Source organism: Lingula anatina, chromosome 2 (assembly GCF_051362555.1).
Source record: "Lingula anatina isolate TDL-2025a chromosome 2, LinAna3.0, whole genome shotgun sequence".
Lineage (NCBI taxonomy): Eukaryota > Metazoa > Brachiopoda > Lingulata > Lingulida > Lingulidae > Lingula > Lingula anatina.
The window spans coordinates 44,526,177-44,667,343 of record NC_141768.1 but is presented as its reverse complement, the minus strand read 5'-3'; the positions used below and the strand labels follow the sequence as shown (position 1 = coordinate 44,667,343).

General features: G+C 35.8%; 15 protein-coding genes across 23 annotated transcripts in view; 6 read left to right on the top strand and 9 right to left on the bottom strand.

The window, feature by feature from the left end:
- The window catches only part of LOC106170864 (BMP-binding endothelial regulator protein), a 17,789-nt gene extending 4,340 nt beyond the window's left edge, over positions 1 to 13,449 (bottom strand). The window contains exons 1-10 of the mRNA XM_013550858.2: positions 13,103 to 13,449; positions 11,448 to 11,533; positions 7,051 to 7,153; positions 4,710 to 4,792; positions 4,333 to 4,423; positions 2,317 to 2,399; positions 1,410 to 1,509; positions 1,078 to 1,187; positions 698 to 835; positions 287 to 443 (exon numbers count right to left, since the gene is read on the bottom strand). Coding sequence (XP_013406312.2) covers positions 287 to 443; positions 698 to 835; positions 1,078 to 1,187; positions 1,410 to 1,509; positions 2,317 to 2,399; positions 4,333 to 4,423; positions 4,710 to 4,792; positions 7,051 to 7,153; positions 11,448 to 11,533; positions 13,103 to 13,319 — 1,168 coding nt within the window. The 5' untranslated portion in view covers positions 13,320 to 13,449. The remainder of the gene's footprint in view (positions 1 to 286; positions 444 to 697; positions 836 to 1,077; positions 1,188 to 1,409; positions 1,510 to 2,316; positions 2,400 to 4,332; positions 4,424 to 4,709; positions 4,793 to 7,050; positions 7,154 to 11,447; positions 11,534 to 13,102) is intronic.
- A 10,470-nt stretch (positions 13,450 to 23,919) lies between these two features.
- LOC106170867 (von Willebrand factor A domain-containing protein 2) lies at positions 23,920 to 27,875 on the top strand. The gene is made up of 7 exons (XM_013550862.3): positions 23,920 to 24,096; positions 24,380 to 24,580; positions 25,257 to 25,533; positions 25,797 to 25,912; positions 26,129 to 26,248; positions 26,522 to 26,713; positions 27,227 to 27,875. The coding sequence occupies exons 1-7, from the start codon at positions 23,979 to 23,981 to the stop codon at positions 27,427 to 27,429; spliced, it is 1,227 nt and encodes a 408-aa protein (XP_013406316.2). The 5' UTR covers positions 23,920 to 23,978; the 3' UTR covers positions 27,430 to 27,875.
- Positions 27,876 to 31,970: 4,095 nt separating this feature from the next.
- On the top strand, positions 31,971 to 36,228 carry LOC106170879 (matrilin-1-like). The gene is made up of 7 exons (XM_013550872.2): positions 31,971 to 32,113; positions 32,551 to 32,751; positions 32,927 to 33,203; positions 33,467 to 33,582; positions 33,815 to 33,934; positions 35,131 to 35,322; positions 35,555 to 36,228. Exons 1-7 carry the CDS (start codon positions 31,996 to 31,998, stop codon positions 35,755 to 35,757), a joined length of 1,227 nt encoding a protein of 408 aa, XP_013406326.2. The 5' UTR covers positions 31,971 to 31,995; the 3' UTR covers positions 35,758 to 36,228.
- Positions 36,229 to 37,147: 919 nt separating this feature from the next.
- Positions 37,148 to 55,027, top strand: LOC106170888 (tRNA 2'-phosphotransferase 1). Of its 5 annotated transcripts, none has more exons than XM_087005211.1 (8): positions 37,149 to 37,350; positions 37,740 to 37,830; positions 38,407 to 38,576; positions 38,856 to 38,954; positions 39,878 to 39,950; positions 40,511 to 40,567; positions 40,884 to 40,991; positions 53,580 to 55,027. In XM_087005211.1, the coding sequence occupies exons 1-8, from the start codon at positions 37,312 to 37,314 to the stop codon at positions 53,606 to 53,608; spliced, it is 666 nt and encodes a 221-aa protein (XP_086861337.1). In that variant the 5' UTR covers positions 37,149 to 37,311; the 3' UTR covers positions 53,609 to 55,027. The 5 variants fall into 5 exon arrangements, with proteins under 5 accessions (XP_086861339.1, XP_086861337.1, XP_086861340.1 ...); XM_087005210.1 differs by lacking the exon at positions 53,580 to 55,027 and adding an exon at positions 41,400 to 42,191 and having other exon boundaries at positions 37,150 to 37,350; XM_087005212.1 differs by lacking the exon at positions 53,580 to 55,027 and adding an exon at positions 41,400 to 42,191 and having other exon boundaries at positions 37,152 to 37,350; positions 37,749 to 37,830.
- LOC106170886 (collagen alpha-1(XII) chain) lies at positions 41,535 to 46,705 on the bottom strand. The gene is made up of 7 exons (XM_087005209.1): positions 46,547 to 46,705; positions 45,656 to 45,856; positions 44,565 to 44,841; positions 44,190 to 44,305; positions 43,836 to 43,955; positions 43,358 to 43,549; positions 41,535 to 42,865 (listed from the first exon to the last, which is right to left on the bottom strand). The coding sequence occupies exons 1-7, from the start codon at positions 46,662 to 46,664 to the stop codon at positions 42,663 to 42,665; spliced, it is 1,227 nt and encodes a 408-aa protein (XP_086861335.1). The 5' UTR covers positions 46,665 to 46,705; the 3' UTR covers positions 41,535 to 42,662.
- On the bottom strand, positions 54,742 to 59,214 carry LOC106170887 (collagen alpha-1(XII) chain-like). The gene is made up of 7 exons (XM_087005208.1): positions 59,056 to 59,214; positions 58,187 to 58,387; positions 57,037 to 57,313; positions 56,659 to 56,774; positions 56,324 to 56,443; positions 55,847 to 56,038; positions 54,742 to 55,329 (listed from the first exon to the last, which is right to left on the bottom strand). The coding sequence occupies exons 1-7, from the start codon at positions 59,171 to 59,173 to the stop codon at positions 55,127 to 55,129; spliced, it is 1,227 nt and encodes a 408-aa protein (XP_086861334.1). The 5' UTR covers positions 59,174 to 59,214; the 3' UTR covers positions 54,742 to 55,126.
- Positions 59,215 to 64,028: 4,814 nt separating this feature from the next.
- On the bottom strand, positions 64,029 to 66,055 carry LOC106170876 (uncharacterized). The gene is made up of 4 exons (XM_013550871.3): positions 65,839 to 66,055; positions 65,458 to 65,632; positions 64,767 to 64,899; positions 64,029 to 64,316 (listed from the first exon to the last, which is right to left on the bottom strand). The coding sequence occupies exons 1-4, from the start codon at positions 65,839 to 65,841 to the stop codon at positions 64,148 to 64,150; spliced, it is 480 nt and encodes a 159-aa protein (XP_013406325.2). The 5' UTR covers positions 65,842 to 66,055; the 3' UTR covers positions 64,029 to 64,147.
- A 1,336-nt stretch (positions 66,056 to 67,391) lies between these two features.
- Positions 67,392 to 78,691, bottom strand: LOC106170866 (endothelin-converting enzyme 1). The gene is made up of 19 exons (XM_013550861.2): positions 77,139 to 78,691; positions 76,412 to 76,620; positions 75,946 to 76,076; positions 75,353 to 75,535; positions 74,828 to 74,920; positions 74,087 to 74,208; positions 73,508 to 73,611; positions 73,085 to 73,200; positions 72,525 to 72,623; positions 71,978 to 72,058; positions 71,696 to 71,802; positions 71,416 to 71,474; positions 70,839 to 70,890; positions 70,504 to 70,571; positions 70,105 to 70,229; positions 69,842 to 69,907; positions 69,551 to 69,646; positions 68,888 to 68,964; positions 67,392 to 68,499 (listed from the first exon to the last, which is right to left on the bottom strand). Exons 1-19 carry the CDS (start codon positions 77,549 to 77,551, stop codon positions 68,400 to 68,402), a joined length of 2,301 nt encoding a protein of 766 aa, XP_013406315.2. The 5' UTR covers positions 77,552 to 78,691; the 3' UTR covers positions 67,392 to 68,399.
- Positions 78,692 to 79,838: 1,147 nt separating this feature from the next.
- On the top strand, positions 79,839 to 83,162 carry LOC106170875 (uncharacterized). Of its 2 annotated transcripts, none has more exons than XM_013550869.3 (4): positions 79,839 to 80,234; positions 80,893 to 81,067; positions 81,615 to 81,747; positions 82,417 to 83,162. In XM_013550869.3, the coding sequence occupies exons 2-4, from the start codon at positions 80,947 to 80,949 to the stop codon at positions 82,583 to 82,585; spliced, it is 423 nt and encodes a 140-aa protein (XP_013406323.1). In that variant the 5' UTR covers positions 79,839 to 80,234; positions 80,893 to 80,946; the 3' UTR covers positions 82,586 to 83,162. The 2 variants fall into 2 exon arrangements, with proteins under 2 accessions (XP_013406323.1, XP_013406322.1); XM_013550868.3 differs by having other exon boundaries at positions 79,839 to 80,605; positions 82,417 to 83,160.
- Positions 83,163 to 83,578: 416 nt separating this feature from the next.
- LOC106170871 (protein yippee-like 5) lies at positions 83,579 to 86,140 on the bottom strand. Of its 2 annotated transcripts, none has more exons than XM_087003665.1 (2): positions 85,967 to 86,140; positions 83,579 to 85,337 (listed from the first exon to the last, which is right to left on the bottom strand). In XM_087003665.1, the coding sequence occupies exon 2, from the start codon at positions 85,327 to 85,329 to the stop codon at positions 84,958 to 84,960; it is 372 nt and encodes a 123-aa protein (XP_086859791.1). In that variant the 5' UTR covers positions 85,330 to 85,337; positions 85,967 to 86,140; the 3' UTR covers positions 83,579 to 84,957. The 2 variants fall into 2 exon arrangements, with proteins under 2 accessions (XP_086859791.1, XP_086859792.1); XM_087003666.1 differs by having other exon boundaries at positions 85,825 to 86,122.
- A 141-nt stretch (positions 86,141 to 86,281) lies between these two features.
- LOC106170884 (EH domain-containing protein 3) lies at positions 86,282 to 93,797 on the top strand. The gene is made up of 2 exons (XM_013550914.2): positions 86,282 to 87,346; positions 90,728 to 93,797. The coding sequence occupies exons 1-2, from the start codon at positions 86,432 to 86,434 to the stop codon at positions 91,409 to 91,411; spliced, it is 1,599 nt and encodes a 532-aa protein (XP_013406368.1). The 5' UTR covers positions 86,282 to 86,431; the 3' UTR covers positions 91,412 to 93,797.
- Positions 93,798 to 93,895: 98 nt separating this feature from the next.
- On the bottom strand, positions 93,896 to 105,020 carry LOC106170883 (putative tubulin polyglutamylase ttll-15). Of its 2 annotated transcripts, none has more exons than XM_087003664.1 (16): positions 104,884 to 105,020; positions 104,252 to 104,296; positions 102,791 to 102,991; positions 101,378 to 101,533; positions 100,940 to 101,059; positions 100,126 to 100,201; positions 99,565 to 99,634; positions 99,029 to 99,112; positions 98,635 to 98,719; positions 98,187 to 98,265; positions 97,744 to 97,852; positions 97,548 to 97,614; positions 96,939 to 97,066; positions 96,599 to 96,698; positions 95,906 to 96,019; positions 93,896 to 95,598 (listed from the first exon to the last, which is right to left on the bottom strand). In XM_087003664.1, exons 2-16 carry the CDS (start codon positions 104,279 to 104,281, stop codon positions 95,467 to 95,469), a joined length of 1,551 nt encoding a protein of 516 aa, XP_086859790.1. In that variant the 5' UTR covers positions 104,282 to 104,296; positions 104,884 to 105,020; the 3' UTR covers positions 93,896 to 95,466. The 2 variants fall into 2 exon arrangements, with proteins under 2 accessions (XP_086859790.1, XP_013406367.2); XM_013550913.2 differs by lacking the exon at positions 104,884 to 105,020 and adding an exon at positions 104,577 to 104,814.
- Positions 105,021 to 105,214: 194 nt separating this feature from the next.
- On the top strand, positions 105,215 to 122,989 carry LOC106162028 (annexin A6-like). Its single transcript, XM_013539127.2, has 26 exons — positions 105,215 to 105,356; positions 107,496 to 107,646; positions 109,961 to 110,041; positions 110,359 to 110,477; positions 111,520 to 111,628; positions 111,891 to 111,995; positions 112,178 to 112,216; positions 112,568 to 112,663; positions 112,973 to 113,030; positions 113,298 to 113,392; positions 113,677 to 113,790; positions 113,956 to 114,040; positions 114,329 to 114,408; positions 114,649 to 114,717; positions 115,519 to 115,581; positions 116,214 to 116,315; positions 116,480 to 116,561; positions 116,838 to 116,941; positions 117,429 to 117,566; positions 117,878 to 118,291; positions 118,571 to 118,775; positions 119,095 to 119,243; positions 119,628 to 119,805; positions 120,035 to 120,150; positions 120,505 to 120,626; positions 121,215 to 122,989. Coding segments are annotated over exons 2-26 (2,838 nt in total). The 5' UTR covers positions 105,215 to 105,356; positions 107,496 to 107,532; the 3' UTR covers positions 121,216 to 122,989.
- Positions 122,990 to 128,865: 5,876 nt separating this feature from the next.
- LOC106162026 (iodotyrosine deiodinase) lies at positions 128,866 to 131,607 on the bottom strand. Its single transcript, XM_087006726.1, has 3 exons — positions 131,194 to 131,607; positions 129,414 to 129,730; positions 128,866 to 129,266 (listed from the first exon to the last, which is right to left on the bottom strand). The coding sequence occupies exons 1-3, from the start codon at positions 131,585 to 131,587 to the stop codon at positions 129,081 to 129,083; spliced, it is 897 nt and encodes a 298-aa protein (XP_086862852.1). The 5' UTR covers positions 131,588 to 131,607; the 3' UTR covers positions 128,866 to 129,080.
- A 1,237-nt stretch (positions 131,608 to 132,844) lies between these two features.
- On the bottom strand, positions 132,845 to 140,926 carry LOC106162027 (iodotyrosine deiodinase-like). Of its 2 annotated transcripts, none has more exons than XM_013539126.2 (3): positions 140,376 to 140,926; positions 133,847 to 134,163; positions 132,845 to 133,699 (listed from the first exon to the last, which is right to left on the bottom strand). In XM_013539126.2, the coding sequence occupies exons 1-3, from the start codon at positions 140,767 to 140,769 to the stop codon at positions 133,514 to 133,516; spliced, it is 897 nt and encodes a 298-aa protein (XP_013394580.2). In that variant the 5' UTR covers positions 140,770 to 140,926; the 3' UTR covers positions 132,845 to 133,513. The 2 variants fall into 2 exon arrangements, with proteins under 2 accessions (XP_013394580.2, XP_086862853.1); XM_087006727.1 differs by lacking the exon at positions 140,376 to 140,926 and adding an exon at positions 136,318 to 136,739 and having other exon boundaries at positions 132,848 to 133,699.
- Positions 140,927 to 141,167: the final 241 nt, after the last annotated feature.

The window sequence follows — 141,167 nt, the reverse complement described above, 5'->3', positions numbered from 1 at the left end:
ACGCGAAACGAAATGACAAAAGACACACACACACACACACACACACGCAGTATGACAAAGAGACGAACGATCGAGCCCGAGTAATATATTTCCGTGCCCTGGTCCTGTCAACAACAGAAACCCATAACTTTTCCCACTTCAGATCATTTGGGTCACGATACCAACACCCCGGGTTTCATCTTCGCTATCTGCCTCTTTTCGCTGTATCTACTGCCTTTAAGTGCACGGTCCATCCAATAGAACGAACTCTGGTGACGACATTTTAAATAATAAATCTGAAACTCACCTTCTACACATTTTGGGCAGCACTGTCCATACACCATCTGGAGGCGGTGGTTGGGGGGACACTCCAGTCGGTTGCTGCACTGTTCTAGCTCGCACTTGCTGGAACCATTGTCACAGGTGCAGGTGGTGCAGAGATCTGGCTTCCATGTTGCTCGATGCTGTAATAGTTAACATGTCGTGATTGATCAAATATAATTCAGAGGATGAGGATAGCTTAGAAGAACGTAGAAAGAACAAATAAACTTCTATAACGTTAGTCTTACCTGACTGAATGTTATATTATTTCTTTTTTTATTGATTTCAGATTTTTAATTTTTTTTTCGATAACGATGTCTTTATCATTTTTAATAATCAACTTGAATAATCAAATCTCAAATCTCAATCTGCCCAAGGTTTGATTTTATTTTCGTACCTCGTGAAGAACACCATTGTATTCGCACTTTTTCTTGGGTTTACACCTTGCACAGCAGGATCCCTCATCTCGTATAATCTCGTCCTCAGCGCACGTGAGTGGTGGACAAGTCTCGCTCTCACACACCATAGTTCCAGTCTGGAGACAATAAAATACCGATTATTCCAAAGCATTTGATGATCGCGTCATTCGTGAAAATTGTTCGTTTGAATTTGAATTTTCTTATAATTCAAACATCTTTTACCATTAACATTTTCAGTTGCAAAGACAAAAAAAACTTGGTGAGAGTTTCCTTAATTTAATTTCTGCAAATTATTAAATCTACATGTAGAATAACATTAGTTCATTCTGAATGCTAAAATGTATATCCTATCAATTACCTTGCAAGTACAACCCGTGCACTTATCCAGCGGCATGTACTGGCCCTCCTTGTACACCTTGTATCTGAATAAACAGCGCGTCTTCCCCAAGTCGAAAAACGTCCTTGAACCTGCAGAGAATCAGTCACAATTTCGATATAATTATATTTTTGTGGTCAAGTAAACAATTTCATCAAAAATATAAGTACTTTTTTATTGCAGACAATTGGCTCAGTAAAGCGCAAAGGATGCTACTAAACTAAAAATTTGGTTCTCACGGAATACAAAAATAGAAACATTAAAAAGAAATCAAATAAGAAAGAAACCAGATATATAGCGAAATATATTCTTACCATTACAGCGTGGGCAGCATGTTCCTTTTGGTGTGTAAATGACCTCAGGTGGACAGTTTAAAACTGGACATGCACGTTTACTGCATTGAACATTTCCTTTCTAAAAAACACAAAATTAAATACGTGTTGAAAATAATAAAAATAAATCAAACAAGATCGGCATGCTTGCCGTCGTGTCGGGTTTACAAATAGAAATTAACTTTTGATAACAAACACGACTTCCACTTTAGATGGCTTTTCACACACAACTGTTGGGTGAATATGTCGCCTTTTTTATTGTTTGACAGACTTTCAGCTGGCGCAGTGCAGCGAGGGAAGACGGCTGACCCGCGTGAAAAGAGACCTTAGTATCTGAAAATTGCGCTTTTATCTCGACTAATACCTCGCCCAACGCACCTTTTCATTCCCTGTTGGAATTTCGGTAATAAATTACCGTGGCATTGATTAAACTCTGCCTAAAGCTAGGTAGCCCGAATGCTTAGCCATGTTTGGAAAAGATAAACTAAGTGTGTTTTAAACCTCTGCGACTGAAGTGTCAGCTTAGTGCTGCAAGGACCTCGTGTTTACCGACATGGCTTACCTACCAGCGCATTGGCAACAGGGTGAGAATCGATTTCTGATAAGAATGTCAATAATAATCAAACTGAGTTTATATTCTTACACAAATCCGTGGGCAAACAAGGTGAAATATGCGCTCATTTTCTCAAGCACTACCACATACGTAGTTAATTTATGCATAGTTTGGAAATATTTTCAACGGACTTGGTTGGTGGAGTTTGGGATAAAACATATGTTGGACCCTCGGTGTTGTGGTTGAGGGGAGATCGGAGTTCATCTGTTCGGTTCCAAGCTAACAGAATACTATTACTCGGTTTACTTTCTTGATTAAAACATTTTGACGACCTACCTTGCAGGTACATTGTGTACATGGGTCGGATTTCAGAGAAAAACTCTGCCCATTTCTATACATCTTCCCTTCCACGCTGCATCCTGAAAGAGAATACATTTGATTTGTGAATTAAGTTACGCAAGTTAAAAAGAGATTTAAAAATTGCGGATGCAAATCAATGTGCTTTATTTGGCTTTTTCTTTTCTTCTTTTTTTGGCTTTCTTGAAATGCTATAACAAATGATTTAATAGAGACGATATAACATTCTTAAACTTATTAGTTGCAGATAATCTCCTTTCTCTTCACTCTTAAAGATTGAGACGGCAAGGGGGCGGGGATAAACTTTTTCTCGTCGTCTCCCGATAAACTATGACCTACAAGATGAACCAAGGTCTCTGCTTTTTGAACGCAATGACAGGGGTTAAACATAAAATCGTCCCGTGTTTCTCGCTAGAGATCGCCCGCAGTGATATCATTCTGTATATTCTGTATATGTTTTGATCCTTCCTTTTGTCGAAGTATTTCGTTCAGCGGGCAGAGAAAAAAGATTCCGTGCCGTTGATGAGCAAGTGGCTCCCGGCTGCCGAACAGGATCAAACAAACCTGATCCCGCTCTCTTGTCTCTTTTCCCTAAACATTAGGTTCCAAGTTTAACCAACTGGAAACTTAACTACGGCTTCAAGTCGTCTCCTTAAGACGATATGGCAGTAAAGTCCTCCTTATCGGCATCTTCATTTATTTCTTTTTGAAAAGAAGACTAATTTGCTAAAATAGCACCCCCGAGTTTCAGAGCCTACTTGAAACCATCCTCAATTTTCAGAATGCCTATTGCCACTTCCGATAAATGCAACTAGAGGTTAACTCTGTGATTCAGGGCGTAAAATGGGAACGATATCGAGATGACATTCTGAACGGAAGTTTAAGATTACCCTAAACATGAACCCTCAGTAAAGTTCTGACCTTTTTGTTATCTGTCCATGGGCCATCTAATTGTAATTTCATTCACTTTATCGTTTCCGCAAATGGTTACACATTTATTTGACAGACTGGTCCTGTCTAAAAATGCTAGCTATAGGTCTGGAAAAGGGGAATATCTCTGATTTTAGTTTGATATCGCTAAATTGGCGACTTGTAATGGCGATCTTTCTTCGTTCGAAAGTTTGCTTGAACTTGAGAATTAGTTTTACTGAAAAAAGATTCAAATTGTTGAAAAAATTTTCATCTCCATTTAATTGTTCCAAAACCATACAAGTGTGACATTTTCAGTTGACCTTGGGACGCCGGGGGACAAATATTTGTATTGGATGTTCCTCGGTTTGATACTGTATGTAACAACATCTATATCCACTTCAGTTTCCGCATTTACCGCAGATGAATGGATAAACTAATATTTACCAGTCTGTTACTGGTATGCTTAATCGACCTAGTACACACGGGAGAAACGAACCTCGTTGAATTTGGCAGACAATAAATATAAGGAAAGAAACGTTCTCCAGTTTAAGGTAAATTGACCCGGGGCCAACCTGAGGGAAATGTTCATATGTGTTACAGTCATTTAACACGACTTTTAATTTTCTTCTTGTTGAATCTGACAACAGAATAGTTTCACAACAATTTGGGCATGTTTTTGTATGCACCCCTCACAATGTTAGCAGACGACGACCAAATTAGTGACCCTAATGAAATCCCAAAAATCCCGCCTCGGGTCCCGCAGAAACTAACTCCTCAATTTCTAATTGGGTACCAAATATTATATCACGGCTCCAGGGGAAATGTCTTTATCATTGTGGGGCATGTTTTGTAAACTGAAAAAGATACTTTCAGATGAAAAATCAAAACACAGAACAAGAGACCTACACCCAATATTTCGAAGTCGTCTATTTCTAATAGGGCACCAAATATTGGGAGGCGCCTTTCATAATACCCACATGCTTCAGGGGGGTTCCTTATCAAAGTAGGGTCATATTTTGTTAACTGAAAAATGTTATACTATTGAACAAGATAAGAAATCAAAACATTGAATCAAGTCCTTACCGTTGCACTGGGGACAACATTTCCCTGGCACTGGGACTGGGTTTGAACACGGCGCATAACACTGTCTTCTTGTGGCTGTCACTACTCCCGCCTTCATTAATAGATTTAAGACTTCATTTAGACAAAACTGATAGAAAATTTGGTGACAATAAACTAAAGATAATAATGATAATGAAGATAAAGTCCACCAAGTAATTTAGTGTTCATATATTTAGGGATGGTTAAAAACAATATTCAATTCTGTATATTTCTATCCTATTTTATGTAAATTTAACAAATAAATATTTCCACACACATACACACACTGCACGTGCATATACAAAAACATATCAATGTTTTCAAATTTATCGATCCTCTTTGGAATATTTCATACGTACAGAACAGTGGTATACTTGGCACGGATCTGCCGGATCCTTCCATTCCTTGCCACTCCGGTACTCTTTTCCTTTGTACGTGCATCCTGTGAAAGCAAAATTTAAAATGTAATAACAGGAAAAATTAATTTCACATTGTCTTCAGAACTAAGTCATATTGTGCATTGCTTTAAAGATGCAGTCAATTTTTGATACCATTACACTTCGTTCGGAAAATTTCACCATTTTCTTTTACCATAACCCGAATATGAAAATTCAGCAAAATATTTTTATTTATTTTCCAAGTGAGAAAGTTCTTCATTTCTATTATAACGCAACAGCATATCAATACTGTAAATTATGACTCGCCGGGGTCTTATGTGAAACACCTATACTAAACGGATTATGGAATTGAAAAAGTTGGTCGAGTTAATTATGGGTGGTACCGCCATCTAAAACCTTTATTCATCCAAAACTGTTTCTTAAACCATGGTATTTTTGCTTTAAAAAATACAAAAGATGCAATTGAAATGCTTGTTCAATTTGCAGCTTTTTTTCTTTTTTTTTTAGAAGAAAGGAGCACCTTATCTATGGCCGTCAGTGACTGTCTACCTGGTGTAATTCCAACCTAGTCTTAAAAGTCGCAACGCGTTTAGACAGTGCGTCCAACTTCTGTTGAAGAAAAACGATATATATTTCACTGTAATTTTGAATGGTAACTTTTAAGAGGCGCTGCGGTGGTTCCACGCAGAAGATGGCTGTATTTAGTCCCTTTAGAAAGACAAGAATGGAGAAATGCAATACAATGACAAGAATTACGCTATTTTTTGTGTGTGTGAGAACGGAGTATTTGGTTTCAGGCATTTCTATCTTAAAACGTTTTGCCTTCCGTATCTCAGGTCCGTATGTTTTATGTCATTTCTTTGTACTTAACGACTATCTTGTCGCTTGTGGTTCTCAAGTCACATCAGGTCACTCTCTTTTTTGACAGGTGGACAATATCCAAAATAACCATCATCCCAACTGTCCTTCACTTATTATCAAAATGAATAGAGATCTGTTGGTTGGACAATTAACATGACGACGTGAGATTACGGCGACATTAGCACTCAATTTAAGCGTTTGGCGTTGGGTGGCCGTGTACCTTGCTGACCAATTAGTCGCCTCACGTAAGTGACCAAGCTAAGCCATTAAATGTTCCGAGACAGATGCCCAGACACTCATTACATTAACGAGTCTGTGTTGATAGACGGTTAAAATACAATTTCAAGAAGTATACTATTTTCTTAGGATAAATTTTGGTGAAATGTGTTGTTCTTAGGTGGCGCTGCGGTAGTGTGAACTGCAAAAAGTCGTAAAAATTCTTCAAGTAGACTCACTTATCCCTAAAACCCAGGACCCCTTGAGAGTTAAGTGGGACCTATATTAAAGTTAAGTCTTTCCATTTGCACGCACACCCAGTTTCACCATCAATCTTCATCACCTTAAGGTGTCTTTATGGCTGATTTGAGAAAAAAAAAACCTACCACTGATAATATTTTACTTACAAGATACAAGTAATAGTGCTGCTGCTGTAACCGCTAAAATTCACTTTAACACATGTTCTCCATTATCATCATTCCCAAAAAACCTATCATTATTCAACTTGGACACATTTGCGGATAAGAGGACAAAAAATTTTCATGAGACCGAGTAGCGTAATAGAGCAGAGCACGCACGCCGCACCTGTCGCTATCTTCCAGTGTATCTAACAGTGAGTGTCGTAAACCGAGACAGCGGGATCGCTCTGCACGGGGAATCAAACTAAGCAAGATTTGGGACAACTTTTCCATCATCATCTTCTTCGGAATGTGTCCTCTGGGTCTTTATGGAAATTCGCACGTCATTTTGAACTAAATCTGTACCATTTTTCTGTCGTTGTGTTGGCACACCGTTCAGTTCAGACACGAAGAGGGAATAACCAGTTTTGTGTACGGAAAGGTATTCTACGAAACTGCAACGCTGATATTTTTAATCTATTATATTTTTCTTGAGGTGATGTTCATGCCAGTGGTAGCATGCTGATATATCATGTGGGCGTGAGCACATAACAAGACCAATCATGTCATTTCTTCAAGCGACAAACCATCAAATGAGGCCAAGAGCCATCGCGTTCTAAAATCAACTTGATAAACAGAGCAAAGTAGTCTTGCGAGGAAGACGTAAGCAACCTTCGCCTCATAGCCTGAGCCGGTGAATTTTCACCTCAGGTGCAAAAGGTGTTTTCGACCTTGTTCAAGCGCCTTTCTTATCCTAAGCTGAAAAACTGTCCCTGTTAGTTCCTATTACCTGTTGGACGGCACAGGAGGGTCATTTCGGTTCTTACCTTTGCAAAGATTACAGCACTGGTCCTTGGGCTTGTCGAACAGAACCATGTAGCAGCCCGTGTTAGTGGGACATCTCTCTCTGTCGCATTCCACTTTACCACCCTAAAATAATATACAATTAATTGACATAAATAAAATACCACTATTGCCATAACTTGGTAAATGAAAAAAAAAAAAAAAAAAAACTCGTCGATGACGATGCTTTTAAAAGCTTCTTAATAATACGGTCTACTAATTTAGTAATTACAGAATTAGATTCTGTTTTGCTGAGCCAAAATTGTTCCTCTGCTCATCTTTGGGTATTTCTTTTTTTTTTTTCGACTTTTAATTCTATTTGATATCAGGCGTGGTTTTATTGATAACACCTGGATAAATATTGAATGTGGACGTTTTTATTTTATTTATTTTTTGTGTCATCCTTACGAGATGGAGGGGGTTAGAGAAGGACTTTTTTTAGAAGTCAAGCTTTATCACCCAATCTTTGTCTCATGCAGCTAAATTTTGGAAATGAGGACTGTCTATTACCGGCTGTTTTGGTCTGCAAATAACTTTGTTGTCCAATTAATCTGTGGCGCCTGCGAATTATGGCAATGCAAGAGGAAATAGGGGCCGTGAAAGAAGGACAAATACACCAATTTCTCTCTAAATAAAGTCGCCATTTGTTACATAGTCCTAAGATTATGTTATGCAGTGAGAAATTATTATCCCCCTGTTATTACCATCACAAATCTAAACTAATCTCCGTGACCGAGTTTGGCTACATGGGTAAAAGTCAAGAAAATCACTATGTGTAATGATACAAAAAGCGGGCAAAGATCAAATAAATACTGTTGCTTTTTCGCGTAACGAGATTGTGAGTGAAAACAAATTTTGTGCAATCGTAAAGAAAACAAGGCCTTTTGTTGACGGGAAGTTTAGGTGGCCGAGTGGACGCAGGGCATCGCCGGCCGGCCTGTAGTCAACTCACTGTTACCCAATTTACTGCAATGAGAAATCGACTCGCTTTTGTGGCGTGTTTGGATTTTCGCTGCGTTGAAGATTAGGTAAAAACCAAACTTTCAGGCAGGTAGAATGGTGACTCCAGGGGAAGCCAAATTGCTAGTGTCAGACAAAGAATCTCCCACGATGTCCCAGTTTCCCCCTCCGGCTACAGACCGGCTTCATTTTATTGCAATTATGGTGCCGTACGATTTTATTAATTTTATATTACATTAATAAATAACTCGTTAAGTAGCAGCACGTTGTTTGCGGTGGGAGAATAATGACAGGAACAATGCACTCACTGTCAAGGAGCTTGTCCCTGTCTTTCCACATTACTATGTTTTTAGAGGCATCAACCGCGCTATGACAGCCGCCTTTCACTCGACCGGGCAAGAAAACTCGGGGAGTAATTTCCCGATAATTGCACCGCTCATAATCAATTCTTTGACCATAATGAAAGGTTATTATGAAGATGAAAGAAACAAGGTAGTGGTCTTTCTCTCCACTGCATCAGTCCTCGTGCATTATGTCACCCGAGCCATACGATCGCGACTTATTTCCATAGGTTGTGCCAACACGTAGCTGTCGCCGGCGCATGGTCAAGTCGCCCGGAAAATCCTATTGCCCTCTACTATAGAGGCGAATTCGGAGCTCAGAGGAAAAATCGAGCAAATTTTGCCTGCTGTTAAACTTGATGACCACTGTCCGGTGATGCTACTGTGTAATAAAAGAAACTGTGCTCGGTGCACCGATACGGCCTGTAGCGTACATAGAACAAAATTTAGTGAGATGTGTGAGGAAGCACTCTGCTCACGCTCCTGTACTGTCCAGACAGCTAGTTTTCTGTCTTTTTTATTCATCTAGACTGCTATAAATTCCTGAAGTACAACCTTGTGTGTCTGGAGTCCTTATGCGCACCGTAAAACATCCCCGTGCCTTACAATTTTCTCAACCACTTCGGTTTTCAAAGGTTGAAAAGGAAGCGCTCCATCAAAAAAATGGCCATTACGCGTGATAAGAGACGAGAAGAATTTTTATCCGAATCCATGCTGATTTGGGAAAAGTTACTGCTGTTACACCGCTTAGCTGCAACATCTGTTCCGTTTTGTGTTTGACAGACTTGTTTGAAAATTCGACTTGAAGCGGTTCACAGTTACAACATCCTTACCGACTGGATATGTAAGAATTTAAAAAAACCCGATGAATTTTTGTGTAATTCTATTAGAGGGTTTATGAATGCTTTCTGTCAACTCCAATAAGAATTATTCCTACTAAGAGTAAAAAAAATTAAGGACTTGAGCAAGAAGTCACAAAACTATCCGGTTTATTGAGTACGTTTTCTGATATTGCTTCCTTTCTTAATTATTCATTCAAATTATTTATTTTCGTAAAACACTTTGAACAAAGTCAGAAGTGCTACTCCCGACCGCTTTGGCGGGGCCTCTTTTGTTCATATATACTCTCTGGATTGGGAAGAAAATGAAAGGCGTCTGAACCACTAGTTTACATAAATATTTTCTAAATAACCAATGTGCATGCTGTGGGCAATTTCTGTCGGAGGAGTATTGTCTTTAAGAACTGCCTATTTCATTTTAATTGAGATTAAATTGGCAACATAAATAATCTACCTGCTTCCGACCTCTACGGGACAAAAAATAATACACCTATTTCAGACATGCGATTAATAATTTTGATTATAAATTAGATTCCGGCAAGATGTTTTCTTTACCTTCGTAAAGTAATTACTTGGGCCTAATAAAGGCCATAAAATTGACTACATCTTCTCTAAATCTCATAAGTTAACATACACACGGTAAATTCAGTTCAGGAATTAGTATCGCTTAGTCAAACAAATGCGGAGATGGAAAGTGTCCCAGTGTTCGCAATACAATGACCACATTCCCACCTCGGCTGACCACTCAATAAACGGTCAACACTTCTCTGGACATTATCAACAAAGCAAAAAATACAACATTACGACCCGTCGGCTGACTGCTACCCAGGGAATTGTGCCTCGGCCTTTCAGGGGTATTTATAATCGCTAGCGGCAAGGATTTCCCCGTGTTTGATTAAAAGAAGTTACAAGTGTGCTTCATTCTACAAACACGATGTGCTGACAAAGCTACGCGTATGTTCTCAGCGATTGTATTCGATTGTTAGATCAGCGAAATACACGGGCCCGAGAGGCCTTGTAAATTGGGAAAATTGATCGCCTGTATAGAAATCGCCTTTGGAAATTTAAATAAAGAAAACATTTAGCACGTGTTTTACATCATAAGCTTTATGTATGTCTGTCTATGTATCTCCCTACACATATATCAAACACAATACGTGTGCCAATTTCCAGACTTAAAACTGTGAATCGGCAGTTTATATTGTCGACCATTACCACACCTTACTAGACTTTCCCCATTATCTTAGCCCAGGCATGATCGCATTTATCATGAACTGATATCTGTCCCGTTGTAGACAGTCCGTCTAGGTTGTTAACTTGCCCCCCTATGCGACACTGGGAGCCAAACAAGGGACATTATCCAAGGGCCCCGAAACTCCCGCGGGTCGCCAGTGATAAGCGAACGGGAGAAACAATACTGTCACACACATAGTGCTCGACGCAACGGTCTGTGTCTACGCTACAGACAGAAGTTATACCTAGAAAGCATAACAACCAAAAGGCGAGAGCACAAATTAGACGCAATAAGAGATGCGCTAATAACCTCTTGCCTCCTCCTGCGCCAAGTAACCCGTGAAGTCACCCCCACCCCCTATTTCTTATCCTTAACAAGCTCTCTCTTCACCTGAACATTCAATTAACGGTGTAAAGATAGTGCGCGGCTCTTCACCACTAGGCGTGAATTACTGGCACGCGACGATCTAATCCCTTGGGGCTCACAATAGATTCCGAACACTTGAGATTTGCTGTGATACAACGCCGTGGCTGAGATATGGGGTGAAAAACTGTGTGTTCTTTTCACTAAACCCGACCATTAAAGCACAATGGGCAAAACAAATTACAAGGTGGTGGAAAATGGACGTAAATTGCCAGTTAAAACGAGGAATAAAATATGTGCAGATGATACGTATTAAATGAGGACAATTTCACGCATTTAACACCGGCCCCCGAAAGGTTAGAGATTGTTTCATTATATATTTCCCCGCGCGGGAAAAGCAAGAGATGTCATGCAATGCTAAAATGGGGGCAAGTGAAGGCCAGAGAAGACTAAATGTGTAATTTGCGTGTGATAGTTTAAACCTTCACTTGTTTTCCACAACTGTTCTTTTTTCTTTCATCCTACTAAAAGGTATAGCAAACAACCATTGAATAAAAAATGAGTAATTTCACTTGAAAAGAACTGCCCACTTTTTTTCTCCGATTTTAAAGTTTCTTTATTAAAAATGACACTTGTCGACTTACCTTACACACGCATTTGATGCACGGGTCCGTAGAAATTCCTTTTACTATGACTTCTTCTCCTTCATTCTCGCACGCTAAACTGGAGCCTGATATAAACAAATAGCTTTGAGGAATGATATTGCAACATACATGCAGTTTACTCAAAATAGGCATAAACATTGACGATGTAATGCACTCTAAATATTTGACCAAGCCGCTGGGGCCGTCATAAAAGGAACGGGATATTTAGCTTCTCGTGGTTTAGTCTTTGACCTTTGCCACATTCAAAGTGGCAATTTGTAGGGTACTTGCTGGTATATCAAGAGCGTGGTGGACCAATCAGTCCATTAAGTAAATCATCAAGTGCAACCGGGGGGAAGATCGAGCATGGCGGCTAGAAGGCCTAAATGTTATCAGGCTCGATGCTTCTGTGATTTATATGGTAGACCGCGTGAGTTAGGGGCTGATGAGACCGTCTGATATTATCGTTCTGATGTTGTTACGCTGGAATTTACCTTAGTATCTCTGCCAGCACACATATATGTATATATATAAAGTGCGTGGTATGCATTGTATACGCCTGGTCTGATTGTGACTAACTGGAAGGGGGGGGAGACGAAGGGACAGCACGCTTCGGTATTCTTAATACTCTGATTGAATACGACCGGGCCCGCTCTCTTGATCTACCTGCACCCCAATGGTAACCAGACCCCTTACTTTTTTATTCAAAAATATTTTACCTCTGGTTTAGTGGGTAACTTAATAGCACCCCGGGCGTAATTACGGACAAAGATGATAATAAATAACCGGGTAAACGACAGTTTGTGAATTTTACTTTATGGCTGCCTTGTCACGGAAAGAAATGGTAAAACGTTGAAGGTGACAGGGGCAGTGAAATAGATCCTCCACATAGAATAGGGGCCCATTAATTCGCTCATTGGCGATCATTGCAACTTCCCCATGTAGCAATTGGACGTTGTGTCATTCTGTGCTCGGTTTGTGTAACGCAAGCACGTCTGAATCGTGTTCTTATGTCTACCACATGTTCATCCCCCATACATGATAGTTAAGCGATCTCTCTTTACCGTACAGGTGCAACTGACGACTCGGGACAAAGCTCGCTGCGCGCCAACAATATTTTTTCTATTTTACCTATCTTCCCTCGGTTGGATTCTTTTCAGGTATTTTTACCAGCTGGAGGTGACAGTCCAGTTTGCTGTCTCTTTAAAAGTCGCTAAGTAGCTGAAGGCAAACGATATTTCTCCATTAAAGGGGTCGCTTTTAAGGCTTGAAGGCAAGACTAATGCACTGTCGAGATGGGCAAAACTGCACATGTCAAATATTACAGCATCAAGGTGACGCGTCCATGGCCCCCCGTAGTACAGACGCTGTCGACCGAGATGGGACTCTCTCTCTCGGGGAACATCTATCACCCATCCTCGCCAGCCAAGTGGCCGTCACGGAGAAAGAGAGTTAAATATATACACAATCCATTGAATTGTGCCTCGAGTTTTCAAGTTTTTTTCCACCTCAAAATAATAGACGCGTGCCACTCTTTTGACAGCCTAAAAAGTTAGGTCGTGTTTTCTTTGGCAAAGGGGAACAAAAACATCCCCACACGTGCACCAATTTTAAACGCTACACAAAAATACTAATCCGTAGCCGAGTTTACTCACCTGCGATCATTTGCGTCGTGGTAGTCCGGATCAGAAAAATACTGGTGACAAAAATACACAGCTGAACTGCTATGTGATCCAGGTATGCCATTACAGTTTGTCCGCCTGGGTCACTGGTTAATAAGTGAATTATTCCCAATAAATAAAATAAATAAGTAATGGTCGGAGCACTGTGACCGTATCTGGACTCCAACTTTGTCGTCGTAAAATAACTCATTGAGAAGCTATGCGGTGGCTTTATAAGTCCTCAAATGAATCCCTTCGAAAAGTCCATTTTGTCCCCCAGTCCCTATCGTTCTTAATCTGGTTAACTGACTGCACTAGCTCGCCCGACAGACTGCCTGCGCCAAATAACCGGATGGTGTTTTAAACCTGTGAGGGGGGAAAGGCACCTATGGCTGCACGAGGTGACGCTTGGTCGACCACCATTTAATCATCCTACTAGATAAACATTACAAGGGTGCATCAGATAATATTGTGTGGGCATTGCTTTACTTCCATGTCATCCTTGTATTTACTTGGGAATATTCTGTTACCAAAATACGCGTGGTATTTTTCTGGTGTCGCGCGTCGAGGACCCCTCGCGAGCCCCATAGCGCTGCTTGTAAATGGGACAATTCGGTTTAACTTTAAAGAAATGGCTTCTTTTCTTTCCTATTCAAAACTTTGAGTAAAAATGCCCAAGAGGAAGAAGCAAGGTGTAGTTCGACCCTCTTTTATTAACTTAATTCGATTGGAAACTCTTCGTGTTTGCCTAAGAATTAACAGTTGTACCTAACTTGTCATATTTATGTAGACGCGGTTTTTAATCTCATTTAAGAAGACAACATCGGTGTTAGGAAACTTTTGTGCCATCACGCATCTAAAGGCGACTAAACCACTTGAAAAAGACTTGTCTGTTCAAGCAATCAAAACCCGTGTATTGAAGTTTCAACGGAAGATAAAAACAAACACTTAGGCCTAGAGTGGGGCGCCGGAGAGCGCGGACGAGAGAATAATAGATGTATCGAAACAACGCAGTCTTACAGCCTACCTAAACAAGGTGGACTGACGACAGAAAACAGGGCCACCCCACAGGCTGGACAATGGGGAAGCACAATTTGGAAATTACTTTTTGTCGCTTCTGCTGAAATTAGACGAAATATTTTATCGCAAATTGAAAAACCAATTATGTCAGTTTCTTAACATGGCTGAGCGTTGTACAATGACAGAACAAGGCATAGTTTTCATCTTGTATGTCCCTTTTTAACAAACGTTAGCGTTGTCTTGATTCAATATTCTCATGAATAGAGCAGACGATATGCAAATATTACAAAGAAAACTGGATACTGTAAAGTAACAATATTTATTCTATCTTTAACTATTTACGGTTGTCACTTCACGTTTCCCGTGTACATTTCAGCGATGAGGAAGATAAAGTGCGATTAGGATTCACGGTATTTTTGTCCCTTACAAATGGTTTCTTCCTTTTGATGTAAAAGAGGAAAACTATAGAAATATTCTTCGGATCACCTGAGTGCGTATTTCCTTTCACTAAAATGAAACAATACTGTCGATAACAGTCGTGCATTGTATCTTACCTGTTAACGGGCTTCAGCGCGCTAACCAAGTTTAAACACAGAAGTCAGTGGGAGAGCTAGGCTACATGCATTTATTCCATGATACACTCCGTCCTTTACTATGGCATGTGTACATTTTACTTTTTCTTTCGGCGTGAACATATATTTCTACGATTTCATTAGTTGGTGATCACAACTGAATAGAAGTCCAGCCTAAACCTAGCAAACACTGGTATACTGCACTGTATTTTCCTATTGTTTATGTATGTATATATGTATGGATACATATGGTCTCCGGCAACCTGATATTGTTTCTATCATAAATGTACATTTATATAGTACACTAATATTCATTGTAAAAAAATACCAATACCGAAATAAATAAATAAATAAATAAATAACGCAAACGTCTTTAACAGTGAGTCGCTACTCGTAGAATGACCTCAGCACGCAGTACGTTGGCCTTGCCATGTTAAAACAAGATTAAAGGTATGTCTTTCAGTTGTGCCGCCTAAAGTGAACAGTGAGCCAGGCATACATGGGCCGGGCTCAGGGAGGGTGATGAGTCAGATCGTCATGGTGTCACGTTGTCGGCATATCAAAGGCTCTCCTGTGATGCCACGTATCGTCACCCGGGCAGATGATCATTCACATGACGACAGAACTTTGACAGAACAGCCAGAAAATAGACAAAGTCCACATGCAGTGTTTAACTCGGCTGCATGGATTCCCACTTCTTATCAACGAAAATGTTCGGGTGACAATTTTTAATTGGTCATGACTGGGTAACTGCTGTATTGTCATAGTCACAGGAGTTAGTAGGGTGGGTTAAGTTTGCCTACTGCACGCACAATGTCACGGCGCGTGCACCCCCCTCCCTAGAACTACCAGCACTATTACACGTTTAAGGTACAGAAAAAAACACTATCAGCAATTGCAAGATGATTAACGTCCATGTGATTGCTGGAAATATGATATTTGATCAATGTGTGTTCACAGATCAATTACTCAAATATCGATAAAGCGATAGATAAATTCCACAGCCAGATTTAAAAGGGTAATTTCCTTTGAGAGGAAGGGAGGGTATTTTTTTAAACAAAATACAACGCGGGGGCCGATGCCTACACGAATGCTTGGACGTAAATTGGATGCTTCTTTAGAATATATATATATATATATATATATATATATATATATTTTTTTTTTTTTTTTTTTTTTTTTTTTTTGGAATTGAGAAAATTGTTGAAAATATTTCTAGCTGGAGGTCACACTTCTTTCACCCACCTCTCATTACTGCATCCACCAGGTGCGATAACAAGGGGCAATTCAATCAAATTGAGCTTTTTACATAGGCTGCCGAAGGCCCTATCTTTTTTCAAAGTAAAATGTTCTATATGCACCGAGGTTGACAAAAAGATGAAGTCACATGGTCTCTCTATAGATATTATGGAATGTGGCGTGGGATATAAATACATGATGTACATATATATGAATGTATATATAAATGTATATATAAATCACTGATAAACGAAGGATGATAGCCGTAAATATGACACATCTGTCAGAACTATATAGAGAGAGGGGACGGGAGCGATGGGTACGAGTTAGAGGTGTCACAGAACGGAGCACCATCAGGCTCTCGCCGGGGGCGATAGTTTGCGTCGCGTTCCACCCCCGAATATCCCGAGGCCTGGTGCACCTGTCTTTAGAGATAACCTTCTCACTATAGACCGGGGCCAGGTTCACAACACAGCTTTTAACTGATTGGTGGTCTTAATGTCAAGACCAAAATTCTAGTCTAGTTTGGCCCATGAAAAATATGCAGTAGTAAATAAAACGTAATAGTGGGTTTGCTTTATGAAAAAATGGGTGAATCCTCTGACAGTAACTTAATGCTTAATGTTAATGGATTACTGCGGATTTATCTTTCTTTAAATTAGACAGAATGTTCGGATTCACAGTTAAGACCAACGTTAGGCTTTAAGTTCGTTTTTAAAAACCGTACCCAGTGCAACGTACCGTCTTTCGCCATGGCAGTCCGTTATCGCTTTCGTTACGCGTAAACTGGGAGGTGTGTGTGTGTGTGTGTGTGTGGAAGGGGGGGGGGGTAGCGGAGGCACTGCGTTTCAGACTTTCATACTGAAAACGACATGGGCATACTAATAATACACAGAAGTTCCCAAGGATCTGTGAAACGCAGGGTACAAGCATCAAAATATTTGTGAGAAGTGATGCCGCCGAGTCTATTTGTGTGTGGTTTTTGTGCCATCTTTATTGTTTTTTACTTCAATTTTTGCTGTTTTTTCGATGAGTTTTTGTCGTTAAACGATGTGTTCTTGCTCTTAAGTAGTTAGCAGATTTGGTCTGGCTTGTCAAGCCGATAACTGGTTTGTTTCTGGTTAAAAACGTTCGAGTGTGTTTCTTCTTAAGTGCACGTGCTAGCGCTCGAACACATTTATTGTGACAATTTAAACGTCTTAAATTTGTTTCAGCATATTTCAGTTGCATTGGATCCTTTAATCACCGAAGTAAACACAAAGGAGATATCAGTCTATTAACTTGGATAAATTGCAAAAAGTGTTAAAGTTAAGATTAAGTAACCTGCTTTAATGGATTTACAGAAAGGGATTCATTGACTTGCAAGACGCATCAATATATGTAAAACAAAGGGCGAACGTTGCAATCTAGGTCCTATGAAGCCATCCACTAAATGATCCCACGTTTAAGATGTAAACTATTTAAAATTTAAGAAAGTGATTAAAAAAGACTGTTTGTGAAAACAAATCTCGTTACTACAGGTAATTGTGTTTACAGAAAGAGTTTCACGATAAGACAGAAATTGTTCAGATGTAATAATCTTAGCAAATGTAATATAATTAAATGGTAGGAGAATGAACTACGAAGTTCAAGCTCATAATCCTCTTGATCGGACATCCATGGAAATATTTTATCATTTAATCTCAAGTCAAGTTAGAACTAATAAAAAGAGATAATCCTAGAGTCCAATATCTGGTGAGAGAGGGATGGCGTGGAAGGAACGGTGCACAGGTAAGGTGGATAGATAATTGAAATAGGATCTCAGGGTCTTTTTTATTATGAAAAAGATCTAAATGGCTGCCTTTTACAGGTTTCAGATTCATAGCTTTTATGGGGTAGGAAGTGAGCGTGATATAACACAGATCAAGCTCTGTTTATGTAGCAATAGTTTTGGAGGCGTGTTCTAGCGAGAATGGTGTCTGCCGGCTAAAACAAAAAATACGTCAATGTCAAATTTGCTTGTTACTACAACTGCAAATTTACTTTTCTTACTTATATTTATATTAAAAAGTTACACACACACACGCACGCACACACACACACACACACACACACACACACACACACACACAGAGAGAGAGAGAGAGAGAAAGAGGGGGGGCGAGAGAGAGAGACTAAATGTGGACAGGGACGTGGAAATAATTTTATCATCAATATGTTAATAAAGGAATCTCAGATATAACTAAAAGTTCCATTCAGAAAAAAAAAAAAAAAAAAAAAACAGTTGGGAAAAATCCATGGAGGTTTTGAGATATAAGTGCAAACCATTGACAACACTGATGCTATCAAGATGAAAGTATTTTATCCACATTCTTCTCTAAGTGACGTCTTCACTTACTAAGCAATGAAACGCTATCTCTTCCTTGTACTGCCTCGAATCTCAATCATCGAAACCCCCTCTGTTCCGTGTTGGTCATAGCGTCGCATTGTGAAGCCACGTCATACACAGTCATCGTGAAGATAAACGGTTGTGATAAGTGGAGATTACAACCCGGTGCTTGCCCCCGAAATCAATTTAGGTTCTGACAGTTGACAGGGCGTTTGACGACAGCCTCGGTGAGCGCAGATGGCGTGGCCTTTGTTTAAAAGATGGTCTGAATTGGGGAATTAACATCATGTTCCACGATAAAGAGGCCTTTCTTTGTTTTGCAAACGCTCAATTTTAGAAAAGCTCAATAGTTGCAGAAAAGACTTACATGCCGTCAAATAAGCGAAAGTGAGACCCAAAAGACGCGTTTCTTCCCTCTGTGCGTTCTGCCATTCTGTTCTTTTCAATCTTTGTTGTTTTGTATATAAGGTATATCAATATTTTTATTTCCATTTATTGTCACCTCAAATCTTATCATTAAAGCGGACATGTATAATTTTGCGGTTTAGAAAATACCACACACGGTATTTCAACACAAGTTTTTACTGTCTTTATATTTTTTTAGGGAAATTTCTCATTTTTTGCTTGCCAACCATACCTGACAAAAGTAAATAACATTTTCCTAATAGCTTTTACTTGTTTTGTATTGTACAGTAGAATAAATAGTAAAAAGAGCCCAGACGAGTGGTCACTTTCAATAAGGAAAAAAGAGCGACTAGGCGTGTGAAATCGAAAAAAAAAAGACAGTAAAAAGTAAAATGTCCTTGTCTCTTTTGCAGTTCGCGTCCAGTAGACTGTAAACGATATACACGCTTTTATACACTGTTTATTCAGTTTTGTTCATCTACGTATTATTCTGATATTTTTAAATTATAATTTAAAAATTAGAAATCATTTATATAAACTTTGTAGCATTCGGTGATAAAATTCACAAAACGAAATTGGAATGTTATCTCTATTATTTCAGATGAGAATGCACCTCAAGACTAAATATTACATTTTCAAATTAAAAAGTCTGGTGAATTAGTATTAATAAATGTACATCGTTTGTGAAGAAAACATCGTCAGTATAATTTGCTCAGATATTTTGAATTTTATTCCATAAACAACTTTCATCGGAATCCCCTGCGATCTTAAGTGCACTGCACATTTTATTAATCTCATTCTAAAGGGCAAACAGAATGTAAAAATGAGGGATCTACAATCACGACAAAACTTCTGTCCTTCCGGTGGCTGGTGAATGATGAACTTATTAAGCGAAACTACTTATTTGCATATCGAGTTTGTTTTTAATATTTCAAATTTGCATGCATAATGATTTTTCTCTATAATCATGAGTCGAGATAGTTGGTTTAAATGCTACAAAAACCATTCCGTACAGTAAATCTGGCACAAAAAATTCAACCGATTTGTATTTCTTGACTGCATTTTCATTTCGTTTATCCACAAATATAATTTTTTAGCACGTAAAGCAATTTCAGTAATTTTGAAGACAATTAGATTAAATTAAGCCGATTGCAGCTACTTTGAAAAGCAACAAATTAACAGCAACCGAGTCTTTTTAGAGGTAAAATTTCGTCCCAAGAAGGTTCCAGACTCTTAAGTTCTGCACTTAAGGAGAAAGAGAAACGGTATATCTTTGTTTTCCTTTAAGTGTTACTTATTTCATTCTTGTAGAAAGCATGGCTATGCTTGATACTGTGAAGTATTTCTTCCCATAGCTGAAAAGCAGAGAAGGGCCAATTGTGCTGCGATGTCTCAACTACAGCAATCAGCAAACTGTTGTTGAGCATTAAAGCCGTTGCCAAGTTTGCAACACAGACTTAAGATAAAGATCTATTTATAGATCTTTTAAAGATAAATATTTATGTTTATGTAAAATATACAATATCGGGAATAAATTGCACTGTAAAATCGTCGTTGTGTTAACTTTAAAAGTAGTAAGAAGAAAATAAGTTCATGACTTCGTATGAACTTTGACATAAAAATTATGTCCAAGGTATGAAAAAGGGATACAGCTGAAATTTCAAAGCTACATAAAAATTGACCACTACCCCCAAAAAATAAAAGCCTACATTTGCTTGGGAAAAAATTAAAAAGTTTGTGAGTAGGATGGAAACTGCCCCTAATGACAGACATTTAAAAACTGCAAAGACAACAAGGGAATTAATACCGAACGCAGAAGGAAGACCATTAGTGATTTTTTATAAAGGCTCTGAACCAATTAGGATATTTTCTTTTCTTTTCTTTTTTTAATTTTCAAAATAAGGGTTAATTTTGCAATTATTATTTCTGTAGATTAAGGTATATATGTTCCAAGCCAGATTGGAATCCAGGCAGATTTTAAGCCACTTAGTCACATACAATTATAAATTATGAATAGATATACAATCTATGGATACGAATCTATGGATCTCTTGTATCTTGTATATGGAGGACTGCAAAACATATGTTATCTTATTAATACATAAGATCACACCCATTTTCCTAAACTGTTGTACTTGAGTCATCAGATAAGAAGCATATGTTTCTCAACTCTTTGGCGATGGCATGATGAAAATGAGCTAAAACTCTTATCATAGCTAAAATGACTTTATTAGGAATGTGATGAAAATATCTATAATTTATAACTCCTAGTATATTTTTGTAAATTGTAATTATCCTACAATTTTGCATTATTTATGCTAACGACAAACCTGTAAACGCGCCCGGAAACTGTGTTTCACCGTTAAGTTAGAATATTTTAGTAGTGACTTAAATTGCACATCTGTCCATATTATGAAGAGATCTGTGTTACTTCACATACTGATAATGCAAACATCAATTTCAGAATGGTAATGCACCAATTGTATAATTATAATTATATTATATTATATTGTGTAAGTTGATGATTACCAATGTACCAGCGAAGAAATGAATTGAAATGGAATGAATATAATTTAAATTGTCTGAGGCATGGATTTCAGTATGGCCTATGCTGATTTTAATTTAAATACGCCTGACCTGCTACAGATCAATAAACAAAAGATTAAAAAATTGAAGAAAAAGAAAGCAATATTCATCAAAAAGAAACAAAAACACGTTTTTTAATGAAAAAAGTTAATTGTTAACATGATCTGAATGATCATGGTAAGCTCAAATGAGACAAATGGAAAAATCCATCAAAAGTCCGATAATTCGCCCCACCCCGCCCCACCGATACCTGCATGGTCCAGGAGAGCTACATTTACTTACAAGTGATAAAAAAGTGTGACGAGATTTACTTTAATCAACAAAGTTTTTAAAAATATCAGAAATCAGATGGCATATCTATGCTATTAGATTTTTTTATTGGATTTTTAGATATGTAACTATCAAACAGATGTGAAATGTACCGTATTTTACGACAATGGGTTGCGTGCGAGTCAAACATAGGGTCTTGTATGTTTTGTCTATGTCCTACGCAATTAACACTTTCTAATGGTGCATAAATAATAAGTTTGAAAGGCGTTCGTCACAACATTCATTAAGGAGAACATGTATGGCTTAATGAATGCTGGTGCTCAGTTTGTCTCTGGGAAATTAGAATTATGAAATGTTAATCGTGATTGAATTTTGGGACACTTTGTTTATAGCCCGTTTGCATCTTGATTACAAGTGCCTGCCCTTGTCGCCGTCGTCGCCGTTGCGTCGCAGTTGTCGACCGATGCAATAATCTTTTTCACCTGCCGGAGCGTATTTTTGTTTAAGTCTTAAAATACATTCATGTTATGTTTGAATACTTATCACGTTCAAATCGACATAAATAAACAACATAAATCAATTCAACGCTGACATTAACACTTCGGTTATGATATATTTTAAAGTATCCCTCACGTAAAATGTATATTATTTCATTACAAATGTCCATTTTGAAGAAAAAGGTGTACACGAAGGTTTTCTCTAATATCATGTAAAGGAGAGGCGTATTGTTTTAATGCATGTATATTTGGTTGAATTAAGACTGTGACATTTGGCTGTTGACGCAGTTCTTAACAGAGTCCTTGCCTGTTCTGTGCACCGTGTCCGAGCAAGCGTATCAATAAAACAAACGGTCACAAAATATGCAAGCCATGGTCTAATCATGTAATTTCTATGTGTGTACTTTTGATTTTCCAACCGCTCAGGAGCAATATATATATTTTTTATTTTACAAGAGTCTGCGCCAAGAATAAGAATTATTCAAGCTCTGGTTCTCAGCTTGGCAAAGTTCCGTATAGTTCTATAAGACTGTTGTGATCTAGTGAGAAGTGTGTAACATAACCTATATATGAATTATCGACATTGTAAATGAACTACTGGTATGGGCTCTCTAAAAAAAAAAAAAAAAAAGAATTATTCCGAATATCTTGTGGCTTTCTGACCGACAATATTGTATAATTTCAAGATAACTTCTGTAATTGTCTGGCGAGAAGGGTGCACGCTGCTTATTAGAGACACTAATATTTAAAAAAGTCACGTACTTATAAGGGTAGAATTACTGCATACTTTAGAGATGTTTACCGTTTAAACAAGCTGTTTCTAATTTGAAGATTAAATATTTATAGCGGCATAATTTGGTAGCCTATGAGTGTATTCATTAAATTGAAGAAACAATTAATTGTGCGTTGGAGTGTTTGGTAAATTATACAACTGAACATCCGAGGATACTAAACATGTTGTCACAGCGAAAACCACTTCTTATAATATTCAGTTCGAGTTGATCTGATTCAAAGAACTTCAACGGTTCCGGTATTACGATTTTACATGTAGAACGTTTTCGCTCTAAGGCCGTCATATTTATGGCTTATTTTAATGTCAATCTTATAATTAGTAATATATTATAGCAAAAAAAAAAAAAAAAGATTGGAATAACAATTATAGAAGACTTTATAGGCAAGACAGTTCCTATACAATTCACTTTGTTTCATTAAAAGCCGTTCCTTTAGTATGTCTATATCTTCTTTGAACCAAGATTAATCTGCATTAGTTTACATATGTGAAGATATTAAGCTTGTTTTTTTTAAGTAAATATCTAGACTGATAATACCGTACTTGAGGGGACCACTACAAGTTTAGCCTGGATTGAGGCAGTAAAAACTTATTTAAATCTTTAAGACAGTATTTTAAAATGTTTTTCGTTTTAGAAGGGTCGCCAGTTGCCCGTTGCTCTTTTTGGGTTTTATTATTATTATCATATCTCTTGATAGAACGGCGACAATACAAGGAATTAAGGGGTGGAAAAACGCATAACAAATTTTTATGCTTCCAGTCCATATCGAATTTTAAATTAAAAAAAATTTGATATAAATTACAACTCCTTGTTTTGACGATGTACCTAGTGAAAAGGAAATTCACACACAATGTATGTTCATTTAACTCATTCTATCTTCTTTAAAAATGTCTATGGGATGAGTATATCAAGTTTGTGCATTAATCTGGGCTAGCCTTCTTTTAAATTTTGAATTAACTACTGTATATCCTAATGTGATCATACCACAGCGTGCTATCTGAATGGGCGTTTGTCATTCTCTTCCATAAATGTTATTGGTTATTATGTCATTACCTATTCAACTGAAGTGAAAGAAACAGTATAAATGGGGAGAACGCGCAGTAGATAGCACACATCAGAACGATGAAGATCCACTGCCTTGTTTCATACGTGTTGGTTTGTGGCGTCGTTTCGCTTTCTCTCGGAGCATCATTGTTCGAGGGGGAATTACAGCAGTTGACCAGAAGACAGGAATCCTTCGGTTAGTTTTTTTCTCATTTTCTAGTGGTAATATTCTTTATCGTACACACACACACACACACACACACACACAGAGAGAGAGAGAGAGAGAGAGAGTTTTAATCTCGAGACACTTTGATTCGTTATTGGTTATTATGATTCGTACTACACCAATCATCAGTTCAAAGATACATATATAATTGTTTTGTTGTCTGTCTAATCCCTTATTTTTAATCAAAGCCGCACTACGAATTATTCATACGAAACCATGCAGCATCCCAACGCATTTCTCTTTCTTATTTCAGATTGCATACCACCCCCGAGGGTCGAAATCGCATTCTGTTTAGACGCCTCAAAGAGCATCAAAGTTCGAGAATTTAAGGATATACTTGTTTTTATCAAGGAATTCATCACAGCATACCAAATAGGACCAGACTCGGCACAGGTTGCGCTGGCAACATTTAGCGTCAAAACAACAACCATTTTTGATCTAAATGATAACTCCGGTGAGTATTTTGACAATGCTATTACGGTAGATATGAAATTGAAAAAATTGACCACAGTACTTTCAAAATTTATTGTGCATTTACATGGACACAAATTTGTTTAAATATGAGTACATAAATGCTGCTGATGTTAAAAGGGTTATAAGCTATTTGTCAGGACTGGATACTTCTTTAGAATTTTTCAAATGTTTAATCTTCTCACACACGCAGACACACACGCATACACATACACACAAACCTGTTCGGCTATTTATTAGGGCATTATTTGGTAGGTTTCTTTCTCTGAAAAAATACCGTATATCATACTTGCATTAAATGCACAAGGGCCTGTATATTACCGCCCCTTATTTTATATTTTCAAATATGTCTTAAAAGACCCCTCATGAGTCCGAGTTTATACCAAATATTTAGCAAGTACGAATGTTTTTTATCTCCTGGGAAAAAGAAAGTTCCAGCACGAAAAAGGTTTAAATAATTCTAATGATCTCAAAATGTTTAAAAGAAAATATGATATTAGGGCCTACTAAAAATGTATTGAAAACATCACTCTGCTTATTTAACTTGGAAGTGGCTGGATTATGTCATGGATCCCGAAAAGGGCGTCATAGAATTTCATACATCAATGTCATTATCGAAAATTAGATGTTTTCTTTTTTCTTTTCCCATTCTTCCGCAGACTTGGATGGAATTATTGGTGATATCGATATATTGAGCTCGGAGAGGATCAAGGAAGTTCGAGGAGATAGAACGAACACGTCCGGGTGTTTGTACAGGTTGAAAGACGAGATATTTACGGAACAGAATGGAATGCGCGCTGGTGTGCACAAGATCGCAATCGTTGTTACTGACGGACGGCCAAACTCGGACAAAGAGTTCACAATACCGTATGCCAACGACATTAAAAATGGTGGTACCATGATCTTCGCCATAGGAATTGGACAAAAACTGAGACCGTAGGTTATTTTGTCAAATTTTGATAAATTTGAATGAGGGAGATGGTTATTTCGTTTATGATTTTCATGTCCAAAATAACGTACTTTAGGTTTAATCCTATAGGCGCATTGAACTAAAATAATATTTAACATCTCTTTCTCTCTCTCTCGTGTGCGTGTGTGTGTGTGTGTGTGTGTGTGTTCACACGCACATGTATGAAAGGAGGTAGCATTATACACATTAACTAATAATCTTCTTCAATCATTTTCACAACGCACTCCAGGGATTTCTTATATCAAATAGCGTCTGAGCCTACAGACGATCACGTCATCTTGGTAAAAAGTGCAGAACACTTGATGAGCTTAAAAACAGCCATTGCCAGGAAAATATGCAGACACGGTATGTGTAGATGTATTTTCACTAACTGCATATCCATTATATTTATTTGTTATATTTCATCGATCAAGCAATTAATTATTTTTAATTGATATGATTTTGATACACCGTTTTACAAGTGTAAAAGGTGCGATTCAGGCAATAGAAGTTGGTGGCGAGCAATAGGATTCGTACAAATCTGTGGGTACTGAAATTTATTTTTGTGTGTTTGTTTACCAGTTGAAGTCCACTGTGAGCAAGACCCGCAGGCTGTAGATCATCACCAAAAACTGGACGAGGCCGACGCCAGCCTGGCTTTGATCAGAACGCTTCTTAGCGATCTACGGGACAGCTGCGTGGGTGGGTAACAAACAGTGCGTCGTTTTAAGCGTATGAATATTTAGTAACGTATTTGACTTTCTCCAAACACAAAACTACCTCCAGGTTTGAGATGGAATTCAATAAGAGCTGTTGTCTTCTTTCACTTACTTATTTCAATTTCTCCCAAAACAATAGGGGTGAGGTAAAGTGAGTATATACATAGATATGAAAAAAAAAGACATTAAAATTTTTTTTTAACCAGCTCCATCCCATTCTATAATTTTTCCTTACTCAACTTTTGGTGTCTCCCAGAAAACAGATGTCCTGACTGTTTCACGATGAACGAAACACTTGGCACTTGCTATCGATTCGGCCATGAATTCGACAAGATGTCTTGGGCGGATGCTGACTTATTCTGCGCAGAAAACTTCGGAGCACGCTCGGCGTCCGTCACGTCTCCAGAGGAACGGGAGTTCATTCGGGCACAAACCGGAGATGATAAGAGTAAGAGATGAATTGTGTCTTTAAGAATTAAGTAGAAATTTTAAATAAAAAAAAGAAAATATGATAAGACAAACAATGTAATGTCTTAAATTTGAAAGAGAATTCGGGAACATCTAAATTATACATGTAAGAACTTCGAATTTTCTCGAACTTTATTCTTTATCCTTTATATTTATCATTTTATCTTATTTTATTTGTTGTGGACATTATCATTTTAATAATTACAAATGCACCTTTTAAACATACTTTCCTCCAAACAACAACATCAAACAAGCGCAGCACTTACATAACGTGTAAATGTTTGAAAGGGTTTCCATGAATTCCTGAAGATTATAAGCCAGTAAAAGAATACAATGTAAAATGATCTCAACTGTATGTAAATGACATTAATGCCTCGGTATATAACTATTCAGTTTCTTACATGCCAATACTATAATTTCCTTCTTAACTTTACATTAAAAGTATGTTTGTGATATATTAATATAACAAATTATATATTACTATTGAGTTTAGGTTGGTGGACAAGTGGCAACGATTTGGGAACAGCGGACAAGTTTACCTGGGCGGACAGCGGTAAACTGATGACCGAAGATGCCTCTAGCTTGGGCAAGAACGCCCCGAACCAGCGTTGCGTTAAGCTCCGGGAGAACACGCTGGAACCAGAAGCGGCACCTTGTGACGAGTTGCACCATGTCATATGTAAGACGTTGATATAACTGGAACTGGACCTTCCTTAACGCCGGATGAGACAATGACCAATGAGATATATATATTCAAACAATTATAATCAGAAGGTCTATTTGATATTGTTGGGGGTTTCATCGAAAATGAAATATGACATAGATAAAAGTATAAAGCATTGATCACAGTGACTTTTCGCAACGGAATATATATATTATTAAAACGGTAGCTAGCTTTACTTTGCGGGACAATTCATCACAGGTTTCAGTACATCTTTCTTTTGCATACCCTTGCTTATATCTTAAATACATGTTTAACATTTTGCCTTTTACAGTTTTTTATTTACGAAATTGGAAATTAAAAAGAGGGGGAATCAACACATTGCTGTTTTTGTTTACTATTTTTAAAAGTGCTTTAAGATCTTAAAGAAAAAAAAGGCAATTTTTCTCTTTTTCCTCAAGTCATATAACACAATACTACATGTACAATAAAAATACTAATTCCTCTGAGGTAGTATACACAAAGGGGTAACTTTTTCTTTCGACATCTCACCCCAAATTAGATTTTGAAAAATCTCTTGTGCACCTAATTATAATTGTTAATAATGAATAGAAATAAAAGAATCTGCAAGATAGTCTAATTTGGAAAATGAATGACAAAAGGCATTTGAAAAGAATATATCTTTTTGAAAAGCGTTATGAAATATAAATCAAATAATTATGCTTTAGATTCCAGATTTATCGTCCACATATGAATTGCTGCAAGAATTAAATAGCGAGTATTTTATACTCTGACTACAGCACTCTTTACTATCAAACAAGTTGAAATCAGACTCATACAAAACAGATGATTAATCAAATTTAATATACTGGCTACGGAGGTGAAAATAGTATTCAAAAAATGAAATTTGCAAATGAAGCAGACTAAATACACAGTATAATGTCTTAAATGACTCAATTATTTCTGTTTTTGTAAAGCGGTAAATGGAGGTGGATCTTACAGAGTATTTTAAAGGGTATCTTAAACTGCCCACCCACATTTCAAGGAACTTAAGTCTTTACAAAAACTTTATGGACTTTTGAATGGGATAATCAATACTGATGCATGTTTATTGGGGAGACCCGGACTAGTTGGACCCGTATTCAATTTATGGAAAAGTCACCTTAAGGAAAAGTCACTTTTCGCGTTCTACACGCCTCCAAATTGTGGTAGATGTGCTTCACATCTACTCTACGCATCCAGATAAAATAATGCCTTGTATCCTCCAAACATAAAAATCTTAAAACCTCTAGGGGGCATTGCAACTCCATGTGTTGATTAAAAAATGATAAAGGCGTATTTGTCAGAGGCAGATCCAGAGATTTCTGACAGTCTTCCAAATTATATTTGTTGATCCATCCTTCATTTTTGACCGTCTTTTCACAGAAAAAAATTAGATACCGTCATTGTTAAATTGAAAATGTAACCGTCTTCCGGAAGACCCAGCAGACGGCCTCAATTCGCCCCTGTTTGTGATGAATGGCTTCAATCAACAGTCAACATTTTGTGACTTATCCAACAATGACGTCTAGAGGAGCTAGGAAAGGAAGAAACCACCAGGTGAACAAAAAGGGTGTAAGCTATCGTTAACAAGTGCTGGTATGGGCTATGGAAAATAATAATAATAATAAAAATAAATAAATTAATCAATAGGGTATTCCCAATCTCTTGTGGGTTTTTTGTCCGACAATTGATTAAGCATGACATGCAGTATACAGTGTACATGTAGGGCCTACATATAATGCCAAGATTGCTTCTGTAATTATCTTGCGAGAAGGATGCCCGATGTTTATTAGAGACACTAATATTTTAAAAAGTTACGTGTTGATAAGGGTATAATTACTGCATACTTTACACGCTGTTTCTAATTTCAAGTTAAATATCTAATCGCAACAGAATTTGTATAATGCCAATATTACTTCAGTAATTATCTGGTGAGAAGGATGCTCGCTGCTTATTAGAGACACTAATATTTTAAAAAGTTACATGTTGATAAGGGTAGAATTACTGCATATTTTAAAGTTTTTTCGTTAAAACAAGCTGTCGCTATACACTGTTTCTAATTTGAAGATGAAATATTTAATCCCAACAGAATTAGGTAGCTTGGGATTGTATTCAATAAATTGAAGGAGCAATTAATTTTGTGTTGAATTGTTTGGTAAATTATACTACTTGATATCCCAGGGTGCTTAACATGTTTTCACAGTGAAAGCCACTTCTTATAAAATTCAATTCGAGTTTATCTGATTTAAAGAACTTGAACTGTTCCGGGGTCACGGCCTCAAAACGTTGTCACTCTAATAGTCCACTAAACGAATGACTTTGGTTGGAATAAATGTTAACAAAGAATCAGGTCGAGTTATGGTCCAGTACAACCCAGATAAAATCCAACCTTAATCCACCCATGGTAAAATGTCAAAAATCCAAAATGACCGCCAATGTATAGGGGGTATTTAGGTGGGCATATCATGAAAACTGAGTAACTTACAAACTTGTGAGAGGTATCATTTTCAATATTAAAGGGATAGAGATTCATTTTTTAAAAAGTTTGGAAGTCATCAGAGGTCAAAGTCAATCTCGAAAAAGGACCAAAATAGCTTAAAATACAACATCTACTTTCTTTATTCTTTCAAAAATGATTTTTTTTACGATTTTCTAGCTCATATACACGTGACAAGAGTTTTTAAAGTTTTAAAAAACGTATACAGGTGTGAGACAATCTATACATTCACGCATACAAAAATGTGCCTGCGACTCGAAACACACGCACTCCGACTTACAAAAGCACATTTGAAACTAAGGGTGTGGATGTGGCGTTATGGACACAAATGGAAGGACACCTTAAAATGGCTCGCGCTGTCAGTTTATTATTCCAGTGCCAATTACAAGGCAACGTGCGGGGCCATGCAGTCATCTACACTGGTTGTCCCGTTAAGGTAACAGCGCTATGGAGGATCGTATACTCCACCAGATAAATTGTTAGGACAAAGCATTGCCAGCAACTTCTGTTATTAAGTGGCAACAACCTGTCAAAATCTGGTTATCCAGGGGAAGAGTTAACGGCACACTCCTTAATGGTGGCCTAGGGTATGCAAAAGAAATTACTTTTGATCCAACAAAGAATGAAATGCGCATAGAATGGGTCCATCAACTTTATTACAGTCAATTGCTTCTTTGGTGGCATGTCAGATTTTCGGATAGGTTGAGCTTCCTTCTTGAAACTCCTTGTTTTGATGGCTTACTCCGTGTTCAATGTAATGTTTGATTGCGACTTTTTCTGGAGACTAAGGCGAAAACAATTGCTCAATGCGGGGGCTCAGCCCATTTGTGAACTGCCTTTTACCATTGGGTCAAACTAACACACGAAGGAAATTATGAGGACACAGATGGTCCCTTGTGCTACAGCTCATAATGACTTTAATAATACATTTTCAACATGGCAATGACCAACCTTACCGTTCCAGGCCAACAACTTTATTGAGAAAATGTTGAGCAAATAGACTGCCTGGCCTGTTTTATCTCTTGCTTTGTATCCCATAAAGCAATGTTTGGATACTCTAAATTGGGCTGTATGAAAGAGAGAGGCCCAGAAAACTATTGTACAAACAGTTTAAGTCAGTGCTTCAAGAACACGGACAGGGCTTTCCTGACATCTGTTGAAAGGGTTAAGTTTCAACCAGTTAATCAGTTGAAATCTACCATGGCAAACAGTTTAATTAAAACTATAAAATTCCAACCGGTTTAAAACAGTTAGTTTCTCTGGTTAAATTCAACCAATTTATTTGGTAACTTTTATACAGTTAGTAAAACATGCGATGGCTTTACACAGATGAAAGATGAGCTACATGACACATTGGCTTTGCTATTAATATTGATACCTGAATTATCACACATTTGTCTCATTTAGAAGGTAATTATATGATTATTATTTGATCACCTGTTACATGTTCTATTGCATCATTGTGTCCTACTGTGTTAATTTGTTTGGCCTTGAAGGCTAATGTCCCCAGACGGGGTCGACCCCATGTTCTCCAGCTGAGGGTAGGCGGACGCTCTAACCATAGGCCCTCCGAAACAGGTGGATGCTGATGATCAAACCTTCAAGAATGAATGAGGAAATAATTTCTTTCACAAATCCGTCCACCCTGAAGCATGTGACAAGCAATGGCGACTTGAAATCCCCACTTTAGGCATTGTTGACCAATCACGTGCTGCGCGACTGGCTTGGGCAGTCCTGCGAGCGCAGAAATCTTTGTCAAAGATTCGCGCTCAACGGCAACCGAGAATAACCGATCCACACGGTTACTATGTTGACCAATCGACTGGCTGATTAATAACCAAATTAACCGTTGTTTGTAACTGATTTCAAGTCAACCGATTTTATCGGTAGGGTCAATAACCGATTTATTTTTAAAGTGTACCAGTGCGTGTTAACCGAATGGCCTTCGTTATTCTCTTCCATAAATGGTATTGGCTATTACATCATTAGTTATTCAACAGATGCAAAAAAAAAAAAATGTATAAATGCAGAGAACGCGCGGTGAATAGCGCACATCAGAACGATGAAGATCCACTGTCTTGTTTCATACGTGTTGGTTTGTGGCGTCATTTCGGTGGCTCTCGCAGCATCATCGTTCAGGGGGCAATTAAAGCAGTTGACAAGACGACAGGAATCCTTCGGTTAGTTTTTTCTCATTTTCAAGTGGTAGTATCTTTTATTTTTCACACAAACACACACGCACACACGCACGCACGCACACACACACACACAGAGAGAGAGAGAGAGAGAGAGAGAGAGAGTTAGTTGTAACCTCGAGAATGATAGGATAGGATAATAAAAGCGGCCTCGTTTGGCCAAATCTCGAACAACCAATGTTCTTCGTTGTCTTCTTTCTTGTTGTAAATGGGACGATGAAAGATTGTGGTGCGCTGGGATGGAGGAGACATATATACACATATCTGTTTTGTTGTTTATCTCATCCCTTATATTTAAGCTGTATTTTCTCATCTAAGCCGCATAACGTATTATTCATACCTAAGATCTAATATCCGTTTATTAGATCTTAGTTCATACCAAAGCGTGCAGCAACCCAACGCATTTTTCTTTCTTATTTCAGAATGCATACCACCCCCGCGGGTAGAAATCGCATTCTGTTTGGATGCCTCAAAGAGCATCAAAGTTCAAGAATTCAAGGATATACTTGTTTTTCTCAAAGAATTCATCACATCATACCAAATAGGACCAGACGCGGCACAGGTTGCGCTGGCAACATTTAGTGTCAAAACAAAAATCATTTTTGATCTAAATGATAACCCCGGTGAGTATTTTGATAATGCTGTTGAGGCAGAAATGATATTTAAAAAAGCTTGATCACAATATTTTCAATATTTATTGTGCATTTAAAGGGATCTAACTTGTTTAAAATGTGAGAATATAAATGTTGCTTAGAAAGCATATGTCACAAAGCTTTTTCTTTTGCCATTCTTCCTTAGACTTGGATGGTATTATTGGTGATATCGACATATTGAGCTCGAAAAGGATAAAAGAAGTTAGAGGAGGTAGAACTAACACTTCCGGCTGTTTGTACATGTTGAAAGACGAAATATTTAAGGAAAAGAACGGATTGCGCGCTGGCGTGGAGAAGATTGCAGTTGTTGTTACTGACGGGCGACCAAACGTGGCCAAAAAGCTTACAATACCGTTTGCTAATGACATTAAAAATAATGGTATCAGAATTTTTGCCATCGGAATTGGACAAAAACTGATACCGTAGGTTATTTTGTCAATTTTAAATGAATTTTTATTAAAGAACTTGCTATTTCGTTTATGATTTCTATGTCCAAAATGACAGTACTCTTGGTTTTATCCTATATACGTGCAGTGATCTAAAAAATATATATATATTAAGCATCTCTCTCTCTCTCTCTCTCTCTCTCTTTTTTTACTCTGTTCACACGCACACGTATGAAAGGAGGTAGCAATGTACACATTAACTAATAATTTTCTTCAATCATTTTCACAACGCACTCCAGGGATTTCTTATATCAAATAGCGTCTGAGCCGGTAAATGACTATGTCATCTTGGTAAAAGACCCAACCCACTTGCTAAGCTTGAAAAGCGCCATTGCCAGGAAGATATGCAGAGACGGTATGTGTATAAAACGTTAATTCCTTCAACGTCACTGCATTTCCATTAATTGGAATTATTTTATTTCATTAATCAATCCATAAATTATCTTTTAATTGATTTGATTTTGATATATACAGTTTTACAAGTGTAAAATGTGCGATTCAGGCAAAAGCAATCGAAGGCGAGCAATACGATTCGTACAAATCCGTGGGTATCGAAGTTAATTTAATTTTGTTTGTTTGTTTACCAGTTGAAGTCCAGTGTGGGCAAGACCCGCTGGCAGTAGAGCAGAACCAAAGAATGGACGAGGCCGACGCTAGCCTGGATGCCATCAAAACACTTATTAGCGATCTACGGGACAGCTGCGTGGGTAAGTTCGTCGTTATAACCGTATATATTTAGTAACGTGTTTGACTTTCGTTAAATGCAAACCTTTAAGCATAAAATACAGAAAACTCTCGCGATGGAATTCAATTAGAGTTGATGCCTTCTTTTATTTATTAATTACATTTTCCGAAAAACAATCGGGTTGAGGTAAAGTGTATATATGCATGTCCATGATACTGGGTAAAAACAATGGGTTATCATTTTTGATAGTCTGTCAAAATAAACCTGTGTAGGATAACATTGGGGGTGCTTTCGTGTGAAGGGGATGGGTTTGTCTTATTATATTAAACAACTAATTTTGTGTTTCCAAACATTGCCGTGCGTTTAAAACGTTTTAATTCTCAGCCGAATTTTTTTGGTCATCTCAGGGATCATTTACGGCACACATACTAGAGAAAAACAAAAATTGTTCATCGTTGCAAATTTTGATGGGGGATGAATACGGGTTGTTGTGCATTACCAACATTTCCGATTTCAACTTCAGTGCAAAGTATTACGTGTATCTCCCATACACGTGAACTATACAAATCGTTCGGTTTCGGGATTTAAATACCTGACATACAGTCTGCTTTTCATAAAACAACTGTCATCTGAGCGTGTGATCACAGATTTTATGACCCAATCCTGTTTCGTTTCCTTCAGACACTCACGGCAGCGAAACCATTGCTAGCGTGAAGTTTCGTTTCCCCATTCGGATTCGGCTCAGGGACCTAGCATAAAGAGTGGAAATTTCCATTGATGACGTAAATATTGAATAAGCGCACTGTAATTAAATTAGCTAAATCCGCGGTTCCCACTTTTTGGCGTGTTACTCACGAAAAACGATTTCATGGCATCGCTGTTTAACCGCCGATTCAGAATCGCGGAGTGCTTTTCTAACTCTGTGAAGTTAAGTGTACTCTAACCTGATAATATTTGTAAGTGTTTTAATGTTACATTTTCCCCAAATTTATGAAAATAAAGCAAAATACGATACATAGGCCCTATTCTAAGCGGAAAGCGTGCTCACAAGATCGGCGTCATATTGATGCCCATGTCCCATTGTTGTTACCCAGTGTCGTGGACGTGCAGATAAATATGTAAAATAAAACGTTGAATTTTTTTTACAAGTTCGTTGCACATAAACCAGGCCCATCCCATCCTATAACACATTCCTTAATCAATTTTTACATCACCTAGGGAACAGATGCCCTGACTGTTTCACGATGAACGAAACACTTGGCGCTTGCTATAAACTCGATCCTGATATCGACAAGATGACTTGGGCGGAAGCCGACTTGTTCTGTGCAAAAAACTTTGGGGCACGCTCGGCGTCTGTCACATCTCCAGAGGAACGAGAATTCATTCGGACACTAACCGGAAATGATAAGAGTAAGATATAAAATGTGTTCTTTAGAATAAAGTAGAATTTTTTTTAAATGACAAACAACGTGATGTCTTTTTATTGAGAGAGAAATCGGAAACGTCCAAATTATACATGTATAATCTTGAATTTTCTCTAACTTTATTCTTTATTTTTATATTTATTATCTTATTTTTATTGACTTAATACACATATCCATTAACTTTAATATTACAAATTACATATTACTATCGCATTTAGGTTGGTGGACAAGTGGCAACGATCTGGGAACAGTTAACAAGTTTACCTGGGCGGACAGCGGTAAATTGATGACCGAAGGTGCCTCTAGCCTGGGCAAGAACGCCCCGAACCAACGTTGCGTGAAGCTCCGGGAGGCCACGCTGAAACCAGAAGCGACACCTTGTAACGAGATGCACAATGTCATTTGCAAGACTTTGATATAACTGGAATCGGACCATTCTTAACGCCGGATGAGAGAGATAATGTCCAATGAGATAAATATTTAAACTTATTATAATCAGAGGGTATATTTGATATTGTTGTGGGTTTCAGCTTAGATGGAATATGTATAAAAATTGATGAGACTGAATTTCTACAGCGAAATGACACACACGCACACACAACACACACACATCAATTATTAATACGGAAGCTTTACTTTGCGGGACAGTGCATTACAGTTTTCAGTAGATCTTTTTCCCCTTCGTATATTCTTACTTATATATCAAATGCATGTTTAACGTTATTATTATTATTATTATTATCTTCTTTGCTTTTTGCGGGTTTATTTAATTAAGAAATTGCAAATAAAAAGACGGGGAATGAATTAAGTCGTCCTTACTATTTTGTTTACTATTTAAATGCCGTAAATCCTGTAGAGAAAAAAGCAATATTTCTCTTTTTTCCCCAACTCATAACACGATACTACAATAATCATACTAATTTCTTCGTGGTAGGCCTACTATAATAGAAGGAGTAACTTTTTATTTCGACATCTCACCCCAAATGAGATTGAAAAAAACCCTTGCGCATCTATTCCTTAATGTGAATAATCTATAAAATAAAAATAAAAAAAAATATGCAAGATACTTTGGAAAAGAAATAACAAGAGGCATTTGAAAAGAATATGTATTTGAAACCCGTTATGAAATGTAAATCAAATTATTTTGATTTAGATTTCAGATTTATCGTGCACATATGTATTGCCGCAAGAACAAAATAGCGAGGATCTTCTACTCCGACCACTGCACTCGTTACCACCAAACTTGTTGAAATCATTTTTATTCATTTTTTTTTAATTTTGGCAATGCTACATGTAGGCTTAGTACCTGGTATATGCGAAAAACAATATCTGTGACACAACAAGCAGTAATGTTTCAGTCCATATATTCATGTATAAGAAGAATAGTAGGCCTAAATGTAAACAAGATAATACTTATAAATGAGTTAGGGTGAGGAGCTGGACTTGATAGTATATATACCCCTAAGGACCAGTTACACTAAACACGCGATATGATATCTAAACTGACTTAATTATTTCTGTTTTGTAAAGGAGGACAATCTGGACTGGGATTATCCAGACTACCAGTGTTTTAAAGTCTGTAATTAAAGTGTTTCTTAAACTGCCCACCAACATTTCAAGGAACTCAAATCTGTAGAAGCCACATTAACTTTTGAATGGAACCTTCTTGGGGGGGAGACAAGGGCTAGTAGAACCCTTGTCAATTTATGAAAAGGTCTTGAAAAGTAGTTAGCACTTTTCGCCTTTTGCACGCCTCCAAATTGTGGTAGATGTGCTTCACATCTACTCTCCGCATCCAGACCAAATATCACTTTCTAACCTCCAAACATAAAAAACTGAAATCTTTCTTGGGGGTTGTGCAACAATTTCGTATATAAAGCATAATTTCACTCCGTGAGTTGAGTAAAAATGATAAAAGCGTATTTGTGATGAATGGCTTCAATTAACAGTCAACATTCTGTGACTTATTCCCACAATGGCGTCTAGAGGAGCTAGAAAAAGAAGTAACCAGCAGGTAAACAATAAGACCGTAAGCAGCGTGACCGTAAGCTAACGTTAGCAAACAACTAGTGCCTTAACATTCGGATTTAAATTCTTGCTTGTACAACTGCATATTTCATACTTACATCAGATGGTACATTAAGGATGATCTCTTTCCTCACCTGCCTCCGTTTTTAGTTCTTAAAAAGAGGTCAGATTTAAAGAGAGAGAGAGCATACATGTAGCACTTGACACGAAATCTATATCAGACTTAATTGTCTGCTATGGAGTAGACATCTGTAGGAGAATGTTTTGTTCATGCGGTATGTGCATTCCATCTTTTTATCTCTGACTCTAGTCTTATAAGTTTATACCTACATGTATATACCCAGATTATTGATATACAGATCTACCTCTTATGAGTACTTTCAGGGTAATGACGTGAGACTGTCAAAAACATTGTCATATCTCCTCCGACATGGTGCTGAAAAGGAAGGTTTTACCTTCACAGAAGGTAACTAATATATATATATATATATATATAATTGGAATCCTACTTTTAGGGTGCATTTTCAATGCATTTTCAATGAAACTGTCATTCTATGTAGATCACACAGCTTATGGAAGCTTTTAAACTTTGTTTTGAATGTGATGCAATGCACACAAAAGTTAATCAGTCCCTAGCTGCTCAAGGAGACATGTTATTCAGTTAATATGATTGCATCTAGTGATAGTACTTGCGGAGTTGGATTTCTCTGCTTAAAAAAGTTGTGTTTTTGGAAATGCACTCCTAGAAAAAATAGCAAGAAAACACAGCAAAATGGGTTCAAATTAGCAAGTGTGACATCTGTACATGTACCAGTATGTATTTGTAGTAGTGTTGGTAGTAGTTTGTTATCTGGTATGGTGTTACAGCATAAACATATATAGTACACAATGCACATTAAAAAGTACAAAAGCATACACAGAGTTTATAACAAAGTAATGAAGATAACTATAATATTGTACATGTACATACTGTGAATACATTTTATGCACAAATTCTATAACCATGCATCCATAACAACAGGGACATGTGAATCTGTTCCAGGTGGATTCCTTTACGTGGATGATGTGTTAAAGTGGTCTTCTTTAAAAACATACACACAGGAAGATATACTGCGAGTTGTTGAAAATAATGACAAGAAAAGATTCGCTGTTGAGCAGGATGAAGACACAGGGAGAGTCAAGATACGAGCAAACCAGGGGCATAGTGTTCAGGTGAGGAAAATCAAAAAGAAAGGCAGACATTTAATAGGTTGATGAATAAAGAAATAGTTTAACTGATTAATTGTTTTATAATTTCATTTTTTTTTCAACTTCACACCTTTCTTTTATCTTTTCTTCCTCTCTTTTTTGCAATATATGTAAATATATTGCAAAAAAGGAGAGAAAGAAAAAAATACATATATAAATATATTGCAAAAGCCTTGAAGAGATGTGAAGTTAAAAATTAAATAAAATAATAAAGCTATAAAGAACCTTTATATACATTTTCAGGTGGAAAATCTTCAGCTGTCCCCCCTCATAGAAGCCTCCCAGTACCCTGTTGTGATACATGGTACATATAGAAAAGCTTGGGAATCCATCAGATCTCAGGTTAGTCATCCACCCCAGTTGAAGAGAACTTTCTTCAACTCTAGTGATTTCAGTGGTTTTGGTTGACAATTTGAACTTGTAGGAGGTATTTTTAGTAATTTTTTTTACATATTTACCTTTACTTTTATTTAGGTGCAGGTGCCCATGGTTTAAAGACAACCAACATGCATGAGACCTTCATGTGGCAAAAAAAAAAAAAAAAAAAAAATTAAGAAACTTCACTGATTTCCCTAAAATCACCAAGGCATACCCTATCCAAAACCATTGAGAAAATAAAGACTATAATGCCATTTTGAGCTCTATACTTAGATCTTGGATGACCTGTTCCATAATTGCCAGCTGCTATCTCCAGTATGGCTTCAGTGGAGCATTGAGTTATACATATAGTTCCATGCGTGGAGAGGGTCTTGGAATTTACTCATTTGTTTTCAAAGTTTTTAATTTTGCAGTTTTGACAGCCCAACTTGAATGGAGTTTAGTGTAAATAACGTAAAGCAATCCCTGCAACATAAACATTGTCAAAATGTTGTATAAAACCTATACCTATCCAATAGTCCAAAACATGTTGTCTGTCTTAAACAAGTTTTAGATCAATTTTGGACCCCAAGTTTTGCCAAGGTTAAATGATGGGAAATAATGTTCCCAAGTGTCAATTTTGACATTTGCACATAAAAACCTTTCCTCCCCCATCCTTCCATGCCATGTTGTATCATCTGTTAATAAGATTTTTTGTCCATCTTAATAAAATTGGCAGAGCCTTGCCCTGCCTCATGAAAAAGCCTACAATTCCAAATTCAGAATATTGAACAGATTCATAAAGATGGATTTCAAATTGTAAATTGTCTGATTTTGTTTACTGAGGATATAGAGGCTTAAAACCCAAACTTCGTAGTTATCCTTTACCTTTGTTCTTTTTTTTTCAGGGACTTAGTAAGATGAATAGAAACCATATTCATTTTGCACCAGGTGAACCAGGAGACTCAGGGGTCATCAGTGGCAAGTGCTATTTGTAATTCACTTGTTCAAGTTTGATAATTTGCAAATCATTTATCCATTTCATTGCTTATACTGGGCACCTAGAATTTTTTCATTACAAGTGTTATGTGTTTCCCTTATAAATGAAAACATTAGAAAATACATTGAAGCACATGTTAACAATATGTCACGTCAGTTCAGATTAAATACAGTTTTGCTGGCCATTTTAAACTTTTGAACATTAGTGATCTCCAAACTCATGGGAGACAAAAAATATTGTAATACATAAGTGTTCTGCACCAAATTTGGCCATGGAAACTAAGTTTGTATTAATTTTTCCCAAAAAGGAATGTATTTTTCCCACCTGAACGCTATATAATTAATTTTTCTTTTGTGAAGTTACTAGTAACCATCAGTTTCAGACAACATTTACTGGGAACAGTAAAGGTCTGCTGATTGAAGAGATTATTTTCCAGTAATTTCTGAAATTCTGTGTTAAAGTCACAGACATTGCCAAAATTCTCTTGGCAGGAGTTTAATTTATATTCTTAATCTCTGTCATAAACTTTTCATTTCTTTAGGAATGCGAAAAAGTTGTCAAGTTCTCATCTACTTGAATTTACAAAAGGCATTAGAAGGTACGTTAGGCTCATTCATCTTCATCATCATAATGATTATAAAAAGCTGATTAAGTGATAAGTTTAATCATAACTTGTCACACATGTACATAGATTTCATAACCATATGTTGTATTATAAATGTACTCATATTTTATTTAATAACTTAAAAATAATTTTTGTGAGATTTTTTCGTACCACCAACCACTTCATCTGTTTAGTGTTTTTTCAAATGAAGAACCTGTCGAAGATTGGATCTGAGACTAAAGGCAGTAATTCATTGTCAATTGGCCATAAAGCAGGTCTGCTACTGTAGTGAAATTTGTTTAATTTTCAGATGGTCTGCAGTTCTTTTTATCAGACAATAATGTCATCCTTAGTCCTGGCAACTGTGATGGAATTATTTCACCAAAATATTTCTCCAAAGTTATGAATCGGGAGACTGGTACGTGTTTGTCTTTATCTTGAAACAGAGTTTATAATTTAATAGAATGATCTTGTAAAGATAAATTTCTTTTCAATAGACTTGTGAAGATTCTTTTGTCTATAGATACTTATATTTGTCTGATCTTACCATCCAATATTTCATCTGCTTGCATTCAGACTTCATCAGGGAATGAGGTTGTGACAGGTGTGACAACCTGTCACCCCCTCTGGTGTGCTATTTGGTCAGGCCCCCCCTTGCCTGCCCCTCCCTTAGGAGTGGTAGGTAGAGGTTGGGTAGCTTAGTCCCAGCATTTCTTTTCCTCTTAACATTGGTGTACATTTGCCCTATAAAGTACATATACTAGCAAGTCTTTGTAGGTGAATGTCAGGACAGTGTAAGTTTTTTCTTTCTTAAATTATTTTTCAGGGCAATCACTAGATTTGCATACTAACAGTTGACAAATGAAATTGTGTAAGACTGTTGACCAGATTGTCAGCTGATTTGGTTACTGCTTCAGGGGTTTTAAAAAGAACTGTGATACAACCAATGCAAAGGCAAAAGGCCTGTTGGAATGACAATTTATTTGTAGTTTTTTCTTCTTTAGGAACTTTTTGTCATAAAATTAACATCAGAACTGACTTTAAATAAGGCCAGTGATGATGACATTAATAATGTTAATGGGTTTCCAAAAGGTTCTGTGCTAATATAGGATTACTGATATGCATTCATTGGTACCAATGATAGAAGAAACCTGCTTAAAGTGTTTCTTTTAAGTATTCTTGTATTAAAACCCAAGAGCCCCCAGTGAAGAATATGAACATGTATTTTAAGCATCCTCTTATTGCACAACATGTGAAAGTAAACTTAATATGTTTTGTTAATCTGTTGATTACAGATATGCATGTGTTTATTGATATGCATTTATTATAAAGTCATCTTTTAGTGGAGGAAGACCGACTTACGTGATAAGTTTACTTGTTACAAATTTATCTTGTATTCATATACTATTCTTCTTATGCATAAATACGAGCCAGAAGTGGATTAAAACTGATTTCAACATGTTTGCTAGTAAGGAGTGCAGTGGTCAGAGTACCGGTAGATCCTCGCTATTTTGATTTTGGGGCTATTGATACATGTATGTGCACGATAAATCTGGATTCTGAATCATAATTATTTGATTTGTATTTAATAATGGTTTTGATAAAGAGATTTTTTCAACTGTCTCTTGTTATTTATTTTCCAAAGTCTCTTGTATACCTTTTTGTTTCTATAGATTATTGAAATTTAGATGCATTCGGGAAGTTATATCTCACTTGGAATGAGATGTGTCAAAATTAAACTCCGTATTTGTATGCTACTGCAGAGGAAATAGAAATATTTATCAGTGTTACCTGTTACATGACTTGAGGCAAAAGAGAAAAATGAAATTTTCTAGGACCTTTCATCACCTAAACAGTAAACAAAACACTTATGAAGACAAAGAGCATTCCCTCTCTTTTCACTTTTAATTTCGTTACTTAAAACAAAAACAAAATTACACATGCATTTCAGAGAAAAGGTGTTAAGATAACTGTAATAATTTGTCCCATAAAGTAAACTTCCGTCTTGATAATTGAAATCCACATATATGTTCGCTGAAACCTCCAACAATGCCGGATATCCATATCATTGGACAAGATCCGGTTCCAGTTAAATCAGCGTCTTGCAAATGACATAGTGCAACTCGTCACAGGGTGCCGCTTCTGGTTCCAGCGTGTTCTCCCGGAGCTTCACGCAACGCTGGTTCGGGGCGTTCTTGCCCAGGTTAGAGGCATCTTCGGTCATCAGTTTACCGCTGTCCGCCCAGGTAAACTTGTCGACTGTTCCCAGATCGTTGCCACTACTCCACCAACCTAAATTCATTAATAATATGAAAAAAATATTTTGTAATGTTATGTTAATTTATATATACCATGCCATATCCTGTAAAATTATATACCAAGCTGATAATCACATTTAGATCCAGTTGAGATACGATGTGTTTTATTCTTTTACTGTTTTATTATCTTCAGGAACTAAATATGAAAACCCCCTTAAAATTTTACACGTTATAACGCGAAGAGTACATTCTTAAAAGGGTGAAATGATAATTATTATCATGATAATGTGGACAGTTAGCAGCCTGTGGTATTGAGCAGGACGTCAACTTTGAGAAAAAACAAATAAACAAACAAACAAAAAATAATGAAGAATAGAGATTGAGAAAATTCTAAGATCTTATTTGGATAATGTGGATGATATTGATGTCCTTTTCAATAAAAGGCATTTCATTGCTTGTCATATTTTCTTTTTTTATGCCTTTCTTGTTTTTTATTTTATTCCTAAGGACGCATTTCGTTTCTTACTCTTATCATCTCCGGTTTGTGCCCGGATAAATTCCCGTTCCTCTGGAGACGTGACAGACACCGAGCGTGCTCCGAAGTTTTCTGCACAAAACAAGTCAGCTTCCGCCCAAGTCATCTTGTCGAATTCAGAGCCGAATCGATAGCAAGCGCCAAGTGTTTCGTTCATCTTGAAACAGTTAGGACATCTGTTTTCTGGAGATATCAAAAGTTGATTAAGGAAAATATATAATATGGAATGGGGCTTGTTTGTAGGCAACGAACTCGTAAAAAATGTACTAATGTAATATATATATATTGATATAAAAATTGATATTTATTATTGCCGGAAGACACTACGAGTGAGCTCAGTATTTTAAGCCTACATATTGTTTTGAGTTTGGAGAAAGTCAAACAGGTTACCAAATGTTTATACGGTTATAACGACCAGAGAATTATATCGGATATAATTCCATGTAACGACGAACTGTTTCCTACTTACCGACGCAGCTATCCCGTAGATCGCTAAGAAGTGTTCTGATCGCATCCAGGCTGGCGTCAGCGTCGTCCATTCTCTGATGCTGCTGTACTGCCAGCGGGTCTGGCTCACACTCGACTTCAACTGATATGTAAACAAATAAAAATAATAAAATAAATTTCGATAGGCACGGATTTGTACGAATTACGCTTCCAATTTTTTTTCTGAATCGCATCTTTTTCACTTCTAAATCTGTACATCAAAATCAAATCAATTAAAAATATCAATCTATTGATGAATGCAATAAAATGGCAATGCAGTGAGGTTGTAAGAATTATTGTTTTACGTTCCAATTGGTTAAGATACATGTACACATACCTTCTCTGCATATTTTCCTGGCAATGGCAGTTTTTAAGTTCATCAAGTGGCCTGCATTGTTCACCATGATGACGTGGTCTTCTATAGGCTCAGACACTATTAGATCCAAGAAGTCCCTGGAACGCGTGAAAATGATTGAAGAAAATAATAAGTTAAAGTGTATAATGCTCACACTTAATATTCTTGAAACACACACACACACACACACACACACACAAAACAGAGAGAGAGAGAGAGAGAGAGACGTAAAATCTTTTTTCTTTTTTGTTCAGTGCGCAAGAGGATAAAACTTGCAGTTCATTTTGGAAATGGAAATCATAAACGAAATAACCAGCTCCCTCATTAAATTCATCAAAATATGACAAAATAACCTACGGTTTCAGTCTTTTTCCAACCCCAATGGCGAAAATTATGGTACCATCGTTTTTAATGTCGTTGGCATACGGTACTGTCAACTCTTTGTCTTCGTTTGGCCGCCCGTCAGTAACAACGATTGCTATCTTCTCCACACCAACGCGCATTCCGTTCTCTTCCTTAAATACCTCGTCTTTCAACTTGTACAAACACCCGGACGTGTTAGTTCTACCTCCTTGAACTTCCTTTGCCTTTTTTGAGGCCAACTCGTCGATATCACCAATAATACCATCCACGTCTACGGAAGAATGGCAAAAAATAAAACGTTTAATTTTCGGTAATTATATTGATGAGTGAATTCCTAAGAGGTCCTTTTCAGGATCCATTTTGTAATCCATGACGCTTCCCCGTTAAATTAGTAGAATGATGTTTTCAATACATTTCATTTGGTATAATATTTTTTTTAAACATTTTGAAATCATTAGGATTATTTAAACCCTTTTCGTGCTGATTACTTAAATTTCCCTAGAAATCTGTAATTGCTAAATATTTGGTACAGTGTATAACTCATACGCAGGATGTAATGGGTCTTAGATATAAAACTCCGAGCTTTTATCTACAGGCCCCTGTGTAATTAATGCATGTATGACATGCAGTATTTTTCCACAGAAAGAAACCTACCTATTAATGCGCTAATAAATAGCAGAACCGATTGTGTGTATGTGTGTCTGTCTCTCTCTCTCTCTCTCTCTGTGTGTGTGTGTGTGTGTGTGTGTGTGTACGTGTGTGTGAATGTTAAATATATGAAGCATAGTAAAGATGCATCAAGTTCTTGGTAATATTTTATTCCTAGCAAAAACAGAGCGTTATTATAACGTTACCATAACGTTTTTTGGTTATGCTAACGTTATGGTAACGTTATAATAACGCTGTTTGCTAGGTTACCCTATCAATATAAGAAGCTTTGTGATATATGCCATCCAAGCAATGTTTAAATTCTCACATTTTAAACAAAGTTGTGCTCTTTTAAGTGCACAATTTAAATTTTGAAAATATTGTAGTCAAGCTTTTTTATGTCATTTCTACCGCAAAAGCATTATGAAAATACTCACCGGAGTGATCATTTAGATCAAAAATGATTCTTGTTTTGACACTAAATGTTGCCAACGCAACCTGTGTCGCGTCTGGTCCTATATTATATGCTGTGATGAATTCCTTGAGAAAACCAAGTATGGCCTTGAATTCACCAAAATTGATGCTCTTGGAGGCGTCTAAACAGAAAGCGATTTCTACCCGCGGGGGTGGTATGCATTCTGAAATAAGAAAGTTAAATGCGTTGGGTTGCTGCGTGGTTCCGTATGAATAATTCGTAGTGCGACTTTGATTAAAAATGTGGGGGAATTAAGGCAAAAATACATAGATTAGATAAACAACAAAACAGTTATACACTTGACCAAAAAAGTTAGGAAGCATCGTTATTTTGAATAATTATAAAATAACCATATGAGCTAAGGTAAATATTTAAACCAAATATTAACGGATAATGCACCCACCATTCGTTTCTTATTAACATTTTTACAGAGAAAAAATTCTATGGGAGTTACGGCGACATTTAAGAATGTGGATCGAATCTCATATTCATAAATTATGCAAGTGGAGTGACAAAGTTTGAGCAAGTCTTGACAACAAAAAGTGAAGGCTTCATATGACACTGACGCTGAGCAACTTATGACTTTATTATAACTGTGACTTACATACTCTATGCCTAACATAAAGATATTAACTGGATGGTTATTTTATAATTATTCAAAATAACGTTTCCGAACTATTTTGGTAAGTATATTGTTGTCTCGGGGTTATAACTCACTCACTCACTCACTCTCTCTCTCTCTCTCTCTCTCTCTCTCTCTCTCTCTCTCTCTGTGTGTGTGGGTGTAAAACAAGAGCGTTTAAAAAGAAAATTGTAGTGGATACTGCCACTAGAAAAATGAGAAAAAACTTACCGAAGGATTCCTGTCGTCTGGCCAAATGCCTTAATTCCCCCGCGAACGATGATGCTCCGAGAGCCACCGAAATGACGCCACAAACCAACGCGTATGAAACAAGATAGTGGATCTTCATCGTTCTGATGTGTGGTATTCATCCCGCGTTCTCTCCATTTATACAGTTTCTCTCCCCTCAGTTGATGAGGTAAAGCCATAATAACCAATAGCATTTATGGAAGAGAATGACAAACGCCCATTCAGAGAGCACGCTGTGGTATAATCACACTAGGTATATAGTTAATTCAAAATTAAAAGAGAGCTCAGATTATGAAACAAATTTGCCATGCTAAGTAGCTGATTCCGTCGACATTTTAATGAATGTAGAATGAGTCAAATGTACATACTTTATTCATGAAGTTCTCTTTTACACTGTCAAAGCTACGTGTTGTATGCGAATTTCTCTTACAAGTCAGAGCAGCAAGAGGGGACCAGGCACCCTATTGGCCGTTGTTGTACCCAGACACTAATATAAGTACCTTTTTTTTGGGGGGGGGGGTGTAACTCTTTAACAGCTGAAAATACGGAAAATCAAATATCGCTGTTAATGGTTGTTTTATGACTTAGAATACACCATGTATATTTGGTTATTCATTGATGTCTTTAATTGTAGAACCAATACTTCAATGACACTGATGAGGTTAGTAAAAGTTATTAAAGCATGAAAAACCTTTGTTTCCATTTATCAGTTAGAAAAATGGGGAAAAAGCGAAATGAAATTATATGAAAAAAACTTCCATAGTAAGTGTTAAGTCTGTGTATTAAGCCGAAACGAAATTCCCAAAGTAATCTCTCCGCCCAAAATGCCTAAATTGGTTTGAGAATATACACAATTTCTACCCAATTCTCACTGCATACTAGTTGTAGTTCTGAGGACCATGTTTTTTATCTTCCACTAAAAGGTATGTCGTGATTAGAACGCTACTTGGATGTTTTTACAGTCTACGTTATAATTGTGTACCTGTGTTTTGTACCAAAAATAAAAACATTTCAGGTCATTTTAATGTCTTTTCATGCAAGAATGTTGTCTAACAACTGGGGTTGATACAATGTTGTTATCTGACGATGAGTCAACATTCAAATCCAATGTTTATCCAACTTATTATCAACGTTATGGTTCAACGTTGTTTCAACGTTAAAACAACATAATTTGCGCGCTGGGAGGTTGTATGTAGCTGGTAATTATAATGAGGTATGCAAGTTAGCTGTCAGTGTTTCTGTAAGGGAGGATGCTTTATTTAGTTCAAATCACGAAGAAGGGGACAGTTTAGTCTGGCTTCACAGTCTGAATAGTTCAGAAAATAATATGATAATCGTATCACCAGATACTGATGTACTAGAAATAGGGCTTGGTTTGTATGATAGCAGAGAGTACCTAGGTAAAAACATCTTGATAAAATAAAGTTGTAAATTGTATGAGGAAATTTATGTTAATGTTAATGGGTTGCATGGTTACATATTTAATGATCCCGACTTGAGTAGGTTAGATAGGTCAAAGGTGGGTAAAATTATATTGTTTGTATGTTCTGGGTATGATTATGTTTCATTTTTAGGTGATTTGGTAAAAAGAAACAATCTACTCTGTATTTTATAGGTATGCTGACTTTATATCTGGAAAAATTGCTGCAGGAACTCTTGATGAAGTAGGTGCAGGGACTATTAGCTTTTTACTGTCTGTTAGGTTGTCTTTATTTTAGGAAATGCTGCAATGCTTTTTTTTTTGTCAGTAAATCCAGACAGTAGCCCCATTAGTTATTTCAGAAGTTTGTATAATAAGGACCTCAGTTATTCAGAAAATGTTTCTATTTGGTTAGGTACAGGGTAATATAAGGTCGGCTTTGTTAGATGTAGAATCCTTGGAGCATGTATCGCCACTTGAAGATAGCTTAGAGGTACACTGGTTAAGGACTTGTTATATAGCACAGATGTGGGGACAAGCAGGCCAGAATAGGATAGATTATTTAGATGTCTTAGAACAGGCTTTATTTCCAAGAAATAATAAGGAAACTGTTTACATAACTGCTGTATTTGGATTTTCATTTCAAAATTTAATTATCTGAACGTTAATAATAAATTATACAATCAGATGGTGCTACCACAGACTTCTTACATAACTGCTATATTTGGATTTTCATTTCAAAATTTAATTAACTGAACGGTAATAATAAATGATACAATCAGATGGTGCTACCACAGACTTTTTTCAGGCTACAGAATTTGAATGCTTTGGGTTGCACACTTTTAGATTGATATGTCAATAATAAATGACCCAATCTTGATGTCAAAGCTGATTTCCTTAAAATTTCAGTGGATGTGTCTACATAATTATTTTGGGTTAGAGAATATGAATCTTTTGGGTTGCACACTTTTAGATTGAAATATCAATAATAAATGATTCAATCTAGATGACAATCTTTGATCATAGGCTTTGATTTGATTTTATTATTTTCGTATTTCATAAGGTGTTTCTACAGAATTATTTTGGGTTTGAAAATTTGTCCCAAGCATAAAACACTGAATATAACAGAGTTTCTCTGCTGGTTAGACGGGCATTTGTCAAAAGTTTTGACATATCATTACACACATTTTCTATTGTGTTTGCATCCGGAATCTGGGCAGGCCACATCACCCTGCGAATGTCCTGTTGGTCAAACCAATCATCAACTGCTCAGGGCCTGTGACAAGGAGCATTGTCATCCTGGTGAACAAATGGATAATTCCTGTCACCAAACATGTAAGTAATAGATGGTAGCAAGCCTGACTCCAAAACATCGATATATTTCTAGTGATTCATGTTTCCATCAACCACTATCAATTCGCCCACGCCATGGATGGTGATGCAGCCCGACACCATGATGAATATGCTGCTCCGGGTTCGAAAATTCAGTGCATGTGGTTCAAATGCTTTACCAGCAGTTCGCCAGCATCATACCCGTCTGTCATCAGAGGTCAGACCAAAGCGACACTCATCAGAAAAAATATATATAGGACCAATTGTCATGGACTGTCCAGTTCCAGATCCTGTTGACCCTAGTTCACTCTACGTTGCTTGTTTTGTAACAATATAAGAGGTTTCAGTATTGCTACCTTGCTGTACACTCTCTGAGCATGTAACCGACGCCTAGCAATTTTCACAGACACATTCTTATGTGAGAAATTGTTCCACTGCGTTGTCAACTGACAAGCAGTGTCGAACTTTGACAACTTGGACATCAAAATCAGTCGTCGGTCTTAACGGCCAGTAGTTTTTCTTGGACGACCCATCAGAGGCAATTTGTCTCTTGATCCAGTGTTTCTATACCGAGACCAGACCCTCTGCACGGTTCTGACTGAACAATACAATTGTATCGATATTCTGACATTGCTTATATTCCGCCTCTTTAGGTTAATAACTTGACACCTATAACAGTTAGATAATTGCCTGTATCTTGTCAGGAGGAAGACAGGAATAACATTCGTTGTACATGTACAAGACCAACAATACAATTCCATGGTATAGCGGTTTTATACTCATTAGTCGCATTATAAGTAGACCAGGCATTATAACTACCCAAGATCTGCCTACTTTTATTACTCTGAGTTAGGGGGTGACACTTCTTTTGTCCAGTGTGTGTATGTCTTCAACAACAAAATTGTATGTTCTCAATGGGGCAAGTCGAAATTTCTTTACAAAATAAACGACATTTTATCAAAATCAAATGGACAAGGTACTTGGTTTTTTCAATGAAAAATCACAGACAATTGTGAATTTTACACATACTGTATGTTTTAATTCATATTTTTTTAATTGTAATTTCTCATTGAGTGGTACAACAAAACTAAGAGTGCTTAACAGTTTTATTCTTTATAATAAAGACACAAATCCTACATGGAAATATATTTTTGAACTGAACTTTGGAAATTTTCTATCCCTTATATCTCGAAAACTGGCAGAGATACGCCCATAGATACTATTGAACTTGTATAGGAGGTCATATTCTGGCAATCTAACTGAGACCTTGAAGTTGACCTTTGACCTACTTTTCACCATGATCTGAACTTCTCAATTCTTCAACGAATGTTATGATTTGTCAAGGGTAGAGTTACATGTACACACTATCCATAGAACCTTCTTAATTGTCGGAGTAAAACGAACATTTTATTATTACAGGTATTTAAAGCAATAATAACTCTTCCTTTGAGATTCAAAATTCCGCAAGAAATACATTGTAAACAACGTATGGAAATATATTCTATTGTATTTTACCACTAAAACGGTCGTTATTGTAGTAAAACTAAAACCTGTGCTTGTCAATAGGGCTTTCGATGCCTTTCTTCCCGGTCGTTAAGGCATCCGTTACCAATGACGTTTTGGTGTCACGCGGATTCTCGCGTTCATTCGATACCAAAATAATTTGCGACTTCTGGCAACAGGTGGTGAAGAATGGTGTTTGATCCATGTAGGCCACCTCCAATTTATAGATGTTTTCCAAGCATTTGGCTACCATTTGCGCTTCTGTCGAATTTGGTCAACTTTTGCGTTAAAACCTACATGAGTAAATATTTTAGAAATTTTATAATAATTGTATTTAATGGCAATAAAATTTATTTTTAAAAAATCACGCATTGTATTATTTTGTATTATTAGTAGTATTACTTTCACCCTTCTTCAAAATACATAAATGAATAAAATTAAAAGGAATGATAAAAATCTTTTACTTAATTTTTTATCTATTTTTTATTTTTATTTATTTATTTATTATTTCATTTTATTTATTTATTTATTTATTTATTTATTTATTATTTTATTTTATTTTTTAATTTATTTTTTTTATTTTTATTTTTATTTATTTATTTTTTTTTGGCAACCACAAGAGAAATGCAGGAAGAGGTTAAGGTGTACGGTGACCTTGAAGTTTTTTCTGTGATGCAAAGATGTTCTCAGAGTGAATGACGATGTTTTGTTCTGCGGTTCTTTTTTTCATTTCCAAAATAAATAAATAATAAATATTAACTTATTAAATAAAATAATAAATAAATAAAAAAATTAATAAAAATAGATAAAAAATTTAACATATTTTATTAAATAAATTGATGTTATCACAATATTTCCATTCAATTTCATTTTGATTAATTTGGAATTTCAGATTGTTAATTTTATTGTTAATTCAATTTTATTTTAATTTGGAATTTCATTGTTATACAATCTGTTTTAAAGACTTTTTGTCCATCTTAATGAAATTTGCAGACCCTTGCCCTGCCTCATGAAAGTGCCTACAATTCTTAATTATAATTCAGAATATTGAACAGATCCAGATCCAAAGATTTTAAATTGTAAAATGTCTAATTTTGTTTAGGGAGGATATAAGGCTTTTAAAAAAACTCAAACTTCGTAGTTATCCTTAACCTTTGTTTTTCTCTTTTTTTTTCAGGGACTTCCCGCACGAAAATGCAGTAGTATCGAAGTAGCAAAGAAGCATTAACGCAGTAGTGGTGTGGGGCATATTTGCAGTAGAAATGCAGTATACCCTACTGCAATTCTACTTCAAAAGTTACATAAGGTTGTACAGAGGAGGAGCATTAATGCAGTAGATTAGCAGCATGATAGAAGCATGTTTCAAATATGCTAATTAGCTCCCAATGCGAAGCAGATTTGAGGCATATTTGCAGTATGATTGCAGTAGTCTACTGCGCTGGAGCATCTACTGCGTTTTCGTGTGGGTTAGTACGATGAATAGGAACCATGTTCAATTTGCACCAGGTGAACCTGGAGGCTCAGGGGTCATTAGTGGCAAGTTGCTATTTGAAATTCACTTGTACAAGTTTGATAGTTTGAAAACCATTTATCCATTTCATTGCTTATACTGGGCACCTAGAATTTTTTCATTACAAGTGTTATGTGTTTCCCTTTACAATGAAAACCTTAGAAAATACATTGAAGCCCATGTTAACAATATGTCACGTCAGTTCAGATTAAATTCAGTTTTGCTAGCCATTTTAAACTTTTGAACATTAATGATCTCCAAACTCATTGGAGGTAAAAAAATATAGTAATACGTAGGTGTTTTGCACCAAATTTGGCCATGGAAACTAAGTTTGTTTCAATTTTCCCAAAAAAGGAATGTATTTTTTCCACCTGAACACTATATAATTCATTTTTCTTTTGTGAAGTTACTAGTAACCATCAGTTTCAGACATAACATTTACTGGAAACAGTAAAGGTCTGCTGATAGAAGAGATTATTTTCCAATAATTTCCGAAATTCTGTGTTAAAGTCACAGACATTGTCGAAATTCTCTTGGCAGAAGTTTACTTTACATTCTTAATCTCTGTCATTAACTTTTCATTTCATTCGGTATGCGAAAAAGGCATTAGAAGGTAAGTTAGCCTCATTCACTTCTTCATCATAATGATTGATAAAAAGCTGATTAAGTGATAAGTTTAATCATAACTTATGTTTATATTTGTCACACATGTACATAGATATCATAACCATATGTTGTATTATAAATGTACTCATATTTTATTTAATAACTTAAAAATAATTTTGTGAGTTATTTTCATACCACCAACCTCTTAGTTTAGTGTACCCTGAGCTTCAGATCAGATGTGTGTCATTTATCTTCAGATCTTTTTTTTTTTTTTCAAATGAAGGAGCTGTCACAGATTGGATCTGAGACTAAAGGCTGTAATTCATTGTCAATGGGCCATAAAGCAAGTATGCTACTGCAGTGAAATATGCTTAATTTTCAGATGGTCTGCAGTTCTTTTTATCAGACAATAATGTTATCCTTAGCCCTGGTAACTATGATGGAATTATCTCCCCAAAATATTTCTCCAAATTTATGGATCGGGAGACTGGTACGCGTTTGACTTAATTTTGAAACATAGTTAATAGTTTAACAGAATGATCTTGTAAAGATAAATTTCTTTTCAATAGACTTGTGAAGATTCTTTTGTCTATAGCTACTTATATTTGTCTGATCTTACCATCCAATATTTCATCTGCTTGCAGTCAGACTTCATCAGGGAATGAGGTTGTGACAGGTATGACAACCTGTCACCCCCTCTGGTGTGCTATTTGGTCAGGTCCCCCCCCCCCCTTGCCTGCCCCTCCCTTAGGAGTTGGGTAGCTTAGTCCCATCATTTCTTTTCCTCTTAACATTTGTGTGCATTTGCCCTATAAAGTACATATACTAGCAAGTCTATGTAGGTGAATGTCAGGACATTGTAAGTTTTTTCTTTCTTAAATTATTTTTCAGGGCAGTCACTAGGTTTGCATACTAACTGTTGACAAATGAAATTGTGGAAGACTGTTGACCAGTTTGTCAGCTGTTGGTTACTGCTTCAGGGGTTTTGAACAGAACTGTGATACAACCAATGCAAAGGCAAAAGGCCTGTTGGAATGACAATTTATTTGTAGTTTTTTCTTCTTTAGAAACTTTTTGTCATAAAATTAACATCAGAATTGACTTTAAATAAGGCCAGTGATGATGCCATTAATAATGTTAATGGGTTTCCAATTAAGGTTCTGTGCTAATATAGGATTACTGATATGCATTCATTGGTACAAATGATAGAAGAAACCTGCTTGACGTGTTTCTTTTAAGTATTCTTGTATTAAAACCCAAGAGCCCCAGTGAAGAGTATGAACATGTATTTTAAGCATCCTCTTATTGCATAACATGTGAAAGTAGACTCAATATGTTTTATTAATCTGTTGATTACATCTGTTCGTGCCTCTGTGTGATTATTGATATGCATTTATTATAAAGTCATCTTTTAGTGGAGGAAGACCGACTTTCGTGATAAGCTTACTTGTTACAAATTCATCTATATTATCTTGTATTCATATACTATTCTTCTTATGCATTAATACGAGCCAGAAGTGGATTAAAACTGATTTCAACATGCTTGCTAGTAAGGAGTGCAGTGGTCAGAGTACCGGTAGATCCTCGCCATTTTGATTTTGGGGCTACTGATACATGTATGTGCACGATATATCTGGATTCTGAATCATAATTATGTGATTTGTATTTAATAATGGTTTTGTTATTTATTTTCCAGTCTCTTGAAGACTTTTCTTTTATTTTTATAGATTATTGAAATTTAGGTGCGTAAGGGAAGTTATACCTCACTTTGGATGAGATGTGTCAAAATAAAAAATAAACTCCGTATTTGTATGCTACCGCAGAGGAATAAGAAATTTTTATCAGTGTTACCTGTTACATGACTTGAGGAAAAAGAGGAAAATTAAATTTACTAGGACCTTTCACCACCTAAACAGAAAACAATACACTTAGGAAGGCAAATTGCATTTCCTCTCTTTTCACTTTCAATTTCGTTACTTTAAAACAATTAAAACAAAAAAACAGTATATATGTATTTCAGAGGAAATGTGTTAAGATAACTGTAATGAATTGTCCCATAAAGTAAACCTTCCGTCTTGATAATTGAAATCCACATACTGTATATATATTCGCAGAAACCTCCAACAATACCGTATATATATATATATATATCATTGGACAAGATCCGGCGTTAAGGAAGGTCCGGTTTCAGTTAAATCATCGTCTTGCAAATGACATAGTGGAACTCGTCACAAGGTGCCGCTTCTGGTTCCAGCGTGTTCTCCCGGAGCTTCACGCAACGCTGGTTTGGGGCGTTCTTGCCCAGGTTAGCGGCATCTTCGGTCATCAGTTGACCGCTGTCCGCCCAGGTAAACTTGTTAACTGTTCCCAGATCGTTGCCACTTGTCCACCAACCTAAATGCGATAGTAATATGAAAAAAATATATTTTGTAACGTTATGATAAATTTATATATACCATGGCATATACTGTAAAATTATATACCAAGCTGATAAACTCATTTAGATCCAGTTGAGATGATATTACAATGTATATATTATATTCCTTTACTGTCTTATAATCTTCAGGAACTAAATATGAAACCCCTTCCAACATTTACACGTTGTGTAAGTGCCACGCTTGCTACGCGAAAAGTATGTTCTAAAAAGGTTGATATGATAATTCTTATTATGATAATGTGGACAGTCAACAGCCTGTGGTATTGATCAGGACGCCAACTTTGGGAAAAAAACTAATAAACAAGCAAAATATGTGGAATAGGGATTGGGAAAATTCTAAGATCTTATTTGGATAATAAGATGATATTGATGTCCTTTTCAATTATAGGCATTTCATTGTTTCTCATATTTTCTTTTTTAATTTTCTAATTTTTAATTTTTATTTTATTCCAAAGGTTGCATTCTGTTTCTTACTCTTATCATCTCCGATTTGTGACCGGATGAATTCCCGTTCCTCTGGAGACGTGACGGATACTGAACGTGCTTCGAAGTGTCCTGCACAGAACAAGTCAGCTTCCGCCCAAGTCATCTTGTGGAATTCAGAACCGAATCTATAGCAAGCGCCAAGTGTTTCGTTCATCGTGAAACAGTTAGGACATCTGTTTTCTGGAGATATCAAAAGTTGTTTAAGGAAAAAAACAGAATGGAATGGGGCTTGACTGTAGGCAACGAACTCGTAAAAAATGTACAATGTACAATATATATATATATATATATATATATATATATATATATATATATCATGGTATTTACTATTATTGACAGAAGACATCAGCTCAAATTGAATTCCATTACTAGTAAGTTCAGTATTTTAAGCCTACATGTTGTTTTGCGTTTGGAAAAAGTGAAACAGATTACCAAATTTTTAACGACGAACTGTTTCCTACTTACCGATGCAGCTGTCCCGTAGATCGCTAAGAAGTGTTCTGATCGCATCAAGGCTGGCGTCAGCGTCGTCCATTCTCTGATGCTGCTCTACTGCCAGCGGGTCTGGCTCACACTCGACTTCAACTGGTTAACAAATAAAAAAAATAAAATAAATTTCGATAGGCACGGATTTGTATGAATTACGCTTCCAATTTTTTTCTGAATCGCATCTTTTTCACTTCTAAAATCTGTACATCAAAATCGAGTCAAATAAAAATATTAATCCATCGATGAATGTAAAAAAAACTGCAATGCAGGGAGGTTGTCAGAATTAACGTTTTAGGTTCAAAAACACATACCTTCTCTGCATATTTTCCTGGCAATGGCGGTTTTTAAGTTCATCAAGTGGCCTGCATTTTTCACCATGATAACGTGGTCTTCTACAGGTTCAGACGCTATTTGATTCAAGAAGTCCCTGGAACGCGTGAAAATGATTGAAGAAAATAATAAGTTAAAGTTTATACTGCTCACTCTTCATATTCGTGAAACACACTCACTCACACACACACACACACACAGAGAGAGAAAGAGAGAGAGAGAGAGACGTAAAATCTTTTTTTTCTTTTTGTTCAGTGCGCAAGAGGATAAAAATTGCAGTTCATATTGGAAATGGAAATCGTAAACGAAATAACCAGCTCCCTCATTCGAATTTATCAAAATATGACAAAATAACCTACGGTTTCAATCTTTTTCCAACCCCAATGGCGAAAATTATGGTACCATCGTTTTTAATGTTGTTGGCATACGGTACTGTCAACTCTTTGTCTTCGTTTGGCCGCCCGTCAGTAACAACGATTGCTATCTTCTCCACGCCAGCGCGCATACCGTTCTGTTCCGTTAATACCTCGTCTTTCAACTTGTACAAACAGCCAGACGTGTTCGTCCTACCTCCTTGAACTTCCTTTGCCTTTTTTGAGGCCAACTCGTCGATATCACCAATAATACCATCCAAGTCTACGGAAGAATGGCAAAAAATAAAACATCTAATTTTCGGTAATTTTGATGAATGAATTCCTAAGAAGTCCTTTTCAGGATCCATTTATTAATCTATGACGCTTCCCCGTTAAATTAGAAGAATGATGTTTTCAATACATTTCATGTAGTATAATATTTTCTTTTAAACATTTTGAAATCATTATGATTATTTAAACCCTTTTCGTGCTGGTGCTTAAATTTCCCAAGAAATCAAAGAACATCTATAATTGGTAGATATTTGGTATTAACTCGTAAGCATGATGTAATAGGTCTTAAATATAAAACTCCGAGCTTTAATTTATCTGTGGAGTTTTTATTTTTATGTAAACAGCGCTGAGACGCATGTGTAGCGCGGTTTTAAAGAAGTGTTTTATTATTATTATCATTATTATTATTATCTACAGGCCCCTGTGTAATTAATGCATGTATGACATGCAGTACTTTTCCACAGAAAGAAACCTACCTATTAATGCGCAAATAAATAGCAGAACCGATTGTGTGTGTGTGTGTGTGTGTGTGTGTGTGTGTGTGAATGTTACAAAATATATGAAGTATACTAAAGATGTGTCCAGTTCTTACTAATAGCTTATTCTAGGTAGCAAACACAGAGCGTTATTATAAAGTTACCGTAACGTTTTTGGGGGTTATGCTAACGTTATGCTAACGTTATAATAACTTTATGTGTTTGCTGGGTTACCTTTCAATATCAGAAGCTTTGTGATATATGCCATCAAAGTAATGTTTTTATTCTCACATTTTAAACAAAGGTGTGCTCTTTTAAATCCACAATTTAAATTGTGGTCAAGCTTTTTTATGTCATTTCTACCGCAACAGCATTATCAAAATACTCACCGGAGTTATCATTTAGATCAAAAATGATTCTTGTTTCGTAGCTAAACGTTGCCAAGGCAACCTGTGTCGCGTCTGGTCCTATCTTATATGCTGTGATGAATTCCTTGAGAAAACCAAGTATGGCCTTGAATTCATCAAAATCGATGCTCTTGGAGGCGTCTAAACAGAAAGCGATTTCTACCCGCGGGGGCGGTATGCATTCTGAAATAAGAAAGTTAAATGCGTTGGGTTGCTGCATGGTTCCGTATGAATAATTCGCAGTGCGACTTTGATTTAAAATGTGGCAAAAGTACATAGATAAACTACAAAACAGTTATACACTCGACCAAAAAAGTTTGGAAGCATCGTTATTTTGAATTATTATAAAATAACCATATGAGCTAAGGTAAATATTTAAACCAAATATTGACGGATAATGCACCCACCATTCGTTTCTTATTAACATTTTTACAGAGAAAAAAGTCTATGGGAGTTACGGCGACATTTAAGAATGTGGATCGAATCTCATATTCATAAATTATGCAAGTGGAGTGACAAAGTTTGAGCAAGTCTTGACAACAAAAAGTGAAGGCTTCATATGACACTGATGCTGAGCAACTTATGAATTTATTATAACTGTGACTTACATACTCTATGCCTAACATAAAGATCTTAACTGGATGGTTATTTTATTAAAAATAACGTTTCCGAACTATTTTGGTAAGTATATTGTTGTCTCGGGGTTATAACTCTCTCTCTCTCTCTCTCTGTGTGTGTGTTTGTGTGTGTGTGTGTGTGTGTGTTTGTGTGTGTGTGTGTGTGTAAAATAAGAGCGTTTAAAAAGAAAATTGTAGTGGATACAACCACTAGAAAATGAGAAAAAAACTCACCGAAGGATTCCTGTCGTCTGGACAAATGCCTTAATTCCCCCGCAAACGATGATGCTCCGAGAGCCACCGAAATGACGCCACAAACCAACGCGTATGAAACAAGACAGTGGATCTTCATCGTTCTGATGTGTGCTATTCATCCCGCGTTCTCTCCATTTATACAGTTTCTCTCCCCTCAGTTGATGAGGTAAAGCCATAATAACCAATAACATCTATGGAAGAGAATGACAAACGCCCATTCAGTTAACGCGCAGTGGTATAATGACACTAGGTATATAGTTAATTCAAAATTTAAAGAGAGCCCAGATTATAAAACAAATTTGCTTCGCCAAGCAGCTGATTCCGACATTTTAATGAATGTAGAATGAGTCAAATGTACATACTTTATTCATGAAGTTCTCTTTCACACTGTCAAAGCTACGAGTTGTATGCGAATTTCTCTTACAACTCAAAGCAGCAAGAGGGGACCAGGCACCCCATTGACTGTTGCTAACACTAGACACTAATATGAGTTTTTTTTTTTTTTTTTTTTTTTTTTTTTTTGGGGGGGGGGGGACTCTTTAACAGTTGAAAATTTGAAAATATGGAAAATCAAATATCGCTGTTAATTGTTGTTTTATGACTTAGAATACAACATGTATATTTGGTTATTCATTGATGCCTTTAATTGTAGAACCAATACCACGATGACACTGATGAGGTTAGTAAAAGTTATTGAAACATGAAAAACCTTTGTTTCCATTTATCCGTGAGAAAAATTGGGGAAAAAATCGAAAGAAAATTATATGAAAAAAATATTCCACAGTAACTGTTAAGTCTGTAGATCTATATTAACCCAAACGAAATTCCCAATGTAATCTTATCTCCCAGAATGCCTTAATTTGAATCTCAACTGTGACTGAGACTTTTCGTCATCTTAAAAGATATAGCCATACGCTTTTCTTTTTATCTAAGTTCAATATTATTTCAAAATCTTTTACATAATAGGTTTGAGAATATACACAATTTCTACCCAATTTTCACTGCATACTAGCTGTAGTTCTAATCATATCACAGACATGATATAATAATAATAATAATAATAATAATAATAATAATAATAATAATAATAATAATAAACGCTTTCGAAGAAAACCAGGTGTAATTAAATATTTTCTGATTTCAAAAGACTGATCTTCTTTTTTAATTTCTTCAAAAATACAGTTTGTACATGATTGTTATTGCATGTTCAAAATTATGTGAACGTACGTCCATACATATATTTAAAGTAAAACAGGAAAAGCGACTGTGTTCACGGCATGCCAAATAGTAATTAGTCTCAGAATTAGTTCGAAATTTAGTATGATGTCGGCAACAGCTTGAGAGAACGTGTGTTACGAATGCGTACTTTCAGCTATAGGAATTCAATGATGCAGCCGTACAATTTTTAAAAAAATCCTAGACATTTTTGTCCCACAAATCGATTTGTGCGATCGATTGCCGCATCTTCTAGTGGACAGACTATGAACATACTACCGTCATCATTTTGTGGCCACCGTAGATGTCTTTGCACACTTTTGAAAAGTAATAAACGAAAAACTAAACCAAGTATTGTTCTAAAGCTTACCGTCCCAGGACTAAAATACAGATCAATTTCGAAACTCAGAACACTTGTTGAAGTAATGCTTTTTATTAAATATTTCAATTTATCCCATATTCAGCTCATTTACATGTTTAAGTGAGTTTTGGCTTTTTTATTTCTCTTTTTATTTCTGATTGGATTATTTTTGTTACTATTTTTGTTAATTTTTTTTTTGTCAATTTTGACTTTAATGTCAATATTTCAATTTTCCATATATGCATGTGCACTTGTTTTCGTCTCCCACAAACTTCTATATCGCACCTCTTTTCTTTGTAAACTCTAGAGCAGCCGATGACTAAGTATCTCTTTCCCTTCTTTATAAAGAGAAATTATTCCAGAATCAATTCTCATATATGTTCAAATCTTGGCTACGGCATGAAGATAGATTTAACTGCCCGGTATTCGTTCGAACGTTCCGTGATTATGTTCAGACTATTTTCTGAGTCTTTTAAAATAAAGAATGTTTTGAGGGAAACTTAAAGTGGATATAGACAAACAAGAAGTACTGCTTAATCAAAGTGAAACAAAGACGGTTGAGGCGGAAATGCCTGGCCTAAAAAGTATTCTGTTATAATAATTCCAGCCTTGCTATTATAGATTTTAATTAAAATTATCACAATTTGCTAAGATTGGGATTGGAATTTATTAGCAATAAGCCATTAAGATGACCATTTTAAACCCAACAATGATCTGAGACCGTTGCACCGGAACCAAGAAAGGTCCTTGAATCAAATAAACCCGAATTTTGTAGGTGACTTTTGCTGTGACAACTTGTTAAGCATGCTTGGATGTTCGGTAGCATAATTTACTAGTACCACACGCTCGAACGCACACCAATTTGTTCCTTCAGTTTCTTGAGTACAATCCTAGCTAAATCTGCTGAGATTTAATATTTAATCTTCAAGTTGGAGACAGTCTGTTGCGACAGCTTGTTATAACGGAAAACATCTCTTAAGTATGCAGTAATGCTACCCTTATCAACAAGTGACTTTTTAAAATATTAGTGTTTCTAATAATAGCGTGCGTCCTTCTCACAACACCACTAGAGATGGAATTTTGGCATAATACAATGTATACTGCATGTTATGCTATATTGAATGTCGGTCAAAACATGGAAGTATAACTGGTTACACTTTCATGGTCAGAAAACCACAAGAAAATGGGAAAAATGAAATACATTTTTTCAGATAACCCATACCAGCTCATTAACAATGTCAATAATTCAACTAGTATGATACACTCTATGATGTACACTGCCAGCAAAATTTACACAGTAATATACAAGTAGAAATATACGAAACTTTGCTAAGTTGAGAACTAGAGCTTGAATAATGCTTGTATACAAGTTCGTGCAGAATAAAAATTTGCTCCTGAGCGGTTGCAAACTTAAAAGTACACACATAAGCACTAGATGATTAGATCGTGGCGTGTAGATTTTGTGAACTTTGATCATTTGTTTTATTGATATGTTTGCTCGGATACGGTTCACAGAACAGGCAAGGACTCGGTTAAGTACTTCGTCAACAGCCAAAGGTCAACGTGTACTTTTTTTTTCAAAATGGGCAGTAGTAATGAAATAATATACATTTTACGTGAGGGACTGTTAAGTACTTCGTCAACAGCCAACGGTCAACGGTCTTATATTTATAATTAATTCAACCAAATATATTTAAACTATCTGCCCCTCCTTAATACTAAATAAGAGTAAGCTGTCGTGTACTTGTTTTCTGTTGTAGGATCAATGTAATGAAATTATATACATTTTACATTGGGTCGACAGCGATTGCCGACAGCGACCGCGACCGCCTACCATATAAATATCTTCCAAACCGAAGAATTATGGGAAAAGTAACCATAAAAGTCTGACCAATAGTCACATGTGGAGATTTCATATACATTGTATGACCTCAGATTTGCTCTTTGGCCTATATTTCAAAGTCAAATAGGCAAAAATTTTGTAAAAAAAAAAATTTCTGTGAAAAAAATATTTCTTTGCTCCGATTTGCTTTGATGTTATGGTGAGAATTCAGGGGTCACCTGTCATTATCCCGAGTTTTGGGTGAAAAGGTGCATTTTCAAGGGAGAAGCAGCCACTGGATGCTAAAAAATGAAAACTCTCGGAATTCTGGAACCATAAAAGCTAGAGACCTCTTACTTAATAAAAAGCCATCTTTTATTATCAAAAATAAAAAATACTTATTTTTTTTTACCAGACAAATTATGATGTCCCTTAGACATAGTCATATTTGTTCAAGATTAAGAAATTGGTAACACCACTTTATTTTAAGGCAGGTCAAGGCATCCAACTGTAATTTTCAGTTAGGCCACACTTTTTTAATTTTATGGATGACATCCTGCGCGCGCACGGATTTTCGCCCGTTCTCCAAAAAAAAAAAAAAAAAAAAGCCCCCCCCCAGCCCCAACGAAGTCGGTTGTCGCAAACGTTGTTATTGAATTTGCAAGGAAATGAGCTTTCTGCGCATGCGTATTTTCGCCACGTGGAAATGCGGCTACTTTGCTGTCAAATTCATCTCTAGGATTACTTTCAAATTACACAACAATAAAAGTCATCAAGAGAACGGGCGCCATCGTTTTGGATTGGTATGCCATTGATATTGGGCATGGAGATATCACCTTTTTACAATTGTGCGAAAGGCTGGAGGCGGCCGAAACATTTCTATGACATTCTGTATAAAGCAGCACATTAATACCAGGTTTTCTGTAGCGAAAAAAGGGTCGACAAGGGCGTCGAGGTATTTGGTAGGCTGAAGGACGGACAGGCCACCTGACAGTTAAGCTGCTTCGTGTGAGTTGAAGTTGACAAAATGGCATCGTCTGAAATGACCTTTAATAGATTTGGTAGTATTAAGCATATCTTTGCATCATTTTTTAAACATTTCTGTGAAGTGTTCAAAATGTTTTAATATTCTGAGAATACAAATAAAGACGCACTGTTTGATTGATATTTGTTTTATTGATTGCTTTACCAAATGAATGCATGAAATAACCTTAAATAGATTTGGTAATATGAAGTATATCAATTCATGACTTTTTTTTTACATTTCTACGAAGTATTCACAATGCTTTAATATTTTGAGAGCATGGATAAAGACATATTGTTAGTTTGATACGTGTTTCTGTGGTTAAATTTGTGTTTCCAGCTGTGTACTGACAGCATTCCTTTACTTAAGCAGTTTTTTTTTTTTTTGGACTGTTTTTTTTTTTTTTCGCCCTCTCGCACCGATTTCGGGGTACCCAGAGGATGTCATCCATAAAAATAAAAAAGGGTGGCCTTAATAAAAATGATATTTCAATTAAAATTAATAAGGCAAATAAAGAAAAAAACTGCACATGGTCTCTACTGATTTTAATCTTTCCTGGTACGTGTAAAAATCATTATCCTTCGTTTCATTATAAAACCGATATTTGTTCTTCTTTCTTCCAAAAGGTTGTCTTCATATCAGTCTGCCTTTAGGTAGCACGTGATGACTTCAAACACTTGGCTTTTACTGTAGATTCGGCCACATCATCCAATGAGTTGGCTTGAATGCTCTTGTCAATCCCTTGCAACTTTGCAAGGAAATCTTTGACGCTGGCTGCATACAACATCTTCTGTTTAATTATAGCATTCTCAGGACTCCTACGAAATAAAACAATGGACTTGAGTAACATAATCTTCCCCAATACCCAAAAGGAAGTTTACAAAGGTTCAGTACACCATAAACACATAAATATAAATATGAAAATTTATAAATATGAAAACTTCAAAATTATTGAGATATAATTTATCATTCAACTAGTACAGTCAGAGAACTGCATAGCTCATTGTAGGAGAACAGTGATGCAGGATGAGATTTAACAACAACAGGATAAATAAAAATTAATTATTATAATTTATTTTAACAAGCAAACAATGACACTTATCCAATTGAGCTATTAATTTGAAAAATGACTAGAATACATGATGTAAATAAAAAAATTGACTACGTATTACATGGGGTATATATCTTTTTAGCAGAAGAAGCACAGATAAAGTGCAGTTCATTAAGATTTATTTTTCTAGTAAATGTATTATGGTATAATTACTCACCAGCTGAAAAAAATAATAGAGCTCTTCCACGTTGAATTTTCCTGTGTGTACCCATAGTCAAAGAGAGCGTAACAGCACTCTCTTTTTTCTTCTGTATCTCTTAGGTAATCAAGGAATTCTTGATAGGCCTTATCTGCAATACAATTTAAACATATGAAATTGGGAATCCAATGAACAATAAAGTTATGAAAATGTTTTTATTGTTTTAATTAAAATTACTAAGAATATGTTCAGAATTGAATATTCAAGTTTTATCATTGTCAGAGACTACGAGTACATACACTGTACAAGATGCACTACACTCAGCGGCGTATTTAGGGGGGTGTCAGGGGGATCCTGACCCCCTCTTTGATTTCTAAAAAAATAACACCAGTGGCCCCCTCTTGAAATTAGATATTGACTAGCTGAATCATAGTTCTAAACCATACCAAATGGCACCGTTCGCCCTCTAAAATACCAAAAACTTTTCGGGTCCTGAACCCCACGTCAAAGGGGAGGGGGGAGGGTCGGCTTCGCATCCGCGGATCCCCCTTCAATTCCTGCATCCGCCCATGTACGCTGTATACACGTTTAAATGCCCACGCTATGTTACCCATGCCAGTGCTTATCTTTCCCAATACATATACTTTAAAAACAGTAAAGGGGTACTTATTTGTAATATTTTAAAAGCTACTTAGTAGTTTCAACAAACCTTGTTCTTCCTGATCTTGTTGGCCAGAACTGCAGCTAGTACGATCTACACCTATCGCGGAGAGGGCCTTGCCATTATGGTCTACGATTTTAAAGATGACATAGGCATATTTCTTATTCATTTTGATGTCATTGTAGGCTGTCAGGCATTCCTCTAGTACTTGAACTCCAGAAGACTGAAAAATTCAAGGCATGGTTGAAGAATCTAACAGTCCACAAACTAATAAAAACCTTGATAAGAAGCCCAATAACCGCTCCCTGAAGCCTTGGAAAGATTTGTTCATTAACACAAAACAAGAGCTATTGCCGCATAAGTATGTTTTAAAACAATGAACGCTAACTTTACATGACTTTAACTTAACATGAAAAGTTAATACCTTACCATTTTGACAATTGCTATAAACTTGCAGACGTAGTTTAATTTACTGAACGTTTTCCCTCTCTCTATTCGCTTTTCGGTCCAATATAACTATTAGCGATGTATTTCAGGGCTATTTATACGCTTTCACAAATACAAGTCTTGTTGAAGAGGAAATTTGTCACAGGTAAGCTCAAAAATACCCCTGTATGAATCAACCAGCGTGTATCAATAATAATTCGGCACCTTTTTTGGTAACCAAATCGGTTATCAAATGCCGTGTTTGGGACTACTGCGTTTTCATTATCCATATTTGGTATAGAGACTGCATGATTGATTTTATGTCATCAAACTACCCAGGATTTAAAGTGTTTGAATAGCTTACCCAGAATTACACCAAGATGTTTACTCACTATTTTCACTTGTGAAGCACTTGCTATAAATAACTGCTGTGTAACCCGCCACAGCGAGCAGTGAAAATGTATCGATCAGCTTTCAAAATAAGTAGAATATTCAGCACCCTTTTATAGTCATGTAATGCTGTGTCTGTGCATTTATTCAATAACTACATTATTTTTTGACTAATTATTTCATCAGCCCTGTTTCATTGTCTATATTTGGTAAAGTAATCAAACGGTGCAATATATGAAGTAGCGTCAGCGAATGACCGACCCGACCTGACTGGCATTTGTTTGTAGAGGTCAACTTCCTGATAAGGAAAAGTAGGTCAACATGTGCAGGTCGAGTACAAATATGGAAATGCTAGACACCCAAACCCAATATAGAGGTGCATTTCACATACTGAAGTGTCCAAAGATAAAATTGAATGAATTCAAAGTTGTATTCAATTCTTATTATTATATTATTACAGTGGCGGATTTACAGAGGGTGTAAGGGGGGGGGGGGGGTCCTGACCGCCCCCTCCTGACCTGAGCCCCGCTTCGGTTTTTGAAAAAGTTCACACTGATTTTCCCCTCTCCGAATTAGGGGGGGGGGGGGGGGGAGGGGGGGGTCGCCTTCGCATCCACGGATCTTTCTTAAAATAATCCTAGATCCGCCCCTTTGAGGGGCAAATAATCACAATTTGATGCCTTTTTCTCTCATGTCAGCTTATGGTGATCATCCTAGTCATCAATTAACGCAAATATTTTCTTTAGTTTTCTCTCTCTCTCTCTCTCTCTCTCTCTGTGTGTGTGTGTGTGTGTGTGTGTGAATGTGAGAGTGAGTGTATGTGTGGATATTGCCTTTTTGTCTTCTTTTATTTCAATCCAATTATATATCTTTCTTTTGTTTAATGGATCTTGTCGCAGGCCACATTAAAATTCAGGAGGATTTAAATTAAGACCAGCCTATGCTGTATTGAAATCCAAGTCAGAGACAATTTAAATTATATTAATTTCAGTTCAATTTATTTCTGCACTGGTACATGGGTTGTCATGAACTTACACAATATAATAAAATAATACAATTGATGTATTAACATTCTGAAATTAGTATTTGCATTACCTTTGTGTACATTTACATCAATAATTTTATATAATGGACAGATATTCTTGTTTTGTTGACAATTGTTTTAAAAAAATCTGCCCTAAAAGCATATTTTTATTAGTTCTTTTTGACTTATTGATATGCCTGCAATATATTTTCGGAAGCAGTGTTGTTATTTCTTCGACCTTATTTGCGCTGTAGTTTGAGTAATACTGGCTGTATAAGTGACTGCTTACCTTTTTAGATACTTTTAAAAACATCTTGTGCGTGTCTCAGTATATAATATATGGACATTACCCCTATATTAAAAAAAATATAACCCTTTTTTCTAGAGTACCGATTCTGTTACGTTTAAATGTACCATTTTCATTTCATCTTTTATTCGACTGAAAAAATTTAGCCCCCACCCAGCATTTCCACCATGGCGGTTTAACAAGAAGCTCGGCTTAACAGTGTCTTTGTTTTGGTTATTTACTACTGTACTGAGTATTTTACCTTATTACTAGAAAATAAAGCTGTAGTATATGCTTATAATGCAAAGTTATAAGTTTGTTATTACCCACTACCAGGGTGGCAGATATCATTGGAACATTTTCCACATTTCCAGACAGAGAACAAAATGATCGTCTATTTATCTAAAGACATATCTGTGAATATCTTGTGAAATATCAATCTTTGGCCCTGGTTGATGGCATAGGTTTGTAATAAACTGAGATACAGTGTTTGTACGTGTTAATCATGGACATGTATTTAATTTTGTAATATGACATATTCTGGACAGAGATAGCTTTAGGATATTGAGAGGAAACCTTTGTTATAAAATAATTCCTATTTTTAAATACTTTACCAGTAAAATTCCTATTTTTCTTTTATTTTTTAAACCCTCGATTTCATTTACAGTATTTCTACTATCTAAAGATCTATTTTAACTTGAAGCCCTGATGACGCAGTAACCCTAGAAGCGATGCAACCTTATATACAAGATCTAGTGATACCATCAGTTTTTGTTTGCGATCGGAAACAGTCCTGAATCAAAAACAATTGCGATCTACTACACATAGTAAGGGATCCGATGTCGCCGTGATTTCTCACGTGTTTCAGAAAACGTTACACCTCACAGCTGCATTCATGGGCGAGCCAGCAGCACATCTGAAAACTGAAGCAAATTCCTGCACCTGGGATGCCGGACCCATTGCTCTGGAAATAGAAAGCTGTACTTGATAACGCGAGAAAATATATTTTATTTACTGATAACAATTGATGTCAATTTAATTGTCTTGATTAACAGAAAAACACTACAAATAAACAAATAAAGTTCGTAAACATCTTTAGATTGAATAATTATAAAATAACCATTTGAGCTAAGGTAAAATTTTTCACCAAATGTTGATGGATAATGAACTAACCATTCGTTATTTTTTATATACACTGAAGATTTTTCCACTATATAACATAGTTTTTTAATGATTGAAAAACGATGTCATGTTTCCAAACTATTTTTGATCGAGTGTAGATTGACGTATATAGACTGAACTTTTACCAACAAGAACATCGTGACGGTCTCAGTCATAAAAAGCACACTCACCTAACCGAACCTGGGGAATGAACGGCGGTCGCTATACTCTGCCTCACCGCTTGGGGTCGCGTGTGTTCACACCATATCTGAAATAACAGAGAGACGTAGGCCTATTTTTCAGTGTGTGTGTGTGTGTGTGTGTGTGTGTGTGTTCATCTGAAGTGTCTAATTCCGAGACCGAAACAGCTGTCAAAGCCCAAATTTTGGCCCGAGTAGTAGACTAAATACTGAACGGCATAACTTTATTATTTATTAATTATTATTATCATTTATTATTAATTATAATATTATAATAATAACTTTATTATTTACATTTATTATCTACATTGCAAGGTAATGAAAAAATGCTAATTAAAATCTCCCAAACTGACTCCAGTTTTCTTCTTTCTTTTTCTTTGATCTATCAGACTTCCTTTCTCCAACTCGACTGTTACTTTGTCACAATTGAGATGAAAAAGAAATTACCGCAGCAATGACTGGATTTTTTTTCCTTGGGGGTGGCGGGGTTAGGTGTTGGGGTCGGGGGTAAACAGGGGTTGTTATATTAACATGTTGGTTCTGAATATTACTATACTTCAATTATGCACAGAAATGAAACAACCCTGCTACTTGAAGTAAAAACGCTGAGAATGCCTAAGATGTGTATTTCTGTCGCATTAATTCCAGGCTTACCGCTGAGTTTGCTATGAAAAACAACTCCTCTGGGGTCCTGTTCACTCCTGGCAGCATTTTTTCTGGGCCATTTCTGGATACCCACTTCTTGTAGGCCTAATTCAATAAACACATTTGTTTAATATTGGATTAAACGATCTTTTAAGTTATTCGAGGTTAAACAAATTTTCGATGTCTATAAAAGCCAACAATTATTTTCTCTCTTTTCTATTGTCTGCATTGTACTTAAACACACGCACACGCACACACACACACACACACACACGCACACACACACACACATACACCTACCATGTAACCAACGCGAAGGCCACCTATGTCGGCTATATTTTCTGTCAATGTTAGATTCCCGTTTACCTAAACATCAAAACAAGCAAAACAAATTAAAAGTTAATCTGAAAGAAAATATGTAAATGAAATTGTCAGGAATTCGATAAAAAGCTCTATTTGTCCTTTTATTTTTAAAATCATCATCTCATTGGCCAGGGTTACTTTAGATGTAAAACTAATGTGAAAAATCGCTCGCGCGTGTCTGTCATTTGTTTTTCAAGAACCTTGAATCCGGAAACTTCGTAATTGGAAAAATAAGAAGAAACGCATGCGGTGGCTCGATCATATGCTTGTTTGGACAAACTTGTCCACCAGTTTAGTAATCTACCATCCTTGTCGTATTGGGAACCTAAGAGAGAGAGACAAAGTATATCAGAAACAGCACAATTCACTCCCAGTTTCAAAACGTAAACCAAATCATTGTTTCTTTCCCTTGATTATGAAACAAAATAGTTCTCAATACAATTCCGTAGAAACAATAACTAAAGCATCGACAAATTAATGTCTTAGTAGGCCACACAAATATCTGTAGAAGAAGAAATAATTTCAAAGGCTTTTAGTTGAAATTAAGTTTTTATTCGACTGCACAACACACTAAGCGTTTTAGTGTACATATTGTCTACCTCTTGTGTCAAAACCATGCGTTATTTCATGCGCTATAATCATTCCAATGCTCCCAAACTTCATTGCTCTGAAAAAGGTGCAATTTTATGTTTTGGTACGCTATCTTTACAATCAACCGTACAACAAAGCATTCTAGGGAATTTCTGTAAACACTTATCAACTACCTTACATACCATATACGGAAACTCTATTTTGGCAAAATTTGATCCCGATTTGTAATAGGCAGTTCTAGTAAAATTTGCTGGTAGTGAGAATTGTGTATTATACATTTACATGACAGGAAAGTTTGCAGAGAAATTTGAATAGAACTGTAGTGTGGAGCTGGGAAGCCTACCTTGTGAAATAAGGAGCATAAAATGGTGGCTGCAAAATACCAGCGAGTATAACTGAAATGATAACATGATGTAAAATATTTTTATTCTAGTTCTGATATTTTTTCTCTATACTTGCATGTAAGTTATACATTGTACGTTCTACATCTATGCATTTCATTTTGCACAAATGACGAACAGAGGCTGAGCAAGCTTATTAAATCAATAAGCTGTAATATGTTCTCAGTCAAAGACACAGGCTTAATTTTCACAAACATTGTTTGGTTTAATTAACAAAAACCATGCATATGATTTTACGTCAGATGAAAAGTAAAGTCTGCGTGGTTTTTACAAGAAAAGGAGTTGGCCAGAGATTGTTTTCCCTCAGTGGTTTTGTCACCTTACTCTTCACAAGCCCCCAAGCCCCTTCCCTCTCCCTCCAGAAATGTCTACAAAGTAACCAATTTCGACGAGCGCATCACCCATAGTTAAGCTTCACGGTTCACCGTGAAATAAAAACAAGCGTAACGAAACTCATGGATATAAGCTACTTCAACCAACGGAGTAAAATGTCAGCGTTTCTTGATACTTGATACGAACCCATTTCGTTACTGGTTGTAGCATAGTAGGCATTCACATTAATGGGGTTTCTAAGCCATCTACAAAAATAAGAATTTTAGACATCAGACGTACAACAGCTCTGTATTTTGTCGGCTACAATTAGGCTACAAGCAACAATATTCGAACGTTTATTCGATTCATAAAATTAACGATTTTTAAATTTCATTGGGCAAAAAATTAAAATATAAAGAACATTGAAAATAATACGAATTAGGTTTAAAAAGGACGGATCATAGTTTTGAAATAGCTTTTCACTTACTTGTCTTTATCAACGGGTAATTTAAATTCTTCTTGTTGATAAAGATATCCCCCACGATAGACGTCGACTACATTTTGAAAATAGCAGTTTGAGCAGTTAACGCCGTGCTGGAAAATGAAAAAATAAAGTAAACTCTTAATAGGATTAAGAATGCGTTAACATTAATTTTAATTAAAAACAGTTCCAATTAATTATCTACCTGTTTCAGATGAGGGCTTATTAATTATCATAATCCATTCTGCATTTATGTGAAGTGATAATAAAGATTAATAGATAACATACATGTAGGTATAGGTAGTCCATGAAAGAGTCATTAAGCATATAGTCTGGGAAGCCGATCTTATGGTATCGCATTGCCCTCAGCTGAAATTGTGAAAAAAACAATAAGAAAAATTTTGGTCAATTCTATAAAAGCAGTGGTGTTCAATAGAGGCCTACGTCGTTATCAAAAGGACATGCCTGTGTTATCGGAGGTATAATTCCACAGTGCTTATTATGGGCATTCATCATCTTTATTGATTTAAAATATTTACAATAAAAAAAGAAAAAATAATAATTTTCAGGCATCATAATCAACTTTTAGTCTTCATTGTCTATCCGGTCTCAAGCTTTTTTAAGCTTTTTAAAAACTTTTTAAACTTAAAAAGAAAAAGAAAAGAAACTCCGTTTAAAAACGACTTTGGATCTCCGAATCGCATGCATACATTACGTCTTTTATTTTTGACAAAAAAAAAAAAAAAAGGATTTGGGAAGCGCTAAGCAGTCTATTTCTTAAGAGGGAAATTAAAAATCTTTTACATATCATCAGTGCTTTCTTGTCATTCATTACCTTTGCCAGTGCGTTTGATCTAGTTGGTTCGTCCATGAACGTGAGTTCGTCGATTCTTTCCTTGTACACTTCCAAAATTTCCATAACCATGCTTTTAACCTGTGGCAAAAAAATAAGATTCCTTTATGTTTTCCATAAAAGTTACCATAATATTTTCGCCAAATATACTTTATGATATGTATTCGTCTCCACTAAATGCAAGAGATCCTGCGCTTCTAGGAGACTTCGCCAATATGGGATTTATGCGCAGTGCATCTTTATAAAAACAATACTACTTTCATGAATCCAGAGCACGATCTATAGTAAAGCCATGGTCATGTTGCTGTTAGCAATGTCCTGTTGCATTATTTCGCTCTCTGATTAACAGTCTTTGAATTGTTATCTTCAATATTCATTGGAAAAAGAATCTGAGAGATTACGATTGCTCCCAGAACGTTTTCAATAAGAAGCAAATGTATATATATATTCTCCAAATGATCTCATTTGCGCATCTTATTCAACTTAAGTTTTAAGAATCTCATTTGAGGGCGCTACATTAGAAGGTTTATATATTCCATTACCTCTTCCTTTGATTCTTTGGAAAAATGTTCTCTTACGTACAAGGCGGAGATAGCATCCCCCATAGTGCTACCAACCAACGCCACGCAATCCTCCCAACGCTCTTGTGGGGAAGTCCCTGTTTAAATAAATAAACAAATGTTCATATGTCGAATGATTAAATAAATGGGAAAATGTTAATATTTGAAATCGATTGTCTCATTGCTAACTTATATAACGCAGTCAAAAGTTAGATAACGAAGAATCTACTTGCTCGTCATAGGTTATTGCGGTCTAGTATCAAAACTAATGGTTTTCTTACTCAGGCAATACGGCACAATACGAAAAAGAAATACACACAGCAGACCAAATGCAAAACAAAGAAACGCACAATCTCTTAACCAACAGTAATAATAATGACAGCGGCGAATACAATTCAATATTACCAGATACAATCTTGATGACTTCTTGTCTTGCTTTTAAGAATTCACTGGACATATGCTCCGCATAACTAGCAATCAGGAGCTTAACAACATACTGATTTAGTACTCTGAAAGACACAAATAAGATACACATGCACAATCAAAAATGTAAGGGCCATTTTCTCAGATGTGTCAAAAAAGAAAAAAGGAAAAAAAGGTTTTGTGCATGTAATAGTCTGGTGAAGAGGTCATAACACACCAACGTTTATATACAAATATTGACTTTGGGTGAGGACTTCTCGGGGATTTATTGACTCAAAGCTGAGGAACATGACCTACATCATTCACCAGAGATTTCAAACTTGAATCAGTAGTGATGCGGATTTTTTTTTTAGTTTTTTTTATGATTTTCTACAGTTTAATTTCATTTGAGCACTCAATTCTTTTAAATGGCATCATAAGAGGCCTGGCTTCTAACATGTTCACAAAAGGTATATCATATAAATATTTATACAGAGTACCGGTAGGCTTACTACGCAATACAATCGTCTGGTGACGTCATGTAGTCTGTTTCAGGTTTATATCAGTCTGATTGCTAGTTACCTTCGATCAGTCTGCTGTATCAGTGTTGATAGGTAGGTCAAGAATTCTTTGCTAAAGACAATAACGACAGAATTGTTGGAAACATCTACGTCTATCTGGGCCAAATGACGGGTCCAATTAATCTGAAATTCCAAATTAATCAAAATAAAATAGAATGAAAATATTGTGATAACATCGACGTGCATTTTTTTCACACAATATACACAATTTCGAAACTTCTGTCCAAAGACCAAACAAAGGAGGTATCTCTTTTTCTAATGTTCTTGCTCATTGTTTCACAATTTTACGCTCATTACGGGACCAGTTTCAAAACCCTTCTGAACTGGAAGAGCAAAGCGAAATACTATGCATGAAAGAGAGATTGTTCATGGTAAAATAACTTGCAACTGGAATATACCGAAACATAGTTTCTATTTTTAAACAAACATGCTTTAAATATGGAATATACCGAAACATAGTTTCTATTTTTAAACAAACATGCTTTAAATCTTGAAATTGGTAACAATAAACAAATTTCCGAAAGGGTCAGTTTCTTGTCACATTTTAAAGATGACATAATGATAAATTACCGCCTACAACTTTTGAGTAATCGTGCACACAATTGATCAGTTGCACGAACTTCTAGATGGTGAAAAATGAGAAAAAGTTGTCTGCGGTCTCGCGTCTTCATTTTCGTTTGCTCATGTGTTCATAACGAATGCCTCTCGACGCCTTTCTTTATATTTGACCTACTGCACTTACCTGTGGAAGGAGATGGTAGAGTTCTTCAACCGTGACGTTGTTGTATCGCACATTTGGATCTAACATTTGCGGGGTAGCCGGAGAAAAGTAGATCTATAGGATTGAATTGGAAAAAAGGTTTTGGCACGTAAACATAAAAAGCAAACGACAATGATCAGGATCGTTGGAGCAAAATTTTAAATGATACCCATAATGGTATAATAGGCCTACATTCTAAATTTCTTTTCACTTATCAAATATCTATTTTGAATTAACAGAAGCTCAAAGACAAACGCAAACTTTAAGACATCACCAGTGTCCTCCAACCTTCTGAAACTCCACCATATCTGGAAGCCATCTGGGGCAACATTAACACCGTTCTCCCCCCCTCCCCCGAGAGACGATCTCTCAGCGTTATTGGACTGTGAATTGTAGTACCTTCATGGTAGAAACTTGCTGCACGTTCGGTACCCCCCTTTATAGTGCATATGGAAGAAATAACCACCACTTGTTACGAGGCAGATAAACTGCAAAACATATACTTACAAATGCCAATTCCTTTTCAAAATAAAACACCTCCTGCGCAAAAGTTCTAGCGTTTTCCTGTGTAGCACCAAGCAGTAGAGCTAGTTTTTCTAAATAGCTCATGTAGCCCATTATATACTGGCTCTCAGTTTCGTTGTCAAAGTAATATTGTGCACTTGGTAATCCCAGACCCCCTTGATCTATCTACAAAGATAATATTAATCTAAATAAGGTTCCACGATTTCTACAGCATTCTGAATCATACCTATAGATTATATATACTTAAATGAGAAACCCACCAAACCTACGTAAGTATTTATTTGCATGCAGTATGACAAAAATGTTAAAACTATATTTAAGAATAATTTCTTTAATATGAAAAAATAGCTGCGAAGAAAGTAAGATTTCCTGCACTAAATTCTATAAATTATCCTCCAAACTAACTACTTTAATATTACCTTTGATCTCTTGTCATCTTTTTAATGCTTGTTCAAACGAAAGAAAAAAGGAATAATCAAACAGAAGTGGTCACACACACACACACACACACACACGATGAAAACAAAGAAATGGGCATGTAGAACATTTTATGTTTGACGCCCATCATCACTTACCATGACAGTATTGACTTCCGGTGACATGTCGTCTGGTTTCATGTAGATTGTTAGGAAAGATTGGACAAAATAATCACTGAAGATTGTAGACATGCTCTCCTCAAATCTCCAAGTGTTGTTGTCCCACGTGCCTGTTATTTAAACCAAACGATTTCCTGTTTAGTAAAATTATTCTAAACGCAACAAGATTAAATGAGGAACTAGTGTTCGTATTTTGTTTATGGCAAGTAATACAAGCAAATTGTTCACACACGAAAATTGATTTTGATTGCTTTTTAATGGTTTATTTGAGGCCTAATATCTACTGCAACTATTCAAGTCGCTCTAAATGGAATTTAAACACGTGTTTCTCATCCAATTTTACCTAATGTCAGTGACCCAGGACATACGAAAAGTTTTACTTTTAAGTTATTATTATTATTATTATTATTGAAAACAGTCTTAACATATAAATGGATCATCCCACCTATCGCAGCCCATCCTCCAATTTTTTCAATGGCATCAAGAAGCGGTTTGGCGCCTAGTTGGTCAATGGAATTGGTGTCCATGCAACTCTGAAATAGCCACTTCACTTTCCTCTCAAAGGATTCAACCAAATACCGCTCTGGTGGCCTCTTTAAAATCTCGAAGTTTCTCGTCTTGATTGTCTTGTCAAATATATGGAAGTTGGTCCACCTTGAACCAAATAAAGGGATTTGAATTATGAAAAAAATCATTTTCACAAGCCCCACATTTTACTGCACATCCGCGTAAGTTCCTCTACTTGTCCTACCTTCAAAAATAATATGCTCCCGTTCATGTATTATCCGAACATCAAATTTTTCTATTTTGCCTCGGTAAAAATGTTTCTGTACAAGTTTTACAAAAGGAGGGACTCTTGTTCTCAATCATGCAAATGACCACCTGATTATCCACGTGTTGGAGTATATCTGCAATTATTTGTGATAAAGTTGATGACTATTTTTACTTTTAATAGCTTTCTGTTTGATTTTAAAAGATCTCAGATTGCTAATATCACTGGTATTAATAAATTGAAAATGTTTAAAGAGGTCTTTAAACGTCTTTTATATAGTCTCCTCTTATGGCTCAAGGCGGTATTTTAAAACATAGTACTAAACTATTTCAATTGAACATGCGCCCCGATATTTTTTCAGTCAAACACATTAAAAAATAGTAAATATCAAAAGACTTACGATCCCTGAGAGGCAGGCATTGGGTTCTTCTGTAACCATCCATCACATGCAAAGTGATGGAAATCTTCGCAGGGATCGACAGAGACGTTGATGTTTGACAAGACTGCATCGGCGGATTTAATACAGTCTCGTGTCATACAATACATGGGTGCTGCTTTTGGTGGCACTGTCGTCTGCGCTTTCGAGGATACAGTTGTCGATCTGGAGGGGGCCAATTCAAGCACACCAACCGCCCCCAAGATCAATAGCAAGACCAACGCAGCTATGGCAAGAGCACAGAAAAAGAAGAGAAAGGCGAAGCATTTCTCTCTCGAAGACCACCTTTTGTTTTCATTTTTACGATCAGCTAAAGTTGACCTGCTGTTGAAATCCATCTGAAATTGGTCAGTGTGCTTGTACGGTGACGCCGACATCGTGTTACCTAACAAACCTGTTTGGTCGTTGACCGCACCCTTACTGAACTCCCAGGCTAAAAAACGCTTGTCCTTAAAACAAGCATTGGACCGTAAAGAGAACGTTTTGCTTGCGGGTCACGTGTTGTCAACAATAGGCCCGTCAACTAAAGGTGTGCAGAAAACGTGACACAGAAGGTGAGAGCGAAACGTTGGGCTTTCCTTCTTTTTTTAAACCATGCATCTTTTGAGAAGAAAAGTTGACATTTTTATGGCATCTAATAATAAATTTTATAAAGATCAATAGTAAGTCAAGGAGATAGCATTTTGAATGTGCGAAAATCAGTATTTTGCTGATTTTTAAGCAAGGTCTGTATGTTGAACCACGCCTAAGATAATACTGAGAGAGAGAAGGAGAGAGAGAGAGGAAAGAGAGAACGCCAAAATATGTACAGCCTTTTTAGAAAACAATAGCGCCCCTGGAGAACAAATTAGCATTGTTTTTGAAGCTGTTGTGCAGCAATTGATCGAATAATTTGCATTCGATGTCAATAGCCTACGCATTTTGTTATTCTTTTCGATTTTTTCACATTTCAACAATGACTTCCTAAGAAAATATCATATGTCCAGGGCAAAACATGTCTGCTTTTTATGGTTCACGTGAAACATGCAGGTAAAGATGCACATGTCCAGATATCAGCTAATTATTATTGTATTGCACACCCAAAGATACATGATATTTAACCAAAAACGTTATATTTAACCAAAAATCACTATAATTGGTAAAGTAAAGCCTCGGTGTACAGTGGATATTATATGAAAAACGGGATATGAAATTCTTATTAATCAGAAAATCAAAAATCAAATACAACCAATAGCCACCTTCCATTTGTTACACATTTCGTTCAGTTTTTCTTTGGTCTGAGTTGAGAAAAATGTGAAAAAAAGTCATCCACAATCCCCTCACTCCTATTCTTATCGGACATAATGTATTACACTTACGTGGATGGTAGACATCAAGACGCATATTATTAAGTAACAAAGTAAGCTTTTCTTTAGTAGAAACTGTGGCAATAATACAACTACATAATAACCTCATAAAATGCAATAAAGTGCATGTATAATTTGGTTTGCATACACAGTATAGCACGATTTTATTAATATTCTAAGGCCTCGTTGCAGACAAAGTTTCTTACATGTTTTATTCCAGAAAAGAAAGAGAAGGGCTGGTATTTGGCACACCAACATGTGCAGTCTGTCGACTCCAGCTATTCCATTGTTATCTTTCTAATAATACACATAAGGATAAGTGCAGACTACAGTAGAAGGAGCGTGATTGTTCCGACTCAATGGTCTGAAACCGGGGTATTTTATAACACGACTCGGGTGGGGTGGGGGTCAGAAGAATACAAGAAAAAAATTAACTAACCGTTCAAACCAATAGTTACTTTAATTTAGTGGACTACAGTTCGAGCAAAGACCACATTCTTTACAAAGATAAAATTCCTTTTCTTTATATACGTATAAAATACTGTCAAAGAGACGACGACGAAGCCGCAATCTATTGAAAAACCCCACTGTTATTTTAGATGTGTTCCACAAATTCTGTAATGTTAAACCGTTGCACCAAGTACTTGGGTCGTGTGGATAATATGCCTCAAGTTAAAAAGTACCCAACACACACACAAAAAAGAATCTTTTTGTTCTCTGATCGCACACATTTCGTGTTCAGCAGTGACCTGAACGCAGGTGAAGCAACCTCATTCTAAACGGGAGGTCGTAATTGCCGACCTGCTCAGGTCTCGCTTTTGTGACAAGATATTTGAGACTATATGAGAATATATAACTACAATTATACTGTCTGTGTAAAAGGATTTGCAGGACAGATCGCGTGCTCAGAGAGAGCGCCGCTCTTATAAGTTTCATAACAGGTCAACAACAGGTTCAGCTCAGGGGCGGATCCAGGATTATTTAAAGGGGGGGGGGTCCGTAGATGCGAAGGTTTGGTTTGGCGAAGGTTCGGTCACTCAGAAGGGCCCCACAAAATTTTTGGTATTTTAGAGGGCGAACGGTACAGTGTACCGGCATTTGGTACAGTTTAGTACTATAAATCAGTTAGTCAATATTCTAGTTACGAGAGAGGAAAATTAGTGTGAATTTTTTTTAGAAACCGAAGTGGGGGTCAGGACTCCCCTGATCCACTCTCTAAATCCGCCACTGTAATAATATAATAATAAAAATTGAATTCACTTTTGAATTCATTCAATTTTATTTTTGGACATTTTAGCATGTGAAAGGCACCTCTATATTGGGTTTGGTTGTCTATAGCATTGCCATATTTGTATTCGACCTGCACATGTTGACCTACTTTTCCTTATCAGGAAGTTGACCTCTACAAACAAATGCCAAGTCAGGTCGGGTCGGTCATTTTGCTGACGCTACTTCATATATTGCACCGTTTGATTACTTAACCAAATATAGACAATGAAACAGGCCTGATGAAATAATTAGTAAAAAATAATGTAGTTACTGAATAAATGCACAGACACAGTATCTGTCTATAAAAGGGTGCTGAATATTCTACTTATTTGGAAAGCTGGTCGATACATTAGTCACTGCTCGCTGTGGCGGGTTACACGGCAGTTATTTATAGCAAGTGCTTTACAAGTGAAAATAGTGTGTAAACATCTTGGTGTAATTCTGGGTAAGCTTTTCAAACACTTCAAATCTTGGGTAGTTTGATGACATAAAATCAATCATGCAGTCTCTATACCAAATATGGATAATGAAAACGCAGTAGTCCCAAACACGGCATTTGATAACCGATTTGATTACCAAAAAAGGTGCCGAATTATTATTGATTCGTAACGTTACACGCTGGTTGATTCATACAGGGGTATTTTTGAGCTTACCTGTGACAAATTTCCTCTTTAAAGAGACTTGTATTTGCGAAAGCGTATAAATAGTCCTGAAATACATCGCTAATAGTCATATTGGACCGAAAAGCGAATAGAGAGAGGGAAAACGTTCAGTAAATTAAACTACGTCTGCAAGTTTATAGCAATTGTCAAAATGGTAAGGTATTAACTTTTCATGTTAAGTTAAAGTCATGTTAAGTAAACGTTTATTGTTTTAAAATATACTTATGTGGCAATGAGCTATATTTTGTGTTAATAAACAAATCTTTCCAAACCTTCAGGGAGCGGTTATTGGGCTTCTTATCGCCCATGAAGGATAGTTGTGGTCAGATACATTGTAAATCATTATTGTGAAGCTTTCTTCTTACTACCGTCCTCGTGGTCTCAAAGTTTTTATTAGTTTGTGGACTGTTTGATTCTTCAACCATGCCTTGAATTTTTCAGTCTTCTGGAGTTCAAGTACTAGAGGAATGCCTGACGGCCTACAATGACATCAAAATGAATAAGAAATATGCCTATGTCATCTTTAAAATCGTAGACCATAATGGCAAGGCCCTCTCAGCGATAGGTGTAGATCGTACTAGCTGCAGTTCTGGCCAACAAGATCAGGAAGAACAAGGTTTGTTGAAACTACTAAGTAGCTTTTTAACATATTACAAATAAGTACCCCTTTACTGCTTTTGAAGTATATGTATTGGGAAAGATAAGTACTGATATGGGTAACATAGCGTGGACATTCATTTGTGCAAACAGTGTACAGGGGTGGATGCAGGAGTTGAAGGGGGATCCGCGGATGCGAAGCCGTCCCCCCCCCCCCCTTGACGTGGGGTTCAGGGCCCAAAAAGTTATTGGTATTTAGGGGGCGAACGGTGCCATTTGGTACGGTTTAGAACTATGATTCAGCTAGTCAATATCTAATTTCAAGAGGGGGCCATTGATGTGAGTTTTTTTCAGAAATCGAAGAGGGGGTCAGGATCTCCGACACCCCCCTAAATACGCTGCTGAGTGTAGTGCATCTTGTACAGTGTATTTACTCGTAGTCTCTGACAATGATAAAACTTGGATATTTAATTCCGATCATATGTTTTTGATTAAAACAACAAAAAAATAACATAACTTAATTGTTCATTGGATTCCCACATTCATATGTTTAAATTGTATTGCAGATAAGGCCTATCAAGAATTCCTTGATTACCTAAGAGATACAGAAGAAAAAAGAGAGTGCTGTTACGCTCTTTTTGACTATGGGTACACACAGGAAAATTCAACGTGGAAGAGCTCTATTATTTTTTTCAGCTGGTGAGTAATAATACCATAATACATTTACGAGAAAAATAAATCTTAATGAACTTCAATTAATCTGTGCTTCTTCTGCTAAAAATATATATATACCCCGTCTAATACGTAGTCAACTTTTTTTATTTACATTATGTATTCTAGTCAATATTCAAATAAATAGCTTAATTGATAAGGTGCATTAAATGTGTCATTGTTTGCTTGTTAAAATAAATTACAATAATTAATTTTTATTTATCCTCTTGTTGCTAAATCTCATCCTGCATCACTGTTCTCCTACAATGAGCTATGCAGTTCTGTGACTGTACTAGTTAAATGATAAATTATATCTCAATAATTTTGAAGTTTTCATATTTATGAACTCTTATGGTGTACTTAACTATTTTTATTAATTTTTTTTCATTTGTATAGCTTTTTTTTTTTTAATTCAAGCCCATGCCTTTATTGAGCCAATTTTTTTTACTTGTTTGACAAGAAGTGTTTAATGGTGCAGGGGGAGATCTTTGTTCATACTGATCAGAGAAATGAATAATATCAGCTAAGGAGAAATGTTGGTTTCTGACACTTAAACTTAAACACTTAAACGTGTATGCATTTGTTAATTAATAGTAAACTTCCTTTTTGGATATTGGGGAAGATTATGTTACTCAAGTCCATTGTTTTATTTCGTAGGAGTCCTGAGAATGCTATAATTAAACAGAAGATGTTGTATGCAGCCAGCGTCAAAGATTTCCTTGCAAAGTTGCAAGGAATTGACAAGAGCATTCAAGCCAACTCAATGGATGATGTGGCCGAATCTACAGTAAAAGCCAAGTGTTTGAAGTCATCACGTGCTACCTAAAGACAGACTGATATGAAGACAACCTTTTGGAAGAAAGAAGAACAAATATCGGTTTCATAATGAAACGAAGGATAATGATTTTGTCACTTACCTGGATAGATTTAAATCAGTAGAGACGATGTGCAGTTTTTTTCTTTATATCTTTATTTTTTTTCTTATTAATTAATTTCATTCTTATTAACTGAAACGTGCAATTGGATGCCTTGACCTGCCTTAGAATAAAGTGGTGTTACCAATTTCTTAATCTTGAACAAATATGACTATGTCTAAGGGACACCATAATTTGTCAGGTAAAAAAGTATTTTTTTATTTTTGATAATAAAAGATGGCTTTTATGAAATAAGGTCTCTAGCTTTTATGGTTCCAGAATTCCGAGAGTTTTCATTGTCAGCACCCAGTGGCTGCTTCTCCCGTGAAAATGCACCTTTTCACCCAAAACTCGGGATGATGAAAGGTGACCCCAAGTCGGTGGCAATCAGTAGAACTAGTGTGCTCCCTAACGCAACTGCTGTAGTTGCGACAGATGATCGATCGCAACTGATGTGTAAATGAAATGTTAGCAAGAAAAATCCCGAAGAGCTCATTTCTAACAGCAAAACATTATGGATAATGATAAAGCGCCTCCTCCTCTCTTTTTTTTTTTTTCAAAACTTGGTAATTGTGACCTATGCATTCCTGAAAATCTCTTTTATCGGTAACATTTTGCGTCTTTTCCGTTTATTTATATTACTGAAGGGGATTACCCCGTGTATTTTCCCAAGCAGGGATGTTCCTTTGCATCGCAGAACGAAAAACGAAAGCTCTTTTTAATTTCTGATTAAAACACAATTTACATGCAATTTTGAATATTTGCTTTAAATACAAACTTCTGAACACAATCCTTAGAAACATATAAGTCCAGTAGAACGTAAGACGTTTCTTCCAACACACTGATAAATTAACCAATAAGTAAGAGAGGTTCATGCTCTCACTTCGAATGAAAGAAGACATTAATTCTTTTAAATATTCTATATCTGTTTTACTGCTTAAGCATAGAAGTATAATGTGAAGTTCTTATGATATTAATATAATCAATCATAACACGTGTTAAAGGACAATATTTAAATCACCATTTATAATTTTGTATTGAAATATCCATTAATTGAATTTGCAGGACGGTTCTTGCCAACAATGACTTAGAAATTTTCTCTCATCAATTCATCAATATACTTTCTAACAAATGACTTGTTTTCACTTTCTCCATTGTCTACCACAATTGCAATCATCAATATCAAAGACCCCATTCCCATAGATTTTAGATCGATCTATCCTTGTGGGGAGTCTCACTAGATTACTGTCAGCTTAGACGGCTTAAGCGTCTGTCCAGCCTACTAAAAGCTGTAAGGGGGTAATTAACTATGGTGCGCGCTCGGCTGACTGCAATTTAGCGTGAACCCCCAGGGAGTTAGGTCGATCTAAATCTAAATCTCTGGATCGTTTTAAATCTCTGGGAATGCACCCAAAGACTGAATTCCCATTTTCCAAGACTACCAATAAAAGTTCATTTTGCTGTTTCCAAAATTTTAAATATATACACTGCCACATCAATCCTCTCCAGTTTTTCAAAAGTGTCTGCCTTGTGAGATGACTAACATAACTGTTTACGTAGAATCTTCCCAATGTTGCTCATTTCCAATCACTTTTGGATCTGAAGATTAATCATTCCATACAGTCAGCAGCTCATGCTTTCTAGTCTCCTAGTTACTTACAGATCAATAGATGAAATCCATTGATAATGGAAATTATTGTAAAACAACTGATAAAACTTCCAATAGTCAGACTGGGCTAATAACTCTGAAAAACTCCCAAACTTTTTACATGTCTGGTGTCAAATCTTTTCATCAATGCCTCAGCTTATTGGTTTAAGGAACATTGCAGCTTACTCACAATTGAAAAATTATTCGTAATTTATTATCAATGAAAGAGGAAGGACATTTCCATGTAAAATTCAATGGAAAGATGGCCAATAACAACAAGAAATGTATTCCTTTGGCATTTTAGATCACTGGAATATAAACTGTCTTGATTTAGCTGTAGAATCCAGTCACTTTTCTGCTAAAGCTGCATTGAACATGTTATTTCTGCAAGATAGCAAGTGCACCTAAATGCTGATGCTATGGTACAACACACACTCTGATCTTAACTTGTCCATCATTCAACCACTCCAGTTTGTTGGGTCACATGGTATAGAGTCTTGTAAGCTGAATTTACCTGATATAAACAATCAGTTTAGTTCAAAGGTCTTCCAGTTACCCAGAGTTCTGTAAATAGACAGACAAGTAACAGCACTGTCTTATTTCTGTATTCATCTCGGCTGTCACTGCAGGGTACAATCACGTATTATTATTGTCATTTCCCCCTTGATCTTCAAAGCCTTCACTCTCTGTGACTAGTGCTCTTTCTAGAATTACTTTCCCTTCTTTGTAACGCTGGTTTTCCTCTGTGGCAAACTCATACACCCAGCCAAGTTTTGCATCACAGTTTTTGCACGAAACATCTCGGACCATGTGTCGCCCTGTCAGCATCACTCTGTCCTGAACCTCACTGTAATTAAGGTTAACAACTTTGTTGAACAAGAAAGCTCTTCCTGTGGCTCCAGTGAATCTTGTGGAGATCAACTCAGCACGATTGGTCAGTGGGGTATCACAGCTGGCGCAAGAGAACAGCCGTGTGCCACCTATGTGATCCAGGAATATTCTCCCCATTTTGAAAACTGAAAGGGAATGGCACAATTAAGCACAAGGCTTGTGAAAATTAAGTTTGTAATAACATGACTAGCAGCATCACAGCACTCAAATTTCTAGAGATCTTACAAAAGCAAACACCCCAAACACTGCAAACAGGTGAGAGTTGAGAAATAAAACTTTGGACAAAATTGTTTATAAAATTGGAGCAATCACATGTGATTTGTCATTTCTGACTGTCAAAAAATATGTTCTGAAAGTTTACACTATTATTTTTTTATCAATGAAAATGTCAACAACAGGCCTCCAATGGTTTAGAATGTGTGGCCTAAGTGGTCTAGTTTTAACAAATAAATAAGACAGAATTTACAGGAATGCATAAATAATTGACAGATTTCATGGATGTTGTTTTTCCAGACACTTTGTCAAGTACAAACCGAGCGTATTTTTCTATTGATCAGAATTTCTAACGTACACATTAAAGCGCCCTGTGTTTATGTTTTTTCAGTGTCTTACCCTGTCATATTCCTTGCATTATTGAAACAATGGCAAATCTAAACAAAATTAAAAGGCCATCGCCATCTTGATAGTTCAACTCAACATCGGTCGTTTGTTTACAATTTTCACTGAGCATGTACACAGTTGGTTATGCACCTACCCTTGGTTGACAAAGCTCTGGTTATAAAATTGACTTATTTGTTCCACTTGCTCAATGTATAGCATCTATTTAATTCCAGTACTTATAGAGAGGTCAACTTTCTGAACGAGTGTAGAGTCTGCTGCTCCAGCTGATCCAACTTCTCCCTTACCAAAACATTCATGACGTCATCTGGCACGTGTTTCTCGCGGGAAAAGGATTTGCAAGATGATTTCACATTGACTGTTTATAAGAAATATTGCTATATTATTGACAGGTTAAACGTATGATGTCGTATAAAGTAGCATTTTTTTCGTCAAAGACTAAATTTGTGTCGCAAAATATCAGACCACTTAAATTGGGTCAAAATACATGCGCATTGATCTTTGGCGTCAACTTCCGCTTAGGTGAGTCAAGCCGACAACTCAGACAAGTCACAAGAATTCTGAAACCGGGGCATAGGCACATAGAAACACTCCAAACAAAATGTGGTCATGGATAGGGAAAGACGAACGGCGAAAGAAAGAGCCGGAGGTATTCGCCACCGTGGTCGACGGGTTGAAGAAGTTATACAAAACGAAACTTCTGCCCCTGGAAGAACAGTACAAATTTCATGATTTCCACTCCCCTCAGCTTGATGACCCAGATTTTGAAGCAAACCCTATGATCCTTCTAGTCGGGCAGTACTCTACAGGTAAAACCACGTTCATCAAGTATCTCCTTGAGCAGGAATTTCCCGGAATGCGCATTGGTCCCGAACCCACGACCGATCGATTTATCGTTGTGATGCACGGCGCCCACGAAGGTGTGACGCCAGGCAATGCCCTAGTGGTCGACCCAAAGAAGCAATTTCGACCTCTGACAAAATTCGGGAATGCATTCCTAAACCGGCTTCAGTGTTCCACCGTCAAAAACTCTGTACTTGAGAGCATCTCAATAGTGGACACCCCAGGTATTTTGTCAGGGGAGAAACAGCGCGTGGACAGGGGGTATGATTTTGCAGGTGTTTTAGAATGGTTTGCTGAGAGAGTGGACCGTATCATCCTTCTTTTTGACGCTCACAAACTTGACATTTCCGATGAGTTTCGGCGGGCCATATCTCACTTAAAAGGATATGAGGATAAAGTCCGCATTGTGCTGAACAAGGCCGACCATGTCAATGCTCAGCAGTTGATGCGTGTTTATGGAGCTCTGATGTGGTCGCTGGGAAAAGTGATCAACACTCCAGAAGTGGCCAGGGTGTATATTGGTTCATACTGGGACCAGCCTCTGCAGTACGACACCAACAGGAAGCTGTTTGACCTAGAAGAACAAGATCTCTTTAAGGATCTGCAGAGCCTCCCTCGAAATGCAGCGCTTAGAAAGTTGAATGACCTGATAAAGCGGGCACGTTTGGCAAAGGTTGGTATTTTTTAGGGTAAATTATACAGATAACTATATATTATAAGAAACTCAAATAACTGCTTAAATTTCTACTAGCCTGATTGGACTTGTGACTGAATATGTTTCAAATTTACTACTGCCAAATCTGTCATGTAGTTCCATTGGACCTGTAACTAACATCACAGAGTGAATATACCTTTATCATTTTTTATTTGTCACTTGAATGTCTTTTGACTTTCTATGTTGATAAGGTTTTCCCCTCTAAAAATTAAACATGATTCATAGGGAAAGTTAATCTTTCTTCCTGGTTCATTTTTTGTTTTATTAGTGCCTTAAGAGGATCCTATGATCTATGCCATAATACCACTTCAGTTCTAAACTAGGACAGCATGTGCTCTATCATTAACCTGTTTGCTTATCTAATCAGGTCTCCCTCAAGAATGATATCATGGATATTTAAAGATTAACTATAATACTCATTAATGGAACAGTTAAGGTTATGATGTTACCTTGTACTATATATATATTGTATCATACTTCATACCTATTTGGTTATATTACTTATGTAAACAGTGGTATCATTTTTTCAATTGATCAGGATTACAAATTAAATTTTCAGCCAGCTTGTACAGACTAATTTATAATTTTTTTCAGAATTCTTGTAAATGTTTTTAATAATCATATGATACTGAAACTTCAGGTAGATGTCTGTACTAAAATAGAAGTTGATGCTCTGGCTAGGATCAGGAAGTGTGTCACTAAATCTTAAACAGTCAGTAGGGATTTCTTTCCTTCTGGGAATCTTCCTCCCTTTCATAAGTATTGAAAATAAAGTTTTTAATATTTGCTTTATTCTGTGTCTTAATGCAGAGCAACTGAGCCTTTATTTTTTGTTTTTCCAAGTTTAAAATCATAATCTGCCCCATAGACAACAACTAATTTTGATCTTCTATCTTCAGAGGGATCAAACTTTCCCACTTTGGTGCTTGAAATGTATTTTATCATTAAGGTAGGGCCCAATAGTGGAACAATAGAATTTTATAGGAGGACCATCCTAAGGGTTCTTTTGGCCCCCAGTACACAAATACTTTAGATTCAATTAGGTATCATTTGTTTCCTAAGTATGTGTGTACTAGTACTGTGTCATTCCCAGTAGTACCTACTACAAGATTTTCTCAGTGTTGTAGCTATTCAAAATATTAGTATTTTTGAAAGGGCGTGGGATCTCATTGAACTATGTAGGATTGTTGGTACTTCTTCCTATTGATAAAATCCAGACAAAATGCTGGCCTGGAAAATGTCATCTAATGCACTGTATAATATAGCTGTACAGTTTGGAAAGCGAATGATAGAAATTGTGGAAATGATGACAATGTGCTTTCCAGGAAATGAAGACCATTAGCATAAGCAGGGATATAGACCAATCTGGATATGAAAGCACATAATCTCACATGACTGTGCTGATTTCCTATAAAGTAGACAGAAATCGTAGAAACAAAACTGGCTTCTTTGACCCAAACTTGCACTAAATTGTGTATGTTTTGGATGTGAAAGTGTACCAGTATTCTTAATCCTTGAACACTTCCATAGCAAACAAGCCATGATAGCCAAATGAAATTTATAGCTTTCCTAGGAGTCAGGAGTAATAGATCTAGTAGCTTCATGATTATGTTTTCCTATCTGGCTGGTCTATATCCCTCCCTCTACCCTTAATTGCAGTGAGACGAGTTAGGCTGTTATGCTTTGTTCTTTGTATGTTTGATTCTGTGTTGGTTGAATCTTGTATTTGTAATTGTAATAAGTGACATTTTCTGGTTTGCATGGAGAAGGGTGTTATCTGAGCCCAAATTCACCAACATTAACATCTTCCTTGCACTTGCTTCCATGAGTTATATACAGAGAATTAGATACATCTATATAAAGCTATTACAATGAACTATTTCGTCAGCATATTTTCAAATTATTCATACTATCCGATGGTTGTCAAGCTGACAACTGTTGAGGTGAATTAAAAACATGAAGACAATTCCTTGTCTTGAGAAAAATATGAGAGAAATGGTCTTGATATGTGAAGGATGTGATGACTGTGTTGTAAAACATGTGAAGGTCATATGTGGTATATAGGCTGCATGTTGTCTAGTAGGGATAGTGTGAAACCACTAGTTTGCATTCAACACATAGTATAGTCTCAACTAAGGAATCACAGGACAAAATGTTTATATTTTGGTATCAGTTATTAACGATATCTTATAAACATGAGATAAATATATCAAGATAACTTGTGTTATCAAAAAATATATTTAGCCTTATAATTTACAATGTAAACTATTTTTCAATTTACTTTTAAATACAATATACATCAGAAAACCTCATAAAATCTTGATAAAGATCATTTCACAAATTATATTGATCATGATTATTTTATGAACTCCACCACATATAACCGTGGAAAGCTGTTGCACATTCCACCACACAGTGAAATATAGTGGTAATTTAGGCTTCATATGACTTTATGTTATAGTGCCTGGGCCTGAAGCCAGCAATTTCAGGCTCTTCCTGAAAAAATGGACCTTTTTACCATAATGGTATTGATTCAGGGTAGATGTTTTCCTGGCCCAAAGGATAGTTTGTCCATCTCCCCTTCCTCCCCCATCCCCAGCCCACCTGCTGGAACCTCCGCCCTCGTCCTGCATGCCTTGTGCCATTATGGTTACCTTTAGTTGAATATCTAGGCAATCAGTGTCTACAAAAGGCTCATTGTATCATATACATGCTGCAACAGTTGAACTGTGATATTTAATCCAGAAATTACGACACAAAATGGGATGTATGTAATGACTGTGTGCAGGAGGAAGTTCCAACTTGAGGTTTAGGAATGTAAAATGACTAATATCATGGCAGAACTTGAACATGAGCAGGGCATGGTGTACATGTATCTGGCAAAAATGCATGCACCACACAAATGAGCAATACTTATCAGAAAGGTGTTTGTGATGCCCACTTGTGCTTTGCACCCATGTATGCACACACACACACACACACATATACTCTTTTCAGACTATTGTAGACTCTATTACAGAGATGCATGTGAAATACACATGATTTGCAGTATCAGGTTCTCATCACTGCTGCTGTATTTATTATGCATATATCAGTAGTATTCAGTCATGTGCCCCCTCCCCCTCTGGCACTGATATACTATATATTGCACATAATGGTAGATTGATGACCAGTACTATGATATCAACCCAATTTATCAACTTGTCCAGACACAATATTTGGATATGTGAGCTTGTAGGTGGCGTTCAGCCCAACATAACCTCATGTTCAAGTGCTGATGAATGTTTGTCTTTCATGTTATAAATAAGTTTAAAAGAGTATATATATTTGTCATTTCAGGTGCACTCTTACATCATAAGTGAACTCAGAAAACAGATGCCATCCATGTTTGGCAAGGACAGCAAAAAGAAGGAGCTTATAAAGAACCTTGACCAGATCTACAATGGCATTCAGCGCGAATACCAAATCTCGCCCGGCGACTTCCCGGATATCAATCGCATGCGAGAGCAACTAGAGCACCATGACTTCACCAAATTCCACTCCTTCAAGCCGAAGCTGGTTGAAAATGTGGACCTCATGCTGGCCAATGACATAGCGCGTCTCATGCAGATGATACCCCATGAAGAGGCCGAGATGGCAGAGCAGCCCAGTGTACAAGGCGGAGCTTTCGAGGCGTACAATGAGAGCCCCTTTGGAATTGGCCGAGGGGAGGGAGCTGATGCAGGACGAGGTGAAGAGGAATGGATCGTGAATAAAGAACGACACGACTACGATGACGTATTCCAACGACTTGGACCCATCAATGGAAAAATCACTGGAGCTGCAGCTAAGTCAGAGATGGTTAAATCGAAGCTACCCAACAATGTTCTTGGAAAGATCTGGAAGTTGGCAGATGTGGACAAGGATGGCATGTTGGATGAAGATGAATGGGCTCTGGCTCAACACTTGATTTCTATTAAAGTAGATGGACATGATCTTCCCCCTGAGTTACCGTATCATTTAATACCTCCATCAAAAAGATGAAATACCTAAATTGTTTATATATTTTAATGAAGAATATTGGTTTATCTTTAGAATTTCATCATTATATGTAACCCTTTCCAAAGTCAGAAAAATGGTGAAAACTACCCTAAATTGGAATACGGTCAATAATCAAAAACTACAGTCAACAAAGTGGCTGTTTTGATCAAAAGGTAAAAACATCTTTACTCTTTTTCCCATTATCATTTTGTCTTATGTACAGTGGTTCAGTGTATCAACCTTTGCTCATTGTTGTACACATGAAATTGCCAAAAATATAAAGAGAAATAATGTATGTTATACATGTTGTATTTGGCTTTGGTCAAGTTTCCAACCAGAGTATGAATTTGCTTTAAAATTTTGGCACTAGTTCTGAGAAGAGAAGAGAAGAGTTCAGGGCATTAATTTTTTTTCACCAGTGCAAAATAATGAAGTGCAACCATTTCATAAAAGTTCAGTGTAATATTCATGTCATGAACAGTGAATGTGGTCTTTATGCTTTCAATCTGACAGAATTATATTTTGTAAATAAGTCATCGTAGCACTTGCACATATGTTTTACCTACGGTGCTTCTAGTTGCACTTAATACAAAGTGATAGGAATAGATATTGTTTGTACATTAATAGATGTGTACCATGATTGCCTTGAGAATGTTAGGTTGTCTATGTACATTGTATATTGCTTAAATAATACCATTGATTGTCTGTGTTGAAAACTTGCCTTGATGAATGTAGAAGTAGATGTAGAGAGTAGATGCTTGTCAGAATAGACATAGAATGTTGAACTAATGGACTGTATATAGTATATTTATAAATCATAGAAAATGTACTTTTCATTACTGTAACAGCTACAATACGGTATCAAAATGGTATAATTAGCCAGTGATGAAGGTCTAATCTACCTGGCTTTAGTATATGGAGATAGTGTTATTCACAGGCTCCATAAACACCATTATAATCTTAAACATCGAGGTTTTAGGCTTTGGCTGTTGGAAATTCAGGAGTATTTTTGTCTTGGCACTTCCTGGTATATTTCCTGTTAAATGTTCTGCTGAACTTTTTGTGATAATGTACAGTGGACTGTTAGTGGTTTGTGTTAATGTGGCAATGTTAGTGTCTACTGTATAAGGCTGAGGTTGTATGTTATCCCAAATGTTTTGTTAGAGCAAAATACATGTATAGTATTAGTTATTTTGTCAGTGTTGGTGAAGTACTTTCATTTTCCCCCAATATAATTGATAACCAGGATGAGGGGGTTTGGCAAATTATTCTTCTTTTCGATCTCTTATGAGGGGAAAATGACATTAACTTCCTCATTAAAACACTTCATGCTGTGTGTTGTCAATCTTCACTCTAATGGTCAGCAAGGTTCAGTCATAACTGTTTAAGCTGGAGCAGGTTACACAGTTGGGAAATTTTTATCTTGTAAAAAACAAAACAAAAAAAAAAAAAAAAGAAATACCTATAAAATATTTTCAGTCCCAGAAAGCATTTTTTTCTTAGTAGATTGGCTTTATCTGCTAAAAAATATTGGGGAAGTAAAAATGCTTATGATACAGAATTTTTATAAGTTTTAAAAAAATTGTGGATAGATTTTTGATTTCTGATATTCTCTGAAAAAACTAAAAAAATATTATTATTTAAATGGGATAAAATGAGAAGCCCCCCTGTGAGAAGCATGAAAACGGTCCAACAAATTAACGTGCATTGTAAACCGAGTTTCTGTTAAAAGTAGTTGTTTGTTATTCTCTCATTTATTACAGTAGCTAAGTGTGAATATCAGGGAAATATGAAGAGGAGGTTACAAAGAAAAAAAGGCAAAATATTCCATTGTGCCAATGTTGCTTGAAGTCAAATGGGATTGCCGGGCTTCAAATATTGTGATTTGGTATGTTTACATGGATATATAGGTAATGTAATATGGGCTTATTTTACCATGTATTTTCAGTAAAGAATATGAACAATCATTTTTGCTTTGCAGGATGTAGAAAGTAAAAACTGACTGAGCAGAATGTTTTCTGACTCAAGAAAAATACTGTAGTGTAGATCATTAAAGCCAGTAGCCCTTTTTTCTTTATCTAGAGAACAACATCATTCTTGACATGAGCATAATCCTTGTATTTAAACACTTTTTAGATGAATAGTTAGGACAAAGAAGGCAACATTGCAAGAGTCAAAAGTAGATAATTATAAATTAGTTTAAGTATGTTAGTGCTTTTTGTAGACCTTTTGTGTAGTTCTTCATTGAGTGTTTCATTTCTGGTAAGTGTACCTGAACATTAAAGCATGTGGCTTGTTGGTGCCATCTACCAAGAGGCCTTTCAGTCCCAAATATGTATGGAGAAATGTTTTTCATGTAGCTTCTTGAATTAAAAAAAATAACAAATTATCAATTTTTTGTTTATTACTATATTTAAACAGTTCCAAAAGATTAAGTAAATATCATTATTCATGTAACAACTTTCAGAAATGAGAAGATTTTTAACATGAGGTTTAACTGTACAACTTTATTTGACAGTAATGAAAGGTAATTAAAAGTACAAAAAATGATTTTTTTGAATGAAATAAAAACAAGAAACCATTAACCCTGTAACAGTCAACCCTTATACCTCAATTTTTCATTACATGAAAACAGAAAAGTATTCCAAAATGGAATTAATGCTCCTCATGGAAATACCCTTAAACATGGTAAAATCTGTCTCTGGGGAAAATGCACTCCCACAGAAAAAGTATAATAAGCTACTATACTGCTAGGAATTCTATTACATATAGAAGTACTATGACACTTAATTAACTATGTGACCTTGTGGGACTAAAATATAAGAACATGAGCATGTTACAGATCTCTTTCCATGTTGTTTTTTTTATTAAAAAAGTACTTTGGAGTCAAGAAAAAATATCACAATTGTGAGTCACAAACCCTATCAAAAAGTATAAAGATACAGCACCAAATAGAATCACTTTTCAACTAATGAAAAGTAATTGGTTCTAAAATTGCAATAAAAAACATTGGAATCAAATGCTTGAAATCTCTATGTTATGTGACCTTGCTTTTAGATCTTGCTCTTGTTATCATATTTTGTGCATAGTGGACTTAATAAAATGCGAAACTGGGACCTAAAACACAAGCAAATCATTTTCAATATATTATAATATAACCTAGAAAATAACTTACATTCACTTGTAAATGTTTGTGTGTGTTATGCTAGTGAATAAAAATCCCATCAGAAAAGTGGAATACTTCTTCATGATCAAAATAATCCCCACTTTAAACACCAAAAATAGTGAAATCTGAAACTGAATCTCAGGAAATGTTAAAATATTTTCAGTCAATATAAAAATGTCCTTGGGTCCATCAAGAAGTTCCAACTACTTGGGTCCATGTCCAACTTAAAAAAAAAGTGTTACAAGCCAATCATCATGAAACATATGGACATTAGGACACCTTTTATCCTTTTTCCCCCTCATTTTCTTTAAGGTCCACAACGGGTAATAAAACCATTATGCAGATGCCCATGTAACAAGTTTACAATTCAGAAAAAAAAAATTCTTCAGCTGTGTGAAACACTGGGTCACAATATTGGAGAACAATAATTTTGACTTAGCTGTTGACTGATGAAACTATTATAAAACCAATGTGCAGCAGTCTTCTACACTGGAAGGCATTAAAATTGAGTATTTCAAGAGATATTTTACAAGATCACCAGAACAATGGATGAGGTATTTTGCATCAAATAAAATGGGACCAGTTTCACAAAACAATCTAAGTTTTGCCATAGCTTAGACAATCAGACAACTCACTTCATAAAACTGACTTTACAGACAAGTACATTATACAAAAACTGACTCAAAATAAATGAGTTTTACTAAGAATACTAATAACTGCCAAGACAATCACAATTTGCTCTTGTGGTGAAGACCAAGAAAAAGGCTAAAAAAGGTGAGCAGCCTTGTACTAAATTCTCTGCAAAATGCAACTTAGTCATCTAATATTCTAAGCAATCTTGGCAAAGACTGACTTAAGCTGTTTTACAAATCAGGCCCCTGAGCTATCTTCCTCATTGGCACCAAGATGGATCCATGATGCATTTTCCCCTGAACCATCTATGCATCAACTTGTTTTTAGTATTGAGACTTTTCATGTATAAAGTGTCCTTTGATTCGTGCCATGATTTTGCTTCAGTTTGTGTCTGAAATACATAAGAAAATGGAAATTATAATTAAATTACTTTTGTAAGAATGGTCACTAAAATGAAAGATAAAATAACATTCTAGCTGGGAAATCAGATATTACTCATCTAAAACTATATCTTAATGTTTCATCTGATACCAAAGTGTCAATTTGGTTACGGTATGCAAAAATATAGTTCAACATTAAGAAATACAATTTTTTCAGTGCTATAAACATCTGATATCACTGTTATCATGTTTCTGGTAAAGAATATCCACAAACTGATATCAATTCTAAAAAGTGTATTTATTATGTTTTTTTACTACCATTGGAGGAGGAAAAACCCTCCTGCAGTTCCGCCTGTCTACATGCTCCATATATGCCAACTGTAGTGTCAGCCTCATGTCAAATGTCAGGCATTTCTCACACAATTGACACTCCTAGAATGCAAGATTATGACCAACTTAATAATGTGAAAAAAAATATAGCTTTGCTTGTTTTCCATAAATTTTAATGTTTATTGACAACCTTTCATGAAAGATAATCCACTATCTAATTCATTTTTCCACTGACAATGAGACAAAGAGCAGTTACCAAATTTCTGCCAGTCATGGGTTTGTGCCTATTTCCAGTGATGCATGCGCAATCACAAACCACAAGAAAAAGTGTTAATCGTGCATTACCAGAAAAAGGCACAAACCTATGACCAGCAGAAATGAGTTAACTGTGTATGCACATAATTTTCTGTGGAAAGTGAATGGATTGTCTAATGACAACTTACTTTTATTCCACTTTTGGATCAAAATGGTCCTCAATTCAAGTTCAAAATCAACTTAAAACCCCACTACATATAATGGCAGTGTCAACCTGTCTCCCACAGATGTCCTGCCAAAAGATTTATCAGTGTCTGTACAACCCTGAGAGAGAATTTTATTTCTATAACTCAATAATTCAGTATGCCATTATATACAAAAGAATACATTATTATAATTTTTCAAAAGACCTGATACATGACATACCATGTCCTCACAACTTCTCTGGCACTTAGGAGACAAACAGGTCTCTGTGAACACTTGGACATCTTTGGATGACACCTGCATGTTGATCTCATCAGTATAGCTGAATAATAAACAAAACAAAAAATTAATAATAATAGTAATAAAAATTGATATATGTATATTTTTCTTAATATCAAATAGATTTTGAAAGTTTAACAAAGACAATGCTGCATCCTCATCATAATAATTCTCCAAGTCACTGATAGATAAAATATTCCCAGTTAAAGAAAAAAGCAAAAAATATCATTTCAACAGGATGTCTAACAATCTTAATAGGTTTTCTAATAAGTTTTTCTCTTACCTCTGGTAGATGCTATTGGTGACTCCCCTAGCCACACCCACAAGACTTAGCAAATTAAACACCACCTGCTCATAAAGTAGTTTATTCTGGGAGAAATGACCCGAAGACAAGTTGGGAGACATGTTCACCTGAAAACAGATCAATTAAGAAATAAAATACAATCTAAATAATAAACATATACATGCTGTGCAAGAAACATTTTAGTTCACAGGTAACTTGTAATAGAAGATAAAGAAACTTACAAGCCCAAAGATGACATCCATAGATTTGATGATGATAAGTACATAATCTATAATGACATTTACACTAGTTTGGTCTGACTAGTCCCTCTAAAATATATTTGTTAGATCACTGGCAAGTTGGGTTCCCTTTCACTGGTAACTAATGCCACAGACTGCACAAAAAGATTTGACTGTTCTCTATCAGCAGATGTTGATAATTTGTATTAGTGTTTTGGCTTACAAAGCAATTTTAGATGTCTGCAATAATGTCCACATCAAGAGGGAATAGTAAAAAAAAACATCTTTCAAATTAAATTAGGACGCTAAAAATAAAGACAAAACTTTCAAAAAAAAAAAAAAGGTCTAAACATTTCAAATAAATAATTACCTCCATTAAATATATATGCAAATCTTCATCCACCACAAAGTCAAATCTAACCATTTCAAAGAAATTTCTGAAAGAAAAAAAGAGCAATTTATGTACAATTATTTTTGAGCAAAATGTATCACCAAAAGATCTCCAAATAAAACCTGTAATACAAATCTTACTTTCAAACAATAAAAAAGTTTTTTTGTAAACTCACCTTGTTGACTTGTATGACTTAGCTGCTCCAATGAGATTAGGTTCCTTTGATATGTATACCTCCATGATGGCTTGCCTTATATCATCCCACAATTTGGTATCATTGCGCCCTGTGCCACAGTAGAAAAAGCAAAAATACTCAGATGATGATATAATACATTTAATTACCAATTGATCATGCTGTAATTTCAGATATATTCTAAACATACAACCAAATGTCAGCAGTATATGATGCAGTGCATCAAAACTGCAGTATTACTGTAAATGGTGTTGTTTTCATGACTTTTAACAAAATAAAAACTTTTTTCCTTTATAAGTGGACATTAATATATTCTTAAAGCTGGCTCAAATTCATGAATTACAATGTATAATAACTTGCAAACATTTAAAGGGATTTATCACACAAATCAATATCATATCATTAAATTAAATTAAATAAATTACCATGCTGTCTTAGGTATGTGCTTATTGTTTCTTTGTGAGTGTGAGCATTCTGCTCATAGATATTCTTCAAACTTGGCATCTGAAAGTGATAAAAGAATAAGATTATCAAAGTCTTCTGAAGTTTGTACCACACAATTATGGAAGTAATTTGTCAAACTGTGACCACAGGGGTCAAGCTACAGTTTACCATACTGTGCTTGGAATAGGGGCTGTGAAATCAGAGCTAATTAATCTATTCATTAATCCATCTCTAGCACAAAAAAAAATTGTGACCCCAAATTTGCACAGTGAAACAAATAGTTATAAGAAGAAGACTAATGAAAATGAACATACATTGTAAAGATAAATTTCAAATTCAACAAAATGGGCATAAATTATATAAGATTAAATTATACAGAGGAATGTTCCACTTCAAACAAGCAACATCAGTTATTTCCAGCACTCCTACCTGCCAGGTGGGGGTGTAGTCATCTCCCACCACGTATTTGTCTACATTCTCAGGGTCAAAGGGATAATAATCCTGGGGACAGAACCTGAGAAACGGAGAAATATGCCTTAAATAATAAACAATGATTTTTTATTCTGAACTTTGTCTTACCATGACCAAATATAAGAATATTCATATTCTTTTGAAGTTTTTATCAATTGTGTAATTCCATTAGAATTGTAATATTTTTTCCAGTAGCTGGAGATATAAACATACTTTACCAGAGAGTATAATTCAAGCTGATTGTGATCTTACTTAACCAAAGGATGCACAACTAAATATGACAGTCTATTATGAAGATTGTTGATAGTGCTGATGGTATATAGTAATATGTGTATAAAACATTTAATGTCACCTTATAAGCACTTCACTGTCCAGAATGTACACTCTGAGAGGGTCTATGGAGGTAAGTGTGGTATAGATGCCAATGTCAAACTTCCTGTTAGGAAATAAATATGGAAAGCTGGTCTGAATTTTGTATTGGACAATACATATTTATCTTGACTTGAATTAAACTATTACTTCCAGTCTAACATTTAAGACCAACATAGCATTAACAGTTTTTTTTTTAACTGATCGAGAAATCTGGTTTACTGCAGTGGAATACAGACAGTTTCATACACTGCTGGAACTCAAAATTTAATCAAAATTACTTGGCATAAGTGTCTTTGTAATGTGGCATGAAGTCATGCATCTATGAAATATATATACTTTCTACACATGGGGAGAGTACAGAAAAAACAATCACATCCACAGAATAAAATTGAAAATCAACCTTAATAAATCAATATGTTACTATTTAATAAACCCTACAACATCCTCATTCCAAAAGTTGTTACTATTGTTCCGAAGTTTTCTATGCAACTTTCCTATCTTTAATCTCAAACTAACCTTCTATCAATGAGAAATGGCTTATCAACAAACTCCTGGACAAAAGTCCCACCTGATGACAAGTCTAGGTCTGAAATTGTAATCAAGATTTGCCATCACACAAACATAACTGCTGTTACATTTACAATAACCAACAGTCAAAAAAATTACAGTGGTGCATCCATGTATCTCTGTTTTTAATGTTACTCTGCAACAAAATAAAGAGATAAATAATTAAGAGATATATAAAAAAGCATAATAATATACAATGTATGCATCATTATGCATTCTAGAGACTATGGGCTTTACTTACTAAATGTAATTGACATTTTAATGAAAACTGCAACCTACAATGTACAGTTACACTCAGCATTATTGAAAAAGACATTTAAATAATGGACCAACAACCAACAGTTGGTACTGTAACCAATATTAGTACAAACAGGTATGTATCTACTTCCTGAATTTAAAATAAAAATGCTTGCAGGAGAATGCAAATTTCACTTATAAGCAAGCTACTACTCTTACTATTATTATTATTCATGTACTGAAAATAAATTACAAAGTAAAGACAAATAATACCTGATATCTTCTTAATTTTGATTCCTCTGTGATTGTTACTTTTCTGGACCCACATTTTTTGTGGATGCTCTCCACTCTGAAATCAACCAACAACTTGTTTATCACTGGCATTGATAACAAATAAAATTTCCAAATATTAAAAAATATATGTATATAACATCCCTTCTTTTATCTGCACTTATCTGTAAGTGTGGCATTTTCATCATTTAGAATGTTACTATGTTAGTTCGTTCAAGCAACAGCTAAAACTCCAGTTACTGTTCTCCGTAATTGCTGTGACCATCTACTGAAGATGAACCAAAAGACAATGACATTTTTGTGCAATATTTTTTTTTATTTCTTTCTATAGATTGAAGCTTTTATAGTAACCAGGTGACTAACACACATAATGGAACTCTTTAATGAAACCTTCTAATGAACAATATCACAGCATCATTTTTGTTCTTACACCCCATTTCCATAGATTTTAGATCGATCTATCCCTGTGGGGAGTCTCACTAGATTACTGTCAGCTTAGCCGGCTTAAGCATCTGTCCCGCCTACTGAAAGCTATAAGGGGGTAATTAACCATGGTGCGCGCTCGGCTGACTGCAATTTAGCTTGAACCCCCAGGGAGTTAGGTCAATCTTAATCTTAATCCCTGGATCGATCTAAATCTCTGGGAATGCACCCTTAGACTAGTGTTATAAGGCTACTGCATTTTCCTTTTCACTTCCTTAAAAATGTGTATTTTTTGTTCATCTCATGAAAGAATTATGGACAGAATATAGTACAGAGCCATTATGAATTTCTAGTTTCACTGTATTATACTTACATATTTTAGCAGCAGAGGCTTGTCCTGGGGCATTTTGAAGGCTTTGGGAATAAACCAGATGTCTGAGGTAGCAAGGTTCACCTTGTTTGTGATATACCCAGTGCCTGGGAAGTGATTCACCTGCAAAAATAAATAAATAAATAAATAAATAAATAAATAAATAAATAAATAAAATAGATAAAATATAAATAAATAAAATGTTACAAATAAAATTATGTAAACTTAATTATGAATGTAAAATAGTGTATTTCATCTTTTCTATCATGCTGTCTCTTTTTGCTTGTCAAGAGATGTTAAAAAGTAAAAAGGATGCAACTTTTATTAAATAAAACCATTTTGGATATGATGGTCAAGTTACAACACTTACAAAACAAGTTCCACTAATACATCTTCCAAACCTTTGAGCTTTAAAAACATAACATAAAATTTATTTTATACCTTCTGGTGTGGCTGGAGATTCTTGATTTGGGATTCAAATTCTTTAAAAGGATAGTCATGTGACCAGAGCACATCCCAGACATTTCTGTCTGTTCCTATGGAGTAACCGATGCGTTCAAACACATTGTACACATGCTTTAAGTAGCCAGTCTTTTGCTGAAAGAATAAAAATACTAATCAGATAATTGTGCATATAAACCTACACCATTTACAAAAATGAAAAGCAAACTCAGCTGAAATTCTCTAGACATATCATGCTGTAAAAGAGCCCTAACTAACAACAGATTTTTCCTTTTGTTCTTATTCTAGAATATGCATGATTCATTTATTCCTTAATAAAATAATAAAGGTCAATTACTTTCAGTTACTTGGACCAAAGATTTTAAGAAATTTGCATTATGTTTTTAGGTGTATGACAATGCTAAATACTTTTCAAGCATATAATATCTAATAATCAAATATTCTGTCAAGATATCAAATCAAAACTTATAAATATCATTTCATCTTGTGTTCCACAACTGATAACATTTCTACTTCAAATCTTGATTCACTTCCATTGGCAGAGCTTCATGACAGACGTCAGATTAATTCAAATTTAAGCTGAGTAAAAACTAATTCAAAACGTTAACATCAAATTTCTAAAAATCAAACTTTTTAAACACTTGGTGAATAAATAAACAAAATGATAAAAGCAATGCCATATCAATTATTTAATTGTAAAATGATATTCTGTTATCAAATTAAAAATTCAATTATATAAATGTCAATTAATGTATGTCAATAAGGAGTTGATGAATATCTAAAAATAACATATAACAAAACCTTTCTGAACCTCTAATATTGTCTGTTGATAGATGGTTACTCTGACAGTGTTGCTCTTTCCACATAGAGCAATGTCATAGTAACCATCTATTGAACAGGCACTGTATGTCCACACATAATTTTTTTAAAAAGATGTGTATATCTTGACAACTATTCCTAACCTTTACTGTCAATGGTCGGAGCTAAAGAAAAACCATACAAGAGAAAATAAAACAGTATGTGAGGATGACAGGAAAAGGTTGATGTTATATTCTCAATAAATAATTTTTGTCTGGTTTAGAATTTATACTTAGTCTCTAAGGCTCTGAATATAAGGTTCCAGATATGATTAACCTCCCTGATGTGCATACAACCTATTACTGGCATACATTTAAGTGGCACCATTCTCAATAACCAGCACTACCATAATCTTTACTCCCCTCTACACCATAGGAACAATATCTTGGACAGAGCCAAACCCAGGTCATCCCCTTCCCCCAGGCTGACACTATAACAACAATCCCACCTGAGCTCCCCTCCTGCCCCCACTCCAAATGCAGACCAAACACCACAATTCCAATCACAGTATCTGATGAAAATACTCCTACTTACATTCTTCCCCCATACACAGACCACATGCTGCTTTCTCCTGCCACTCTTCTCTCCAGGGCCACTGTCTACCTGAACTTTCCTCAGCTCATATATGTTGACCACTGTGAGGAATATCCCAAAGGCAAATATCCCTGCCACCATGTACAGCATAGTGTTGCCACCTTTACCCTTGCTTTGTAGACGGTGGAGAACATCTGCACTCTACAATAAAAGATAACTATCATAAATGCATACATAAAAAACTGAAAATGAAAATCTGTAGTTATCCCTTTTATCTAAACTCATCCTGAGTTTTGATTTTTCAGCATGTACTGCCTCCCTTTACAAAAATATGCTTGAAAAATAAAGTTAACTGAATTTAATGAGATACACATAGTGTATAGTATCTGTATTAACGTCAAAGGAATTTGTTAAGTGAAACTTTATGAGAAGTAAACAGTTTATCCTCAAGACATTTATGCCAAGAATTTTTCATAAATTACTAGAATTGACATTAATTGAAATCTTTATGACTTTTAAGTATTCTTTAAGTGTTTTTGGCATTAACACCAGTCTGTTATAAATGTCAAGTACTTTAACAGATTATGTACAGTGAACATGAATAGGCAAGGATTATTTTTCACCAAGAATGCTTTTTTTTTTGACAATAATTTTTACTCTTTGATCAAAATTGTAACCGAAAAAAAAAAAAATTATGAAACATACCAAGATAAGTATTTTATCTGTATATAGATCAGCTCTGATAAATGAGTCATTCCGCAAATAAATGTGAAAAGCTTTTGCTAGTAGTAAGTTGTTGAATTAACTTAAGATTTTTCACTGACATTTCTTAGGCAAAAGTGCATATATATCTTTGGAGCATGAAATAATATTTCCCTTTTTTGAAAAAGCTTACAATTTATCCAACAGCTTCATTGGCCTCAGCATTCAATAAAATTGACATTTTTTTTTTACTAGATTTTAGACCTGAGGGCCAATTTGGGCCGCCTCACTAGAAAAAAGATACATAATTTCTTAGTCAAAGAGTCTGTATCTTCAAAAGAAGAGGTCATTAGCCATGACAGTAAGTACTTGAATACCCCATAGATGTGCTTATAACAACCATGCACTAATTCACAGATAATTACATAAGCCATAGCATGTTTTTAAGTAAATTATTTACATGTAGGTATTGCGATTTTTGGTGACATATTTAACACAAAATTTTTATGGACTGATATGATTTCTGGTGTGATATCAGGACTCAAAATCTGCTCTGGGTGTATGCATGTAGGTCATACAGATGGGAGCTAGGATAGCTGTAGGGCAAGCTACTGTGAAATATTTTTATTATATTGGTATAGCACATGGCTCTCAGCAATGTACATGTACTACCCTTACACTGTAATATTGGAATGTCTGGCATGATATGAAGCCGAAAGCAAAGAATGATAAATAAATATGAACTACCTGAATACTTACATAACGAGGCAGGAAAGATCGGGACTTCATTCTCTCACTGGTCCTCTGAAAATGTATTAAATAAAATCAAATTATGTCATTGGTTTTGCGCATACTAGTATTCTCATTGTCGAAACTGGTGACGGCAGGCCCTTGCGTGCACAGTACAGTACACTGTACTGCAGTCTGTACACTTAGTACATACATTGGAATTACTCCGATGTTTTAGGTGACCGATCTCTCTTGTGGCATGTCAAACAGCACTTGCCTACGTCGTTAAAGAAAAATACATTAGTAGAACTGTTTGGTTATACTATTATTTATCATAAAATACTGTTCCGCTTACTGTGTCCAGGTCGTCTTCCTCCTCCGAATCCCGATCCTTTCTCCTGCTATACACGTTTACATCCATTTAAAGAAGCATCTCTACTTAAGAACAATTATAAGTGTTGAAAGCGCTCTAAGAAATCCTAATCAGCCGCTTCATCGCTGCAATTTCAGCCACTTGTGACAGGTGACTTGCATATTTGATTTGAGAGAGTGATAAGAAAGCGGCACACGCTTCAAAAGATATCGAGGTCACGCATGCAAAAAATGAGGTCACCTAAGAGTCGTGTGATTTTAACGCTGTTTTTGCTTAACTTTAACCTCACCTGGATGTTATACGACCAAAAGAAGATGGGAGAACTGACTTCAAAATTCAATACTGTTGTATGATGACGTGGTCCTGGAAATTAAGCATAATTTCTGGATGTGATTTGTTTAGCAGACAGCAGGGGGTACCTTTTGGCTCTTTTAAAGCAGAAGAGTTTCTATGGCAAATTAAAGAATTCACCGTAAGATGGTACCAGCACCGCACAAATGAAAAAATTAAAACAAACATTAAATTCAGATTTGCTGTCATCAAAAAATATTTTTGGCAAAAAAACATAATAAATACATACCTCGATCAACATATTATAAAGTAAATTCATTTAAATTTTATTACATTCCTTATTTTAGATATATCTGACGTCAGTGTTTAGGGAAAAGTTATCCAAGATCAATAGAAAACTTTGTTCGTCGTTGCCTACCGTAATTGCGATAATGAGCGGATACCTAAGTTCAAAAGGCAGCTAAAAGGCTGGTAAGCTAACTTTTCTTGCACAAAATTAATGTATTGGTCAAGTTGGGTCTAGTTTGGTACTTCGTAAACATGTGCGTGGTCGGTAACTAGGCAGTCAAATATTATTTTAACAAGCCGGTGGCTATTCAAATGCCTGAATAAAGTAAACTGTATCAGTATTAAGCTATAGCATAGCAGGAAACGGTCAGCTCTGTCCATTACCGTTCTTTGGATTTAACAAAAAATTTAACTGGTAAGTTTTTGGACTTTTGGGGCGTTTCAGACGTTAAGTAATGGTATGCGCATTTACTTTTTAGAAAGTTCCTAGAAACTTTAATTGTAGCCAATTAATTTTATTTATATACCTATAATCATTTGTTGCTATCGCACATATTATCATGATGTATCGTAAATTATTGTCACTTGTGATTTATGGCCAGAGGCCTATTTAAAGAGATAAAATTGACATAATCGAAAGCCAATTAATCTAATTGCAACTGAAAATAATTAGAGGATCATGGTAAGCCTAATTAAGGTTCATTTGACATTCATTTGGTGTCTGTTTTGTCAAGTTTTACTTATTGGGCCAATGCATATTGTAGGCTATTCACAAATACACAAAAGAACATTTTTCAGTTGTATCTTTTTTTTTTCTTCTATTAAATTGCTAGATTTTGTTAACATTATATTTTAAATTCAATGCAATATCAAACAAAACACTTTTTTCCAAAAGGAAGTGTATATATTTTTTCAAAATTAACATGTTTGTTCTTTCTTCATTTTGAAATATCAAAGAAATACAAAATACAAGTATATATAACGAAGTGGGCAATAATTAGTATTGCATATTATAGACTATTGTTACAAATATTGCCTTTTTGTTGCATGAGAATTTTGTTTGACCCAGTCAACAGATTTATTAGTTTTCCACTTTTTTCATGAGGATGTTGAATTTTTTATGTACACTGTCCTGTCAAATGATGTAGCTACTTTATTCACAAGTGCTTAAATAATGGTATGCATAATATCATACAAAAATATCCCCATTAATAATGTTTAACTACAGTTTACAATGTTAAAATAGAATGTGTTTGCTTTGTTGGTTTATCCTGAATTGAGGAAGAGCTAAATTTTGGTCTTAACTTTCTTTGTGAAAGCAGCCCCAGATTCATGCCAAATTTGATATTTGTGACCGTGAATACTGTGTGTAATTGAAAAATGTGATGGGTTATTGGATATGGAGCCAGTGTGGTATCCACCATTAAGTCACAAACTGTTTTCATTAATCAGAGTAATGTGACATTCTGAAGCTTATGAGATTACTCAACACGATTCTGTGTCATGATGGTGAGGGAGGTGAGGGGTTGATACATTCACTTTTGGAATTTCAGTTTGATTTCAGTGAATAGGAGAATTTTATCAAAATCACCATATGGTAATGTTCAGAAATTTAAAATCCAAATAGATTTTAAAATATAAGTTGATGTTCAATTATCACTTAAAGAAATACGAGTTTAAACTGAAATTTTTAGATTTGATGTATTAGGATTTTTTTAGTTGAAATATATTGTCACAAAGTCAGGGTGTCATTTACCCTTCATTCCCCGCCTCTCTACCCCAAGTCTGGGAGAAAGGTAGTGGTAATGAAGCGAAGGCCTTGTTGCCATGGTGATGGGAATACTAGTAGCTTACTTTGTTGATTACACTGTAATGTACCTGGAATGTTAAAATCAGATTGGAGATTTCGTGCTTTGTCTGAATAATTTTATGGAGCTTTGCTGCCTTTCTGTCTACACTTTTTTAAAGATCTTTAGTACTTAATAAAGGTTCTATTTAAACGTACTGAATGTTATCTAGAGATGCTTTTTATTTCACTCATTTATTGCACTTAATGTTTCATTTGATGAGGGGTATTGGAAAAGCTGTCATAAATAAATAAGATAATGTATCATGTGGTTGAATTAAAATTTTTATATTGTAATCAGCAAAACAATAAAAAATGCTCTATTTTGATGTAAAATGCATCATGTATTACACAAAGTCACATGCCTGTTCACCCTCACATACATATGCAGAGAGAGAGAGAGAGACTGTGTGCTTTTTAGTTAAATATAGGTAAAACACACATGTAAATGTTAACATCCCTAATTCTCCTTACAGGTGGCTGCTGGGAGGAATAGTAAAGTCTTCAGTTCTGATGCCGCTGACGTCAGGTCTCGCCATGCCACGGCAAGGGCCTGGTTTTGCCGTTCCTAGCAAACTACTACAGAAAAAATGGGAGGACAGAAAGTACAAAAGTCACATGGACAAGGTATGTTTAATTAATGCACTTGGGTAACTTTTAAATATGCATCTGCCAACAACACAAGAAAAAGGGGGAGGACAGAAAACACAAAAGTCAAATGAACAGTGAGTCCTCAGTGCTTTTAAAATTCTTCAGGGACTTTCTAAGAAAGGCCTACCACATGAAAAAATCACACTATATTAAAATGTATTCATATTAATTAAGTATGTGAAATGAAATTTTCAGTACTGTCAACCTCTGTGTCCATGTACATTCTACTAGGATCACAGATTATTTTGGGATTTTTTTACTAATGTGAGTGCAGAAAAGTTCCATCATTTAACTAGGGACATGTCTGTGAATATCTAATGAAATAAAATCAATCTGTGGCCATGGAAGTATACCTGCCTCTTTGCTACCATAGTGAGATGAATGCAGATATGCAGTAAATATTTTGCTTAAAGCAACTCGGGTAAAAGCCCTTGTTGCATGCAATATGTTTGGTATATATATTTTCTTTGATAGGTAAAAGTCTTATAAGCTAGCACATATGTATGTAGCTATTCAGAACTCATTTTAAAAATCCTTCTTTGATTGACAGGTTTATTTGTATTTCAGTCATATCAATTTGTGGTTTAATCTGTTAACTTCCCAAAGCAATGAACTTAATTGCATAATAAAGCCTTCAAAGGTGTGTTGAAACCCATTTTAAATTCATTTTGAGGACATGATTATGAGTGGAAGAAGGGTTTGATCAGGGATTTTAGCACATTCAAGTGCTTGTGTGCTAGGTTTGCTCAGCCCTTGCCTACCCAAGCACAAGCTGTTAGCTATTGCACAAATCAAACGAACAAGTCTAATAAAGTGCCATGTATTGAATCTGGGGTCAAATAGAAATTTGTAGACATTTCAAGTTTGCAAATGTCCAACTTTTCAATAGAAACCTCTGTAAGTGAAAAATCACCAATTTAAATAGCAGACTGTTTTATTGAATTAATCGACTTAATAGGGACCTATATTTGTAGGTCAAACAGCACAAGGGGCAATTGTCTGAACTTCACAGCTTAAACTTGTACATAAGGTCACATTACCATGTCCAGTAAAGTGAAAAATTCACATGTACTTATTAGAATATTAATATTAGGCTACATGTTGTTCATTTATAATCTGGCATTTTCATAGCGGTGAAATTAGGTGGTTGAAAAAATAAGGCGTCAGTTTATAGTTTAGGCTATAGAAAAACAGTGAAGCTATGCCAGAAATGCTTAATGTTGAATCCTCATTGCTTCCCTTTTAGATCTTTGTTTTCTAAAACATCAAAAATGTATTATTAAACTACATAAATCATATAAGTATATACATTTCCTGAATAAAAAAAGGAAGTTTCCTATTGATCGATCGGCACTAATCCGTATCAGATGGCACTTCAGTGTTGTGCTGTACAGGAAAGGCTGATGTAGAGTTTCTCATGCTTAAAGATGGAAAGACTCTTGTTTCTGTGCAGCAGTTAATGAATTGGGGATTATTGGTGTAATAAAAGTATTCAGTGCACTGTGGTAGTATGCGCAGTCACAAGTGCTGACTATATTAATTTTCTTACAGTAATTACATCTTTTCAATGGGGGAAAAATGATCAAACTTTCAGATACATAATTTGATAATCACAAAATTCTCTTTCTATATATCATTTGTGGTTCTTTTACTACATAGAATAGAACAGTAGAGTAACTGTTTTTCTTTATTTATTAATTTTTTTAATTTTTAATTTTTTTTAATTACCACTCAATAAGAATGTTCTAATTTTAAGAAATTCGCAATTTTTTCCCCCATTGAAAAGATCAAGTTTCAGTAATTTATATGAGTAAATTCATAACATGGCATAAAGCTCTGCTGTCTGTGTAAGAAATACAATATCTTCAACATGACAGGAAGGGGGGTATATCAGAAATTATTTATATTATAAGGTTTTTTAAACACTTTTTGAGGTTACAAGATAACATAACCAAAGGAGTCTATTGAAGGATATATGAATGGTGCTTGTCAGAAAAAAAATAAACATACTTTTTCAAATACATGTACACACCTTTGATTGAATCTGTATATATCTGACTTACCGTGGCAATGTCATAGATTATTACCATGTAATGGATGCTGTTTACAGACATTGTAATTCCAGATGAGAATTTCAAAAATAATGAATGTATATTATCTCTATTGACTGTCTGGTAATATTTTTCATTAACTTATACATGCAATACTGAATATTTTGAATTTTGCTTTTATTCAGCCAAAACTGATATCTTTTTTGCACTTATATCACACTGCAATTTTTTCATTCCAGATGCATTCTATGAAATCTGGTCTTGATACCACTCCTCCAAAGAAACAACCTCACCTGACCCTCAGACTAAAGAAAGTACAGGTACAGACTAAAAACTTACATTATTTATCATATATAGTTCTCAAAATTTGTATCTGACAGATAAAAGCCCTTAAGTAATCATGAGTTGCATTTTTTGTTCATGTTGTAGGCGGTACATGGTATATTGATTATGGAATAAAACACATCAAGAAAGGATAAATGTGATTTGCAGGACACAATGAAAAGAATCAATTCTTTCTAATAGTCAGATAGAGTGACATCTGATACTGCACAGGAGTCCATTAATAAGTATTGTCAGGAATTTTCACACAGTTATTCCTGTTGATGATATACTTTGAAGTATTGTTTTAACACAGCTCGAAGAAGATCGCCAGGCGAAGATAGACAACGATAATGAACTCCTTCTCCAGAAAATGTCCTGGATTATGACCAGTAGGGGGCGCCTGGATAATTGGAACGATTACGAGTCCAAGAGGTGAGCTGAAAAATGTTTAAACAATTTTAATTTATTCATTTATTTATTTATTTATTTATTTGTTTGTTTGTTTGTTTGTTTGTTTTACACTAACTTGAATGTTTAGCATCTCAAAGTGTCTATTAACGACATAACATATTATTCAGTATCAGAAACTTTAGATTAATGATAATAAGAGTGGAAAATTAGCAGTTTACACTACTTAAAAATATATAGAAGAAAGTTATTTTGTATTTATTAAAAGCATAACTGGAAAACTTTTTGTCCAGAAAAAATCCAGATATATTACATGCATGGCATGTATAAATGTCAGGTACACTATCTAGTTCTTTTGTTATCAATATTCGTCATGTTGTAAGTCAGAAACAACACTTATGTGACATACACTCTTACTTTGTATTAGTGCACATCACATAATTTCATTGCCTTATGGTGTCTCTAGTACTTTGCTTATTCTTGAATGCTGCAGGGATAAAATATTGCAGTAAGTACCACAGCTAAATGACCTTACAAGACATGGAAGGAAAACCTACTGTGCACTACGCTATTTACATGTGTTATGTCAATCTCCAACACCCATTATTTAATTTCAAAACCTTCTGTGGGGCCATGTAATTTATCACACTTAATAGGAAGGGCAAATGGGTCTTTTTTTGAAGTATGGCATGTTCCATTTCAGTTGTGGGAAATTTTGATTAAAAGAAAGAAAATCTTTAGCATCAGTTTTGCAAGTAGATTTGTAATTTATTTATTTGGTTCTTAAAAAATAGTTCTATTAAAAAGTATGGCTGTGCATCAGTATTTACATTGTTTTTTTAAAACAGCAAGGTTAAAACTATTTTTTCAAAATATACAATATTTATGATAGGAGATATCTTCTTTCACTAATTTATCTCTTTTAATGATAATAAACTTGTAAGCATTTAAAAATGTCTGTTGTCAATAATTATGTGTGCCTCCCTACTTGTGCTTGTGGGACCATAGTTCATGACAAATACTTAGATCTGCCAAGAATAATCTTATTTTATTTTTTATATTAAAGCTTAAACCGAGGAATGCGAGATAGAGAACAACAGAAGATAGCCAATGAAAATATTAGAATAGCCAAGAGCCTGAATGAAGTGAAACCAGTGTACAAAATTGCAAAATGGGTGAGTTGCAGCGCCTTACACTTTGCTTTACTTGTTGTAGCAAAATATGCATTAGATTAATAAGTCTAAATGAGGAGCAGCTTTTTGTGATGGATGTCATTAAGAAAAGCAAAAGAAAAAATATCATACTAAAAGTATTTGATGATTAAAAATGTTGCTGTATTGAAGACAAAATTAAAACTTCAATTTTTTGGTAGTAAGATTATGTCAACTTTACCACTTAAACTGTTATAGAAAAACTGAATAAAGATCTCTGTTGTAGGAGGAAGAAGACAAAAAGCACAACTACCTCTTGGGTATGATCAATCATACCACTAAGGACTATGCTCCAGGACTTACCCCAAGGAAGAGTCCACGAAGAAGTCTAGTAAGTGTTGGATCTCTGACTGGGCTTATTCTGTTACATTGTAGATATTCAAGATTTACTGGGTTCCTAAAGAGAGATGGATAAAGGGTTAGTGACTGCCTAAACAAATGCCTTTATCGTCCCTTTTTTTATCTGGACTTCACCAGTTTAAATATATGTAAAATTTTCATTTTTTTTTTAAGGAGGAGGAATCAGTAGCAGGATCTGACTTTCCATCATCGGTAAGAAACATCTTTTTTGTCTTGTAACATATGTACAATATTATTTTGGTATTCCAATATATAACATTGTTTCATCTTGTTTTTCTGTAATATAAGGTAGAATTACTTTAATGTATTTTCATTTTTAAATTTTCTATATTATATATTTGGTATGATTTTCTAAAAATTCTTTCATTGGATTTCCAAAAAAGTCATTGTATCTTCATCATGATGACATCTGTTGGTCATAGATGAATAGAGTGCATGTAGTAGTGCTAGTGATGAGGCTGCAAGGTCATCTCCATTTTAAATCCAGTAAAAGGATAAAAAAAGATGTATTTATATATTTCTTCACTCCTCTTTTATGACCAGAGAGCTACTTCAAGAAGGACACATTCAAAGCAAGACTCTCTAAAAGAATCATCAGTGCCAAAATTGCCAAGGTTGACTGGGGAAGCAAAGGAAAAGGTGTGTTTAAAGAATGCAAATGAAGTGCTAAAACACAGTTGATTGCACTTCAGTTTATTTGAATGAGCATTTTGTGAGTGAAAAATATTTTTGCATATGATTATCAACAGAAAGGGGCACAGGTTGGTAGTACTAAAAATTATATAAAGATTGAAAGTGACATTAAAAAATGAATTCATTTGTAACACAGTATGAGAGTGTGCACTCTGTATTGGAAATTGAATTTCTGAAGGAGTTTGGACAGTCTCAGCAAGCTTCCATTTTAAAAGTTTTTTACATGTAGTAAAACTTCTTTTTGATGTCTTGTAGGTTGATTCTCCTGTTGAAGAAGATGCAAAACTTTTATTCAGGGCCATTAAAGGTCTTGGTAAGTACTTTCCAGAAACTTTCTGAAATTATTGTAGAATAATTAAATAAAAGAATTATTAAATACAAGTGTAATACATATTTGACTCTCTGTGTCTTGTTTGTCTGCCATGAGGCAGGTTTAGGGTCTCCCACGCCATCTATTTTGATCTTCAGCCCTTCATTTCATCTCTCCATAAGTTTCTGTTCTGCCATTTTCTTTCTTCTTACACTGTGGTCAACCATTTTTCAAATTTTCCTCATTTAAGTGTTCTTTGATTTTCTTCAGAAAATGGTGATGAAGTAATGATAAAGACAATGTTGAGGAGAACCTGTGGACATAGAAATATTGTGAAAAATAAATTTAGAGCCAACTATGAATTGGTAAGTGAATTTAGAGATCAGATTTTAAGATTTTCTGTTAAGTTTAACAACTTCTTATTCCTTAGAGAGCTAGAGCCTGGGTTACTTTGTATGTGTAAAGTTGAAAGAAATAAGGCCTGTTTCCTTTAGAGCTGGTTTGTCCCAATTTAGTACAGTTAATATCAGCAGGACTTCTGATTGATTACATGTACTTTGTCTGAAGATAAGTAAGTAAGCTTTAAGAGTAGCAGTAAAGCAGCAAAGTTTCAGTACCTCTGTTGAAGTATTGTGTATTTTCTTTCAAGGATCTTGAGGGTGAGCTGAAGGCTCTGATGGGCAGTGCATATTATCTCATGATTGATGTCTTACTCACTGAACAGGATGCTGCAGATGCTGAAACCCTGAACAAACGAATTGCAGTAAGTTGATGTTTTTACCATTTTAATAGGGGAAAATGGCTATTCACAGGGTTTTTAGAGTTGTATGTACAGATGTCATCAACTGTAGAGTATAGGTCTAAAATTGTATGCCAAATGTATGCCTACAGTATTATATTTCTTTTTTTTTTTCATTTTTCTTAACAGACCAAAGATGTTGGAGGTGTTGTCGAGATGATGGTAATGAGAAGTAATGCAGAACTGAGTGCTTTGAGAGAAACATATAGGAAAAGTAAGTGTGCTCTGGAACTAAAGAAGACAGAAATATTATACTTGCTGTAATTTTTGCTATTACTTGACTCTGGAAATGTTTTCATGGTAATGCTTTTACGTTTTCGTAATTTTTTTCTTGTGAACAAGGAAGCTGACATTTTAACCTTGTTATTTTTATTTTAACTTCACTTGGCAGTGCTTTTTGTTTCATGTTATGATTTGTTTTAGTGTTCTATTCAAGAAAATTATAAAACAAGCAAAAAACAAATGTGGTAGAAGTTGATTAACATTTTATTCATGCTTCCAGAATATGACAAGACAGTGGAGGAGGACATCAAGGACTCCTTTGATAAACATGTTCAGCTGTTTTTACTTACTCTATCAAAAGTAAGTGATAAGTATAAGGTCACAATCTACACAAAAATTAACAGACAATGTGTTGAAAATAATGATAACCAAAAAAAAAACAAATTTCTGTTGATTCTCTCAACGATTTTATGGTAATTGTTTGCCACCTTAAAATATGTTTAGTGAATTATTTAAAAAATTTTATATCCATTTTATCTATTTTTTATTTCTTTCATTCTATAAACCATACAGTTTGTGAAATTAATTTTTTCTCTTTAGGAGGGGCGCAATGAATCTGAAGCTGTTGATGATGATTTGGCTCTTAACGATGCAAATGAACTGCACGAGGTAAACACAACTGTAGTTTTGCATGTAGTATATATGTAATGGGCAGAAAACAGACTTAGAGAGTTTGTAACACATCTTGCCTTGTCTAGGTGCATGTGCTTGCTGTCTAGAATTATGGCATGTCTTTCAGTGGATATTGTCAAAGACTTCAAGACGCTAAATCATGAATTATGACTTCTGACGTATGATAATTAATGCGTATGTCTAGGTTGTATTTGGAAGTAATTAAAGAAAACATTACTTTATTTCCTAGCATTGGTATTGAGCATGCTTAAGATTTACCATGATTAAGTCACAGATATGAAATAGAAAAAGCAGTGATTACACATTGTCAGTATGGGGAAGTAAATCAGTCTAGCTTATATTTTATCACTTGTTACTAAGCGTAATATTTACATTATGATCTGTTTAAAAGAGAAAAGTTGCAAAATGATTCATTTTAATTTTTGTGTATTTTTTTAGGCTATTTTTGTTAGTGTGTTAGGAATATTAATAGTAGAATAGGTATCAAAATAGATAGCACCTGTACCTGAGATTTTTGCTTGAATTTCAAAAATTTAACTTTTTGCTGATTGCATATTGCCTTCTTCATTCATTGATTAATTCTGAAATGCCTAAGCATTGGTGTTTGTTTGTTTGTCTTTTTGTTTATTTGTTGTTTTTGATATGGCATGATTGCTTTATGGATCCTTTTTGTGACATTGCATTGTTGTCAGGATCTTTATAATTGTGGCTGTTGTTGTTGCTGTAGATGTTGTTATTGCTACATAGTCAGTGCTGTATGTAAAACTGTATTTTCAGTTGACTGTTGTAAGTTTTGGTGAGAACACTGCCTCCTATATTGAGATGTCAGCAGACCAGCAGGTAGGATATGTGTGGTTTTTGCTCTTATAGATATATATTTATACTCAGGGTCTTTAAAATCTGGACACATAGGAATAGCCATGCTATAGTTTATTTATTAATATCTTAATTAGATAAGGATGAGATTTTTGTATTTAAAATATGCATTTTATCTATGTGTCCAGACTTAAGGTACGCCTTGTATTATGTCACTGTGTGGTGAACATATTTAGTTCACATACATGTACTAGAATAAAAGTGTTAGATCTTTAGTGATGTTTGTGTATGGCTGTGTGTTGCGTATAGCTTATTGTGCTTTCTGTGGAAAAATGGCACCATTCACATTTGAAATGAAATGATCTCACAATTTATATTTTCTTCACTTTGATCAGAATTATAAATTAATACCACAGGAGAAATTTTCACATTTTATTTTTTGCAATGTTTCCTCTCTCTCCTGATACTTTTTCTTGGTCTTCATCTTTTTGATTTGATTTTCCATATTCTTTGTCACCTCAACTTCACCTTGAAAACTTTTACCCAATCCCTACCACAGATATGTTATATATGTAGACACAGGAGATGGGTGGAAGTGAAAGGATAACCTTTTTTTTCCTTAACATTTTATATTTTTATTCTATATTTTTCTTTAGTCTGGTGATGGTCGCTGGCTGAACGACAATGGCAAGTTCATGAAGTTACTGGGAGAGAGAAGTCTGCACCAGATACGGGCCACACTGCATGCCTACAAAAATGTAAGAAATCTTGCTAAATATTACAATTTATAAAAAGGAAACTTGTGATTTTTAATCTTTAAATCTTACCTCAAATAGCAATAGATCTACACATTCTGAGTACTGTAATATTGGCAGTGCTTTTAGTTCATGCTGTCCCTGACCATTCCCGTGTGTTTATACAGGTGACAGGGGAGAAGGACCTTACTGATACTGTGGCCAGTGATTGTGGAGACACAGACTTCACCACTGCTGTGAAAACACTGGGTAAGCTTAGCAGTATAATAATGAAACTTGTGATATGAGTTGTTCATCTGTAAAATCATATCATGTATTATTAGTACACTGTAAGGTTCACTGATTTATAGCTATAATTTGATCTAATGAATTGAATTTTTAAGAGTGTAATTTCATTTAAAATTTGAAGATAGTTTATAAAAGAGAAAACTGGAGATTTTTTCTTTCAGAAAGTGAATCTCTCTCGCTCTCTCTCGCTCTCTACTCTCTCTCTCTCTCTCTTATATGTGCCATGTTATATTCCAGCCACTCTCCTGAGAACACCTCATGCCTTTTATGTTGAAAGACTACATGATCAGATGAGTCACAAAGATCCAGAATTTATTAGAATGCTCTTGGACAGGGCTGATGTGAGTAATTGACAATTTACTTCTCTGAAATTGTTTGCTTGTAAGTGAAAATACTTTACCGACAAGAAGTATGATTGTGACGTGTGCTACTTTTTTTGATAAGAAGCTAGAAATTAAAAGACTGGTCAGAAGTTCTTGTGAAATATGTACTGCATGCATAATTTTTTAAAAAATTCTTTGAAAAATTGGAATAATCATAATTTCCATTAAATTATAAACGCATAAAAATATTTTGATTAAAAAATGAAAACAAAATTATAAACACCAATGATGATTTATTGATGATATTGAAAATCATTTTCTGGCTGCATGGTGTGTTGAATAAATTGAAAGAAAATTTTTTTTTAATTAGCCTTGTTAGAACTTCTATAAATATTTAAATGCACTAAGCTTATGTTATAAATTGAGAAAAAAATGTTAGTTATGATTGATTGGTAAACACTGATGGAACTTTAATCTGAATACATATCACTTTATTTTTGTCCAGGTTGACATGCCTGCTATTCGTAAACTGTACAAAAAGAAGTACAGTGTGGAGTTGGTAGATGACATTAAGTACCGCTGTAAGGGAGAGGCAGTCAAACTTTTACTGGAGCTCGCAACTCGCCTGACACCTCACGGAAAGGTAGATAGTGATTATTAACATGCACTGTTTATGTGTGCTAACTTATTTCTCCATTAATTTGTGTTATATTTAAACTTGTTGTCTTATCCATCTTCCTCTACATCTTTGCAATTTCACTTGCTATATTCAATTTTCAATATTAATAGGTGGACACGGTGTGTTTATTTTAATAATCTGTTAAAAGTTGAAGATGTTATAGTAAATTTTAACATTTATTATAGAAGTAAATCATATTTATATAACTATATAAGTGGATTTGGAAGCATACATGTGATTGCTAAGGGTCTTGAAACGTTTTTTCTGTCCATTAGGCTGCACTTGCCAAATTCAGAAAATTTGCCATGGTCGCCACAGCAGCAGTACCCCAGAAAAAGATCCCACACTCTAAACGTGTTGCAGATCACAAAAAGGAGTCCAGCATCAAGGGTAACCCTCCTCATGGTAAAACTACAAAAGACCACAGCAAAAGCAAAAAGGAACATGTGGATAAGGGTCACAAAGACAAGAAAAGTCAGTCTGGTTCTCCCAATTCTAAGGCTGGGTCTGATCACCGTGGTACTGTTCATCCATATGAAAATTTTGATGTGTTGAGAGATGTGGAGGCGATAAGAGAGGCTGTGGTGGGATTTGGAACAGATGAGAAACCATTAATAGACATCCTGTCATCCAGGAGCAATGAACAAAGGCAGCAAATTAGGAAAAAATATCAAGAGAAATATAAGAAGGTAAGCACTGGAAAAACTGTGGGATTAGCATGCCTCAGGAAATTACTAGACAAGTCAAATTTGACATTTACTAGGTGGAGGACGATGGCAAAATAATCTTGTACAACCAGGAAATTAATCACTATTCCTGATCAGACTTGTATCTGAGAAATTTCAACTTTTCTTATAATCTGACACCAAATCTATAATCTGTTGTTTCAGACTAATGGCTGACATCTTCAAAAATGTTATGATAAATAAAAAGGGAAAGCTATATTGTTATAAATTTCTTTTTTTTAGAATTTGATTGAAGAACTAAACTGGGAGTTGACGGGAGATCTTGAGGAAGTTGTCCAGGCTTGTCTACAGACACCCACAGAGTTTGACGCTTTCTGTCTTCATGATGCGGTGGAGGGGCTGGGGACCAGGGAAGCTGTTCTGATAGGTATCCTGGCCACTAGGAGTCCCAAACAATTACATGCTATCAAGGCACAGTACAAGAAAGGTAAGGAATGAAGGCAATCTTTTGAGAGGGTTGGCTTTCTGAAGATTTGCAGAGACACCTAAACAAGGGCTCATGATACCTCTTCACATTTCATGTATTAGATGTGATAATTTTAAATAAAACTCCTCAATAACAATCCTGCATCAGAATTTTGTTTATTCACCTTTATTATACTTGTCATACAGGTAGTATAGGAAGAGCTTAATTCTCACATTTACGCTTCATAATAAACCAGTCTTAGAGAAAATATGATGACTTAGAAAAAATACGATGAATATAGATAGACACAGAGCTCATTTCACAGTTGTTTCCCTTTCAGCTTATGGCAAAGAGCTGAGTTCTGTCATAGCAGATGACACAAGTGGAGGCTTCCAGACACTGCTGCTTGAACTGTTGGAGGCTGAGAGAGATCAGAGCAATAAAGTTGACCAGACACAGGCAGAGAAGGATGCAGCATTACTTTACAAGGTACAGATCATGTATGAGCCTGTAGATATGATATAGAAACTATGTGGTTATCCATGGGGAACATTTTATATTTGCTGGAAAATAGTCAATTGGTATCAAGATTTAGATTATCCAACAGATGGAATGCACTCTCTATGCTACAATTGCATAAATTTGTGAGACATGGGTTGATGGGAATTTTATTTTGTTAGGCATAATTAAAACTTAATATCTTACTGAATCTTTGAAATCAAAAACCCAAATGAAAATAACATTACAAAAATGCTAAGCTCATAGCTTGAAGATTGGGGGGGGGGGGGGGGGGGGGTAGAAGAAATCTCAAGCAGGCTTGGATATCCTATGCAAGAATCCACATTTAATAGTTATCATGTTGTTTTACAACAGGAAGCAGAGTCCACACTTGATCTGTCAGATGCCAACTTCAGGAATGTTTTGACCAAGAGAAGTCGTGCTCAGGTTCGGGCCACCTTTGCTGCCTACAAGAAGCTAGCAGGCCATGACATAACAGAGGGTATTAAAAAAGCAATGGTGGGGGATGCTGAGGAAGGCTACATTGCGTTAGGTGAGCCCTGCATTTGAAAAAGCTACATTTTCATGTTTTTTTTCTAAATGAAATGCATAATTATTGAGCTATTAAAATTTAAATTGTGGTAAATGCTAGTATTTTCAATATTTTTATTTGTATATTTATTTTTTATGTTTGGATGCCTTTTCAGTTTTGAACTTATCTGTATGTTTGTTCATTATTTTGTTTAACTTTTTTAAGCTCTTGTTTTTTGTTTGTTTTACAGCTTGTGCACTGAGTGACCCCATACAGTTCTATGCCGAACGTTTGCATTCAGCTTTGACAGATAGCGCTGGGACCAATGATAAAATGCTGATCAGAATTATAGTCTCCAGATCAGAGGTAAATTGTGCTTAAACCTTTCATACTTTCAATGATAAAAATAGCAGAAACTGAGTCATTCACAATTGCATGTATATTCATATTTGTACACAATTTATTTGTAAGAGTTACAATTTATGTAAGGTAAAAATTTTCCACCTCAAAAAATGTTCTTTTTCACATAGATTTCATAACCTTATGCTGTTAAGTTAAATATTGTAATTTTTTCTCAGTTTATGACTACTGTTCCTGGTATGGCTAGTAGATTCTTAGACCCAGGTGTCTCCAAGACTGATTTATTATTTTTTTTTTTTTTTTATTTTTTTTTTTTTTTGCCACAGACTTAAATTGTCACCCTCTAACATTTTCACATAGATTGACCTGGCTGAGATAAAGCAAAAGTATGCAGAACTCTATGGAGTCAGCTTGGCACAGAGTATAGAGGGCGACTGTGGAGGAGAGTACAAGACAATGCTGCTGGCACTTCTGGGAAAATGGTGAGTTCAGTTGAACAGTGCTGACATCTATTGTTTTGATATCATATATTTTGTGTATTGAGGAGTACAAATCTTATACATGGTAAATAAAGAAAAAGACAGAAAATATGTGTACCTCAATATTTCAAGATTGGATGTTTGAAAACTCAAAGATACAAAAGAAATAGATTAAAAAAAAAAATAGGTTACTGGATAACCATTAGTAACCATTACCTGTAGATTGAGCATTTTAACAAGTAAACACTCTTTTGATCTTGTACCTTTTGCTACAATTATCAAATTTTGCCCTTATAACCTCACAACATTTGATAGCATGTAACTGGTTATCAATTGAGGTCATGGCATAGCCTTGACTGGTGTAATCAGCCATTTCGATAACCATTTTTATTTTCTTGTCAGTAAGTTCTATAAAATAAAAAAATGATGTCATAGGGGACCCTAGAGAAAAGCAGCCACCTTTGGCGAAGTATTAGTCACCTTTTTTTTTTTTTTTGGGGGGGGGGGGTGAATTTTTAGAGAAAGATAAGATATAAACATACATGTATACAAATATTTGAAATATTGATGGTTTTTTATTTTCCCTTTCAGAGCAATGTTGGCCATAATGTGTTTGGTAACAAGAATTGAAGAGAGATGATAAACACTGGATCAGGGTTATACCTAAAGCCTTTCAAGTAACCAGTGGGCAAACCAATATGAAAAAGTCCACTTGACAACAGGAGTAAAATACAAGCAAAATGGTTGATTTGATATCTGTTCTAATATTTTTGATGAGATGGCTTTTTAATGGTATTGAAATATCTAAAATTGTATATAATTCTTAAAAAATAGAAAAAACCATAATCACAGCATATAATAGTCAAACTTTCAAGGTGCAAAAATACAGGGTTGCCAACTCTGCATATTCCCCTGTATTATACACATTGTTTAGTATCAATTCCTTTTGTTTTCAGGTGTTATTGTACTGTTAATAACATGTTTAACAATAGAACTACGCATTTTGAGTACTGTAATGTTGGCAGCCCTGAACATGGTCAACTCTTGTGCAGTTTTGTCACAAAATTATTTTCTCTGTGGTATTGATATCAATTCCATGTGGTCTTCCCTGCTGGGTTTTGTGGGTTCCATGACCATATTTATTGCAATAGATCTTTAAGTCAGACAATCGGGTAAATAATCATTACTTATGTAGGATCTAGTCACTTATAATAATATGTTAAAATGATATATTTTAAAAGAAAATCAGTGTACATACCATTGCAAATATGTGAGTCATAGTGATGTTTTTGTAGTGAATATAAAAGAGGATAGTGCATGGTCTTCTTTGTGTCTTAAGAACTGAAATTAAGTTGCATTTGAAAAAAAAAATACTCTTTTGTGCTTGAAAACATAATACATTGTATTGATACATGTCATGTAATGTTATAACAACAGCATATTTTTCATTCTTAAGTCTTTTAATATTTCATATATCATAGTTAAATCAAAACTGATTTTGATAAAATATATTATAATTGCTTTACTAAATTTATTGCAATACAAATGTAACAGAGTAAAAGTATATAACATCGCAAGCCTAAGAAAGGTATTATACAATTAATCAAAACAGGGTTTTGATACAGTAAAAGACACTTAAAGTGCATGGTTTTATACTGTTTTAGCTTAATGCCAAGGAAATCAACATTTTTATATTTACATATTATATATTTATCTTAATACTGTATAGTCATTGCTTTTTATCATCATTTGTTGTATAACTCATCTTCAATTTAGATAAGTAGCCTACAGCCTACAGGGTAGTTGAATTAACATGCCAGCATTTTGTCATATAACATGGAAGACTTCAAAACAAGCAAATGCCATCCACCTGAGCTCATCACCCCAGGTGTCAAGGTCTTGAAACTTCCCCTTTTATGTACAGAAGTGGCTATTTGCCTGAAAGTTTGTTTTATTTATTATTTTGGTTATTTTTATTAAAAAAAAGAGAGATGGGGGGTGTGTGGAAATTTTCAAACTTTTAATCTCAGGGTGGTGAGTTGGTGTTCTTGCCATGGTCTGTAGGGTAAGCTTTTTTATTTTACTAAATTATTTTGACATTGTTTTTTTTTTTTTTTTGTATTACAGAGTAGCACAAAAGTTGTGTAATTGAATTTTATGCTTTGCTAATAAGGAAAACTGAATGCTTTATTTTGATCTTTTAATACTTGTATGAATCTTCATATTTTCATTGTTTTATCTGCTGGGCAATGTTAACCTCGGTAGAAAGGGTTTAAGAAACATTTGTTAAGCTTCACAGGGTTCCTGTTAACCATAGAAAAAAAAGGTGAAAACGCAATGACGAATAAATAAAGCTACTAAAAATGTCTTGGTTTTTTTAATTTATTCATCTTCGTGATTAAAAAAAAAGATCATAATTTTGTGCTGTGTTATGTCAACTGACAGTAGGTTTGTTAAAAAAGTACTCAAATAATATCAAATACAGAGATAAGCAGATAAATTTCAATTAAATAATAAAGTAAACTACCAAGCGTAATAATGGGCAATTAGAAGAAAGATTTTACAAAAATATTCCTACGGATGCGAAGCCGACCCGTCCCCTTGGCGTGAGGTTCGGGGCCTGCTGAAGGGCCTTGGAAATTTTGGTAATTTAGAGGGTGAACGGTGCCATCTGGTACGATTTAGAACTATAATTCAACTAGTCAAAATTCTAATTTCAAGAGGGGACCATTGGTGTGATTTTATTTCAGAAATCGAAGGTGTGTGTGTGTGGGGGGGGGGGGGGGGGGGTCAGAACCCCCCCCTGACATCCCCCTAAATCCGCCACTGTTCAATTATCATATTGATTTCTTGACCCTTTGCTGACAAACTTAGAATGCTTATTTCTGATGATATTGACAGGAAAATCTCCAACTTTCGAGATTTTAATCGCATAGGTGTTTTTCAAAGTTAAAGAAAGCAGTACTAACCCCAGATTTAAATCCGAAATGAATCCAGTCGTTAAGACTATTGCCTTTATCCCAAGCCACTAGCCTATTACACTGATACACATAACCTTAAACTCCATTTGATGCGAGAAAATGTAAAGCTTGCAACTGCATAGAGGATGGAAAACACTTCCTCGCGGAATGTACAAAATACAATGTTGAAAGGCAACAAATGCATGATGAACTCTTGAAAATCAATGTAGTGGGTCTAGAGGACAGTGGTCAGATATTGTCAATTCTCCTTAATCCACCCTGTAAAAAAGTCTCAAAGTAATAGCAGAATTTGTAAAGACTGCTGTTAAAATACATACACACACTGCACAATATAAGTGCCATCCCCTGAATCAGAATAATCAAAGTTGTAATGCCTGGTCTACATATAATGTGACCAATGAGTATAAAACAGCTGTACCATGGAATTGTATTGTTGGTCTTTTTGTGAAATTTGATGTTAATAAAATGATACCAGGAATATATCATTCCACAGTCATTTATCTCCCCCCAAAAGTATTGGTTCAGTAGGGGTGACACTTCTATTGTCCAGTGTGTGTAGTTCACCTGCAATTTAGTACATCACAGCCACTAATTGATGATAATGCTGTGAATAGCATAATTGATCTTATAGCTTAACATGCATTAACAAATGTGCAATTTTGCATACTACATATGAAAACATATATAAATGTGTGATATATCCTTATATATGTTGTGAATAATGTAGTCTGGAGAGCCTGCAAATGTATTCATATCATTTAGTGCTCAATAAACGTATTAGAGGGATAACAAATCTTCGAATGAGATCCGTATTTCACAGGGCTAGACTGACGTCCTCCTTCTTAGCCAAACCAGTATATAAAACGGCAAAACATACCACTACCAATATACATAATGATGAATTCATCCAGTGAATACAACGTAACAGAAAACAGTAACTTGTGGAATCAGCCAGGATTTTTTGATGAAACAAGATGGACACACATCACCGCGACTTTATTTACAGCTATATTGGCAGTGTTTGGAGCGTTCGGTAACATTTGTGTTCTTATCATCACAAGAAGTACTCCGTCTCTGAGAACATGGTGGAATTCATTCCACATTAACTTAGCACTAGTGGATCTGTTCATGTCCTTCGTTGGGTGCCCGTTATTCGTTATGACACTTTGGTCATGGGATGAATCAACACTTTCTATCAATTGCTCTGTAGGGCGTGTTTTAGCCCTGGGGACATTTATGAATATCGTTATTTTGGCCAGCATAAGTGTCCTGCGAGCAGCAAAATTTCACAAGCCTGCTCTGACTATCCCAAGGCATATTTTCAAAATATGTTTAACTGCACATTGGATTCTAGGCATCATATGTTTTGCATTTGTTTCCGAGTCTAACAGTGAATTTGTGATCCCCCTGCAATGTTTGAAGGACGGGAAACAACCTGCTGGTGTTTTATTTAAAATCGGCTACACATTTGTGATGATCTGCGTTACAGTAACAATATTATCTTACTTGTCAGTCGTGAAAAAAATTTTAAAGCAACGCAAGTTGGTAAAACCTTATTACACTGGACATTCCATACATACAGTATCTGCAAATGTCGCCAACACGTTTATGGCGGAAGGTGGCAACAGCACAGACGAATCACTTTCTCCGACTTTTACTCCTTTAGAGTGTGTCTCACGACAGGATCAACAAAGTCATTGTGCTCATGTACCAAAATCTACAGGAAATGCGCCAGCCGCAATAGAAGCCATTCCAGCCAGAGACGTCCAGGGACTGCCAGGAGTGCCATCTTGTTCCACCTCGCAGCAAACAGATGTATCGCAATTTTTCCAAAGAAAAAACAACATGAGTGCTCAAGTTCGATGGACAAGAGGCAACGAGAACCCTGACACCATAGATATAATAGCACAGGAAACAACCGACGTAATGGAGGTGCACATGGGTTCGGACATGCACTACGTAAAAATCATACAGAAAGACCAGCAAGTTATTTTTTCTAGTTTAATTTTATTGGCTATATTTTTAATAAGTATGTTGCCTTTTCTCATCACTTATATAATATTCAAATCACAATCGTCAAGTCTTGATATAAATCAGTATATTATCAGTGTATTTGCATGTTCATTTATATTTATTAATACATGCTCTAATCCTTACATATATACACTGAGGTCCTACGTGTTTAGGAAAAGGCTTAGTTCATTAATTCACGATATTGCAAATTGCTGTCTGCGTAGAGATAGTTCCTCCCAAACTGCAGAAAACAATTTCATTTAAATCCTTTATCTCCAGTCGATAAACTGTAGAAAACTGAACACCAACGGAAACAGATTGTTTTATTTTATCCCCATTTTCTGGTTACTGTGTTGTTTATTGTTGTGTGTCTTTGAATCATTATGAGATACAACTATAGGCCTAATAACAGTCCCTTGTTACTCGGGGTGTATTAACATGTGTAACTTAATGTACGAGGTACGATCAAAAAGTTTTCGGCCTAATATTGGCAGACGATCCAAATCAGTCGATAATTTTTTATTATTGAAGGTCATTGGTTGAGAGAATAGAATTCTAACGCTTATTATTGCAACAGGAAGTCTCTGTAAAGACGCGAATGGTGTGCTCTTGCAGGACAGTCGCACGTTGCCAGGGCTGCTGCGACTGAATGCGGCTTCGAAGTTCTTCCTCATCCCCCATATTCTTCCTGATGTAGCCCCTTCTGACTTCTGTTCCCAAAACTTGAAAACTAAGCAATGAAGGTGTCATAGATGCAGTAAATTAGTAGTTGGGGGACCAGACTTCACTTTCGAAGGGATACGTAAATTAGAACAGCGATGGATAAAGTGCATCAAGATGAAGGGAGATTATATTGAAAAGGAATAGCCAACTTTTCATTCCTAGGTATTCCAAAGTACAAGGAGCCGAGAACTTTTGATCGTACCTCGAAAGTTCGAGAGAAAACTCATACAATTTCCCTTTTACCTACACAAGCCACCCCTTTTTTGCTAAAAATAGGTGAAACAAAATCAGAAGATATACTAATCTTTTCTTTTCAATAAGATGCTCATGGTATTTTTCTATCTATTAAAATTGTTGTGGGCTGTATACTGGACTGTGAGTAAAAGAGAGATATCTCAAGAAATAATTTTTTTGTTCTTAGTCAATTATGAAACAAAATCCTTTCAGATTACTTTAAAGGCAAAAATAGTTAATGGTTGTTCATCTTTATCCGTCTCAATTAAGAGAAAGGTTACCAAAAAATACATGAAATGGCAGCTTTATAGAAAAAAATAGGTCACATCATAATCTCGAGTGGAAGTGCGACTGATTATTGTGCTTGCTAGCTGTTGCTGACAAAATTCCGTGAAAGAAGTCGGATACGAAGGTGGGGTGACAGAAGGATTGCACCACCTGTGTGAATAGCGCGCTATGTGACATGGGGGACCGTTCGGAAAACCGATTCGAGGTTTATTGCTCGCGTATCCAATGATGATTTTTCATCCATGTGCACTATGAATTGGTGCCATTGTAGGTTTAACTCCCCTTTGGCAGTCAAGTTCGCAGCACCACTTCCACCTGGTTCTAAGATATAATTAAGCAAATGCATTATTTATATTTAATCGAAATTAATCTCTCTTTCGGTATAACTAATACCTTTAAGGCCAGTATAATGAAAGGATAACTCCACGGGATTTTCCCGCCAAAATGAATTTCTACGGAAAGTTCGCTCCATGTGGTTGAAAATCCCACCACCTTCATATTCACATCCTGTAAAGCTTCTTATATTTTCTAAATCAGACTCTAAAGACAATAAAACCTTTCAGATGAAAGTTTTTCTGAAGCGTGTTGTTATTATCTCCTCAGTCTCCTCGGGTAGGCATAGCCAGCTTGCAGCGGCTGTATTATTCACGCCATTCAACTGCGAAAAATTGTCTCATTTAACATTCACTTACTGTTCTCAATCTATTCTAAAACATTTGGTGTAGTTTTTTACAGTTCTATTGTTGTTCTGTAATGAATGTAACAGTTCGACAACTGTTCTGGGGCCGTCTTTAAGAATGTCCTAAAACATACTAAGAACATTTTCATTAAAAGAGGAAAACATTATGTCCCAGCAAACACGTCACGTTCGGATCACGTGGCTGGAACGTTGTTACCAGATTATAACGTCATAGCAACGTGCTAGCCACGTGATCCGAATGCTGGGGTTCTACGACAGATTAGGAACCGTAAGTGAGCGTTAAATGAGACAAATTATCGCAGGGGTTGGGTCACGGTACAAAACACCTTGCCATTTTCTTGTGTGACCCCGAGGCAATGTCGTTTGTTGCTTTGACTGTCCATTCATTTAAAAGTATTAAATCAAAAATGGAATAAGACATCGAATACAGGTGCAGGGACGTGTCAAGCAATAATCCGTGAAGAGAAAATTGCCTTTTTTTTTCACGGAAAATTCGTCTTAGCGGTAAATTCCCTTTTTAATACTCTAAAGACCTAAGTGTACAACACATTTTCTATTCATTATTAACTTCACTTCTAGGCGATGTCATTTTTTTTTCACCACAATATAATGAAATTTCACTTTGAATCATTTCATGGTATTTCCTCTGTCACTGGATTGCTCAGGACTTGGACATAAAAAGGAATGTTATTATGTCCAAGCTCAGGATAAGAAATGTTTGCTAACACAAACGTCATACCCCTGTAGTCGAAAAGCACAATGTTGTAACCTGTAACAAAAGCAAATAGTAATCGGATAAAGACGTCTTCTTCTAGTTGTGTGATGATGGTATGACTTTATCTCACTGATTACGCGAGGTAAGAACTAAGCAACTTTCATGTTCCTTTATATTTTTTATTGTATTTTCCTAACTACACTTTCTACATTTTCTTCCCCTCCGTTAAAACTTTTACATTGCTCTCCACCGTTTACATTACTTTCTCCTCTTTTTAGATTAAAACGAGGCCATATCAATCAACTCAGTTACTATACAAAAGAGTCCCCGCTCCTTATTTGATAGATATTTTATCCTTTATTATATAGAATTATCTACCTTTGTGATGTAAGCATAATAGGGTAGTGTTAGAAGTAGCTTAGACAGCGAAAAATGTTAAAATGTTAAAATTATAAAAGCTGAATAGATTATTATTATTATTAGGGGGGAGAAAGGAAGGAAGGAAGAATGGAAGGAAAGAAGAAAGAAGAAAGAAAAAAGAAGAGAAAAGGAAAAGGAAAGGCAAAAAAGGAGAAAAGGAGAAAAGAAGGAGGAAAAAACGAAGAGAAAAAACATTGGTTGAAAGATACATATGTAGAGATAAATGCAATGGTGAATTTAACAATTCCATACGAAGTAAATAGATGTTCAAAGAAATAAACAGCAATATTCAAATACAAATATTGTTTAAGTAAAAGCCTAAAATAACCTAAAATTGTGGTATTAAACGACTTCCCCGAAGTAAATTAAGAAATGAAAGATGTTTAATCCACTAGTACCATGATTTTATCTAATTCTTTCCTCTTTAAGTCTGGAACGGTGGCGTTCTTTGCCGGATACCCTACTGGTAGCAGCAGCACCACCTTCTCATTAACGGGGCGTCCCAGCAGCGTGCGCAGTGCAGGTCCAGCGTTCATTGGGGTAGTGGTCACTGTCACAAGACCAGCGTTCTGAAGACAAAAGAGGTGTGGCTTAATTCGCCAATAAATTAATCGTATATAAAACAAACGTTAACAGAAAGAGAATTTTGCAGAATTTAAACATATTTAAATTCACGTGTTCTTCACAGTACCATGCAGACAGACGGACGTTATTACCTGAACGGCCGTGAGCAGCAGCCCCACCGCAATGGACACGCTGATCTCGTTGTAATAGTGGGTTTTCCTCTCTCCGTTCTCACCGAGTCCGTAAGCCTGTCTCAGCACTATAATAAGATATGGGGCAACATCAAGGTAAGGTTTCTCCCAGTTGACCTTAAACTTCTTTAAGTCCTCCACCCATTTATTTCCCATGCGTTTCCTATAATTTATCTCCTCTTCCGCCTCCACGATTTGCCGGATTTGAGCTTTTATCCCCTTGTTACTGACCACTACAAATGTCCAGGGCTCTGTGTGGGCGCCGCTAGGAGATGTTCCTGGAAGATGGCGTGTTTATCCATCATGTCAAATTGCATATGTATAATGTATATAATTGACCATGTTATTGAAAGAAGTAGGTACTAAAACAAACGCACCCACCCACACACACACACACACACACATGCAACTCACATATATACATTATGCTACATGTTTTTGTACAAATAAATCTGTAGCACGAAAAATCGTGATGCGGTAGCACTTTTATTTACGTATATCATATTTGCTTGTCTTCAGATAAGTTCAACGAGAAGTGTGTTTAAAATCCTACGCTCGCTACATTGTTTATTGAGAATACACCATATAACCTCCCGTTATTCTTGTTGGCTAGTAACATCGGTTGGGGAGGAGGGGGGAGGGGGGAGCGAGGGAATCATTTATTTATTACGAAAGACGTATACTTTTCCTGTTTTCTACCTCCAAACTTGAAATCATGCCTTTATTGTTATTGTAGAAAAAATCTTTCAGTTCAGTAAGGTTACGGAAAGCGTTATTCAGTGCACTGTGTATCGCAACCTGAAAGAATGAGATCGGAAACGCAGCAGTGCAACGGGCTATCACCTTAAGTGAAATGCAGATAATGACAGCACGTGAAAAAATCATGCACACCTGGCGATTAACAAGAATGTAAAGCAGCAAAATGTGAGCTAGTTTGGCAAACTTTTTTTAAAAACATAAGGATAATGTTAATAATGACCTCAGGGAAGTGAAAACGAACGGGTGGCATGAGAATGATTTTTAAAATTAAAATTTTACACGCTCGTGCAAATAAACATAATAAAAATAGTATTTTAGCAGCGTACATATTTTGGCACGACACAGGTCAGATAATGTCCTCAACGAGGTCTGCAGGGCGTTTATAGATATATAGTTTATAGCTATACAGCTACTTAATATACTGAGTATATGCAGCATGCAACAGACGGGCTGATCTTCTTCATAAATATCCCTAACTAAATCAAGAATATTGGAAATCAGGATCTGGCTTTACAAAGAGTTCAATATTTGCTAAATGTATCTTAAGGAAATATTTAGTGAGAGACAGCTGCCGGTACAAAATGTTCACCGAAGTATTCAGTAAATGTTTTTTCGTTCCCACAACCTTCCATACAATACTTTTCTTTCTCTTTTTCACTCATTCAAGGAAAAAAACTAAAGCAAGCTCTGTAAATCTTTTTACCTCCAGAATATTAACCACCACCGATTTTGGAGGGTTCTTTAACGGCAATAAGTCGAGTTTAATAAATTTCATGGTCTTAGATAAAGCAATATAGATAGGCCAAACTCAGTGATCTGGCCTGTGACATGTATTTTGATATATGACTTGACTTTAAAAAAAGCGTTAACGTTAAATCTGTGATTTGTTAGATGAAAAATCTTGCAGTTGCAATGAAAGGCATTGTGCGTGTTTTTTTAATCGCTCTGCCCCACTCCGAAACATTCCCAACCTGTCTGTTACCTGCAGTTCGAATGATATTTTGTATCACATCCAAAGGGACGGGCTCAGAACTTAAACTCCGCACGGACCTCCGAGCGTTCATATTTTCGTAAAACCTCCCAGCTCGCTCGATCATCTGTGACTTGGGGTAGAACTGGGGATTGAAAGCCACCCGGGGAGCGTCATCTTCACCGCTGTGAGCGTCGTCGTCGTGTTTGGAGTCACCTCCGTCTTCCTCGTGGGAGACCGTTGCGTCGACATCCTCTGTGTGTGATGGGAAGTCCTTCTTTAAAGTTGGAATTCCCATACATTTCATCAAAATCGAACGCAGCACCACAACCGTAATTACTAATAGTAAGACGGCAGTGCTATAAGGAAGATGTTCCCTTAAATAATTCGTTACCAGAGCGCTCATACTTGTAATCTTATCATGTAGTTCAGGTTGTATCGTTTTATCTCCAAGCTGTAAATGTTTTGGTACGGTCACGTGAGAACTATGTGAGAGAGACCGAGTTCATTCAGCCTTGAAAAGTGCTTGAATTAAAGCTTTCTCCTTGAATCCATGTTGTGACCCTAGCTTGAAAAGTACCTGAAATTTCTATAATCACTGAAAAGGGCTTGTATTCCGTCGTATTTGTCAATGAAAAATGTTTGATTTGATCACTAAGCAAATTGTCAAAAATATTTTAAATCCTATTGTTTTTAACCTGAATGTAGAAAATAATTTACAGAAGTGGAAAATACCCATAAGGGCATCATTTGGTTTTATTATTTTAATAACTAAGTGTTAAAATACAAAATTTGTGTAAAATATTACTAGTCTTTTTTTTCTTTTTTATTTACTCTTATACATGGCATTACATTTACATTTAAAAAACCTTAAAAAGAGCAGCAAAAGTCTTTAAAAGCCTTTGAATAGGTTTTTAAAGTTCCTGGTAACCCCGAGCCACAATTATTCTGTAATAGGAACGTAATAAAAACTAATCACATAATAGTCGCGCCTTAGATCTACGTTCTAATAATGGGGCATAACAGAGAAGTTCGGTCGTCTCGCTAGTACGAAGGCTTATTGGATTAGGGAGGTGTACACCGATTGTGATGGGACCGAAGTCGGTGTTGTGTTGTATACAAAAGTTTCATATTGTGTTTGATGATTCACTGTCCCGTTCGAATTTCTAATAATTAATGGCCCAATGGTTCGATATTTTATAGTTCGAACATGGACTGCATAGGGCAGCACATGCATGTATAGTCTTCTGTAAAGGGTTTGCTAGGTTGGGTGGTAGTCTTTTATGGAGCATATGAGGTCAGCTGAGTGTTGACATATCCGTGAATATCTAGTGAAAACTCAATCTGTGGGTCCATTGAGGGGGTCGGGGGTCGGGGGGTGTAGCCCTAGGTGGTATGGCATTCCTGATCATATCCCTTAAAATAACGATTAACCAGAATTCGACATACCGTGTGTTACATGTCCCATGCAATTGGTTTAGAACTGTCGTTTCTTGTGAATGGATGGGCATCTTTTTATTGAATAAAATCACGTGTATATACATCACAAATAACACCAAAGAGCTAATACATTGAAATTGTAAAGGCATGTGATTATGATAATGCATTTAATCATTATAACAAAATTGAACTTACATGCAAAAAGAGCAAATCCACATATCTGAGTTGAAGGATGTGCGAAAAAGTGAAATGCAACCATTACATAAAGATTGCATAAAGTGTGAGTGGATGTTCTAGCTATATTATTTATCCCATTGTATTTTGACATTATTTATTTATTTTTGTATTACTTAGTTGCATAAAAGTTGCTAAATTGAATGATGTATTTTGCTTTTAAGAAAAACTTCATTTTGATCATTTGAACCTTGTATTTATTGTCATATGTACATATATTTTTAATGCTGGGCAATGTAAACTAAAATGCAATGAAAAAGATATGAAGGAACATTTGGTAACCTCACAGGGTTCTTGTTAACTATTGAAAAAATCCAAACACATCGTTGAAAAAATAAAGGTACCGAAAATTCTTGTATTCACTTATTTATTGCCCTGATTAAAATTATCATTCCGTGTTTTATTACGTTAACTGACAAACGATTTGTTAAAAAGTGCTCATATGACAAATGTCAAATAAATATAAAGCAGATATTCTTTGATAAAATGAAAAAATAATTAAGCACGATTATCAGTTGAAGAAAAAAAGCATACAACCGAATAGATAAGTATTTACAAGCCTTACCTAAGAAAGACATTACTCAAAGCAAGTCTAACGATGTCCTCCCCCTCCCTCCCCCTTAAACAAACACAAACACACACATACTAATAAAACGTCTTAATCCAGAAGCACCATGATTTTATCTAATTCTTTCCTCTTTAAGTCTGGAACGGTGGCGTCCTTTGCCGGATACCCTACAGGTAACAGCAGCACCACCTTCTCATTAACGGGACGTCCCAGCAGCGTGCGCAGTGCTGGTCCAGCGTTCATTGGGGTGGTGGTCACTGTCACAAGACCAGCGTTCTGAATACAAGAAAGGTGTGGCTTAATTCTCTAATCACTGAGTCGTATATAACACAATCGTTAACAAATATCGGATACTGCAGAATTTAAACATATTTTAACTCACGTGTTCTTCACAGTACCACGCAGACAGATGGACGTTATTACCTGAACGGCCGCGAGCAGCAGCCCCACCGCGATGGACACGCTGATCTCGTTGTAATAGTGGGTCTTCCTCTCTCCGTTCTCACCGAGGCCGTAAGCCTGTCTCAGCACTATAATAAGATATGGGGCCACATCCAGGTAAGGTTTCTCCCAGTTGACCTTTAACTTCTTCAAGTCCTCCACCCATTTATTTCCCATGCGTTTCCTATAATTTATCTCCTCTTCCGCCTCCACGATTTGCCGGATTTGAGCTTTTATCCCCTTGTTACTGACCACTACAAATGTCCAGGGCTCTGTGTGGGCGCCGCTAGGAGACGTTCCTGGAAGATGTCGATTTAATATCCATCATATCATGTTGTAGATAAATGACCATGCCACTAAAAAGAGTAGGTACTAAGGGACAATTCTCACAGATATTTGGATCGATCTAACTCCCTGGGGAGTCTCACTAAATTGCTATCAAACTAAACGGCTTAAACGTCTCTCACGCCTAGTAAAACTGTCAGGGAGTAGTTATCTTTACCCCTGGCTGATTTGGTAGGCGTGATAGACATTTAAGCCTCTTGAGCTGATAGCAATATAGCGTGAACCCCCAGGGAGTTAGGTCGATCCAGATGGATCGATCTAAGTATGGGAACCCAGTCTAAGGGTGTTTTCCCAGAGATTTAGATCAATCCAGGGATTAAGATTTAGATCGACCTAACTCCCTGGGGGTTCACGTTAAATTGCAGTCAGCCGAGCGCGCACCATAGTTAATTACCCCCTTACAGCTTTCAGTAGGCGGGACAGACGCTTAAGATGGCTAAACTGACAGTAATCTAGTGAGACTCCCCACAGGGATAGATCGATCTAAAATCTATGGAATTTGGGTCTAAAACAAACGCACACACACACACACGCATACAAACATGCAACTCACACCCATTATGCTTAACATTCTCGTTGGGTCCCGTTCCATCTCATCGGGAACTTTCTATCCCCTCAGGACTGTGCACTATTTGTTTCGTGTATAAAACTTCCTCATTTTACTGTAAAACTCTAGGGGCATCGACTAAGGGTGTATTCCCAGAGATTAGATCGATCCAGGGATTAAGATTAAGATCGATCTAGCTCCCTGGGGGTTCACGCTAAATTGCAGTAAGCCGAGCGCGCACCACAGTTCATTACCCCCTTACAGCTTTCAGTAGGCGGGGCAGCCGCTTCAGCCGGCTAAGCTGACCGTAATCTAGTGAGACTCCCCACAGGGATAGATCGTTGTAAAATCTATGGAAATGGGGTCAAAATGTCTTTTTGGGTCGCCTTGACGTACATGCACACAGACAGTGTGTTTGAAAATTATTTATTCATTACAAAAGATGTATACATTTTCCTGTTTTTTACCTCCAAACTTGAAATCACGAATTTATTGTTATCGGAGAAAAAAATCTTTCAGTTCAGTAAGGTTACGGAAAGAAGTGCACTGTGCACTGTGTATCGCAACCTGAAAGAATGAGATCGGAAACGCACCAGTGCAACGGGCTATCACCTTAAGTGAAATGCAGATAATGACAGCACGTGAAAAAATCATGCACACCTGGCGATTAACAAGAATGTAAAGCAGCAAAATGTGAGCTAGGTTTGCCAACCTTTTTTTCAAAACATAAGGAAAATGTTAATAATGACCTTAGGGAAGTGAACACGAACGGGTGGCATGAGAATGGTTTTAATTTTACACGCTCGTGCAAATAAACATAATAAAAAGAGTATCTACATGTATTTTAGCAGCGTACATATTTTGGCACGACACAGGTCAAATAATGTCCTCAACGAGGTCTGCAGGGCGTCGTGTATCTATAATGGGGGCAGGGGAGGCGAGGTGAACACACCATATAGTTTATAGCTATATACATGTAGTTTATACTTAGTATACTGAGTAGATAGAGCATGCAACAGACGGGCTGATCTTCTTCATAAATATCCCTAACTAAATCAAGAATGTTGGAAATCAGGATCTGGCTTTACAAAGAGTTCAATATTTGCTAAATGTATCTTAAGGAAATATTTAGTGAGAGACAGCTGCCGGTACAAAATGTTCACCGAAGTATTCAGTAAATGTTTTTTCGTTCCCACAACCTTCCTTTCAATACTTTTCTTTCTCTCTTTCACTCATCCAAGGAAAAAACCTGAATCAAGCTCTGTAAACAAATCTTTTTACCTCCAGAATATTAACCACCACAGATTATGGTGGGTTCTTTAACTGCAATAAGTCGAGTTTAATAAATCCCATGGTCTTAGATAAAGCAATATAGATAGGCCAAACTCAGTGATCTGGCCTGTGACATGTATTTTGATATATGGCTTGACTTTAAAAAAAGCTTTAACGTTAAATCTGTGATATGTTAAATGAAAAATCTTGCAGTTGCAATTAAAGGCATTGTGCGGGTATTTTTAAATCGCTCTGCCCCACTCCAATACATTCCCAACCTTTCTGTTACCTGCAGTTCGAATGATATTTTGTATCACATCCAAAGGGACGGGCTCAGAACTTAAACTACGCACAGACCTCCGAGCGTTCATATTTTCGTAAAACCTCCGAGCTAGCTCGATCATCTGTGACTTGGAATAAAACTGGGGATTGAAAGCCACCCGGGGAGCGTCATCTTCACCGCTGTGATCGTCGTCGTCGTGTTTGGAGTCACCTCCATCTTCCTCGTGGGAGACCGTTGGGTCGACATCCTCAGTGTGTGATGGGAAGTCCTTCTTTAAAGTTGGAATTCCCACAAATTTCATCAAAATCGAACGCAGCAGCACAACCGTTATTACTACTAGTAAGACGGCAGTGCTATAAGGAAGATGTTCCCTTAAATAATTCGTTACCAGAGCTCTCATACTTGTAATCTTATCATGTAATACAGGTTGTATCGTTTTATCTCCAAGCTGTAAATGTATTGGTACGGTCACGTGAGAACTACGTGAGAGAGACCGAGTTCATTCAGCCTTGAAAAGTGCTTGAATTAAAGCTTTCTCCTTGAATCCATGTTGTGACCCTAGCTTGAAAAGTACCTGAAATTGCTATTATCATCGGAAAGGGGTTGTATTCCGTCGTTTTTTGTCAATGAAAAATGTTTGATTTGATCACTAAGCAAATTGTCAAAAATATTTCCAATGAAGTTGTTTTTAACCTGAATGTAGAAAATAATTTGCAGACAATGGAGAATGAACTTTTGGATATCATTTTCTTATATTATTCTCATGCTGTATCAATAATGTGTTAAAATACAACGTTTGTAATGAATATATCTTGTCTTTTTTCTTTGTTATTTATTTATATAAATGATAGTTCCTGTATGAATTCTGAGAGACAACTGTAGAAATGTAATGAAAATAAACGTAATATTACGCTATACCGCTATAATAAAGATGCAATGCAGATTTTCATGAAATATATCTTTTTTCTTTGTTATTTATTCATATAAATAACAGTGCCTGTATGAACCTTGAGAGACAACTGTAGAAATAAAAATTAACGTAATAGTCGCGCCATACCCGTATGATATTGATGCAATACAGAGTTTTATGGAATATGTTTTGTCCTTTTTCTTTGTTATTTATTCATATAAATGATAGTTCCTGTATGAACCTTGAGAGACAACTGTAGAAATGAAAATTAACGTAATAGTCGCGCCATTCCCGTACGATATTGATGCAATACAGAAAAGTTGGGTAGTCTCGATACTGTGAAGGGTTGTTTGATCAGGGAATTACATCGTATTTTAACATTATTTATTTTTTGCATAACATTGTAGTACAAGAGCGGCTTAATTAAATGATATTTAAAAAACATTTCATAAGCTTCACAGGATCCTTGCTCACTATTGACAAAATGCAAACACATCGATAAAAAATGAAGGTACTGAAAATCCTTGTTTTTATTTATTTATTCCTGTGATTAAAAATGATCCTATCGCCCTTAATGATACCAAGCGACAGGGTTTGATGGAAAGAGCTCATGTCATATACATCATCGGGCTTTTAGCATAGATATAAAGCAGATAAACTTTGATAAAATGAAAAATAATGAAGCACGATAATTAGTTGTAGAAACTTTGCTTTAAAGCCAATAAATTAGTATTCACAAGCAAAACCTTAGAGAGAGACATTACTCAAAGCAAGTCATAGCACGTAACCCCCCCCCCCCCCCCCCCCACACACACACACACAACCCAACACAAACACACAAATTAAAGTCCAAAAGTACCATGATTTTATTTAGTTCTTTTTCTTTAAGTCTGGAACGGTGGCGTCCTTTGCCGGATACCGGATATAGGTACTAAAACAAACGCACACACACACACACGCAAAGACGTGTATTACAGAGCGTTATTATAACGTTAGCAATAGAAGTATATATATTGATGCACCTAAAAAGATCTACAATATAGTTGTTAAATACAATCCGAGCTTTCGGTCCCTTGGCCTTCTTCGGGGATTTTGAACAAAAAGTCTAACATAACGTTATTTGGTTATATTAACGCTATGCTTACTTATAACAATGTTCTATGTTTGCTGGGTACAACACACACGTGGCACTACCCAGTTACTCGTTTGTGTAGTCACACAAACATAAATTTATATGTTGTACGGAAATTTGATACGGAAGCACTTTTCTTTACGTTTAAAAAAAAATACATATACTATTTATAGTAGTACATATAATAGATATTAAAATCATATATGTAACTTATATACACGTGATACCGTGCTTATTGTCTGTAAAACACTAAGGGCAACTAGATGTCGTTTTGGGTCACCTTGACATGCATTTTCACAAACAGTGAGTTTGATGGCTAGCATAAAGGTGCACAGCGTAAAATTTGAATTTTCTTGGGGCAAATGGCATTTTTGTCCGACTATCCAATCCTTGGTCCTCCTTTCCTGATACTTTATCACCAGAAATCTTTTTAACAGCCATTATATTTTGTAAAGAGGATTATTGTTTATGTTAGAGGATTTTTTGCCTACTGTCCATTGCTCATCACATCTAACAATGTGCAATAAGAGAGGCATGTTATTAACAATTAGAACTGCACAGGCTCAGCAAGCACATGCGCAAAAATAAGTACGTCTGGTGATTAACAAGAATAAAAAGCAGCATGATTTGTGATAGTTGAGCTTTAAAACACCCTTAAATAATATAAACAAAGTTCATGGTAATCATAATTGGATAGTAAAAAAGAAGGGGGTGAAGTGAGATTGATTTTAATTTTACACCTTCGTGCTAATAAAATATTATCGCCCAATAAAAAATTATCTATTTTAGCAACGTACATTCATATATTTTGGCATGACACATGTCATAACGCGATCTCGGCGATGTCTACATGGCGTAGGGGCGAGGATGTGTGTAGCATGCAACAGGGCAACTGACGGGTTCTTCTTTATCAATACCTTTTTCTGAATAAAAAAATCCATAAAACAGGATTTTGCTTAACAACCTGTTCATTATTTGCTAACTTTATCTTTGGAAGATGCTTGGTGAGAGATAACTGCCTGTACAAAACACTCACTGCGGTAGTCAGTAAATGCAGTGTATTTTTCTTCTCCCCAACCTTTCTTTAAATATTTTTCTTTCTTTCTTACACTCATTCATTGACTCTCTCTTTTTAATTTTCTAATTCGTATATTTCTTTTCTTGTTGTAAAAGGCTATTGTTGCCTAGCCTTTTTGATAACGAAGGGTAAACAACATGAATGTATAGGGCAAACGTTGGGGACTGGTCTTTTACATGTACCTCACGAATATTAACCGAAAGATCACGAATAAGGTCCTATTCATTGTTCAATACGTCGAGTCAAGCAAATCGTGTGGTCTTGTATAAAACAATATACATATAAGCTCACAGGGTGCATTTTTTATAAAATATCAAGCGACTTTTGAAAATGCTATTTATTTAAAGTTATCATCTCAGAGGTTAAATCTTGTAGTCGCATTTAGTGAAAATTTGCGTTTTTTTAACTCCCTGCCCAACTCCAAAACATTCCCCATGATTCCCAACCTGTCTGTTAGGCCCCTATTTCACACAGACCACGAATCCCACGAATCGCCAGAAATTGACAAATTTCAGGATTCGTGAGATTTTGCCAATTTTCTGGTCTAATTCGACACGCTCACGATTCAGTTACGATACAGGTACGATAGTGTTACGAATATTCGTGGGATTCGGCTGGAATCGCAAGATTTATCAAGAATTGCAAGAACTGACTACGATTATATACGAATCTGTTAAGAACTTCACGAACTGATTACGATTCAACCACGAATCCTGAAATTTTCAATTTCTGGCGATTCGTGGGATTCGTGGTCTGTGTGAAATAGGGGCATCAAAGTTTTTGCCACCAATTCCTGTTGGTCAAGAAGTGCAAGAACTGACTACGAATATATGCGAATCTGTTAAGAACTTCACGAACTAATTACGATTCAACCACGAATCGTGAAATTTGTCAATTCATGGCCATTCGTGGGATTCGTGGTCTGTGTGAAAAAGGGGCATTACCTGCAGTTCGAATGATATTTTGTATCACATCCAAAGGGACGGGCTCAGGACTTAAACTCCGCACGGACCTCCGAGCGTTCATATTTTCGTAAAACCTCCGGGCGCGCTCGATCATCTGTGACTTGGAATAAAACTGGGGATTGAAAGCAACCTGTGGAGCGTCATCGTCACCACTGTGATCGTTGTGTATCGAGTCACCTGCATCTTCCCCGTTCGAGACCGTTGGGTCGACATCTTCTGTGTGCGATAGGAAGTCTTTCTTTAAAGTTGGATTTCCCACAAATTTCATCAAAATCGAACGCAGCAGCACAACCGTAATTACTACTATTAAGACGGCAGTGCTATAAGGAAGATGTTCTCTTAAGTAATTTGTCACCACCGCGCTCATGATCATGTAGTTAAGGTAGTTCCAACTGATGACTTTTTCTTCACTCCAGACGCTGTGTTCATACGGCTTTGTATTATGTGAACAGTGTGAGAGGGACAATCTCTTGTCGGCTCGTTGGAGTCACGCCAAACCCGGCAGAACAGGCTTGTTTTGCATATGATACAAAACACAGATGTCGGGTATATATATATATTTGATTATACTCGGACATTATTTTAACTTCACACTTTACATGAATATACATCTTGTAAACAAATTAATAAAATTAGCTGAAATATGCGCTTCTTATTTTGTTGCCCTGAACATGCATATGTTTTCTGGAGAGGAAGGTTACATAACGCTTGGATCTGGGACAAACATTGACCTGTTTGGTTGGGAAAGGTCAGACAATGATCATGAGACAG

Bases quoted from the DNA above. Each gene is read 5' to 3' on its own strand.
- LOC106170867 (XM_013550862.3), top strand. From the start codon at position 23,979: ATGAAGATCCACTGCCTTGTTTCATACGTGTTGGTTTGTGGCGTCGTT. The intron at 24,097-24,379 runs GTTAGTTTTTTT...TTCTTATTTCAG, and splicing joins CAGAAGACAGGAATCCTTCG to ATTGCATACCACCCCCGAGG. The intron at 25,913-26,128 runs GTATGTGTAGAT...TTTGTTTACCAG, and splicing joins CAGGAAAATATGCAGACACG to TTGAAGTCCACTGTGAGCAA.
- LOC106170879 (XM_013550872.2), top strand. From the start codon at position 31,996: ATGAAGATCCACTGTCTTGTTTCATACGTGTTGGTTTGTGGCGTCATT. The intron at 32,752-32,926 runs GTGAGTATTTTG...ATTCTTCCTTAG, and splicing joins TGATCTAAATGATAACCCCG to ACTTGGATGGTATTATTGGT. The intron at 33,935-35,130 runs GTAAGTTCGTCG...TACATCACCTAG, and splicing joins TCTACGGGACAGCTGCGTGG to GGAACAGATGCCCTGACTGT.
- LOC106170888 (XM_087005210.1), top strand. From the start codon at position 37,312: ATGGCGTCTAGAGGAGCTAGAAAAAGAAGTAACCAGCAG. The intron at 37,351-37,739 runs GTAAACAATAAG...ACCTCTTATGAG, and splicing joins GAAAAAGAAGTAACCAGCAG to TACTTTCAGGGTAATGACGT. The intron at 40,992-41,399 runs GTACGTGTTTGT...ATTATTTTTCAG, and splicing joins AGTTATGAATCGGGAGACTG to GGCAATCACTAGATTTGCAT.
- LOC106170886 (XM_087005209.1), bottom strand. From the start codon at position 46,664: ATGAAGATCCACTATCTTGTTTCATACGCGTTGGTTTGTGGCGTCATT. The intron at 45,857-46,546 runs GTAAGTTTTTTC...TTCTTATTTCAG, and splicing joins CAGACGACAGGAATCCTTCG to AATGCATACCACCCCCGCGG. The intron at 43,550-43,835 runs GTAAGTAGGAAA...TGATATCTCCAG, and splicing joins TCTACGGGATAGCTGCGTCG to AAAACAGATGTCCTAACTGT.
- LOC106170887 (XM_087005208.1), bottom strand. From the start codon at position 59,173: ATGAAGATCCACTGTCTTGTTTCATACGCGTTGGTTTGTGGCGTCATT. The intron at 56,775-57,036 runs GTAGGTTATTTT...CACGCGTTCCAG, and splicing joins GTTGGAAAAAGATTGAAACC to GGACTTCTTGAATCAAATAG. The intron at 56,039-56,323 runs GTAAGTAGGAAA...TGATATCTCCAG, and splicing joins TCTACGGGACAGCTGCATCG to AAAACAGATGTCCTAACTGT.
- LOC106170876 (XM_013550871.3), bottom strand. The intron at 64,900-65,457 runs GTTTGTTGAAAC...ATTGTATTGCAG, and splicing joins ACAAGATCAGGAAGAACAAG to ATAAGGCCTATCAAGAATTC. The intron at 64,317-64,766 runs GTGAGTAATTAT...TTTATTTCGTAG, and splicing joins TCTATTATTTTTTTCAGCTG to GAGTCCTGAGAATGCTATAA.
- LOC106170866 (XM_013550861.2), bottom strand. From the start codon at position 77,551: ATGTCGGCGTCACCGTACAAGCACACTGACCAATTTCAGATGGATTTC. The intron at 74,921-75,352 runs GTAAGTATATGT...TCAATCCTATAG, and splicing joins TTGAAAAGGAATTGGCATTT to ATCTACTTTTCTCCGGCTAC. The intron at 68,965-69,550 runs GTAAGCCTGGAA...CTGTTATTTCAG, and splicing joins TTTTCATAGCAAACTCAGCG to ATATGGTGTGAACACACGCG.
- LOC106170875 (XM_013550868.3), top strand. The intron at 81,068-81,614 runs GTTTGTTGAAAC...ATTGTATTGCAG, and splicing joins ACAAGATCAGGAAGAACAAG to ATAAGGCCTATCAAGAATTC. The intron at 81,748-82,416 runs GTGAGTAATAAT...TTTATTTCGTAG, and splicing joins TCTATTATTTTTTTCAGCTG to GAGTCCTGAGAATGCTATAA.
- LOC106170871 (XM_087003665.1), bottom strand. From the start codon at position 85,329: ATGGGGAGAATATTCCTGGATCACATAGGTGGCACACGGCTGTTCTCT.
- LOC106170884 (XM_013550914.2), top strand. From the start codon at position 86,432: ATGTGGTCATGGATAGGGAAAGACGAACGGCGAAAGAAAGAGCCGGAG. The intron at 87,347-90,727 runs GTTGGTATTTTT...TTGTCATTTCAG, and splicing joins AGCGGGCACGTTTGGCAAAG to GTGCACTCTTACATCATAAG.
- LOC106170883 (XM_013550913.2), bottom strand. From the start codon at position 104,642: ATGGATGTAAACGTGTATAGCAGGAGAAAGGATCGGGATTCGGAGGAG. The intron at 102,992-104,251 runs GTAAGTATTCAG...CTTTTATTGTAG, and splicing joins GATCTTTCCTGCCTCGTTAT to AGTGCAGATGTTCTCCACCG. The intron at 97,853-98,186 runs GTAATTTATTTA...ACTGTGGCACAG, and splicing joins CACATACCTAAGACAGCATG to GGCGCAATGATACCAAATTG.
- LOC106162028 (XM_013539127.2), top strand. From the start codon at position 107,533: ATGCCGCTGACGTCAGGTCTCGCCATGCCACGGCAAGGGCCTGGTTTT. The intron at 119,244-119,627 runs GTACAGATCATG...GTTTTACAACAG, and splicing joins ATGCAGCATTACTTTACAAG to GAAGCAGAGTCCACACTTGA. The intron at 119,806-120,034 runs GTGAGCCCTGCA...TTTGTTTTACAG, and splicing joins GGAAGGCTACATTGCGTTAG to CTTGTGCACTGAGTGACCCC.
- LOC106162026 (XM_087006726.1), bottom strand. From the start codon at position 131,587: ATGAGCGCTCTGGTAACGAATTATTTAAGGGAACATCTTCCTTATAGC. The intron at 129,731-131,193 runs GTAACAGACAGG...GCCATCTTCCAG, and splicing joins AAATATCATTCGAACTGCAG to GAACATCTCCTAGCGGCGCC. The intron at 129,267-129,413 runs GTAATAACGTCC...TTTTGTCTTCAG, and splicing joins TGCTGCTCACGGCCGTTCAG to AACGCTGGTCTTGTGACAGT.
- LOC106162027 (XM_013539126.2), bottom strand. From the start codon at position 140,769: ATGATCATGAGCGCGGTGGTGACAAATTACTTAAGAGAACATCTTCCT. The intron at 134,164-140,375 runs GTAATGCCCCTT...GACATCTTCCAG, and splicing joins AAATATCATTCGAACTGCAG to GAACGTCTCCTAGCGGCGCC. The intron at 133,700-133,846 runs GTAATAACGTCC...TCTTGTATTCAG, and splicing joins TGCTGCTCGCGGCCGTTCAG to AACGCTGGTCTTGTGACAGT.